General features: G+C 44.6%; 2 protein-coding genes across 3 annotated transcripts; one reads left to right on the forward strand and one right to left on the reverse strand.

Annotated features, from left to right (window-relative positions):
* Window positions 1–26,062: 26,062 nt before the first annotated feature.
* Window positions 26,063–97,945, forward strand: BCKDK (branched chain keto acid dehydrogenase kinase). Of its 2 annotated transcripts, none has more exons than XM_068123908.2 (11): window positions 26,063–26,461; window positions 58,529–58,597; window positions 65,817–65,927; window positions 66,063–66,110; window positions 66,211–66,330; window positions 74,689–74,787; window positions 74,945–75,018; window positions 75,276–75,404; window positions 75,494–75,583; window positions 82,274–82,426; window positions 97,129–97,945. In XM_068123908.2, exons 1-11 carry the CDS (start codon window positions 26,291–26,293, stop codon window positions 97,265–97,267), a joined length of 1,203 nt encoding a protein of 400 aa, XP_067980009.2. In that variant the 5' UTR covers window positions 26,063–26,290; the 3' UTR covers window positions 97,268–97,945. The 2 variants fall into 2 exon arrangements, with proteins under 2 accessions (XP_067980009.2, XP_078639066.1); XM_078782940.1 differs by having other exon boundaries at window positions 26,455–26,701.
* Window positions 97,946–104,817: 6,872 nt separating this feature from the next.
* On the reverse strand, window positions 104,818–134,664 carry LOC137432198 (septin-2B). The gene is given in 13 exon segments (XM_078782941.1): window positions 104,818–106,148; window positions 106,293–106,356; window positions 107,265–107,348; window positions 112,893–113,038; window positions 114,184–114,206; window positions 114,209–114,282; window positions 114,685–114,804; window positions 114,936–115,070; window positions 121,083–121,206; window positions 121,496–121,582; window positions 121,696–121,804; window positions 123,089–123,385; window positions 134,510–134,664. Coding segments are annotated over 12 exon segments (1,080 nt in total). The 5' UTR covers window positions 123,128–123,385; window positions 134,510–134,664; the 3' UTR covers window positions 104,818–106,073.
* Window positions 134,665–144,179: the final 9,515 nt, after the last annotated feature.

The following is a 144,179-nucleotide window of genomic DNA, read 5'->3' on the forward strand; positions in this document are numbered from 1 at the left end:
ACCACTTTTGCACTTGTATTAGTGTGGAAAAAACACTTTTTGCACTTGTGTTAGTGTTGAAAAACCACTTTTCGCACTTGTGTTAGTGTTGAAAAACCACTTTTCGCACTTGTGTTGGTGCAGGAAACCACTTTTGCACTTGTATTTGTGTGGAAAAACCACTTTTCGCACTTGTGTTAGTGTTGAAAAACCACTTTTTGCACTTGTGTTAGTGTTGAAAAACCACTTTTCGCACTTGTGTTGGTGCAGGAAACCACTTTTGCACTTGTATTAGTGTGGAAAAACCACTTTTTGCACTTGTGTTAGTGTTGAAAAACCACTTTTCGCACTTGTGTTAGTGTTGAAAAACCACTTTTCGCACTTGTGTTGGTGCAGGAAACCACTTTTGCACTTGTATTAGTGTGGAAAAAACACTTTTCGCACTTGTGTTAGTGTTGAAAAACCACTTTTTGCACTTGTGTTAGTGTTGAAAAACCACTTTTCGCACTTGTGTTGGTGCAGGAAACCACTTTTGCACTTGTATTTGTGTGGAAAAACCACTTTTCGCACTTGTGTTAGTGTTGAAAAACCACTTTTTGCACTTGTGTTAGTGTTGAAAAACCACTTTTCGCACTTGTGTTGGTGCAGGAAACCACTTTTGCACTTGTATTAGTGTGGAAAAAACACTTTTTGCACTTGTGTTAGTGTTGAAAAACCACTTTTCGGACTTGTGTTAGTGTTGAAAAACCACTTTTCGCACTTGTGTTAGTGTTGAAAAACCACTTTTCGCACTTGTGTTGGTGCAGGAAACCACTTTTGCACTTGTATTAGAGTAGAAAAAACACTTTTTGCACTTGTGTTAGTGTTGAAAAACCACTTTTCGCACTTGTGTTGGTGCAGGAAACCACTTTTGCACTTGTATTAGTGTGGAAAAAACACTTTTTGCACTTGTGATAGCGTTGAAAAACCACTTTTCGCACTTGTGTTAGTGTTGAAAAACCACTTTTCGCACTTGTGTTAGTGTTGAAAAACCACTTTTCGCACTTGTGTTGGTGCAGGAAACCACTTTTGCACTTGTATTAGTGTGGAAAAAACACTTTTTGCACTTGTGTTAGTGTTGAAAAACCACTTTTCGCACTTGTGTTAGTGTTGAAAAACCACTTTTCGCACTTGTGTTGGTGCAGGATACCACTTTTGCACTTGTATTTGTGTGGAAAAACCACTTTTCGCACTTGTGTTAGTGTTGAAAAACCACTTTTTGCACTTGTGTTAGTGTTGAAAAACCACTTTTCGCACTTGTGTTGGTGCAGGAAACCACTTTTGCACTTGTATTAGTGTGGAAAAACCACTTTTTGCACTTGTGTTAGTGTTGAAAAACCACTTTTCGCACTTGTGTTAGTGTTGAAAAACCACTTTTCGCACTTGTGTTGGTGCAGGAAACCACTTTTGCACTTGCATTAGTGTGGAAAAAACACTTTTCGCACTTGTGTTAGTGTTGAAAAACCACTTTTCGCACTTGTGTTAGTGTTGAAAAACCACTTTTCGCACTTGTGTTGGTGCAGGAAACCACTTTTGCACTTGTATTTGTGTGGAAAAACCACTTTTCGCACTTGTGTTAGTGTTGAAAAACCACTTTTTGCACTTGTGTTAGTGTTGAAAAACCACTTTTCGCACTTGTGTTGGTGCAGGAAACCACTTTTGCACTTGTATTAGTGTGGAAAAAACCACTTTTTGCACTTGTGTTAGTGTTGAAAAACCACTTTTTGCACTTGTGTTAGTGTTGAAAAACCACTTTTCGCACTTGTGTTGGTGCAGGAAACCACTTTTGCACTTGTATTAGTGTAGAAAAACCACTTTTCGCACTTGTGTTAGTGTTGAAAAACCACTTTTCGCACTTGTGTTGGTGCAGGTAACCACTTTTGCACTTGTATTAGTGTGGAAAAACCACTTTTTGCACTTGTGTTAGTGTTGAAAAACCACTTTTCGCACTTGTGTTAGTGTTGAAAAACCACTTTTCGCACTTGTGTTGGTGCAGGAAACCACTTTTGCACTTGTATTTGTGTGGAAAAACCACTTTTCGCACTTGTGTTAGTGTTGAAAAACCACTTTTCACACTTGTGTTAGTGTTGAAAAACCACTTTTCGCACTTGTGTTAGTGTTGAAAAACCACTTTTCGCACTTGTGTTGGTGCAGGAAACCACTTTTGCACTTGTATTAGAGTAGAAAAAACACTTTTTGCACTTGTGTTAGTGTTGAAAAACCACTTTTCGCACTTGTGTTGGTGCAGGAAACCACTTTTGCACTTGTATTAGTGTGGAAAAAACACTTTTTGCACTTGTGATAGCGTTGAAAAACCACTTTTCGCACTTGTGTTAGTGTTGAAAAACCACTTTTCGCACTTGTGTTAGTGTTGAAAAACCACTTTTCGCACTTGTGTTGGTGCAGGAAACCACTTTTGCACTTGTATTAGTGTGGAAAAAACACTTTTTGCACTTGTGTTAGTGTTGAAAAACCACTTTTCGGACTTGTGTTAGTGTTGAAAAACCACTTTTCGCACTTGTGTTAGTGTTGAAAAACCACTTTTCGCACTTGTGTTGGTGCAGGAAACCACTTTTGCACTTGTATTAGAGTAGAAAAAACACTTTTTGCACTTGTGTTAGTGTTGAAAAACCACTTTTCGCACTTGTGTTGGTGCAGGAAACCACTTTTGCACTTGTATTAGTGTGGAAAAAACACTTTTTGCACTTGTGATAGCGTTGAAAAACCACTTTTCGCACTTGTGTTAGTGTTGAAAAACCACTTTTCACACTTGTGTTAGTGTTGAAAAACCACTTTTCGCACTTGTGTTGGTGCAGGAAACCACTTTTGCACTTGTATTAGTGTGGAAAAAACACTTTTTGCACTTGTGTTAGTGTTGAAAAACCACTTTTCGCACTTGTGTTAGTGTTGAAAAACCACTTTTCGCACTTGTGTTGGTGCAGGAAACCACTTTTGCACTTGTATTTGTGTGGAAAAACCACTTTTCGCACTTATGTTAGTGTTGAAAAACCACTTTTTGCACTTGTGTTAGTGTTGAAAAACCACTTTTCGCACTTGTGTTGGTGCAGGAAACCACTTTTGCACTTGTATTAGTGTGGAAAAACCACTTTTTGCACTTGTGTTAGTGTTGAAAAACCACTTTTCGCACTTGTGTTAGTGTTGAAAAACCACTTTTCGCACTTGTGTTGGTGCAGGAAACCACTTTTGCACTTGTATTAGTGTGGAAAAAACACTTTTCGCACTTGTGTTAGTGTTGAAAAACCACTTTTCGCACTTGTGTTAGTGTTGAAAAACCACTTTTCGCACTTGTGTTGGTGCAGGAAACCACTTTTGCACTTGTATTTGTGTGGAAAAACCACTTTTCGCACTTGTGTTAGTGTTGAAAAACCACTTTTTGCACTTGTGTTAGTGTTGAAAAACCACTTTTCGCACTTGTGTTGGTGCAGGAAACCACTTTTGCACTTGTATTAGTGTGGAAAAACCACTTTTTGCACTTGTGTTAGTGTTGAAAAACCACTTTTTGCACTTGTGTTAGTGTTGAAAAACCACTTTTCGCACTTGTGTTGGTGCAGGCAACCACTTTTGCACTTGTATTAGTGTGGAAAAAACACTTTTTGCACTTGTGATAGTGTTGAAAAACCACTTTTCGCACTTATGTTAGTGTTGAAAAACCACTTTTCGCACTTGTGTTGGTGCAGGAAACCACTTTTGCACTTGTATTAGTGTGGAAAAAACACTTTTCGCACTTGTGTTAGTGTTGAAAAACCACTTTTCGCACTTGTGTTAGTGTTGAAAAACCACTTTTCGCACTTGTGTTGGTGCAGGAAACCACTTTTGCACTTGTATTTGTGTGGAAAAACCACTTTTCGCACTTGTGTTAGTGTTGAAAAACCACTTTTTGCACTTGTGTTAGTGTTGAAAAACCACTTTTCGCACTTGTGTTGGTGCAGGAAACCACTTTTGCACTTGTATTAGTGTGGAAAAACCACTTTTTGCACTTGTGTTAGTGTTGAAAAACCACTTTTTGCACTTGTATTAGTGTGGAAAAAACACTTTTCGCACTTGTGTTAGTGTTGAAAAACCACTTTTGCACTTGTATTAGTGTGGAAAAAACACTTTTTGCACTTGTGATAGTGTTGAAAAACCACTTTTCGCACTTGTGTTAGTGTTGAAAAACCACTTTTCGCACTTGTGTTGGTGCAGGAAACCACTTTTGCACTTGTATTAGTGTCGAAAAACCACTTTTCGCAATTGTGTTAGTGTTGACAAACCACTTTTCGCACTTGTGTTAGTGTTGAAAAACCACTTTTCGCACTTGTGTTGGTGCAGGAAACCACTTTTGCACTTGCATTAGTGTGGAAAAAACACTTTTTGCACTTGTGATAGTGTTGAAAAACCACTTTTTGCACTTGTGTTAGTGTTGAAAAACCACTTTTCGCACTTGTGTTGGTGCAGGAAACCACTTTTGCACTTGTATTAGTGTGGAAAAACCACTTTTCGCACTTGTGTTAGTGTTGAAAAACCACTTTTCGCACTTGTGTTGGTGCAGTATACCACTTTTGCACTTGTGTTAGTGTTGAAAAGCCACTTTTCGCACTTGTGTTAGTGTTGAAAAACCAATTTTCACACTTGTTTTAGTGTTGAAAAACCACTTTTCGCACTTGTGTTGGTGCAGGAAACCACTTTTGCACTTGTATTAGTGTGGAAAAAACACTTTTCCCACTTGTGTTAGTGTTGAAAAACCACTTTTCGCACTTGTGTTAGTGTTGAAAAACCACTTTTCGCACTTGTGTTGGTGCAGGAAACCACTTTTGCACTTGTATTTGTGTGGAAAAACCACTTTTCGCACTTGTGTTAGTGTTGAAAAACCACTTTTTGCACTTGTGTTAGTGTTGAAAAACCACTTTTCGCACTTGTGTTGGTGCAGTAAACCACTTTTGCACTTGTATTAGTGTGGAAAAACCACTTTTTGCACTTGTGTTAGTGTTGAAAAACCACTTTTCGCACTTGTGTTAGTGTTGAAAAACCACTTTTCGCACTTGTGTTAGTGTTGAAAAACCACTTTTTGCACTTGTGATAGTGTTGAAAAACCACTTTTCGCACTTGTGTTAGTGTTGAAAAACCACTTTTCGCACTTGTGTTGGTGCAGGAAACCACTTTTGCACTTGTATTAGTGTGGAAAAACCACTTTTCGCACTTGTGTTAGTGTTGAAAAACCACTTTTCGCACTTGTGTTGGTGCAGGTAACCACTTTTGCACTTGTGTTGGTGCAGGAAACCACTTTTGCACTTGTATTAGTGTGGAAAAACCACTTTTCGCACTTGTGTTGGTGCAGGAAACCACTTTTGCACTTGTATTAGTGTGGAAAAACCACTTTTCGCACTTGTGTTAGTGTTGAAAAGCCACTTTTCGCACTTGTGTTAGTGTTGAAAAACCACTTTTCACACTTGTTTTAGTGTTGAAAAACCACTTTTCGCACTTGTGTTGGTGCAGGAAACCACTTTTGCACTTGTATTAGTGTGGAAAAAACACTTTTTGCACTTGTGTTAGTGTTGAAAAGCCACTTTTCGCACTTGTGTTAGTATTGAAAAACCACTTTTCACACTTGTTTTAGTGTTGAAAAACCATTTTTCGCACTTGTGTTGGTGCAGGAAACCACTTTTGCACTTGTATTAGTGTGGAAAAAACACTTTTTGCACTTGTGTTAGTGTTGAAAAACCACTTTTCGCACATGTGTTAGTGTTGAAAAACCACTTTTCGCACTTGTGTTGGTGCAGGAAACCACTTTTGCACTTGTATTAGAGTAGAAAAAACACTTTTTGCACTTGTGTTAGTGTTGAAAAACCACTTTTCGCACTTGTGTTGGTGCAGGAAACCACTTTTGCACTTGTATTAGTGTGGAAAAAACACTTTTTGCACTTGTGATAGCATTGAAAAACCACTTTTCGCACTTGTGTTAGTGTTGAAAAACCACTTTTCCCACTTGTGTTAGTGTTGAAAAACCACTTTTCGCACTTGTGTTGGTGCAGGAAACCACTTTTGCACTTGTATTAGTGTGGAAAAAACACTTTTTGCACTTGTGTTAGTGTTGAAAAACCACTTTTCGCACTTGTGTTAGTGTTGAAAAACCACTTTTCGCACTTGTGTTGGTGCAGGAAACCACTTTTGCACTTGTATTTGTGTGGAAAAACCACTTTTCGCACTTGTGTTAGTGTTGAAAAACCACTTTTTGCACTTGTGTTAGTGTTGAAAAACCACTTTTCGCACTTGTGTTGGTGCAGGAAACCACTTTTGCACTTGTATTAGTGTGGAAAAACCACTTTTTGCACTTGTGTTAGTGTTGAAAAACCACTTTTCGCACTTGTGTTAGTGTTGAAAAACCACTTTTCGCACTTGTGTTGGTACAGGAAACCACTTTTGCACTTGTATTAGTGTGGAAAAAACACTTTTTGCACATGTGATAGTGTTGAAAAACCACTTTTCGCACATGTGTTAGTGTTGAAAAACCACTTTTCGCACTTGTGTTAGTGTTGAAAAACCACTTTTCGCACTTGTGTTGGTGCAGGAAACTACTTTTGCATTTGTATTAGTGTGGAAAAAACACTTTTTTCCCCTTGCGATAGTGTTGAAAAACCACTTTTCGCACTTGTGTTAGTGTTTAAAAACCACTTTTCGCACTTGTGTTGGTGCAGGAAACCACTTCTGCACTTGTATTAGTGTGGAAAAAACACTTTTTGCACTTGTGATAGTGTTGAAAAACCACTTTTCGCACTTGTGTTAGTGTTGAAAAACCACTTTTCACACTTGTGTTGGTGCAGGAAACCACTTTTGCACTTGTATTAGTGTGGAAAAAACACTTTTTGCACTTGTGATAGTGTTGAAAAACCACTTTTCGCACTTGTGGTAGTGTTGAAAAACCACTTTTCACACTTGTGTTGGTGCAGGAAACCACTTTTGCACTTGTATTAGTGTGGAAAAACCACTTTTCGCACTTGTGTTAGTGTTGAAAAACCACTTTTCGCACTTGCGATAGTGTTGAAAAACCACTTTTCGCACTTGTGTTAGTGTTGAAAAACCACTTTTCGCACTTGTGTTGGTGCAGGAAACCACTTTTGCACTTGTATTAGTGTGGAAAAAACACTTTTCACACTTGTGTTAGTGTTGAAAAACCACTTTTCGCACTTGTGTTAGTGTTGAAAAACCACTTTTTGCACTTGTGTTGGTGCAGGAAACCACTTTTGCACTTGTATTAGTGTGGAAAAACCACTTTTTGCACTTGTGTTAGTGTTGAAAAACCACTTTTCGCACTTGTGTTAGTGTTGAAAAACCACTTTTCGCACTTGTGTTGGTGCAGGAAACCACTTTTGCACTTGTATTAGTGTGGAAAAAACACTTTTTGCACTTGTGATAGTGTTGAAAAACCACTTTTCGCACTTGTGTTAGTGTTGAAAAACCACTTTTCGCACTTGTGTTGGTGCAGGAAACCACTTTTGCACTTGTATTAGTGTGGAAAAAACACTTTTTGCACTTGTGATAGTGTTGAAAAACCACTTTTCGCACTTGTGTTAGTGTTGAAAAACCACTTTTCGCACTTGTGTTGGTGCAGGAAACCACTTTTGCACTTGTATTAGTGTGGAAAAACCACTTTTCGCACTTGTGTTAGTGTTGAAAAACCACTTTTCGCACTTGTGTTAGTGTTGAAAAACCACTTTTCGCACTTGTGTTGGTGCAGGAAACCACTTTTGCACTTGTATTAGTGTGGAAAAAACACTTTTTGCACTTGTGATAGTGTTGAAAAACCACTTTTCGCACTTGTGTTAGTGTTGAAAAACCACTTTACGCACTTGTGTTAGTGTTGAAAAACCACTTTTCGCACTTTTGTTGGTGCAGGAAACCACTTTTGCACTTGTATTAGTATGGAAAAAACACTTTTCGCACTTGTGTTAGTGTTGAAAAACCACTTTTCGCACTTGCGTTAGTGTTGAAAAACCACTTTTCGCACTTGTGTTGGTGCAGGAAACCACTTTTGCACTTGTATTAGTGTGGAAAAACCACTTTTCGCACTTGTGTTAGTGTTGAAAAACCACTTTTCGCACTTGTGTTAGTGTTGAAAAACCACTTTTCGCACTTGTGTTAGTGTTGAAAAACCACTTTTCGCACTTGTATTAGTGTGGAAAAAACACTTTTCGAACTTGTGTTAGTGTTGAAAAACCACTTTTCGCACTTGTGTTAGTGTTGAAAAACCACTTTTCGCACTTGTGTTAGTGTTGAAAAACCACTTTTCGCACTTGTGTTGGTGCAGGAAACCACTTTTGCACTTGTATTGGTGTGGAAAAACCACTTTTCGCACTTGTGTTAGTGTTGAAAAACCACTTTTCGCACTTGTGTTAGTGTTGAAAAACCACTTTTCACACTTGTGTTAGTGTTGAAAAACCACTTTTCACACTTGTGTTGGTGCAGGAAACCACTTTGCACTTGAATTAGTGTAGAAAAAACACTTTTTGCACTTGTGATAGTGTTGAAAACCCACTTTTCGCACTTGTGTTAGTGTTGCAGAACCACTTTCCGCCCTTGAGTTAGTGTTTCAACACCACTTTCCCCACTTGTGGTCGTGTTGCAAAATCAATTTCCGCACTTGTGTTAGTATAGAAAACTACATTTTGCACTTGTGTTACGTGTTGAAAACCACTTTTCACACTTGTGTTGGTGTTGCAGAATGACTTTCCACACTTGTGCTAGTGATGCATAACCACTTTCCGCACTTGTGCTGGCAATGCAAAACCACTTTTTGCACTCATGTAATTGTTGCAAAACCACTTTTCGCACTCCTGTTAGTGTTGAAATCCACTTTTCGCACTTCTGTTTGTGTTGCAGAACCACTTTCCACACTTGTGTTAGTGTTGCAGAACCACTTTCCGCACTTGGGTTGGTGTTGCAAAATCACTTTCTGCACTTGTGTTAGTGCTGAAAACTACTTTTCGCACTTGTGTTAGTGTTGAAAACCACTTTTCACACTTGTGTTGGTGTTGCAGAACCACTTTTCACACTTGTGTTAGTGTTGCAGAACAAATTATCATACTTGTGTTGGTGTTGCAGAACAACTTATCACACTTGTGTTGGTGTTGCAAAACCACTTTACACACTTGTGCTCGTAATGCAAAACCACTTTTCGCACTTGTGTTAGTGTTGCAGAACCACTTTCCGCACTTGTGTTAGTATTGCAAAATCACTTTCCGCACTTGTGTTAGTGTAGAAATCTACTTTTCGCACTTGTGTTAGTGTTGAAAACCACTTTTCACACTTGTGTTAATGTTGCAGAAGCACTTTCGACACTTGTGTTGGTGTTGCAAAACCACTTTACACACTTGTGCTTGTAATGCAAAACGACTTTTCGCACTTGTGTTAGTGTTGAATAACCACCTGTCTCACTTGTGTTAGTGTTGCAAAGCCACTTTTTGCACTTGTGCCAGAGTTTAAAAACCACTTTCTGTCCCCCGTCGCACCGCGTCGCGAAAAGGGGACGATGGTTTTCCCCTCCGTCCATGTGTGCGTCCGTGCGTGCGTTTGTGTGTGCGTGTGTTGAACCTTGTGAGCGGAATATCTTGAAAAATAAATGAACTACTAACTTCTAATCCGGTGTGTGGGTGTATCTAGGCATTAGGAAGAACACTATTGAAAATTGGGTCGCCACGTCAAAATCCAAGATGGCCGTCGCCATATATGTCTGAACCTTGTGAGCGAAATATCTTGAAAAATAAACGAACTACTAACTTCTAATCTGGTGTGCGGGTGTATCTACGCATGAGGAAGAACGCTATTGAAAATTGGGTCGCCACGTCAAAATCCAAGATGGCCGCCGCCATGTATGTTTGAACCTTGTGAGCGGAATATCTTTGGTAATCATCTACTGTAAAAGAAAAAAAAACTGGGAAGACTACATTACATACTTCGAAAGGTATTTCATTCATTCATTATGTGTCCACTTATCTGCATTCATTTGTCTTCTTGTACATTTTATTACTTTCATTTTCAAATCTTCCATCACAATTGACTGCTGATATTGTCCTTTTTCAGTGTAATACATTTGTTACTCAGAGATTCCAACATCATCACACCAGAATTTCAACTAAAAATGCCAAGAACCAAACATCAGACTCCTGTAAAAAGAAGACAATTGCATAAAGCATATATACAGAACATTCGGAAGTCCTTAGTTCCTCAAACCGAGCAAAAAGGGAAGGAAGAACAAATGAAATGCAATGTTATATATCAGAGCCACTAACACCAACAGTTAAAGACAGTGATATGCCCTTAACTTCAGCATCAACTATATCCAACACAACCATTCCTGAAAGTACACAAATGAATACTTCCTCTTCAAGTCAAGTGCAACCACAACTGTCACTAATTCATGACCAGTCATTTGCAACCCTAAACACTTATGATGTACTCACTGGTGAGATTCCAATTGCTGCTATGGATAAAATTTCATACTTGATGGGATTAATTCCTCCTAGTTTCATATATGGAGCAACAATGAGCAGTGAAGACATTGGCCTATACAAAGTTGACAGTGGCAAAACGTGTATGCAGATACATTATGTTACTGGTCACTATGTCGTTTCACATCAAGACAGTAATAACCACATTACAATATATGATTCACTTTTTTATGAGAAACGAATTCAATCTTTACTACCCCAGTTAAGAACATTGTACTCTACGATATCTGGTGCATCTTCATCTTGCCTTCAAACAATCAAGTACGTCATACCTCAATCACAAGGAAACACTTCAGATTGTGGTCTGTTTGCAGCAGCTAATGCACTATTATTACTGACAGATGTACATCCTACATCAGTCACTTTAAATCAGAACGACCTACGTCAACATTTCCACCACTGCTTAGTGAATGATGCAGTTACACATTTTCCCACTCTCGGTATGCTCCACCTCAATATAGGTTCTTATTTCACTCAGTACTTTCAGCAACATCAGAAAGACCACAGACAAAAGAGAAAACGTGACCACCATGATGGTGAGAAGCCTGCCAAGATACAAAAAAACCATGGAATATAAAAACACACAATATGAAAAATAACACTGAAAAGCATGACGAGAAAGTAAACACAAGAACAAAGAAGATTTGTCGTTATCAAAGAGATGATCAGAAAAAAGAACAACACCATAAAGCTCATAAGACAAGAAACGAGACAACCCGTCATCAAATTGATTATTATGAAAAGAAAGTAAAAGAGAAAAAAGTCAATACGGTAACGATGAACAAAACCCCTCATCTCAGAAATGATGAGAAGAAACAACAACACCATATGGCCCATAACACCAAAAAGAACAAAGCCTGTGATCAGAGAGATCATCAGAAGAAAGCAGAAGACCGTAAAGCCAATACGATAAGAATGAAGACAACCCGTAATCAGAGAGATGATAAGAAGAAAGAACAACACTACTGACTCATAAGACAAGAAACGAGACAACCCATCATCAAATTGATTTTGAAAAGAAAGTAAAAGAGCAAAATGCCAATACGGTAACGATGAAGAAAACCCGTCATCTGAAAGATGATGAGAAGAAAGAAGAAGACCGTATGGCTCATAGCACTACAAACAACAAAGCCCTTTCTTATTTCACTCACTACTTCCAGCAACATCAGAAAGACCACAGACAAAAAAGAAAACTTGACCACCACAATGGTGATAAGCCTGCCAAGAGACAAAAAACATGGAATATATGGAATATAAAAACACACAGAAAGAAGAAGAGCAAAAAGCAAATAGGATGACAATGAGCAAAACACATCATCTCAGAGATGATGAGAAGAAATAAGAAGACCATATGGCTCATAACACCGTAAACAACAAAGCCTGTGATCAGACAGATCATCAGAAGAAAGCAGAAGACCGTAAAGCCAATAGGATAAAAATTAAGACAACCCGTAATCATAGAGATGATGAGAAGAAAGCAGAAGAACGTAAAGCCAATAGGATAAGAATGAAGACAACCCGTAATCATAGAGATGATGAGAAGAAAGCAGAACGTAAAGCCAATAGGATAAGAATGAAGACAACCCGTAATCAGAGTAATGATGAGAAGAAAGCACAAGACCATAAAGCCAATAGGATAAGAATGAAGACAACCCGTAATCAGAGAGATGATGAGAAGAAAGCAGAAGTACGTAAAGCCAATAACATAAGAATGAAGACAACCTGTAATCAGAGAGATGATAAGAAGAAACAAAAACATTGTAAGACAGATAACACCAGAAAGAAAACAACCCGTGATCAAACAGATGATAAGAAAAAAGCAGAAGACAATAAAGCCAATAGGATAGCAATGAACATCAGCCGAAATAATAAAACTCATACACAAAAACAACATGATAGAAATGTCGATAAAAACAGAAAGAAACAAAGCCGCAATAACATGCATCATTCCATAGATCTTACCATCAGTAAATACATGAATATCATAAAACAAGGTCCAACTTTCGCTTGTTCCTGCTGTTGGAGGCTAATGTATCGGAAAACAGTTCTGCATCTTGATCATACAAAATACAAAAAAATTCCAGCAGAAAAGCTACAACAAACATTTACAAATCAACAATCACATGACTCTCAATGGATCTGTACTACATGTGACAATCACTTGAAAGGAGGCAAAATCCCCCCACAAGCACAAGTAAACAGCTTATCCCCTTTTTTTTCCTTTTTTTTTGTATACTGAATCGAGGCTCGTGAAAGAGCTAACATTTACTTCACAAACAAATCAACCAGACAAACAAAATATATAAAAAGAGGGAGCGGAAAACAAGATGGGGAGAGAAGGGGAAGCACACAAACACAACATTTGAGAGCAGGGAAATGTGTGGAAGGGAGAGGGCTTGGGGGGAGGAGGCGTGGGAAGGGGGGGGGGGGAGAAGTATAAAACACAAGGACACCAAGGACTTCCAGGGCAGAAGCTGGTATTTCAAAAAAGTGGAATTGGGGTGAAATTAGCGGGGGTATAAAAGATCAAGGTTTTGGATGGGGGAAGATAAGAGATGGTGGTGAACAGCTGTTTTAAAGACCTGGAGGGTGGAGTGGGATTGAAGAGAGTGAGGGAGTTTGTTCCAGAGGCAGGAGAAAAGAGGATGAAGGAGTGAAGGTGAGCAGAGAGTCTTGATTTTGGCAGTTTAACCATAAGAGGGTTGCAGGCAGATCTTGTGCGACCTGTAGGAATATTTGTGGGACAGAGCCCAGAGAGAGCTGGGGGGGGGGGGCAAGGCCAGAGAGGTGTCGGTAGAAGACGGAAAGACCACCAACCTGCCTGCGGTGAGTAAGTGAAAGGCCCTCGGAGATAGCTTCATCGCGGGAGATTCCAATGATTCTGAATGCTTTGGTTTCAACAGCGTGAAGACGAGCTAGGTGTGAGGCAGGAGCACCAGCCCAGAGGGGAGAGCAGTATTCCATTGAGCTGCGGATGAAAGCCTTGTATGCGGTGAGGAGCTCAGGTGTGAAAAGGAAGGACTTCGCACAACGGAGGATGCCCAGTCGGCTACTGGCTTTGGAGGCCAGATTTGAAATGTGGTTTTCCCAGGAAAGATCATGGCAGATAGTGAGACCCAAAAGCTTGAGTGACAGAACTTCTTGGAGAGGATTATTAAATCCTTGATGATATACCAGAACCTTGATGATATACCAGAACCTCTGAGAGCTTTATATCCATTGGAAATTCAATTGATATCAAAAATCATACCATTCATGAAAATTGTTGCCATGCCCCGAGGAGCACAACATGGAATAAAAGGACAAGTTGTTTTAGTGCCCACAGATTTGAGTAAAATCTCTACAAGCTTGCCCAGACCACTCTCACAAGGCGAGATTGTGACTTTAGCATTAAAACGGCGATTGTCAGATAAACACTCTGTCAGTAAGCAGTACATACGGCCACACTTTGTAAATGCTACTCTCCAGTTTCTCAAAGAAACCAACAACTGTTACAGTGATATCAACATCAGCAATAACTGGGAAAGTGACAGTAAAGAAACACATCCTGCCCTATGGAATATTGTTACTGAACAAAACAATGACAACATTGATGACGTAGGGCAGACTTCAGACCAGAACCCCTCATCTCAGTGTGAACATACAGATGAAATCACCGACAGTGAAGATGAAGTTGAAGAGCAGATTCCATCCAACTTCAGAGAGGACCTGCAGAACAGTCGTACTATCAATAATGATACATGCATTCAACCAATTCACGGGCCTGATCTCAAAACAAATCAGATATTAAACATTGCTCCCGGTGAAGGTCAACGTCCAGTGTACCCCTCAAAACAACCCCACTGGGAAGCACAAGCATTCCCGAAATTGTTCATTACTACCTCAAATACATTTGATACAAAAAGAGCCATCAAGATATCTGTCAAGAAATATATCAATGCACGATTAATGTGCAAGGACACGAGATTCGCAGAAAGCCCGGAATATTGTTTTGCAACATTAGAATGGATGGAAACCGACTTGTTCATTACTTTGACTTTAATTACTTTTACTTACTTACTTTGACTTACTTTGACTTACTTTACTTTGATTACTTACTTTGACTTTTCTGTCTTGCAAAAGACAGCATTTCAATAACTATGAGAAAATGTTTTCATGATGACATTACTGCTGGACAGTTACAGCAGAAAGATACAGTAAGACGACTTCGAACTGACAATCAGTTGTTTGCCACTTTCAAAAGTATTCGCTGTACTCCTCAATATTTCCACCAAATGCAATTAGATATGCTGGCAAAACTAAGGCACTTTGGACCTTACACATTTTTCATTTCGGGATCAGCAGCAGAATTTCACTGGCCTGAAATAATAGAGATTGTAGCCAAGCAGTATGGTGAATCTCTCACAGACGAGGACATTGAACACATAGACTGGAAAACCAAACACATGTGGCTACAGCGTAATCCAGTCACAGTTGCTTGACATATAGACCACATGTTTGAACAGCTTTTTGGCCAGGTATTGCTCAGTGGTTCACATCCCATAGGACAAATCTTAAATTATGATATGAGAAAAGAGATGCAGGGCCGAGGGACTGCTCACTTCCATTCGGCAATACAGGTGAAAGGTGCACCAAAGTTGGATATAGACTCTGATGATACATTCACTGCTTTTGCTGATCAGCATATCTCATGTTCAGTTCCTGATAAGGACACAAACCCATAACTCTTTCAGCTTGTAACGACTCGCCAAATCCATCACCACACCAGAACCTGCAAAAAGAGGAAGAATGTTACTTGCCGATTCTCCTAACCATGCCCTCCAAGTAAAAAAACTGGTATGTAAACAATTTCCTGAACAGTCCTCTTCTCATAAATTTCATTCATTTACTATACCCTGTACAAATCATTCAACTAACTTCCTTTCAACAACACAAGAAATATCCTGCATACTTCTCTTCATTAACCAGAACTGTCTTCTCTTTTTCAGTATTATCAAGAGTGCCACAGTGCCACACGATGAAAATTCAGCTCAACAACAACAGAAGTCTGCAGACATCCTGACAAAAGTCTATGACACACTTCTCAAGTCTGTAACTCCAGGACACAGTTCCTGCTCCATAGATGATATATTGCACAAAGCAGACATTTCGCCAGATGAATACCAGCAAGCGTTGATGATTTCTAAATGAAGAACTAACCTTATCATGAAGAAACAGCCAGCAGAGGTCTATGTCAACAATTACAATCCAGTCATCCTAAAATGCCTAAGGTAAATAAATACTATGTCACCTTCATATACAACATAGTCACGTGAAAAAGTAAGTACACCCCATGTAAAGTTTTGACTTTTTCAACATATTTCAACATACAGCTATTTGATCTTCATTTCAACAATATTGATAGATAAAGGTGATATAGTATAACAAATATAATGAAACATTTACATTTTGTAGTCCATTGTATAATTTACATAAACATAAATGCAAATTTCGCATGTGGAAAAAGTAAGTACACCCCTACATTTATCACTACTTGAAATACCTAAAATTAGAATCAGGTCTCATTCCACCAACGAATCAAATCAGAATCAAATCACATTCCACCAACGCCAGAGTCTCGCGAGATCTCGGAGACGGTGGGAGGGATTTTCGAAGCTCCACACGGTCTCCACGTTTTTCGAAGTTAAGTCTGTTCACAATTGTATTTTGTCGAAACTGTATTTATCTTTCGGTGTGTGAAGTTATTGTGTGCAACTTTGGTTGTTTCTCGGTGTTTATCTTTCGTAAATTGATCGTCTGTTTGCCGTGTCACGAGCAAGGCCTTTGCCGCGTCGCGAACGATTTGAAATCGAAGTTAAGTGATTGTTCCCATTTGTATTTTTGTTAAAACTGTATTTATTTATGGTGTTGTACGTATATTGTATCCTGACGAAGATTTTTCGGTGCAAATCTTTCATACCTGTATTGAAAATCGTGTTAATTCGTGTCGTGTCTTGAGGCCTTGTACAGTGTACACTGTACAACCTTGAGGCTTTGCTTTTCTCTCAGCGGTCCGTCGTTTGTGATCCAATAACTTTCGTTCTCTGTATTCCCAGTCTTTTCACCCATAGCCTACGTCCTTGTGTAAATCTCAACTTAAAAAAAAAAAAAAAAAAAAAAAAAAAAAACATTTCCTTCTCTGTTCTCATTCGTTTATTCATTCTTATTCGTTCGTTCGTTCTTCGACCACGTGTTTCTCCCCCATTTCCCCAGATAGTTTTCACTGTTAACCTTCAATGTTTACACTTTCCCATCAAGTTAAGTATGCCGTCATATTTTATAACACCTTTTTCTTCTTCTTCTTTAAAAGGCTGCTTTCGACTTGCTCACCAAATCAATTCATCCCAAAAAAAATATCCATCTCCTATAGTGCCTTTTTTCTACATTCCCTAAACTCTCCTGCACTCCATCCTCCATCCAGCGTCCTTAAACGTATTTTTAACTCGAAGGTCACAAGAAACTCATTTTGCAATAAATGTTCGTTTCCCATAAATCATACACTTTCTAAAATCCAATCTCACCCCTCCCCTCCAAATCTTCCCCATAACCCCTCCCCTCCAAGTCTTCCCCATCACCCCTCCCCTCCAAATCTTCCCCATCACCCATCCCTTTCAAATCTCCCCCCTTGCCTCCTCCCTCCTAAACTACCCCCTCACCCCTCCCCGCCAAGACGCCCCCTCGCCCCTCCCCTCCTAGACTCCTCCCTCACCCTTCCCCTCCAAATCTCCCCCATATCCCATCCCTTTCAAATCCCTCCCCTTGTCCCTTCCCTCCCAAACTCCCCCTCACACCTCCCCTTCAAATCTCCCCACCCTCATTGCTTCTCAATTTCCCCCCTCTCACTCCCCCTCCTCAAAGCGTCCTCCCCGCTTCTTCCCCCTTCCAACTCTCACCTCCAGCTCCCCCAACCTTCTGCCTCGCTCTTCCCCCTCCTCAAATAACACCTCATTGTGCCTCACCCAATCACCATCAAACCTTTTGTCCGCCCCATCCTTCCCTTTCTCCGAGCTATTCTGAAATCTCTGACACACCTTCAACAGCTCTCCCTACCTCTTCCACATCTTACCCTACCCCTCCTCCCCCCTGTCCTGTATCTGATGCTCCCCCTTCCTCTTCATTAACGGTATGGACCTCAAACATCCGGGGCCTTCGTTCAAACTTAACTGATCTCTCCATACAGGTTGCTTCTGTCAAACCAGACGTGATCTGCTTAACAGAAACGTTCCTCCTTTATGATGTCTCTGATTCCTTAGTATCTCTCCCGGGCTACTCCCTCCTCCGGTATGATAGACCTGAGCCTCGTCCTGGAGGTGGGGTTGCTATCTTTATCAAAAACTCTCTTCCTCACTCGCCCTGCACTGCACTCTCTCCACCTCACCCCCAGGAATACCTCTGGCTACGGCTTCCCCTTCGCTCCCACCTCTTGTTCATATGTGTGTTGTACCGTCCACCAAACAGTGATGACTCCATCTACATCTCGCTGTCTGATAATATGGACCAACTTCTATCTACTCATCCCAACTCTCTCTTCCTCATATTAATGATTTCAACTGTCATCATGCCAGTTGGCTGGGTGTGGGTACCTCTCTCACTAGCCATGGCTCCTCAGCAAAGGACTTCTGCGACTCACTGGGACTGACACAATCTGTCAATTTCCCGACCCGGATCTCAGTCAACGGAACATCTTCTCTTCTGGACTTGGTTATGACTAACTTCCCTGAAAATGTCTGCTGCTCTTCTTCTGCTCCAATCGGCTCATCTGATCATGTCCTTGTTAAAGTGGACATCTCTCTGACCATCCTCAGGGAGCCTGCTCAGCGTCGACGAGTCTGGCATTTCACTCAGGCCAACTGGCACGGTCTTCAAGCAGCCATCAATCATCTGGACTGGTCTCCCATCTCTACCACCTCTGACATCAACACATCCTGGGAATTCTTCCAAAGTAAATTGCTCTCTCTCATGCACAGATTTATCCCATCTCGTCTTCAGTTGTCATACCCTTCCTCCCATCCATGGTACATGGAATCTTGTGGTGAGGCTGTTGCCCAGAAACAACTTGCCTTCATCTCCTGGAAAGCAAATCCAACGGAAGGAAATCTCATTTCCTTTCACAAAGCCCGAAACAAGTGTGTGTCCACCCTCAGGAGAGCCAGGAAACAATATCTCTCCGTTCTCAAGACTGAACTCTCTTATCTGTCTCCCTCTTCCAAAAACTTGGTGGCGTCTGGTCAAATCCGTTTCTGGTGTTTGTTCCCCCTCCATCCCCTCCCTTACCTCAAATGGTTACACAGCTGACTCCGCACGTGAAAAAGCTGAATGCCTCAACTCTGTGTTTGCCTCTAAATCTTGTGTCCCAAACCCATCCCTCTCTGTACCCACCATACCCAGTCGTACCCTGCTGCTCCTGGACTCCGTGTCCTTTCCTCCTGACAAGGTGGAAAAGTTTCTGTCAACCCTCGACTCTGATTCTGCAACTGGACCCGACGGCATCAACCCACGGGTCCTAAATTCCTGCTCTGCCGCTCTATCTCACCCTCTCTCTGTTCTCTTCACCCTCTCTTTTGCTCAAGGTCAACTGCCATCTGCTTGGAAATCAGCCAACATCACCGCTATGCACAAAAAAGGTGCAAAAACAGATCCTAGCAACTACAGACCAATCAGCCTTCTCCCAATTATCAGCAAAGTCATGGAATCCATCATTGCTTCGGAGATGAAATCTTTCCTCTTCTCCAATGGCTTGATCTCTGATCATCAATTTGGTTTCAGACCAGGTCACTCTACTCTGGACATGCTGCTTCTGCTGTCTCAACAATGGATGGAGGTCCTCAATGCCAAACAGGAAATTAGAGCTGTCTCCCTCGACATATCACGTGCCTTTGACAGGGTCTGGCACCCCGCTCTGCTCACCAAACTCTCCTCCTTTGGTATCCATGGAAATCTCCATGCATGGCTGGCGGACTTCCTCTCTAGTCGTCGTCAACGTGTGGCCCTGAATGGGTTTCTCTCATCTCCTCTTCCTGTTCAGGCTGGAGTTCCCCAAGGCAATGTTCTGGGCCCCGTGCTTTTTCTGGTCTTCATCAATGATCTCTCTGACTCTCTTGAAAATCCTCTCTATCTCTTTGCTGATGACTCCACTCTCTGCCGCTCCATTCCTCTTCCCTCAGATCGGCAGTCTGCAGCCTCCTCACTCTCTGAATACTTGGACAAAATCACAGACTGGTCAAAAAAGTGGAACATGTCTTTCAATCCTGACAAATCTCACACTCTTACTATGTCTCTCCGAAAAGATCGACTGGACAACCCCCCCCATCTACTTTCTCAACAATCCTCTCCAAGAAGTTCTGTCGCTCAAGCTTTTGGGTCTCACAATCTGCCATGATCTTTCTTGGGAAAACCACATTTGCAAGCTGGCCTCCAAAGCCAGTCGCCGACTGGGCATCCTCCGTCGTGCGAAGTCCTTCCTCGGCACACCTGAGCTCCTCACCACATACAAGGCTTTCATCCGCAGCTCAATGGAATACTGTTCTCCCCTATGGGCCGGTGCTCCTGCCTCACACCTAGCTCGGCTTCACGCTGTTGAAACCAAAGCTTTCAGAATTATTGGAATCTCCCGCGATGAAGCTATCTCTGAGGGCCTTTCACTCACTCACCACAGGCAGGTAGGTGGTCTTTCTGTCTTCTACAGACTCCTCTCCGGCCTTGCACCCACAGCTCTCTCTGTGCTCTGTCCCCCAAATATTCCTACAGGTCGCACAAGATCTGCCAGCAACCCTCTGATGGTTAAACTGCCGAAATCTCGGCTCTCTGCTCACCTTCACTCTTTCATTCCTCTTTTCTCCCGCCTCTGGAACAAACTCCCTCACTCCCTTCAATCCCACTCCTCCCTCCAGGTCTTTAAAACAGCTGTTCACCACCATCTCTTATCTTCCCCCATCCAAAACCTTGATCTTTTCTATCCCCGCTAATTCACCCCAGATCCACCTTGTTTGAAATTCCAACTTCTTTCCTGGAAGTCCTGGCAGTGTCCATATGTTTTATACCTCTCCCACCACCCCCTTCCCATGCCCCCCCCCCAAAAGCCCTCGCCCTCTCTCAGATTTCTCGATGTCTCCATGTCTCTCGGTCCCTGCTCTCAAATGTTGTGTTTGTGTCCTTCCCCCTCTCTCCCCATCTTGTCTACCGCTCCCGATGTTATATGTTTTATGTGTCGGTTTGTCTTTCTGTGTGATTAATGTTCGCTCTTTCACGAGCCTCGATCTTGTATACAAAAAAAAAAAAAAAAAAAAGGTGCACCAGCTCAGGTGCAAATGATTAGAACATCGTTAGAGAGGATCTTGGAGGAACCTGTCTTATTTAAACCTCAGACATTTAGTTTGGTTTGCTCTTTGTTGTTGAAGTGTGCGGCGTCACCATGCCTAGATCAAAAGAGCTCTCTGAGGCCTTCAGAAAAAAGGTTATAGATGCCTACGAGTATGGGAAGGGATTCAAAAAGATCTCCAAACAATTTGAAATCGATCATTCGACTGTCCGGAAGATCATCTACAAGTGGAGAAGATTCCAAACAACTGGCAACTTGTTCAGGCCAAGCCGCCCCAGCAAGTTCAGCCCGAGAGCAGACCGCAAGATGCTGAAAGAAGTCTCTAAGAACCCCAGAATGTCATCATGGGACCTACAGGTAGCTCTTGCCACTGTTGATGTCAAAGTGCACGAGTCTACCATTAGAAAGAGGCTGCACAAATTTGATCTACATGGGAGGTGTGCCAGGAGGAAACCTTTGCTGTCCAGAAAGAACATCAGGGCAAGACTAAAGTTTGCCAATGAACACCTAGGCAAAGACCAGCACTTCTGGAACAATGTGCTCTGGACAGATGAGTCAAAGGTAGAGCTATTTGGCCACAGTACCAGAAGACATGATTGGTGAAAACCAAAGACAGCATTTGCCCACAAGAACCTGATACCAACTGTAAAGCATGGTGGTGGAAATACTATGGTTTGGGGCAGCTTAGCTGCATCAGGGCCTGGGCAGCTCACCATCATATAATCCACTATGAATTCTTCATTGTACAATCGGGTGCTTGAGGATAATGTGAGGCCATCTGTCGGAAAGTTGAAGCTCAACCTCAGGTGGACCTTGCAACATGACAATGACCCTAAACATACCAGTAAATCCACTAAGGAATGGCTGAAAAGAAAGAAATGGAGGGTTCTGGAATGGCCAAGTCAAAACCCGGATCTAAATCCCAACGAGATGTTGCGGGGGGATTTGAAACGAGCTGTGCATGCAAGAAACCCCTCAAACCGCACAGCTGAAAGAATTCTGCATGGAGGAGTGGGCAAAAATTTCTCACAGTCGATGTCAGAGACTGGTAGACAGTTCTAAGAAATGCCTACTTGAGGTTGTTTCTGCCTACTTGAGGCGGTATCAGGGGGCAACACCACCTATTAGAGCCAAGGGTGTACTTACTTTTTCCACATGCGAAATTTGCATTTATGTTTATTTAAATTATACAATGGACTACAAAATGTAAATGTTTCATGATATTTGTTATATTATATCACCTCGTCCTGGAATCGTTCCTCAAACTACATAGTGGACTCAACGTACACACGTTCAAATTCCAAAGATATCACAATGAACAACTATCCTCCCCAATGTTAGTATCCCTCTACCCAACAACTTGTCAAACACAACTTCATACCATCCTTCCTTTTCTCCAACCCACTCGCAAATATTATCGACTCTTCCATGTTTTCTGCGTCTTCCACTTTGTCAACTCACATCACTTCACTGACGGGGGACCTAGGCGTAACGCTTGTTGCACTTGTGTTAGTGTTGCAAAACCACTCGTCTCACTTGTGCCAGTGTTGCATAACCACTTTACACACTCGTGCTATTGTTGAAAACCACTTTTCACACATGTGTTATTGTTGAATAACCACATTTCGCACTCGTGCTAGTGTTGCAAAACCACTTTCTGCACTCGTGCTGGTGTTGAAAACCACTTTTAGCACTTGGGTTAGCATTGCAAAACGACTTTTCGGACTCGTGCTAACATTGAAAACCATTGTCCACACTTGTACTGGCATTGAAAAACACTTTTTGCAATTGCTTTAGTGTTGCAAAACCACTTTCTGCACTAGTGTTAGTGTTGCAAAACCACTGTCTCACTCGTGCTGGTGTTGAAAACCACTTTCGGCACTTGAGCTAGTGTTGCAGAACCACTTTTCGCACTCCTCTTAGTGGTGAAAAAGCCTTTTCGCACTTGTGCTGGCGTTGAAAACCACTTTTCACCCCTCAGCCCAAATTGGGCTAAGGGGTATTGTCACGGGCGTCGTCCGGGCGTCCGGGCGGGCGTCCGTCAACTTTTGGTTTCCGTCAATTTCAAGGAGAACGGCTTGTCCAATTAAATCCATTTTTGCAGTGTGTGTTGGGGTTGAGTAGAGGAAAGTTCCTTTCGAAAATGGGCGCGCTGCGATTTTCAATATGGCCGCCACAGCAGCCATCCGGGCATCCGTCAACTTTTGGTTTCCGTCAATTTCGAGCAGAACGGCTTGTCAGATTAAATCCATTTTTGCAGTGTGTGTTGGGGTTGAGTAGAGAAAGGTTCCTTTCGAAAATGGGCGTGCTGCGATTTTCAAAATGGCCGCCACGGCAGCCATCTTGAAATAGGTTTCCGTCAATTTCGAGCAGAATGACTTGTCCGATTAAATTCATTTTTGCAGTGTGTTTTGGGGTTGGGTCGAGGAAGGTTCCTTTCGAAAATGGGTGCGCTGCGATTTTCAATATGGCCACCACGGTAGCCATCCTGAAATTGGTTTCCATCAATTTCGAGCAGAACGGCTTGTCCGATTAAATCCATTTTTGCAGTGTGTTTTGGGGTTGGGTCGAGGAAGGTTCCTTTCGAAAATGGGCGCGCTGCGATTTTCAATATGGCCGCCACGGCAGCCATCTTGAAATTGGTTTCCACCATGCATGGGCTGATGGGTTACGCCCGCTTTGCGGTGCTATTTATTTATATAGTAGGCACCTGCAACTCACCAAAGTTGAGTTCAATTCTAAAGTAAAGGAGAATCAACTGCTAGAAATGTAATTATTTTTAACAACTTCTAAAAGGTGCCAATAATATCGTCCGGGCCATTTTAGGATTTCTGTGTGGAATAAGCTAAGATTTCATTGTTTTTTCAGCTTTTTACCCTCGCCTGAGGAGAGGGTATTGCATTTGAGTCCGTTTGTTTATCTATCTGTCTGTATGTTTGTTTATCTGTCTGTCTGTTTGTCTGCACAGAATAAATATGATTTTCTCTGCAATCGTTGATCCGATTGACAGGAAAAACTAAAGTACATCGAAATTTCTCCTACGCGTCCACGGTCCATGCTATAATTATAGTCATACCTTTCCCATGGGATTCCTTCATCTACCCACATAAACGTAACAATATATTAAGTTCTGAATCAAAAGCAAAGATTCTGTAATATTAACAGTGAAATAAGGCATTGTGGAGACCAAATACTTTTGTCAATTTCAACTTTTTTTTGAGAAAATTGTGAAGTATTTGTAAAAAGTTCAAGGGTGCCAATATTTTTGGCCACGCCTATATATATTATGTATCTATCTATAATTCCAGTAATCTCTGTACGTCTGTACGTTTGTACGTTTGTTTGTTTGTCTGTGACCGCTGTTTCTCGACAACTACCGGTCCGATATACTTGAAACTTGCCAGGTATATTGCTGGGGACCCGAGGATGTGCCTTTTCAAGGTTTCATATTAATCGGACAATTACTTACCGAGCTATGTCCAAAAAACGATTCAACCAATCAGAGAGCAGCGAACGATCGCGTGTGCCGAACGTGGAGGACACACTCTGCCTCGGATGGCACATTTGAGAGCGTATTCATTTATTTCACGTTTGCAAACTATGTTGGCGTTAAACTATGTTTTAAAACTAATAATAAAACTAATAAAAACGAATTTGCGATTCATTCGCTTTCCTGCGCGTTTGTGCACGCGATGGCGATTTCTTTACCAAACTCCGGAAGCCGTTCGCTTTGGACCAAACCATTTCATGTAAATAGAGGGGGGGGATTGTCACCACTCGCAAGCCGTTCGCTTTGGACCAAACCATTTCATGTAAATAGAGGGGGGGGATATAATTTTAGATATATATATAGTACGGGCATGCCCTAGTTATATTCAAGGAACCTAAAACGGCACTCTTCGACGTCAGGACATCGACTGATATGCCTTCGCCCACATTATTACATCACGATAATACTTGTATCAAGATTGATTTAAATCCATTCAGCTGTGCCCAAGTTAGCACATTTTTACCCGACATGACCTCTGACCTCTTGACCCCAAAATCGAATCACTTAATCATTACAATATTATACATACCTATACCAAGTTTGAATTAGATCACTTCAGCCGTTCTCAAGTTATAGACCTATTACAGACTTTGACCTCTTGACCCCAAAATCTAATCAGTTCATCTTTACATCATTCTACATAATTGTACCAAATTTGGTCAGATTCCCATCACTGGTTCACAAGTTATCGCGGTAACAGTATTTTTACCTAGCATGACCTCTGACCTTTGCCCTTTGACCCCAAAATCTAATCAGTTCATCTTTACCTCATTATGCATACCTGTGCCAAGTTTGAATAAGATCCCTTTAGCCGTTCTCAAGTTATCGCGGTAACGAAAACCCATCACAGACGGACGGACGGCTGGACGGACACAACCGAACAAGGTAGGAATGCTCAGAGCTCAGAGCTTTCACTCTTCTCATCCTCTCCGTGCATTTCTTCATCATCGACATTTTGTTTTTCGACAATAGTGTCTTGGACAGTCGCGTTGTGTGCGGACGTTCACCACAAATTGAGGGTGTACAACATTGGTCGCCGACGGTTTTGTTGCGTCGCTTCGGCGAACATCCATGACGCGGCGAGGAAAACCGAATCATCGATGATGCGGCGAGGAAAACCGAATCATCGATGACGCGGCGAGGAAAACCGAATCATCGATGACGCGGCGAGGAAACCGAATCATCGATGACGCGGCGAGGAAAACCGAATCATCGATGACGCGGCGATCAAAATCGAATCATCGATGACGCGGCGATCAAAATCGAATCATCAATGACGCGGCGAGGAAAACCGAATCATCCATGACGCGGCGAGGAAACCGAATCATCGATGACGCGGCGAGGCAAACCGAATCATCGATGCCGCGGCGAGGAAAACCGAATCATCGATGCCGCGGGGAGGAAACCGAATCATCGATGCCGCGGCGAGGAAAACCGAATCATCGATGCCGCGGCGAGGAAAACCGATTACCGAATCATCGATGACGCGGCGAGGAAAACCGAATCATCGATGCCGCGGCAAGGAAAACCGAATCATCGTTGACGTGGCGAGGAAAACCGAATCATCGATGACGCGGCGAGGAAACCGAATCATCGATGACGTGGCGAGGAAAACCGAATCATCGATGCCGCGGCGAGGAAACCGAATCATCGATGACGCGGCGAGGAAAACCGAATCATCGATGCCGAGAGTAAACAAAATGAAAAACTGTGTAAGATTAACGGATTTCGTGTAAGTTTTCGGATAAACTAGTTCGTGTTGAAACTGGAAACGCTCAACGCCTTAAGAAAGAAAAAAATTAAACGAAGAACTGTAAATGGCTTAATGGCGCCGATAGCGGCGGCGCCGTCGGATAGTTGGACATGTTGGGCATGTTTGTCCGGCAACGGCGGCGTTTGTCCGTCGCTGCGAGAGTTGCGATCTCGGTGAGGAGATGCTCCTCGGTTGTGGATCATTTGGAGTTAGCGAGGGAACGTTCCAAGACGGTGTCCTCTTTCTACAACCAACCTGCGATCGATTTGGCTGCGGAGAAGGTGAAGGGTCACTGAGGGTTCCGGGGACGTGGGGTTTGATTGTTGGAGAGAAGGAGGTTGGGTTAGGGGGGTTTAGGGGGTAGGGGTGTTAGAGGTTGAGGGGTTTTAGGGGTTAGGGGATCAGGTTGTTGGGGAGGGACGGTTATATTTATAATGATGATGAGGGGTACCGGATCAAAGAGGTGAAGATGAACACAAGTGTGCTTTACATCGGTGAATAGGGATTTGTATAACATACAGGTAAGAGGGAAGGGGTATGTACAACATGCAGGTAAGAAGGAAGTTGTGTGTATAAGATAGAGGGAAGGGGTATGTACAAGATACAGGCAAGAGGGAAGGGGTATGTATAATATACAGGAAAGAGGGAAGGGGTATATACAAGATACAGGTAAGAGGGAAGGGGTATGTACAAGATACAGGAAAGAGGGAAGGGGTATGTACAACATAGGGAAGGGGTATGTACAACATACAGGTAAGAGGGAAGGGGTATGTTCAACATACAGATAAGAGGGAAGGGGTCTGTACAATATACAGGTAAGAGGGAAGGGGTATGTACAACATACAGGTAAGAGGGAAGGGGTATGTACAACATACAGGTAAGAGGGAAGGGGTATGTACAACATACAGGTAAAAGGGAAGGGGTATGTACAACATACAGGTAAGAGGGAAGGGGTATGTACAACATACACAGGAAAGAGGGAAGGGGTATGTACAACATACACAGGAAAGAGGGAAGGCGTATGTACAACATACATGTAAGAGGGAAGGGGTATGTACAACATGCAGGTAAGAAGGAAGTTGTGTGTATAAGATACAGGTAAAAGGGAAGGGGTATGTACAACATACAGGTAAGAGGGAAGGGGAATGTACAACATACAGGTAAGAGGGAAGGGGTATGTACAACATACAGGAAAGAGGGAAGGGGTATGTACAACATACAGGTAAGAGGGAAGGGGTATGTACAACATACAGGTAAGAAGGAAGTTGTGTGTATAAGATACAGGTAAAAGGGAAGGGGTATGTACAACATACAGGTAAGAGGGAAGGGGAATGTACAACATACAGGTAAGAGGGAAGGGGTATGTACAACATACAGGAAAGAGGGAAGGGGTATGTACAACATACAGGTAAGAGGGAAGGGGTATGTACAACATACAGGTAAGAGGGAAGGGATATGTACAACATACAGGTAAGAGGGAAGGGGTATGTATAAGATACAGGTAAGAGGGAAGGGGTATGTACAACATGCAGGTAAGAAGGAAGTTGTGTGTATAAGATAGAGGGAAGGGGTATGTACAACATACAGGTAAGAGGGAAGGGGTATGTACAAGATACAGGTAAGAGGGAAGGGGTATGTATAATATACAGGAAAGAGGGAAGGGGTATGTACAAGATACAGGTAAGAGGGAAGGGGTATGTACAAGATACAGGAAAGAGGGAAGGGGTATGTACAACATACAGGTAAGAGGGAAGGGGTCTGTACAATATACAGGTAAGAGGGAAGGGGTATGTACAACATACAGGTAAGAGGGAAGGGGTATGTACAACATACAGGTAAGAGGGAAGGGGTATGTACAACATACAGGTAAGAGGGAAGGGGTATGTACAACATACAGGTAAGAGGGAAGGGGTATGTACAACATACAGGAAAGAGGGAAGGCGTATGTACAACATACATGTAAGAGGGAAGGCGTATGTACAACATACAGGTAAGAGGGAAGGGGTATGTACAACATACAGGTAAGAGGGAAGGGGTATGTACAACATACAGGTAAGAGGGAAGGGGTATGTACAACATACAGGTAAGAGGGAAGGGGTATGTACAACATACAGGTAAAAGGGAAGGGGTATGTACAACATACAGGTAAGAGGGAAGGGGTATGTACAACATACAGGTAAGAGGGAAGGGGTATGTACAACATACAGGAAAGAGGGAAGGCGTATGTACAACATACATGTAAGAGGGAAGGGGTATGTACAACATACAGGTAAGAGGGAAGGGGTATGTACAACATACAGGTAAGAGGGAAGGGGTATGTACAACATACAGGTAAGAGGGAAGGGGTACAACATACAGGTAAGAGGGAAGGGATATGTACAACATACAGGTAAGAGGGAAGGGGTATGTATAAGATACAGGTAAGAGGGAAGGGGTATGTATAATATACAGGAAAGAGGGAAGGGGTATGTACAAGATACAGGTAAGAGGGAAGGGGTATGTACAAGATACAGGAAAGAGGGAAGGGGTATGTACAACATTCAGGTAAGAGGGAAGGGGTATGTACAACATACAGGTAAGAGGGAAGGGGTATGTACAACATACAGGTAAAAGGGAAGGGGTATGTACAACATACAGGTAAGAGGGAAGGGATATGTACAACATACAGGTAAGAGGGAAGGGGTATGTATAAGATACAGGTAAGAGGGAAGGGGTATGTACAACATGCAGGTAAGAAGGAAGTTGTGTGTATAAGATAGAGGGAAGGGGTATGTACAACATACAGGTAAGAGGGAAGGGGTATGTACAAGATACAGGTAAGAGGGAAGGGGTATGTATAATATACAGGAAAGAGGGAAGGGGTATGTACAAGATACAGGTAAGAGGGAAGGGGTATGTACAAGATACAGGTAAGAGGGAAGGGGTATGTACAACATACAGGTAAGAGGGAAGGGGTATGTTCAACATACAGATAAGAGGGAAGGGGTCTGTACAACATACAGGTAAGAGGGAAGGGGTATGTACAACATACAGGTAAGAGGGAAGGGGTATGTACAACATACAGGTAAGAGGGAAGGGGTATGTACAACATACAGGTAAGAGGGAAGGGGTATGTACAACATGCAGGTAAGAAGGAAGTTGTGTGTATAAGATACAGGTAAGAGGGAAGGGGTATGTACAACATACAGGTAAGAGGGAAGGGGTATGTACAACATACAGGTAAGAGGGAAGGGGTATGTACAACATACAGGTAAGAGGGAAGGGGTATGTACAACATACAGGAAAGAGGGAAGGGGTATGTACAACATACAGGAAAGAGGGAAGGGGTATGTACAACATACAGGTAAGAGGGAAGGGATATGTACAACATACAGGTAAGAGGGAAGGGGTATGTATAAGATACAGGTAAGAGGGAAGGGGTATGTACAACATGCAGGTAAGAAGGAAGTTGTGTGTATAAGATAGAGGGAAGGGGTATGTACAACATACAGGTAAGAGGGAAGGGGTATGTACAAGATACAGGTAAGAGGGAAGGGGTATGTATAATATACAGGAAAGAGGGAAGGGGTATGTACAAGATACAGGTAAGAGGGAAGGGATATGTACAACATACAGGTAAGAGGGAAGGGGTATGTACAACATACAGGTAAGAAGGAAGGGGTATGTACAACATACAGGTAAAAGGGAAGGGGTATGTACAACATACAGGTAAGAGGGAAGGGGTATGTACAACATACAGGTAAAAGGGAAGGGGTACGTACAACATACAGGTAAGAGGGAAGAGGTATGTACAACATACAGGTAAGAGGGAAGGGGTATGTACAACATACAGGAAAGAGGGAAGGGGTATGTACAACATACAGGTAAGAGGGAAGGGGTATGTACAACATACAGGAAAGAGGGATGGGGTATGTACAACATACAGGTAAGAGGGAAGGGGTATGTACAACATACAGGTAAGAGGGAAGGGGTATGTACAACATACAGGTAAGAGGGAAGGGGTATGTATAAGATACAGGTAAGAGGGAAGGGGTATGTACAACATGCAGGTAAGAAGGAAGTTGTGTGTATAAGATAGAGGGAAGGGGTATGTACAACATACAGGTAAGAGGGAAGGGGTATGTACAAGATACAGGTAAGAGGGAAGGGGTATGTACAACATACAGGTAAAAGGGAAGGGGTATGTACAACATACAGGTAAGAGGGAAGGGGTATGTACAACATACAGGTAAGAGGGAAGGGGTATGTACAACATACAGGTAAGAGGGAAGGGGTATGTACAACATACAGGTAAGAGGGAAGGGGTATGTACAACATACAGGTAAGAGGGAAGGGGTATGTACAACATACAGGTAAAAGGGAAGGGGTATGTACAACATACAGGTAAGAGGGAAGGGGTATGTACAACATACAGGTAAGAGGGAAGGGGTATGTACAACATACAGGTAAGAGGGAAGGGGTATGTACAACATACAGGAAAGAGGGAAGGCGTATGTACAACATACAGGTAAGAGGGAAGGGGTATTTACAACATACAGGTAAGAGGGAAGGGGTATGTACAACATACAGGTAAGAGGGAAGGGGTCTGTACAACATACAGGTAAGAGGGAAGGGGTATGTACAAGATACAGGAAAGAGGGAAGGGGTATGTACAACATTCAGGTAAGAGGGAAGGGGTATGTACAACATACAGGTAACAGGGAAGGGGTATGTACAACATACAGGTAAGAGGGAAGGGGTATGTACAACATACAGGTAAAAGGGAAGGGGTATGTACAACATACAGGTAAGAGGGAAGGGATATGTACAACATACAGGTAAGAGGGAAGGGGTATGTATAAGATACAGGTAAGAGGGAAGGGGTATGTACAACATGCAGGTAAGAAGGAAGTTGTGTGTAGAAGATAGAGGGAAGGGGTATGTACAACATACAGGTAAGAGGGAAGGGGTATGTACAAGATACAGGTAAGAGGGAAGGGGTATGTATAATATACAGGAAAGAGGGAAGGGGTATGTACAAGATACAGGTAAGAGGGAAGGGGTATGTACAAGATACAGGAAAGAGGGAAGGGGTATGTACAACATACAGGTAAGAGGGAAGGGGTATGTACAACATACAGGTAAGAGGGAAGGGGTATGTTCAACATACAGATAAGAGGGAAGGGGTCTGTACAATATACAGGTAAGAGGGAAGGGGTATGTACAACATACAGGTAAGAGGGAAGGGGTATGTACAACATACAGGTAAGAGGGAAGGGGTATGTACAACATACAGGTAAGAGGGAAGGGGTATGTACAACATACAGGTAAGAGGGAAGGGGTATGTACAACATACAGGTAAGAGGGAAGGGGTATGTACAACATACAGGAAAGAGGGAAGGCGTATGTACAACATACATGTAAGAGGGAAGGGGTATGTACAACATACAGGTAAGAGGGAAGGGGTATGTACAACATACAGGTAAGAGGGAAGGGGTATGTACAACATACAGGTAAGAGGGAAGGGGTATGTACAACATACAGGTAAGAGGGAAGGGGTATGTACAACATACAGGAAAGAGGGAAGGCGTATGTACAACATACATGTAAGAGGGAAGGGGTATGTACAACATACAGGTAAGAGGGAAGGGGTATGTACAACATACAGGTAAGAGGGAAGGGGTATGTACAACATACAGGTAAGAGGGAAGGGGTCTGTACAACATACAGGTAAGAGGGAAGGGGTATGTACAAGATACAGGAAAGAGGGAAGGGGTATGTACAACATTCAGGTAAGAGGGAAGGGGTATGTACAACATACAGGTAACAGGGAAGGGGTATGTACAACATACAGGTAAGAGGGAAGGGGTATGTACAACATACAGGTAAAAGGGTAGGGGTATGTACAACATACAGTTAAGAGGGAAGGGATATGTACAACATACAGGTAAGAGGGAAGGGGTATGTATAAGATACAGGTAAGAGGGAAGGGGTATGTACAACATGCAGGTAAGAAGGAAGTTGTGTGTAGAAGATAGAGGGAAGGGGTATGTACAACATACAGGTAAGAGGGAAGGGGTATGTACAAGATACAGGTAAGAGGGAAGGGGTATGTATAATATACAGGAAAGAGGGAAGGGGTATGTACAAGATACAGGTAAGAGGGAAGGGGTATGTACAAGATACAGGAAAGAGGGAAGGGGTATGTACAACATACAGGTAAGAGGGAAGGGGTATGTACAACATACAGGTAAGAGGGAAGGGGTATGTTCAACATACAGATAAGAGGGAAGGGGTCTGTACAATATACAGGTAAGAGGGAAGGGGTATGTACAACATACAGGTAAGAGGGAAGGGGTATGTACAACATACAGGTAAGAGGGAAGGGGTATGTACAACATACAGGTAAGAGGGAAGGGGTATGTACAACATACAGGTAAGAGGGAAGGGGTATGTACAACATACAGGAAAGAGGGAAGGCGTATGTACAACATACATGTAAGAGGGAAGGGGTATGTACAACATACAGGTAAGAGGGAAGGGGTATGTACAACATACAGGTAAGAGGGAAGGGGTATGTACAACATACAGGTAAGAGGGAAGGGGTATGTACAACATACAGGTAAGAGGGAAGGGGTATGTACAACATACAGGTAAGAGGGAAGGGGTATGTACAACATACAGATAAGAGGGAAGGGGTATGTACAAGATACAGGAAAGAGGGAAGGGGTATGTACAACATTCAGGTAAGAGGGAAGGGGTATGTACAACATACAGGTAAGAGGGAAGGGGTATGTACAACATACAGGTAAAATGGAAGGGGTATGTACAACATACAGGTAAGAGGGAAGGGGTATGTACAACATACAGGTAAGAGGGAAGGGGTATGTACAACATACAGGTAAGAGGGAAGGGGTATGTACAACATACAGGTAAGAGGGAAGGGGTATGTACAACATGCAGGTCAGAAGGAAGTTGTGTGTATAAGATACAGGTAAGAGGGAAGGGTTATGTACAACATACAGGTAAGAGGGAAGGGGTATGTACAACATGCAGGTAAGAAGGAAGTTGTGTGTATAAGATACAGGTAAGAGGGAAGGGGTATGTACAACATACAGGTAAGAGGGAAGGGGTATGTACAACATACAGGTAAGAGGGAAGCGGTATGTACAACATACAGGAAAGAGGGAAGGGGTATGTACAACATACAGGTAAGAGGGAAGGGGTATGTACAACATACAGGAAAGAGGGAAGGCGTATGTACAACATACATGTAAGAGGGAAGGGGTATGTACAACATACAGGTAAGAGGGAAGGGGTACAACATACAGGTAAGAGGGAAGGGATATGTACAACATACAGGTAAGAGGGAAGGGGTATGTATAAGATACAGGTAAGAGGGAAGGGGTATGTATAATATACAGGAAAGAGGGAAGGGGTATGTACAAGATACAGGTAAGAGGGAAGGGGTATGTACAAGATACAGGAAAGAGGGAAGGGGTATGTACAACATACAGGTAAAAGGGAAGGGGTATGTACAACATACAGGTAAGAGGGAAGGGGTATGTACAACATACAGGTAAGAGGGAAGGGGTATGTACAACATACAGGAAAGAGGGAAGGCGTATGTACAACATACATGTAAGAGGGAAGGGGTATGTACAACATACAGGTAAGAGGGAAGGGGTATGTACAACATACAGGTAAGAGGGAAGGGGTATGTACAACATACAGGTAAGAGGGAAGGGGTATGTACAACATACAGGTAAGAGGGAAGGGGTATGTACAACATACAGGAAAGAGGGAAGGCGTATGTACAACATACATGTAAGAGGGAAGGGGTATGTACAACATACAGGTAAGAGGGAAGGGGTATGTACAACATACAGGTAAGAGGGAAGGGGTATGTACAACATACAGGTAAGAGGGAAGGGGTCTGTACAACATACAGGTAAGAGGGAAGGGGTATGTACAAGATACAGGAAAGAGGGAAGGGGTATGTACAACATTCAGGTAAGAGGGAAGGGGTATGTACAACATACAGGTAACAGGGAAGGGGTATGTACAACATACAGGTAAGAGGGAAGGGGTATGTACAACATACAGGTAAAAGGGTAGGGGTATGTACAACATACAGTTAAGAGGGAAGGGATATGTACAACATACAGGTAAGAGGGAAGGGGTATGTATAAGATACAGGTAAGAGGGAAGGGGTATGTACAACATGCAGGTAAGAAGGAAGTTGTGTGTAGAAGATAGAGGGAAGGGGTATGTACAACATACAGGTAAGAGGGAAGGGGTATGTACAAGATACAGGTAAGAGGGAAGGGGTATGTATAATATACAGGAAAGAGGGAAGGGGTATGTACAAGATACAGGTAAGAGGGAAGGGGTATGTACAAGATACAGGAAAGAGGGAAGGGGTATGTACAACATACAGGTAAGAGGGAAGGGGTATGTACAACATACAGGTAAGAGGGAAGGGGTATGTTCAACATACAGATAAGAGGGAAGGGGTCTGTACAATATACAGGTAAGAGGGAAGGGGTATGTACAACATACAGGTAAGAGGGAAGGGGTATGTACAACATACAGGTAAGAGGGAAGGGGTATGTACAACATACAGGTAAGAGGGAAGGGGTATGTACAACATACAGGTAAGAGGGAAGGGGTATGTACAACATACAGGAAAGAGGGAAGGCGTATGTACAACATACATGTAAGAGGGAAGGGGTATGTACAACATACAGGTAAGAGGGAAGGGGTATGTACAACATACAGGTAAGAGGGAAGGGGTATGTACAACATACAGGTAAGAGGGAAGGGGTATGTACAACATACAGGTAAGAGGGAAGGGGTATGTACAACATACAGGTAAGAGGGAAGGGGTATGTACAACATACAGATAAGAGGGAAGGGGTATGTACAAGATACAGGAAAGAGGGAAGGGGTATGTACAACATTCAGGTAAGAGGGAAGGGGTATGTACAACATACAGGTAAGAGGGAAGGGGTATGTACAACATACAGGTAAAATGGAAGGGGTATGTACAACATACAGGTAAGAGGGAAGGGGTATGTACAACATACAGGTAAGAGGGAAGGGGTATGTACAACATACAGGTAAGAGGGAAGGGGTATGTACAACATACAGGTAAGAGGGAAGGGGTATGTACAACATGCAGGTCAGAAGGAAGTTGTGTGTATAAGATACAGGTAAGAGGGAAGGGTTATGTACAACATACAGGTAAGAGGGAAGGGGTATGTACAACATGCAGGTAAGAAGGAAGTTGTGTGTATAAGATACAGGTAAGAGGGAAGGGGTATGTACAACATACAGGTAAGAGGGAAGGGGTATGTACAACATACAGGTAAGAGGGAAGCGGTATGTACAACATACAGGAAAGAGGGAAGGGGTATGTACAACATACAGGTAAGAGGGAAGGGGTATGTACAACATACAGGAAAGAGGGAAGGCGTATGTACAACATACATGTAAGAGGGAAGGGGTATGTACAACATACAGGTAAGAGGGAAGGGGTACAACATACAGGTAAGAGGGAAGGGATATGTACAACATACAGGTAAGAGGGAAGGGGTATGTATAAGATACAGGTAAGAGGGAAGGGGTATGTATAATATACAGGAAAGAGGGAAGGGGTATGTACAAGATACAGGTAAGAGGGAAGGGGTATGTACAAGATACAGGAAAGAGGGAAGGGGTATGTACAACATACAGGTAAAAGGGAAGGGGTATGTACAACATACAGGTAAGAGGGAAGGGGTATGTACAACATACAGGTAAGAGGGAAGGGGTATGTACAACATACAGGAAAGAGGGAAGGCGTATGTACAACATACATGTAAGAGGGAAGGGGTATGTACAACATACAGGTAAGAGGGAAGGGGTATGTACAACATACAGGTAAGAGGGAAGGGGTATGTACAACATACAGGTAAGAGGGAAGGGGTACAACATACAGGTAAGAGGGAAGGGATATGTACAACATACAGGTAAGAGGGAAGGGGTATGTATAAGATACAGGTAAGAGGGAAGGGGTATGTATAATATACAGGAAAGAGGGAAGGGGTATGTACAAGATACAGGTAAGAGGGAAGGGGTATGTACAAGATACAGGAAAGAGGGAAGGGGTATGTACAACATTCAGGTAAGAGGGAAGGGGTATGTACAACATACAGGTAAGAGGGAAGGGGTATGTACAACATACAGGTAAAAGGGAAGGGGTATGTACAACATACAGGTAAGAGGGAAGGGATATGTACAACATACAGGTAAGAGGGAAGGGGTATGTATAAGATACAGGTAAGAGGGAAGGGGTATGTACAACATGCAGGTAAGAAGGAAGTTGTGTGTATAAGATAGAGGGAAGGGGTATGTACAACATACAGGTAAGAGGGAAGGGGTATGTACAAGATACAGGTAAGAGGGAAGGGGTATGTATAATATACAGGAAAGAGGGAAGGGGTATGTACAAGATACAGGTAAGAGGGAAGGGGTATGTACAAGATACAGGTAAGAGGGAAGGGGTATGTACAACATACAGGTAAGAGGGAAGGGGTATGTTCAACATACAGATAAGAGGGAAGGGGTCTGTACAACATACAGGTAAGAGGGAAGGGGTATGTACAACATACAGGTAAGAGGGAAGGGGTATGTACAACATACAGGTAAGAGGGAAGGGGTATGTACAACATACAGGTAAGAGGGAAGGGGTATGTACAACATGCAGGTAAGAAGGAAGTTGTGTGTATAAGATACAGGTAAGAGGGAAGGGGTATGTACAACATACAGGTAAGAGGGAAGGGGTATGTACAACATACAGGTAAGAGGGAAGGGGTATGTACAACATACAGGTAAGAGGGAAGGGGTATGTACAACATACAGGAAAGAGGGAAGGGGTATGTACAACATACAGGAAAGAGGGAAGGGGTATGTACAACATACAGGTAAGAGGGAAGGGATATGTACAACATACAGGTAAGAGGGAAGGGGTATGTATAAGATACAGGTAAGAGGGAAGGGGTATGTACAACATGCAGGTAAGAAGGAAGTTGTGTGTATAAGATAGAGGGAAGGGGTATGTACAACATACAGGTAAGAGGGAAGGGGTATGTACAAGATACAGGTAAGAGGGAAGGGGTATGTATAATATACAGGAAAGAGGGAAGGGGTATGTACAAGATACAGGTAAGAGGGAAGGGATATGTACAACATACAGGTAAGAGGGAAGGGGTATGTACAACATACAGGTAAGAAGGAAGGGGTATGTACAACATACAGGTAAAAGGGAAGGGGTATGTACAACATACAGGTAAGAGGGAAGGGGTATGTACAACATACAGGTAAAAGGGAAGGGGTACGTACAACATACAGGTAAGAGGGAAGAGGTATGTACAACATACAGGTAAGAGGGAAGGGGTATGTACAACATACAGGAAAGAGGGAAGGGGTATGTACAACATACAGGTAAGAGGGAAGGGGTATGTACAACATACAGGAAAGAGGGATGGGGTATGTACAACATACAGGTAAGAGGGAAGGGGTATGTACAACATACAGATAAGAGGGAAGGGGTATGTACAAGATACAGGAAAGAGGGAAGGGGTATGTACAACATTCAGGTAAGAGGGAAGGGGTATGTACAACATACAGGTAAGAGGGAAGGGGTATGTACAACATACAGGTAAAATGGAAGGGGTATGTACAACATACAGGTAAGAGGGAAGGGGTATGTACAACATACAGGTAAGAGGGAAGGGGTATGTACAACATACAGGTAAGAGGGAAGGGGTATGTACAACATACAGGTAAGAGGGAAGGGGTATGTACAACATGCAGGTCAGAAGGAAGTTGTGTGTATAAGATACAGGTAAGAGGGAAGGGTTATGTACAACATACAGGTAAGAGGGAAGGGGTATGTACAACATGCAGGTAAGAAGGAAGTTGTGTGTATAAGATACAGGTAAGAGGGAAGGGGTATGTACAACATACAGGTAAGAGGGAAGGGGTATGTACAACATACAGGTAAGAGGGAAGCGGTATGTACAACATACAGGAAAGAGGGAAGGGGTATGTACAACATACAGGTAAGAGGGAAGGGGTATGTACAACATACAGGAAAGAGGGAAGGCGTATGTACAACATACATGTAAGAGGGAAGGGGTATGTACAACATACAGGTAAGAGGGAAGGGGTATGTACAACATACAGTTAAGAGGGAAGGGGTATGTACAACATACAGGTAAGAGGGAAGGGGTACAACATACAGGTAAGAGGGAAGGGATATGTACAACATACAGGTAAGAGGGAAGGGGTATGTATAAGATACAGGTAAGAGGGAAGGGGTATGTATAATATACAGGAAAGAGGGAAGGGGTATGTACAAGATACAGGTAAGAGGGAAGGGGTATGTACAAGATACAGGAAAGAGGGAAGGGGTATGTACAACATACAGGTAAAAGGGAAGGGGTATGTACAACATACAGGTAAGAGGGAAGGGGTATGTACAACATACAGGTAAGAGGGAAGGGGTATGTACAACATACAGGAAAGAGGGAAGGCGTATGTACAACATACATGTAAGAGGGAAGGGGTATGTACAACATACAGGTAAGAGGGAAGGGGTATGTACAACATACAGGTAAGAGGGAAGGGGTATGTACAACATACAGGTAAGAGGGAAGGGGTACAACATACAGGTAAGAGGGAAGGGATATGTACAACATACAGGTAAGAGGGAAGGGGTATGTATAAGATACAGGTAAGAGGGAAGGGGTATGTATAATATACAGGAAAGAGGGAAGGGGTATGTACAAGATACAGGTAAGAGGGAAGGGGTATGTACAAGATACAGGAAAGAGGGAAGGGGTATGTACAACATTCAGGTAAGAGGGAAGGGGTATGTACAACATACAGGTAAGAGGGAAGGGGTATGTACAACATACAGGTAAAAGGGAAGGGGTATGTACAACATACAGGTAAGAGGGAAGGGATATGTACAACATACAGGTAAGAGGGAAGGGGTATGTATAAGATACAGGTAAGAGGGAAGGGGTATGTACAACATGCAGGTAAGAAGGAAGTTGTGTGTATAAGATAGAGGGAAGGGGTATGTACAACATACAGGTAAGAGGGAAGGGGTATGTACAAGATACAGGTAAGAGGGAAGGGGTATGTATAATATACAGGAAAGAGGGAAGGGGTATGTACAAGATACAGGTAAGAGGGAAGGGGTATGTACAAGATACAGGTAAGAGGGAAGGGGTATGTACAACATACAGGTAAGAGGGAAGGGGTATGTTCAACATACAGATAAGAGGGAAGGGGTCTGTACAACATACAGGTAAGAGGGAAGGGGTATGTACAACATACAGGTAAGAGGGAAGGGGTATGTACAACATACAGGTAAGAGGGAAGGGGTATGTACAACATACAGGTAAGAGGGAAGGGGTATGTACAACATGCAGGTAAGAAGGAAGTTGTGTGTATAAGATACAGGTAAGAGGGAAGGGGTATGTACAACATACAGGTAAGAGGGAAGGGGTATGTACAACATACAGGTAAGAGGGAAGGGGTATGTACAACATACAGGTAAGAGGGAAGGGGTATGTACAACATACAGGAAAGAGGGAAGGGGTATGTACAACATACAGGAAAGAGGGAAGGGGTATGTACAACATACAGGTAAGAGGGAAGGGATATGTACAACATACAGGTAAGAGGGAAGGGGTATGTATAAGATACAGGTAAGAGGGAAGGGGTATGTACAACATGCAGGTAAGAAGGAAGTTGTGTGTATAAGATAGAGGGAAGGGGTATGTACAACATACAGGTAAGAGGGAAGGGGTATGTACAAGATACAGGTAAGAGGGAAGGGGTATGTATAATATACAGGAAAGAGGGAAGGGGTATGTACAAGATACAGGTAAGAGGGAAGGGATATGTACAACATACAGGTAAGAGGGAAGGGGTATGTACAACATACAGGTAAGAAGGAAGGGGTATGTACAACATACAGGTAAAAGGGAAGGGGTATGTACAACATACAGGTAAGAGGGAAGGGGTATGTACAACATACAGGTAAAAGGGAAGGGGTACGTACAACATACAGGTAAGAGGGAAGAGGTATGTACAACATACAGGTAAGAGGGAAGGGGTATGTACAACATACAGGAAAGAGGGAAGGGGTATGTACAACATACAGGTAAGAGGGAAGGGGTATGTACAACATACAGGAAAGAGGGATGGGGTATGTACAACATACAGGTAAGAGGGAAGGGGTATGTACAACATACAGGTAAGAGGGAAGGGGTATGTACAACATACAGGTAAGAGGGAAGGGATATGTACAACATACAGGTAAGAGGGAAGGGGTATGTATAAGATACAGGTAAGAGGGAAGGGGTATGTACAACATGCAGGTAAGAAGGAAGTTGTGTGTATAAGATAGAGGGAAGGGGTATGTACAACATACAGGTAAGAGGGAAGGGGTATGTACAAGATACAGGTAAGAGGGAAGGGGTATGTATAATATACAGGAAAGAGGGAAGGGGTATGTACAAGATACAGGTAAGAGGGAAGGGGTATGTACAAGATACAGGAAAGAGGGAAGGGGTATGTACAACATACAGGTAAGAGGGAAGGGGTCTGTACAATATACAGGTAAGAGGGAAGGGGTATGTACAACATACAGGTAAGAGGGAAGGGGTATTGTACAACATACAGGTAAGAGGGAAGGGGTATGTACAACATACAGGTAAGAGGGAAGGGGTATGTACAACATACAGGTAAGAGGGAAGGGGTATGTACAACATACAGGTAAGAGGGAAGGGGTATGTACAACATACAGGTAAGAGGGAAGGGGTATGTACAACATACAGGTAAAAGGGAAGGGGTATGTACAACATACAGGTAAGAGGGAAGGGGTATGTACAACATACAGGTAAGAGGGAAGGGGTATGTACAACATACAGGTAAGAGGGAAGGGGTATGTACAACATACAGGAAAGAGGGAAGGCGTATGTACAACATACAGGTAAGAGGGAAGGGGTATTTACAACATACAGGTAAGAGGGAAGGGGTATGTACAACATACAGGTAAGAGGGAAGGGGTCTGTACAACATACAGGTAAGAGGGAAGGGGTATGTACAAGATACAGGAAAGAGGGAAGGGGTATGTACAACATTCAGGTAAGAGGGAAGGGGTATGTACAACATACAGGTAACAGGGAAGGGGTATGTACAACATACAGGTAAGAGGGAAGGGGTATGTACAACATACAGGTAAAAGGGAAGGGGTATGTACAACATACAGGTAAGAGGGAAGGGATATGTACAACATACAGGTAAGAGGGAAGGGGTATGTATAAGATACAGGTAAGAGGGAAGGGGTATGTACAACATGCAGGTAAGAAGGAAGTTGTGTGTAGAAGATAGAGGGAAGGGGTATGTACAACATACAGGTAAGAGGGAAGGGGTATGTACAAGATACAGGTAAGAGGGAAGGGGTATGTATAATATACAGGAAAGAGGGAAGGGGTATGTACAAGATACAGGTAAGAGGGAAGGGGTATGTACAAGATACAGGAAAGAGGGAAGGGGTATGTACAACATACAGGTAAGAGGGAAGGGGTATGTACAACATACAGGTAAGAGGGAAGGGGTATGTTCAACATACAGATAAGAGGGAAGGGGTCTGTACAATATACAGGTAAGAGGGAAGGGGTATGTACAACATACAGGTAAGAGGGAAGGGGTATGTACAACATACAGGTAAGAGGGAAGGGGTATGTACAACATACAGGTAAGAGGGAAGGGGTATGTACAACATACAGGTAAGAGGGAAGGGGTATGTACAACATACAGGAAAGAGGGAAGGCGTATGTACAACATACATGTAAGAGGGAAGGGGTATGTACAACATACAGGTAAGAGGGAAGGGGTATGTACAACATACAGGTAAGAGGGAAGGGGTATGTACAACATACAGGTAAGAGGGAAGGGGTATGTACAACATACAGGTAAGAGGGAAGGGGTATGTACAACATACAGGAAAGAGGGAAGGCGTATGTACAACATACATGTAAGAGGGAAGGGGTATGTACAACATACAGGTAAGAGGGAAGGGGTATGTACAACATACAGGTAAGAGGGAAGGGGTATGTACAACATACAGGTAAGAGGGAAGGGGTCTGTACAACATACAGGTAAGAGGGAAGGGGTATGTACAAGATACAGGAAAGAGGGAAGGGGTATGTACAACATTCAGGTAAGAGGGAAGGGGTATGTACAACATACAGGTAACAGGGAAGGGGTATGTACAACATACAGGTAAGAGGGAAGGGGTATGTACAACATACAGGTAAAAGGGTAGGGGTATGTACAACATACAGTTAAGAGGGAAGGGATATGTACAACATACAGGTAAGAGGGAAGGGGTATGTATAAGATACAGGTAAGAGGGAAGGGGTATGTACAACATGCAGGTAAGAAGGAAGTTGTGTGTAGAAGATAGAGGGAAGGGGTATGTACAACATACAGGTAAGAGGGAAGGGGTATGTACAAGATACAGGTAAGAGGGAAGGGGTATGTATAATATACAGGAAAGAGGGAAGGGGTATGTACAAGATACAGGTAAGAGGGAAGGGGTATGTACAAGATACAGGAAAGAGGGAAGGGGTATGTACAACATACAGGTAAGAGGGAAGGGGTATGTTCAACATACAGATAAGAGGGAAGGGGTCTGTACAATATACAGGTAAGAGGGAAGGGGTATGTACAACATACAGGTAAGAGGGAAGGGGTATGTACAACATACAGGTAAGAGGGAAGGGGTATGTACAACATACAGGTAAGAGGGAAGGGGTATGTACAACATACAGGTAAGAGGGAAGGGGTATGTACAACATACAGGAAAGAGGGAAGGCGTATGTACAACATACATGTAAGAGGGAAGGGGTATGTACAACATACAGGTAAGAGGGAAGGGGTATGTACAACATACAGGTAAGAGGGAAGGGGTATGTACAACATACAGGTAAGAGGGAAGGGGTATGTACAACATACAGGTAAGAGGGAAGGGGTATGTACAACATACAGGTAAGAGGGAAGGGGTATGTACAACATACAGATAAGAGGGAAGGGGTATGTACAAGATACAGGAAAGAGGGAAGGGGTATGTACAACATTCAGGTAAGAGGGAAGGGGTATGTACAACATACAGGTAAGAGGGAAGGGGTATGTACAACATACAGGTAAAATGGAAGGGGTATGTACAACATACAGGTAAGAGGGAAGGGGTATGTACAACATACAGGTAAGAGGGAAGGGGTATGTACAACATACAGGTAAGAGGGAAGGGGTATGTACAACATACAGGTAAGAGGGAAGGGGTATGTACAACATGCAGGTCAGAAGGAAGTTGTGTGTATAAGATACAGGTAAGAGGGAAGGGTTATGTACAACATACAGGTAAGAGGGAAGGGGTATGTACAACATGCAGGTAAGAAGGAAGTTGTGTGTATAAGATACAGGTAAGAGGGAAGGGGTATGTACAACATACAGGTAAGAGGGAAGGGGTATGTACAACATACAGGTAAGAGGGAAGCGGTATGTACAACATACAGGAAAGAGGGAAGGGGTATGTACAACATACAGGTAAGAGGGAAGGGGTATGTACAACATACAGGTAAGAGGGAAGGGGTATGTATAAGATACAGGTAAGAGGGAAGGGGTATGTACAACATGCAGGTAAGAAGGAAGTTGTGTGTTTCAGATACAGGTAAGAGGGAAGGGATATGTACAACATACAGGTAAGAGGGAAGGGGTATGTATAAGATACAGGTAAGAGGGAAGGGGTATGTACAACATGCAGGTAAGAAGGAAGTTGTGTGTATAAGAAACAGGTAAGAGGGAAGGGGTATGTACAACATACAGGTAAGAGGGAAGGGGTATGTACAACATACAGGTAAGAGGGAAGGGGTATGTACAACATACAGGTAAGAGGGAAGGGGTATGTACAAGATACAAGAAAGAGGGAAGGGGTATGTACAACATACAGGTAAGAGGGAAGGGGTATGTACAACATACAGGTAAGAGGGAAGGGGTGTGTACAAAATACAGGTAAGAGGGAAGGGGTATGTACAACATACAGGTATGGAGGGTTGGGGGGAGGGGAATGTTTAAGATGTGGGTATGGAGGGTTAGGGGGAGGGGCATGTACAAGATGTGGGTATGGAGGGTTACGGGGAGGGGCCTGTTTAAGATGTGGGTATGGAGGGTTCGGGGGAGGGGTCATGTTTAAGATGTGGATATGGAGGGTTGGGGGGAGGGGAATGTTTAAGATGTGGGTATGGAGGATTCTGGGGAGGGGCATGTACAAGATGTGGGTATGGAGGGTTAGGGGGGGGCACGTTTAAGATGTGGGTATGGAGGGTTAGGTGGAGGGGCATGTACAAGATGTGGGAATGGAGGGTTCGGGGGAGGGGCATGTTTAAGATGTGGGTATGGAGGGTTCGGGGGAGGGGCATGTTTAAGATGTGGGTATGGAGGGTTAGGGGGAGGGGCATGCACAATATGTGAGTATGGAGGGTTAGGTAGAGGGGCATGTTTAAGATGTGGGTATGGACGGTTAGGGGGATGGGCATGCACAAGATGTGGGTATGGAGGGTTAGGGGGAGGGGCATGTTTAAGATGTGGGTATGGAGGGTTAGGGGGAGGGGCATGTACAATATGTGGGTATGGAGGGTTAGGGGGAGGGGCATGTTTAAGATGTGGGTATGGAGGGTTAGGGGGACGGGCATGCTTAAGATGTGGGTATGGAGGGTTAGGGGGAGGGGCTGTCATGAATCATTAGTTCCATCTGAGTAATGGCCTTCATTACGCACATGCACTTCTTATGATGCTATTCCTGTGTCCACTGCATGGGGAAGGATTTATATACCGTCTGTGCGTAAGGGGGTTTCATTCAGCTGTTCTGTGCCTTAAAGTTGGTAAGATTGCTAAAGGACGTGCTTTATATATTTGCTTATATCCCTGTAATGTCGTAATGTTAATGAAGGTGCTCTGGGATGCTTGCTTATTAGCTTTTGTGTTTTCTTTGTAGATGAGTTGCATTCAAGTGAATAAAAGCTCACGTTAGGAGATTTCCTGGTGAATCGCTTCGTTTCACCACATTTTTATTCACTTGAATCCTACGCTTGGAGCGATGGAGAACCTGCTTCGCCTGGAGGTCTCGGGTGACCCTCAGGCTACGAACGCCGCGGACCATTGGTACAACTGTCTTCAGCACTTCACCGTGGTGGTTGATTGGCCTCATACAAAATGCGCTACATACGATGACACAGCAAAGGAGCTCGCCACGAGGAGACCGGGTGATACGGACTCCCTTGATCATTTGTCCGCCTGGTCAAGGTACGCTCTCCCGGGGTCCGAACGCATGAACAGGTGTTTGGCGATCTCTTGGGAGACACGCTCGTTTCTGGTATTTACTCCCCATCAATACGGTGGCGCTTGCTGGAGTCATCGACCCTGACTCTCAAGGAGACGTACGATCCGGCACTCCTACTCCAGCGAGCCCCGACGCAGGCGGAGGCGTGTGGATGCCTGGAGAGCGACGCTACGAGGGAGCGCCCTGTTGCTGAAATTCCGTTGGAGTCGACGGAAGCCTTCGGAGTCAAAGGTACGAGTCAGGCTGCGACTGCCTTGGTCAAGGGTACCGCTAAATGCTTCCTCTGGGGAAATCGTCCGAGATCGATGTGCCCGGCACGAGCTGCGACGAGCCGCGCGTCTGCTCACAACACCTATGGCTGCCGCGCCTCACAAGTCCGGTCTACCCGACCGACGTTGGTCACTTCTACGCACAAATCGCGATCTGAAGCCATCGGCGGCTCGACTCTTCAAGGCCTGCGTACCCGACCAATGCTGGCCGGAATCACTTATACGCACGAATCGCGATCTGAAGCCATCGGCGGCTCGACTCTGCAAGGCCGGCGTACCCGACCAATGCTGGCCGGAATCACTTCTACGCACAAGGCTCGATCGGCATTCCTCGAGGTCCCGGCACTGCCCGGGCCGCACGGCTTGTCCAGCGCTGTTACCGACGGCACGGATGGACGATTCAGGGTACCTTCATAGACTCACAAGCGCTCGGGGTGCACATTAAAGGGAAATGGCACGTTCAGCTAGAGATGGATGACCCGATGTACCCGGATGACCGTGCGGTCGCAGGAATGCCTATCGAACCATTGACGCTATTTCCACATCTAACTCCTAAGTGCGCGCCGATAGCTATCAAATCGAGACGCGATTACCGAGCTGATGCGCAATTTATCGCTGACGAGCCGAACAGGCTCCTAAAGGTCATAATAATTGAGCTCGACCGCTTGCCTGTACGTGCCCAAGAGCTGGTTCGACAGGTTGGCGAACCCGCGGTGCCCAGCAGCTTCGATTTGCGTAGCGTTAATCATCAGTGGCTGTGCGAAATCGCGCGTTTGCCCTACGGCGACAGTCACGTAATCGCATGGTTCCACAGGGGGATCCGTGACGTCATCGCTGGAGTTCCTTTTATCCGGAGTTTAGTCTTCGTCAATCTTGACAACCCAACGAACCGCGGACGTAATCACGCTGATCTATCAAACTCAATGCCTGGGAATCGTGACGCAATATTGTGGCACCGGTGCAGTCTCGCTATCAACGAGGACACATATCGTCACTCGAGCCGAACGAATGGACTTGTGGGGGACGCCGTGACCCAGGAGACGATAAGTCTGGACACGAAGCGTCGGAAGCCCTTGCTAGACACGACGGCGCCACCCGATCATGCGCCCTTGAACAAAACTCTCGGGTTGTTTACACATCATTCGCGCGGAGTCCAAGACTCCGAGACGCCTCGGTCGCTTGTCTGCAAAGACGCGAAGGTCGCCTTACCTAGGTTGCAAAGACACATAGCTAGCGCGACTGCAATATCGGTGGATGGGGAGGATGAGAACTCTGTTTTGTCAATAGGGGAATCCATCCGGGACATCGCGGTCGCATCTTCTCGCCTTCTTAGGGATCATGACCGACGCCCTTGCACTGTCACACCGTCGTCTGGTCTCACTCACGTGGTAATTACCGATCAACAGAGCGTTGTCCCACTGCTCTCACACGTGACATCAAAGGAGGGTGACACACATGAGTGTGACGCTCACGTGGTAATTACCGAGCAACAGAGCGTTGCGTTAATGAACGAGACGTGTCATACTGACATGCGTATTCGAGACGAACGGATGACTCGTGGGGTTTTCACTTATTGCCCGGATCGGGGGAACTCAGCTGCGGGCGTGTTGACATGGGCCGCGTGTTACGTGTTGACATGTTATACGAGTGCGATGCAATTGACCCACCTCGTGAGTAGCCGGGACTGGCCTAATTCCTCAGAGGATGTTCGTCGTTTGTGTCGAGCGTCGCCTGGTTCCGAGGGGCTGCGACCCCGCGTCAACACACCGGAAGTGGAGACTTTGGCTTTGATTCGACCATGGAAGGCATTATTAGCCCTGGGATTAGCTTTGGCTTTCAAAGGGTTTCTGCCAGCATTTGGCTCGTATCGTGATTCTCTGTTACTCGCTGTGTGCCTCCGTTTCTCATGTCACAACATGGTTCCCGGGCCGGTCCTTTGCTGCAAGCGGCTCTTGTTCCTGTTTGCTACACGCTCTTGCATCGCTACAATAATCCGGTTATCGCAAATGATTCACTGTCGGCATTGTACAGGGAGTGAACTGACATGGGTCTCTTGGTTCTCCGAACCCGGGCCTGCTTCCCATAAACGACCTGGGTGTCCGCGCAATAATGATCCGTTCTTCGCCAAGGTACAAATTATTCGGCCGAACGACTGTGGCCGCGAAACGACTGTGACGTCACCACATGACAAAACTACTGTAACGAAACTACTGTTACGACGCAGTGAAACTAGATGCGTCATCTCCGCCTTACGGGGGAATTCGATGAGTCCGGGTCCGGTACGGAGATTCCGTCAATAGGGTCTCCATCTTCTCCTGGGACGTTTGATCCGGGCGGCGCTGTAGCACCAACCTGGTCGCCTGATCTTCAGCTCGGATGCAAATAGAATCCGCACGGGGCGTGAAAGCTGCTGGCCTGTGCGCTTTGTTGACGATATCTTCTCGATTGGGGTTCTCTGTCCCCATTGTATGCAGCTATAACTGGATGCTGCCAGAGCTGATTACCACTACTTCCACTACAAACTACAAGAATATGTCTGTCACCAAGTTAAATGGCTTGCTCGCTGAAACTTTAACGGGGGGAGAATGTCATGAATCATTAGTTCCATCTGAGTAATGGCCTCCATTACGCACATGCACTTCTTATGATGCTATTCCTGTGTCCACCGCGCGGGGAAGGATTTATATACCGTCTGTGCATAAGGGGGTTTCATTCAGCTGTTCTGTGCCTTAAAGTTGGTAAGATTGCTAAACGACGTGCTTTATATATTTGCTTATATCCCTGTAATGTCGTAATGTTAATGAAGGTGCTCTGGGATGCTTGCTTATTAGCTTTTGTGTTTTCTTTGTAGATGAGTTGCATTCAAGTAAATAAAAGCTCACGTTAGGAGATTTCCTGGTGAATCGCTTCGTTTCACCACAGGGGCATGTTTAAGATGTGGGTATGGAGGGTTAGGGGGAGGGGCATGTTTAAGATGTGGGTATGGACGGTCTGGGGGAGGGGCATGTTTAAGATGTGGGTATGGAGGGTTAGGTGGAGGGGCATGTTTAAGATGTGGGTATGGAGGGTTAGGGGGAGTGGCATGTTTAAGATGTGGGTATGGAGGGTTAGGGGGAGGGGCATGTTTAAGATGTGGGTATGGAGGGTTAGGTGGAGGGGCATGTTTAAGATGTGGGTATGGAGGGTTAGGGGGAGGGGCATGTTTAAGATGTGGTTATGGACGGTTAGGTGGAGGGGCATGTTTAAGATGTGGGTATGGAGGGTTAGGGGGAGGGGCATGTTTAAGATGTCGGTATGGAGGGTTAGGGGGAGGGGCATGTTTAAGATGTGGGTATGGAGGGTTAGGGGGAGGGGCATGTTTAAGATGTGGGTATGGAGGGTTTGGGGCAGGGGCATGTTTAAGATGTGGGTATGGAGGGTTAGGGGGAGGGGCATGTTTAAAATGTCGGTATGGAGGGTTAGGGGGAGGGGCATGTTTAAGATGTGGGTATGGAGGGTTAGGGGGAGGGGCATGTTTAAGATGTGGGTATGGACGTTTAGGTGGAGGGGCATGTTTAAGATGTGGGTATGGAGGGTTAGGGGGAGGGGCATGTTTAAGATGTGGGTATGGAGGGTTAGGTGGAGGGGCATGTTTAAGATGTGGGTATGAACGGTTAGGTGGAGGGGCATGTTTAAGATGTGGGTATGGAGGGTTAGGGGGAGGGGCATGTTTAAGATGTGGGTATGGACGGTTAGGTGGAGGGGCATGTTTAAGATGTGGGTATGGACGGTTAGGTGGAGGGGCATGTTTAAGATGTGGGTATGGAGGGTTAGGGGGAGGGGCATGTTTAAGATGTGGGTATGGACGGTTAGGTGGAGGGGCATGTTTAAGATGTGGGTATGGACGGTTAGGTGGAGGGGCATGTTTAAGATGTGGGTATGGACGGTTAGGTGGAGGGGCATGTTTAAGATGTGGGTATGGACGGTTAGGTGGAGGGGCATGTTTAAGATGTGGGTATGGACGGTTAGGTGGAGGAGCATGTTTAAGATGTGGGTATGGACGGTTAGGTGGAGGGGCATGTTTAAGATGTGGGTATGGAGGGTTAGGGGGAGGGGCATGTTTAAGATGTGGGTATGGAGGGTTAGGGGGAGGGGCATGTTTAAGATGTGGGTATGGAGGGTTAGGGGGAGGGGCATGTTTAAGATGTGGGTATGGAGGGTTAGGGGGAGGGGCATGTTTAAGATGTGGGTATGGAGGGTTAGTGGGAGGGGCATGTTTAAGATGTGGGTATGGACGGTTAGGTGGAGGGGCATGTTTAAGATGTGGATATGGACGGTTAGGTGGAGGGGCATGTTTAAGATGTGGGTATGGAGGGTTAGGGGGAGGGGCATGTTTAAGATGTGGGTATGGAGGGTTAGGGGGAGGGGCATGTTTAAGATGTGGGTATGGAGGGAGGGGCATGTTTAAGATGTGGGTATGGAGGGTTAGGGGGAGGGGCATGCTTAAGATGTGGGTATGGAGGGTTAGGGGGAGGGGCATGTACAAGATGTGGGTATGGAGGGTTAGGGGGTGGGGCATGTTTAAGATGTGGGTATGGAGGGTTAGGGGGAGGGGTACGTACAAGATGTGGGTATGGAGGGTTAGGGGGAGGGGCATGTTTAAGATGTGGGTATGGAGGGTTAGGGGGACGGGCATGCTTAAGATGTGGGTATGGAGGGTTAGGGGGAGGGGCTGTCATGAATCATTAGTTCCATCTGAGTAATGGCCTTCATTACGCACATGCACTTCTTATGATGCTATTCCTGTGTCCACTGCATGGGGAAGGATTTATATACCGTCTGTGCGTAAGGGGGTTTCATTCAGCTGTTCTGTGCCTTAAAGTTGGTAAGATTGCTAAAGGACGTGCTTTATATATTTGCTTATATCCCTGTAATGTCGTAATGTTAATGAAGGTGCTCTGGGATGCTTGCTTATTAGCTTTTGTGTTTTCTTTGTAGATGAGTTGCATTCAAGTGAATAAAAGCTCACGTTAGGAGATTTCCTGGTGAATCGCTTCGTTTCACCACATTTTTATTCACTTGAATCCTACGCTTGGAGCGATGGAGAACCTGCTTCGCCTGGAGGTCTCGGGTGACCCTCAGGCTACGAACGCCGCGGACCATTGGTACAACTGTCTTCAGCACTTCACCGTGGTGGTTGATTGGCCTCATACAAAATGCGCTACATACGATGACACAGCAAAGGAGCTCGCCACGAGGAGACCGGGTGATACGGACTCCCTCGATCATTTGTCCGCCTGGTCAAGGTACGCTCTCCCGAGGTCCGAACGCATGAACAGGTGTTTGGCGATCTCTTGGGAGACACGCTCGTTTCTGGTATTTACTCCCCATCAATACGGTGGCGCTTGCTGGAGTCATCGACCCTGACTCTCAAGGAGACGTACGATCCGGCACTCCTACTCCAGCGAGCCCCGACGCAGGCGGAGGCGTGTGGATGCCTGGAGAGCGACGCTACGAGGGAGCGCCCTGTTGCTGAAATTCCGTTGGAGTCGACGGAAGCCTTCGGAGTCAAAGGTACGAGTCAGGCTGCGACTGCCTTGGTCAAGGGTACCGCTAAATGCTTCCTCTGGGGAAATCGTCCGAGATCGATGTGCCCGGCACGAGCTGCGACGAGCCGCGCGTCTGCTCACAACACCTATGGCTGCCGCGCCTCACAAGTCCGGTCTACCCGACCGACGTTGGTCACTTCTACGCACAAATCGCGATCTGAAGCCATCGGCGGCTCGACTCTTCAAGGCCTGCGTACCCGACCAATGCTGGCCGGAATCACTTATACGCACGAATCGCGATCTGAAGCCATCGGCGGCTCGACTCTGCAAGGCCGGCGTACCCGACCAATGCTGGCCGGAATCACTTCTACGCACAAGGCTCGATCGGCATTCCTCGAGGTCCCGGCACTGCCCGGGCCGCACGGCTTGTCCAGCGCTGTTACCGACGGCACGGATGGACGATTCAGGGTACCTTCATAGACTCACAAGCGCTCGGGGTGCACATTAAAGGGAAATGGCACGTTCAGCTAGAGATGGATGACCTGATGTACCCGGATGACCGTGCGGTCGCAGGAATGCCTATCGAACCATTGACGCTATTTCCACATCTAACTCCTAAGTGCGCGCCGATAGCTATCAAATCGAGACGCGATTACCGAGCTGATGCGCAATTTATCGCTGACGAGCCGAACAGGCTCCTAAAGGTCATAATAATTGAGCTCGACCGCTTGCCTGTACGTGCCCAAGAGCTGGTTCGACAGGTTGGCGAACCCGCGGTGCCCAGCAGCTTCGATTTGCGTAGCGTTAATCATCAGTGGCTGTGCGAAATCGCGCGTTTGCCCTACGGCGACAGTCACGTAATCGCATGGTTCCACAGGGGGATCCGTGACGTCATCGCTGGAGTTCCTTTTATCCGGAGTTTAGTCTTCGTCAATCTTGACAACCCAACGAACCGCGGACGTAATCACGCTGATCTATCAAACTCAATGCCTGGGAATCGTGACGCAATATTGTGGCACCGGTGCAGTCTCGCTATCAACGAGGACACATATCGTCACTCGAGCCGAACGAATGGACTTGTGGGGGACGCCGTGACCCAGGAGACGATAAGTCTGGACACGAAGCGTCGGAAGCCCTTGCTAGACACGACGGCGCCACCCGATCATGCGCCCTTGAACAAAACTCTCGGGTTGTTTACACATCATTCGCGCGGAGTCCAAGACTCCGAGACGCCTCGGTCGCTTGTCTGCAAAGACGCGAAGGTCGCCTTACCTAGGTTGCAAAGACACATAGCTAGCGCGACTGCAATATCGGTGGATGGGGAGGATGAGAACTCTGTTTTGTCAATAGGGGAATCCATCCGGGACATCGCGGTCGCATCTTCTCGCCTTCTTAGGGATCATGACCGACGCCCTTGCACTGTCACACCGTCGTCTGGTCTCACTCACGTGGTAATTACCGATCAACAGAGCGTTGTCCCACTGCTCTCACACGTGACATCAAAGGAGGGTGACACACATGAGTGTGACGCTCACGTGGTAATTACCGAGCAACAGAGCGTTGCGTTAATGAACGAGACGTGTCATACTGACATGCGTATTCGAGACGAACGGATGACTCGTGGGGTTTTCACTTATTGCCCGGATCGGGGGAACTCAGCTGCGGGCGTGTTGACATGGGCCGCGTGTTACGTGTTGACATGTTATACGAGTGCGATGCAATTGACCCACCTCGTGAGTAGCCGGGACTGGCCTAATTCCTCAGAGGATGTTCGTCGTTTGTGTCGAGCGTCGCCTGGTTCCGAGGGGCTGCGACCCCGCGTCAACACACCGGAAGTGGAGACTTTGGCTTTGATTCGACCATGGAAGGCATTATTAGCCCTGGGATTAGCTTTGGCTTTCAAAGGGTTTCTGCCAGCATTTGGCTCGTATCGTGATTCTCTGTTACTCGCTGTGTGCCTCCGTTTCTCATGTCACAACATGGTTCCCGGGCCGGTCCTTTGCTGCAAGCGGCTCTTGTTCCTGTTTGCTACACGCTCTTGCATCGCTACAATAATCCGGTTATCGCAAATGATTCACTGTCGGCATTGTACAGGGAGTGAACTGACATGGGTCTCTTGGTTCTCCGAACCCGGGCCTGCTTCCCATAAACGACCTGGGTGTCCGCGCAATAATGATCCGTTCTTCGCCAAGGTACAAATTATTCGGCCGAACGACTGTGGCCGCGAAACGACTGTGACGTCACCACATGACAAAACTACTGTAACGAAACTACTGTTACGACGCAGTGAAACTAGATGCGTCATCTCCGCCTTACGGGGGAATTCGATGAGTCCGGGTCCGGTACGGAGATTCCGTCAATAGGGTCTCCATCTTCTCCTGGGACGTTTGATCCGGGCGGCGCTGTAGCACCAACCTGGTCGCCTGATCTTCAGCTCGGATGCAAATAGAATCCGCACGGGGCGTGAAAGCTGCTGGCCTGTGCGCTTTGTTGACGATATCTTCTCGATTGGGGTTCTCTGTCCCCATTGTATGCAGCTATAACTGGATGCTGCCAGAGCTGATTACCACTACTTCCACTACAAACTACAAGAATATGTCTGTCACCAAGTTAAATGGCTTGCTCGCTGAAACTTTAACGGGGGGAGAATGTCATGAATCATTAGTTCCATCTGAGTAATGGCCTCCATTACGCACATGCACTTCTTATGATGCTATTCCTGTGTCCACCGCGCGGGGAAGGATTTATATACCGTCTGTGCATAAGGGGGTTTCATTCAGCTGTTCTGTGCCTTAAAGTTGGTAAGATTGCTAAACGACGTGCTTTATATATTTGCTTATATCCCTGTAATGTCGTAATGTTAATGAAGGTGCTCTGGGATGCTTGCTTATTAGCTTTTGTGTTTTCTTTGTAGATGAGTTGCATTCAAGTAAATAAAAGCTCACGTTAGGAGATTTCCTGGTGAATCGCTTCGTTTCACCACAGGGGCATGTTTAAGATGTGGGTATGGAGGGTTAGGGGGAGGGGCATGTTTAAGATGTGGGTATGGAGGGTTAGGGGGAGGGGCATGTTTAAGATGTGGGTATTGAGGGTTAGGGGGATGGGCATGTTTAAGATGTGGGTATGGACGGTTAGGTGGAGGGGCATGTTTAAGATGTGGGTATGGAGGGTTAGGGGGAGGAGCATGTTTAAGATGTGGGTATGGACGGTTAGGTGGAGGGGCATGTTTAAGATGTGGGTATGGAGGGTTAGGGGGGAGGGGCATGTTTAAGATGTGGGTATGGACGGTTAGGTGGAGGGGCATGTTTAAGATGTGGGTATGGAGGGTAGGGGGAGGGGCATGTTTAAGATGTGGGTATGGAGGGTTAGGGGGAGGGGCATGTTTAAGATGTGGGTATGGAGGGTTAGGGGGAGGGGCGTGTTTAAGATGTCGGTGTGGAGGGTTAGGGGGAGGGGCATGTTTAAGATGTGGGTATGGAGGGTTAGGGGGAGGGGCATGTTTAAGATGTGGGTATGGAGGGTTCGGGGGAGGGGCATGTTTAAGATGTGGGTATGGAAGGTTAGGGGGAGCGGCATGTTTAAGATGTGGGTATGGAGGGTTAGGGGGAGGGGCATGTTTAAGATGTGGGTATGTAGGGTTAGGTGGAGGGGCATGTTTAAGATGTGGGTATGGAGGGTTAGGGGGAGGGGCATGTTTAAGATGTCCGTATGGAGGGTTAGGGGGAGGGGCATGTTTAAGATGTGGGTATGGAGGGTTAGGGGGAGGGGCATGTTTAAGATGTGGGTATGGAGGGTTAGGGGGAGGGGCATGTTTAAGATGTGGGTATGGAGGGTTCGGGGGAGGGGCATGTTTAAGATGTGGGTATGGAAGGTTAGGGGGAGCGGCATGTTTAAGATGTGGGTATGGAGGGTTAGGGGGAGGGGCATGTTTAAGATGTGGGTATGGACGGTCTGGGGGAGGGGCATGTTTAAGATGTGGGTATGGAGGGTTAGGGGGAGGGGCATGTTTAAGATGTGGGTATGGAGGGTTAGGGGGAGGGGCATGTTTAAGATGTGGGTATGGAGGGTTAGGGGGAGGGGCATGTTTAAGATGTGGGTATGGACGGTTAGGTGGAGGGGCATGTTTAAGATGTGGGTATGGAGGGTTAGGGGGAGTGGCATGTTTAAGATGTGGGTATGGAAGGTTAGGGGGAGCGGCATGTTTAAGATGTGGGTATGGAGGGTTAGGGGGAGGGGCATGTTTAAGATGTGGGTATGGACGGTCTGGGGGAGGGGCATGTTTAAGATGTGGGTATGGAGGGTTAGGGGGAGGGGCATGTTTAAGATGTGGGTATGGACGGTCTGGGGGAGGGGCATGTTTAAGATGTGGGTATGGACGGTTAGGTGGAGGGGCATGTTTAAGATGTGGGTATGGAGGGTTAGGGGGAGTGGCATGTTTAAGATGTGGGTATGGAAGGTTAGGGGGAGCGGCATGTTTAAGATGTGGGTATGGAGGGTTAGGGGGAGGGGCATGTTTAAGATGTGGGTATGGAAGGTTAGGGGGAGCGGCATGTTTAAGATGTGGGTATGGAGGGTTAGGGGGAGGGGCATGTTTAAGATGTGGGTATGGACGGTCTGGGGGAGGGGCATGTTTAAGATGTGGGTATGGAGGGTTAGGGGGAGGGGCATGTTTAAGATGTGGGTATGGACGGTCTGGGGGAGGGGCATGTTTAAGATGTGGGTATGGACGGTTAGGTGGAGGGGCATGTTTAAGATGTGGGTATGGAGGGTTAGGGGGAGTGGCATGTTTAAGATGTGGGTATGGAGGGTTAGGGGGAGGGGCATGTTTAAGATGTGGGTATGGAGGGTTAGGTGGAGGGGCATGTTTAAGATGTGGGTATGGAGGGTTAGGGGGAGGGGCATGTTTAAGATGTGGTTATGGACGGTTAGGTGGAGGGGCATGTTTAAGATGTGGGTATGGAGGGTTAGGGGGAGGGGCATGTTTAAGATGTCGGTATGGAGGGTTAGGGGGAGGGGCATGTTTAAGATGTGGGTATGGAGGGTTAGGGGGAGGGGCATGTTTAAGATGTGGGTATGGAGGGTTTGGGGCAGGGGCATGTTTAAGATGTGGGTATGGAGGGTTAGGGGGAGGGGCATGTTTAAAATGTCGGTATGGAGGGTTAGGGGGAGGGGCATGTTTAAGATGTGGGTATGGAGGGTTAGGGGGAGGGGCATGTTTAAGATGTGGGTATGGACGTTTAGGTGGAGGGGCATGTTTAAGATGTGGGTATGGAGGGTTAGGGGGAGGGGCATGTTTAAGATGTGGGTATGGAGGGTTAGGTGGAGGGGCATGTTTAAGATGTGGGTATGAACGGTTAGGTGGAGGGGCATGTTTAAGATGTGGGTATGGAGGGTTAGGGGGAGGGGCATGTTTAAGATGTGGGTATGGACGGTTAGGTGGAGGGGCATGTTTAAGATGTGGGTATGGACGGTTAGGTGGAGGGGCATGTTTAAGATGTGGGTATGGAGGGTTAGGGGGAGGGGCATGTTTAAGATGTGGGTATGGACGGTTAGGTGGAGGGGCATGTTTAAGATGTGGGTATGGACGGTTAGGTGGAGGGGCATGTTTAAGATGTGGGTATGGACGGTTAGGTGGAGGGGCATGTTTAAGATGTGGGTATGGACGGTTAGGTGGAGGGGCATGTTTAAGATGTGGGTATGGACGGTTAGGTGGAGGAGCATGTTTAAGATGTGGGTATGGACGGTTAGGTGGAGGGGCATGTTTAAGATGTGGGTATGGAGGGTTAGGGGGAGGGGCATGTTTAAGATGTGGGTATGGAGGGTTAGGGGGAGGGGCATGTTTAAGATGTGGGTATGGAGGGTTAGGGGGAGGGGCATGTTTAAGATGTGGGTATGGAGGGTTAGGGGGAGGGGCATGTTTAAGATGTGGGTATGGAGGGTTAGTGGGAGGGGCATGTTTAAGATGTGGGTATGGACGGTTAGGTGGAGGGGCATGTTTAAGATGTGGATATGGACGGTTAGGTGGAGGGGCATGTTTAAGATGTGGGTATGGAGGGTTAGGGGGAGGGGCATGTTTAAGATGTGGGTATGGAGGGTTAGGGGGAGGGGCATGTTTAAGATGTGGGTATGGAGGGAGGGGCATGTTTAAGATGTGGGTATGGAGGGTTAGGGGGAGGGGCATGCTTAAGATGTGGGTATGGAGGGTTAGGGGGAGGGGCATGTACAAGATGTGGGTATGGAGGGTTAGGGGGTGGGGCATGTTTAAGATGTGGGTATGGAGGGTTAGGGGGAGGGGTACGTACAAGATGTGGGTATGGAGGGTTAGGGGGAGGGGCATGTTTAAGATGTGGGTATGGAGGGTTGGGGGGGGTACATACAATATGTGGGTATGGAGGGTTAGGGGGAGGGGCATGTTTAAGATGTGGGTATGGAGGGTTATGGGGAGGAGCATGTACAATATGTGGGTATGGAGGGTTAGGGGGAGGGGTACGTACAAGATGTGCGTCTGGAGGGTTAGGGGGAGGGGCATGTTTAAGATGTGGGTATGGAGGGTTGGGGGGAGGAGCATGTACAATATGTGGGTATGGAGGAGAATATTGAAGGTGAAGAGGAAGATTGTGTATTTGGTCCTCTAATTCAGGTACTGTTGCAGTCTCATGGCAAAGACCACACTTGGTGGTTTACCATTGCCTTCCTAGGAATGAGCAGGAATGTGTAATTTATTCAGGATGCCGGCAATAACTCACCCGCTCTTTGAGAAGGACACCATCGGATCTTTTAACGGCCAACAACTAATGTTAGCATGTTGGACACCCGGCTTGGCGTCCATCTGAGGGACGGCATACCGATATTGTTATTGGTACCTGAAAAACAACAATGTGAACCGTTTATAGACCACGGGGAATCAAACTCAAATTTGACTGCTTACAATAAGTTCTGTTGAGTGAAGAGGAAGAATATCACCCACACCATATTCTTGAATTATTTATTTAAAGAGAGTCATATGTGCCCATTTAAGAGGTAGGCAATTAATTATTTCATGCTGTAACATTCAAACAACTAACATTTTGTCTGCCACTGACTCCCCTCTCCCCTTTGCTCCAGTCGTCTGTTCGCCTTACTCCCACCACCATGCTCTACTCTGGGAAGTCTCCTGATGGAAGCCACATATTGGTAATGTTGGAGAGGATGTTGGAAGTTCATGTCTTCATGCATTGCGAAAAGCCTTTAGTTGTAACAAATTTTAAAATATGATATGGAATTGACAAGTTTGTTTGTTGACATCTGTGTGAATTTAAATGCAAATGCAAGTCCAGTAAAAGCTCGCCGTCTGCGAGGGTTACGTTCCTGTAAACCTCAGTGTATTGCTCAATCGCAAACTGTGAACGGTTTCTAGTGTGTAAATCAATGAGATATCGAAGTCGAACAATCAATAATCAATTTAAAAATACGAACAAATTGAGTAAAATCATCATCACACTAAAATACGCAATTTGGCGTCTGTCTGTCTAATGATTTTTTGACGCCAATACATGCCATCGTTACTTATCCAATCTAAACCAAACTTGACAGGATGACCAAGGGTTACAGAATGAAGGTTGTAGCGCATTCGCCCCGCCCCCATTAACTCCTTGCCATCCACCGTTTGCCCTTCACGTGACTCGTGGTGGTCCCTCTCGGCTCTCCCCCCGTTGGTATTTTTGTGCACATAAGATTGTTCACGGTTCTGTTTAAATATTATTTAAATATGTATAACCTTTCCCCTTCAGTGTTTTACTCAGTGGTATTTTACAACACGCTGTTTTTCTTCCTATTTAAAAGGCTTTTCTCAATTTCCTCTCCAACTCATTCCACCTCAAAAAAAAGAAATTCAATATCTTATACGTCTCCCTCACTACATGGTCTAAATTCACATTCATTCCATCCCTCCTCCATCATTCTGAACCGGATTGCTAACTTGAAAATCACAACAAACCCAATTTGTTTTCAATGTTCGTCTTTCATTAATCATCCACTTTCTAAACTCCCCTCTTGCCCCTCCCATCAAAATCCCTCCCCTTGCACCTACACTCCTAAACTCCCCCCTTCCCCCGCCACTCTTAAACTCCCCCCCTGCCCCTCCACTCCTGAACTCCCCCCTTGCCCTTCCACTCCTGAACTCCCCCCTTGCCCTTCCCCTCCTAAACTCCCCCCTCACTCCTCCCCTTCAATACTCCCCCCCAACCCCTCCCATTCAAATCTCCCCCCATACCATTCCTCTCCAATTCTCCCTCCTCCCCCCTCCTCCTCAAAGCTGCCTCCTCCCCACTTCGTCTCCCTTCTATCTCATACCTCCACCCCCCCCCCCCCAACCTTCTTCTTTCCTCTGCCCCCCCCCCTCAAACAACCCCTCTCTGTGCCTCATCCCTTCACCTTCAAACCTTTCATCCTCCTCATCCTTCCCTTTCTTGGAACTCTTCTGCAATCGCTGACACACTAACAACTGCTCTCCCTACCTCCCCCTCTCATCCTTCATCTTACCCTACTCCTCCCCTCCCCTGTCCTGTACCCGATGCTCCTCCTCTCTCTTCATTAACGGTATGGACCTCAAACATCCGGGGCCTTCGCTCAAACCTGACTGATCTCTCCATACAGGTTGCTTCTGACAATCCAGACTTGATCTGCTTAACAGAGACTTTCCTCCTTCAAGATGTCTCTGATTCCTTAATATCTCTTCCTGGTTACTCCCTCCTCCGGTATGATAGACCTGAGCCTCGGCCTGGTGGTGGGGTGGCTATCTTTATCAAAAACTCTCTTCCTCACTCTCCTTGCACTGCCCTCTCTCCTCCTCACCCCCAGGAGTACCTCTGGCTACGGCTTCCTCTCCGCTCCCACCTTTTGTTCATATGTGTTCTGTACCGTCCCCCAAACAGTGATGACTCCATCTACATTTCACTGTCTGACAACATGGACCAACTTCTATCCACTCATCCCAACTCTCTCTTCCTCATATGTGGTGACTTCAATTGTCATCATGCCACCTGGTTGGGTGTGGGTTCCTCTCTCACCAGTCATGGCACCTCAGCAAAGGACTTCTGTGACTCACTGGGATTGACACAATCTGTCAATTTCCCGACCCGGATCTCAGCCAATGGAGTATCTTCTCTTCTAGACTTGGTTATGACTAACTTCCCTGCTAATGTCTGCTGCTCTTCTTCTGCTCCAATCGGTTCTTCCGATCATGTGCTTGTCAAAGTGGACATCTCTCTGGCCATTCTCAGAGAGCCTCCTCAGCGTCGACGAGTCTGGCATTTCACTCAGACCGACTGGGACGGTCTTCAAGCAGCCATCAATCGTCTGGATTGGTCTCCCATCTCCACTGCCTCTGACATCAATTCTTCCTGGGAATTCTTCCAAAGCAAACTGATCTCTCTCATGCACAGATTTATCCCATCTCGCCTTCAGTTGTCTTACCCTTCCTCCCGTCCATGGTACACTGAATCTTGTGGTGAGGCAGTTGCCCTGAAATAACTTGCCTTTGCCTCTTGGAAGGCTAATCCAACTGAAGGAAATCTCAGTTCCTTCCACCAAGCTCGGAACAAGTGTGTGTCTACCCTCAGGAGTGCCAGGAAGCACTATCTCTCCTCACTCAAGAATGAACTCTCAAACCTGTCTCCTTCCTCCAAATCCTGGTGGCGTCTGGTCAAATCCGTTTCTGGTGTTTGTTCCCCCTCCATCCCCTCACTTACCTCAAATGGCCACACAGTTGACATCGCACGTGACAAAGCCGAATGCCTCAACTCTGTGTTTGCCTCAAAATCCTTAGTCCCAAACCCATCTCTCTCTGTTCCCACCTTTCCCAGTCGAACCAAACTGCTCCTGTACTCTGTGACCTTCTCTCCTGACAAGGTGGAGGAGTTTTTGTCAAACCTCGACTCTGATTCTGCAACTGGACCAGATGGCATCAGCCCACGGGTCCTAAAATCCTGCTCTGCCGCTCTATCTCACCCTCTCTCTGTTCTTTTCACCCTATCTTTTGCTCAAGGTCATCTGCCAGCATCCTGGAAATCAGCAAACATTACCGCTTTACACAAAAAAGGTGCAAAAACAGATCCTTGCAACTACAGACCAATCAGCCTGCTCCCAATTATCAGCAAAGTCATGGAATCCATCATTGCTTCGGGTATGAAATCTTTCCTCTTCTCCAATGGCTTGATCTCTGATCATCAATTTGGTTTCAGACCAGGTCACTCTACTCTGGACATGCTGCTTCTGCTGTCTCAACAATGGATGGAGGTCCTCAATGCCAAACAGGAAATCAGAGCTGTCTCCCTTGACATATCACGTGCCTTCGATACGGTCTGGCACCCAGCTCTGCTCACCAAACTCTCCTCCTATGGTATCCATGGAAATCTCCATGCATGGCTTGCGGACTTCCTCTCTGGTCGTAGTCAACGTGTGGCCCTGAATGGATTTCTCTCATCTCCCCTTCCCGTTCAGGCTGGAGTTCCCCAAGGCAGTGTGCTGGGCCCTGTGCTTTTTCTGGTCTTTATCAATGATCTCTCCGACTCTCTGGAAAATCCTCTGTATCTCTTTGCTGATGACTCCACTCTCTGCCGCTCCATTCCTCTTCCCTCAGATCGGCAGTCTGCAGCCTCCTCACTCTCTGAAGACCTGGACAAAATCACAGACTGGTCAAACATGTGGAACATGTCTTTCAATCCTGACAAATCTCACACTCTTATGATGTCTCTCCGAAAAGATCGACTGGACAACCCTCCCATCTACTTTCTCAACAATCCTCTCCAAGAAGTTCTGTCGCTCAAGCTTTTGGGTCTCACCATCTGCCATGATCTTTCTTGGGAAAACCACATTTCCAAGCTGGCCTCCAAAGCCAGTCGCCGACTGGGCATCCTCCGTCGTGCGAAGTCCTTCCTAGGCACACCTGAGCTCCTCACCACATACAAGGCTTTCATCCGCAGCTCAATGGAATACTGTTCTCCCCTATGGGCTGGTGCTCCTGCCTCACACCTGGCTCGGCTTCACGCTGTTGAATCCAAAGCTTTCAGAATCATTGGAATCTCCCGCGATGAAGCTATCTCTGAGGGCCTTTCACTCACTCACCGCAGGCAGGTAGGTGGTCTTTCTGTCTTCTACCGACTCCTCTCCGGCCTTGCTCCCCCAGCTCTCTCTGTGCTCTATCCCCCAAATATTCCTACAGGTCGCACAAGATCTGCCAGCCACCCTCTGATGGTTAAACTGCCGAAATCTCGGCTCTCTGCTCACCTTCACTCTTTCATTCCTCTTTTCTCCCGCCTCTGGAACAAACTCCCACACTCACTTCAATCACACTCCTCCCTCCAGGTCTTCAAAACAGCTGTTCACCACCATCTCTTATCTTCCCCCATCCAAAACCTTGATCTTTTCTACCCCCACTAATTCACCCCAGATCCACCTTGTTTGAAATTCCAACTTCTTTCCTGGAAGTCTTGGCAGTGTCCATATGTTTTATACCTCTCCCACCCCCCCCCCCCCTTCCCATGCCTCCCCCCCAAAGCCCTCTCCCTCCCACAGTTCTCTCGATGTCTCCATGTCTCTCGGTCCCTGCTCTCAAATGTTGTGTTTGTGTCCTTCCCCATCTTGTCTACCGCTCCCGATGTTATTTGTTTTGTGTGTCTGTTTGTCTTTCTGTGTGATTAATGTTCGCTCTTTCACGAGCCTCGATCTTGTATACAAAAAAAAAAAAAAAAAAATTCATTTGCCCCCCTCCCCAAGGGGGTTTTCTCCACCGTGTGGGTTTTCCCTGCCATTGCCATCAATGGGTTTGCATGTTCAGGTGTATATCAATCGTGGCATTTTTCCAAAGACGTTTTTAATAACAAAATTAATGATAATCGCATATTGTTAATGTTATTACAAAACAATATTGTTGCGGATCCCGGGTTCGTCGACGTACTAAGGGGGGTTTAGGCCCTGCTCCCCCTCGAACTCTGGGTCCACTGAGGCCGTCGACCACAACTACTAAACTCGTGGTCGACGGATTGCTCGGCAATTTCAGCCACCGAGCCCGCAGCTGCGCGTGGAAGCGTTAACGATCACAACCCGAATACCTTCAGACACACGCAGCTGTGAGAACGGGGACTGAACCCCGCACGAGTCGCACTGATTCATGACGCCCGAGCGGTTGTGCGTCGTGTGACCCGTGCCGTTAGAATATCGGTCCCGATCGAGCGGTTTTAATTCGGGCGAAGCTAGGTCAATAGATGGGAAAGGACAATGACGGCCAGGTTGGAAGTACCAAACACAGTATTTATTCACAGTATGTACAGAACACAGACAAAGCGAAGAATCTTAACAGCCTTACCTACGTTCCCAGACAAGGGCCCTCATTCGTTCGGGGAAGGGGGGGAAGAGGGTAATGCGCAGGGAAACGCAGCCACTTCGTGCAGCTCGCCCGGATGGGCTCGGTCGTGCGGCTTGTGCGAATGGGCTTGGTGGACGAAAGCCCCAGGAACCGCTCCAACCCAAGGCACCAACAGTCGGGGATGATCGCGGCAGAGACGACGATCAATGACATACACGTACCAGGAGCAGGAATCAGAGGAGCGTTCAGTATAGCAGGAGCCCAGCGAGAGAGAGAGAGTGTGTGTGTTCTGGGCTGGGTTTTTATAACCCCCCGAACCCTTTCCCGAATGTCCCATGGGTCTCAATTGGCCGCCGGGGGTCACGTGACATGACAGCTCTTCATTGGTCACCCTCGGCCACTCCCTTTAGCTCCCATTGGTTGCTCACTGCTCCTCCTCCCAGGAATGTCTCATTCCTCCTGCAGGGAAGGTTTTATTCCTCCTTCGGGCCTGCAGGGCCTAGGGTACTCCCATGATGAGGCACTTTAGGCTTTGAGGCCTACAGTCATCCTGCCTGACTCAACGCATACTTGGTCTTTATTACTAAACACTGGAAAGGGCCTATGCTTTACATTTAATAAGAAATAACTAACTATAGGAGGCTACATGTTGTGGTGTAACTAACTATAGGGGGGTTGCCTTTATTCACAAAACTGCAACAATATTAATACGAATAATGTCCCACCTCCCCAAGGGGTTTTTCCTCATTGAACAAACATTGAGTCGACGTTTATAAATAGCTTATCATTGCGTTTTCGTGGGAGCAACGGCCCATACCAGAGGTAAAAATATTATAAACCACAAACACGTTTGATTACCCTTTTAAATAGTCGTCAATGCTGTTTAACACTAAATTTAAATAAATTTGGAGGATTCTGGACATCAGTCTATGCTTATCACGTCAAGGAACGCACCTGATGGTACATCTACTGTAGTCTATATACCCCACAAGAATTAATATCAATAACACGACCCTCCACAGGTATGCGGAAATATCGGCACAGAGGGTGAGCAAGGGTTTCCAAAAGTTAAGCGCACTTGACTGTATTGTTATTAACAAGCAGGTAACCATGGAAGTTTTGCGTACCTGTAATGTAAAATGTGACGTCAAGTCCTCAATCCCCTCCCCCCAACCCGAGTCCTCACACCGCTCCCCCCCCCCCCCCACTCCCCCCACCCACCCTACTCCCCATCCTGAACCTCTTCTCCCAAACCTGAGTTCTCAACCTCCCACCCAGTCCTCAATTCCCTACTCTCAACCCCAAGTCCTCAACCCCGAGTCCTCCACCTCCCCTCCTGACCCCGAATCCTCAACCCCGAGTCCTTCACCTCCCCTCCCGACCCCGAATCCTCAACCCCGAGTCCTTCACCTCCCCTCCCGACCCCGAATCCTCAACTTCCCTCCCCCGACCCAGAGTACCCCCCCCCCCACCCCCACTCCCCGTTCTCAACCCCTCCTCCCAAACCCCAGTGTCCTAAACCCCGAGTCCTCCACCTCCCCTCCTGACCCCGAATCCTCAACCCCGAGTCCTCCACCTCCCCTCCCGACCCCGAATCCTCAACCCTGAGTCCTCCACCTCCCCTCCCGACCCCGAATCCTCGAGTCCCCCCCACTCCCCGTCCTCAACCTCTTCTTCCAACCCTGAGTTCTCAATCTCCCACCTAGTCGTCAATTCCTTACTCTCAACCCCAAGTCCTCAACTCCTCCCTCCCTATCCCCTTAAAGTCCTCCACCTCCCCTCCCAAGCCCGAATCCTCAACCCCGAGTCCTCCACCTCCCCTCCCGACCCCGAATCTTCAACTCCCTCCCCCAAACCCGAGTCCCCCCATTCCCCGTCCTCAACCCCTCCTCCCAACCCCCAGTGTCCTAAACTCCAAGCTCTCAACTCCAGGTCCTCATCGACGTGTGCTATGTTTCCACCACTAAGCTTGTGGCTGTATTGCTGAGCCCCATCTGTAATACAGTGTGGTTATTCGAAATGCAGTGTGTCTCCTTTTTGTGGTTGCAGAAAAGTGCCCTGTATTTGAGAAAAGAGTTACCTGTCAGGATTTCGCATCGGATCCGTGGATTCCGCAATCTACCCTTCATCGTTGGCTGTCAACCCGATATCTTGCACGTGGTACTGGCAACAGTTCATCCACTGACACGAACACCGTTGTAACCACACCAACCAGACAACGGATGTTGATCACGGAACGCCGTACATGCATCGGATAACCCAGAGCTTTAATTGTATTTGTTTTCGTGTGTACAGCATGAGCTTTACATCAGAGCCTTCCATGTGCTGTCTGAATTCCCCAAGGTGGGTGCTCGGGCTTCTTTTCACCTCGTCGAATGCACACCGCGCTTTCAACCTTGGGCTTGTTCTCTTGGCTTCTAAAGCTAAACTCTGTGGCGCGCAGATCACCGACGCAGAGACCGAGATGAGGTTCTGTCAGTTGCTCAAGCAGTTATTGGATGACCATAAGGACGTGGTCACGCAGCTGGCCGAAGGCTTTCGGCAGAGTCGTCGACACATTAAGGTGCATGTGACCTCCTGGGTTTGTTTTTTTTGTGACATTTACCGTGAATTTTAATTTGTCGATGTATCCGATAAACGTTGCATGATCTTTGTGACAATTTTATCCGCATGATGTGGTGTGATTGCTTTACCTTGGACAGCATTTTAACCCCACGCCATGTCATGTATGACCTCTGTAATATAGGACACACTGGTACAAGGTATGTCTTTAGCATTTGCCAACGTCTTGTACTCCTCTGAATTATCTCTGACCTCCGTATTTGGCAGTTGTGGTCCGTATTTAATATTGTATTTTGGTGATTTGATTTGTACGTTAAGTGGTGCTTAATTCTATTTTGGTGATTTGATTTGTATGTTAAGTGGTGCTTAATTCTATTTTGGTGATTTGATTTGTACGTTAAGTGGTGCTTAATTCTATTTTGGTGATTTGATTTGTACGTTAAGTGGTGCTTAATTCTATTTTGGTGATTTGATTTGTATGTTAAGTGGTGCTTAATTGTATTTTGGTGATTTGATTTGTACGTTAAGTGGTGCTTAATTCTATTTTGGTGATTTGATTTGGTACGTTAAGTGGTGCTTAATTGTATTTTGGTGATTTGATTTGTACGTTAAGTGGTGCTTAATTCTATTTTGGTGATTTGATTTGGTACATTAAGTGGTGCTTAATTGTATTTTGGTGATTTTGACGGAAATCTCAAATTGATGTGGCAATTATGTAACCAAAATTGACGTTGATGAGAAATGAGAACTGAAATGGACAGTCTGCTTTAAACCACACTGCTCCATCACCTGGATCTGCTTTAAACTGCTCCTTCACCTGGATATGCTTTAAACCACACTGCTCCATCACCTGGATATGCTTTAAACGACACTGCTCCATCACCTGGATATGCTTTAAACCACACTGCTCCATCACCTGGATATGCTTTAAACCACACTGCTCCATCACCTGGATCTGCTTTGAACCACACTGCTCCATCAACTGGATATGCTTTAAACCACACTACTCCGTCACCTGGATCTGCTTTAAACCACACTGCTCCGTCACCTGGATCTGCTTTAAACCACACTGCTCAGTCACCTGGATCTGCTTTAAACCACACTGCTCCATCACCTGGATATGCTTTAATCCACACTGCTCCATCACCTGGATATGCTTTAAACCACACTGCTCCTTCACCTGGATCTGCTTTAAAGCACACTGCTCCATCACCTGGATCTGCTTTAAACTGCTCCTTCACCTGGATATGCTTTAAACCACACTGCTCCATCACCTGGATATGCTTTAAACGACACTGCTCCATCACCTGGATATGCTTTAAACCACACTGCTCCATCACCTGAATATGCTTTAAACCACACTGCTCCATCACCTGGATCTGCTTTGAACCACACTGCTCCATCAACTGGATATGCTTTAAACCACACTACTCCGTCACCTGGATCTGCTTTAAACCACACTGCTCCGTCACCTGGATCTGCTTTAAACCACACTGCTCAGTCACCTGGATCTGCTTTAAACCACACTGCTCCATCACCTAGATATGCTTTAATCCACACTGCTCCATCACCTGGATATGCTTTAAACCACACTGCTCCTTCACCTGGATCTGCTTTAAAGCACACTGCTCCATCACCTGGATCTGCTTTGAACCACACTGCTCCGTCACCTGGATATGCTTTAAACCACAATGCTCCATCACCTGGATATGCTTTAAACCACACTGCTCCGTCACCTGGATATGCTTTAAACCACACTGCTCCATCACCTGGATATGCTTTAAACCACACTGCTCAGTCACCTGGATATGCTTTAAACCACACTGCTCATTCACCTGGATCTGCTTTGAACCACATTGCTTCATCACCTGGATATGCTTTAAGCCACACTGCTCCATCACCTGGATATGCTTTAAACCACACTGCTCCTTCAACTGGATATGCTTTAAACCACACTGCTCCATCACCTGGATATGCTTTTCTTTTTTTTTTGTATACTGAATCGAGGCTCGTGAAAGAGCTAACATTTACTTCACAAACAAATCAACCAGACAAACAAAATACCCAAAAGGAGGGAGCGGAAGACAAGATGGGGAGAGAAGGGGAAGCACACAAACACAACATCCGAGAGCAGGGAGATGTGTGGAAGGGAGAGGGCCCGGGGGGAGGAGGCATGGGAGGGAGAAGTATAAAACACAAGGACACCAAGGACTTCCTGGACAGAAGTTGGTATTTCAAAAAAGTGGAATTGGGGTGAAATTAGCGGGGGTAGAAAAGATCAAGGTGTTGGATGGGGGAAGATAAGAGATGGTGGTGAACAGCTGTTTTAAAGACTTGGAGGGTGGAGTGCGATTGAAGAGAGTGAGGGAGTTTGTTCCAGAGGTGGGAGAAAAGAGGAATGAAGGAGTGAAGGTGAGCAGAGAGTCTTGATTTTGGCAGTTTAACCATAAGAGGGTTGCAGGCAGATCTTGTGCGACTTGTAGGAATATTTGCGGGACAGAGCCCAGAGAGAGCTGGGGGGGCAAGGCCAGAGAGGAGTCGGTAGAAGACGGAAAGACCACCAACCTGCCTGCGGTGAGTGAGTGAGAGGCCCTTGGAGTTAGCTTCATCGCGGGAGATTCCAATGATTCTGAATGCTTTGGTTTCAACAGAGTGAAGGCGAGCTAGGTGTGAGGCAGGAGCACCAGCCCAGAGGGGAGAGCAGTATTCCATTGAGCTGCGGATGAAAGCCTTGTATGTGGTGAGGAGCTCAGGTGTGCTAAGGAAGGACTTCGCACGACGGAGGATGCCCAGTCGGCGACTGGCTTTGGAGGCCAGATTTGAAATGTGGTTTTCCCAGGAAAGATCATTGCAGATAGTGAGACCCAAAAGCTTGAGTGACAGAACTTCTTGGAGAGGATTATTCAGAAAGTGGATGGGAGGGTTGTCCAGTCGGTCTTTTCGGAGAGACATCGTGAGAGTGTGAGATTTGTCAGGATTGAAAGACATGTTCCACTTGTTTGCCCAGTCTGTGTTTTTGTCAAGGTCTGCAGAGAGTGAGGAAGCTGCAGACTGCCGATCTGAGGGATGAAGAATGGAGCGACAGAGAGTAGAGTCGTCAGCAAAGAGATAGAGAGGATTTTCAAGAGAGTCAGAGAGATCATTGATGAAGACCAGAAAAAGCACAGGGCCCAGAACACTGCCTTGGGAAACTCCAGCCTGAACAGGAAGAGGAGATGAGAGAAACCCATTCAGGGCCACATGTTGACTACGACCAGAGAGGAAGTCCGCCAGCCATGCGTGGAGATTTCCATGGATACCAAAAGAGGAGAGTTTGGTAAGCAGAGCGGGGTGCCAGACCGTATCGAAGGCACGTGATATGTCAAGGGAGACTGCTCTAATTTCCTGTTTGGCATTGAGGACCTCCATCCATTGTTGAGAAAGCAGAAGCAGCATGTCCAGAGTGGAGTGTCCAGGTCTGAAACCAAATTGATGATCAGAGATCAAGCCATTGGAGAAGAGGAAAGATTTCATATCTGAAGCAATGATGGATTCCATGACTTTGCTGATAATTGGGAGAAGGCTGATTGGTCTGTAGTTGCTGGAATCTGTTTTTGCACCTTTTTTCTGCAAAGCGGTGATGTTGGCAGATTTCCAAGCAGATGGAAGATGACCTTGAGCAAAAGAGAGGGTGAAGAGAACAGAGAGAAGGAGTGAAAGAGCGGAAGAACATGATTTTAGGACCCGTGGGCTGATGCTGTCAGGTCCAGTTGCAGAATCAGAGTCGAGGGTTGACAGAAACTTTCCACCTTGTCAGGAGGAAAGGACACAGAGTCCAGGAGCAGCTGGGTACGACTGGGTACGGTGGGTATGGAGAGGGATGGGTTTGGGACACAAGCTTTAGAGGCAAACACAGAGTTGAGGCATTCAGCTTTTTCACGTGCGGAGTCAGCCTTGTGGCCATTTGAGGTGAGGGAGGGGATAGAGGGGGAACAAACACCAGAAACAGATTTGACCAGACGCCACCAGGATTTGGAAGAGGGAGACAGATAAGAGAGTTCGGTCCTGAGAACGGAGAGATATTGTTTCCTGGCTCTCCTGAGGGTGGACACGCACTTGTTTCGGGCTTTGTGAAAAGAAATGAGATTTCCTTCCGTTGGATTTGCTTTCCAGGAGACGAAAGCAAGTTGTTTCTGGGCAATAGCCTCACCACAAGATTCCGTGTACCATGGACGGGAGGAAGGGAATGACAACTGAAGACGAGATGGGATAAATCTGTGCATGAGAGAGAGCAATTTACTTTGGAAGAATTCCCAGGATGAGTTGATGTCAGAGGCAGTAGAGATGGGAGACCAGTCCAGATGATTGATGGCTGCTTGAAGACCGTGCCAGTTGGCCTGAGTGAAATGCCAGACTCGTCGACGCTGAGGAGGCTCTCTGAGAATGGTCAGAGAGATGTCCACTTTAACAAGCACATGATCAGAAGAGCCGATTGGAGCAGAAGAAGAGCAGCAGACATTTTGAGGGAAGTTAGTCATAACCAAGTCCAGAAGAGAAGATGCTCCGTTGACTGAGATCCGGGTTGGGAAATTGACAGATTGTGTCAGTCCCAGTGAGTCACAGAAGTCCTTTGCTGAAGAGCCATGGCTGGTGAGAGAGGTACCCACCCCCAGCCAACTAGCATGGTGACAGTTGAAATCACCACATATGAGGAAGAGAGAGTTGGGATGGGTAGATAGAAGTTGGTCCATATTATCAGACAGCGAGATGTCGATGGAGTCATCACTGTTTGGTGGACGGTACAACACACATATGAACAAAAGGTGGGAGCGAAGGGGAAGCCGTAGCCAAAGGTATTCCTGGGGGTGAGGTGGAGAGAGGGCAGTGCAGGGCGAGTGAGGAAGAGAGTTTTTTATAAAGATAGCATCCCCACCTCCAGGATGAGGCTCAGGTCTATCATACCGGAGGAGGGAGTAACCTGGTAAAGATACCAATGAATCAGAGACATCATGAAGGAGGAAAGTTTCTGTTAAGCGATCACTTTAAACCACCCTGCTCCATCACCTGGATATGCTTTAAACCACACTGCTCCATCACCTGGATATGCTTTAAACCACACTGCTCCATCACCTGGATATGCCTTAAACCACACTGCTCCATCACCTGGGTCTGCTTTAAACCACACTGCTCCATCACCTGGATATGTTTTAAACCGCACTGCTCCATCACCTGGATATGCTTAAAACCACACTGCTCCTTTACCTGGATATGCTTTAAACCACACTGCTCCATCACCTGGATATGCTTTAAACCACACTGCTCCGTCACCTGGATCTGCTTTAAGCCATACTTCTCCGTCACCTGGATATGCTTTAAACCACACTGCTCCATCACCTGGATATGCTTTAAACCACACTGCTCCATCACCTGGATATGCTTTATACCACACTGCTCCATCACCTGGGTCTGCTTTAAACCACACTGCTCCATCACCTGGATATGTTTTAAACCGCACTGCTCCGTCACCTGGATATGCTTAAAACCACACTGCTCCTTTACCTGGATATGCTTTAAACCACACTGCTCCATCACCTGGATATGCTTTAAACCACACTGCTCCGTCACCTGGATCTGCTTTAAGCCATACTTCTCCGTCACCTGGATATGCTTTAAACCACACTGCTCCGTCACCTGGATATGCTTTAAACCACACTGCTCCCTCATCTGGATATGCTTTAAACCACACTGCTCCATCACCTGGATATGCTTTAAGCCATACTTCTCCGTCACCTGGATATGCTTTAAACCACACTGCTCCATCACCTGGATATGGTTTAAACCACACTGCTCCGTCACCTGGATATGCCTTAAACCACACTGCTCCTTCACCTGGATATGCTTTAAACCACACTGCTCCATCACCTGGATATGCTTTAAACCACACTGCTCCATCACCTGGATCTGCTTTAAACCACACTGCTCCATCACCTGGATATGCTTTAAACCGCACTGCTCTTTCACCTGGATCTGCTTTAAACCATACTGCTCCGTCACCTGGATATGCTTTAAACCACACTGCTCCTTTACCTGGATATGCTTTAAACCACACTGCTCCGTCGCCTGGATATGCTTTAAACCACACTGCTCCATCACCTGGATATGCTTTAAACCACACTGCTCCATCACCTGGATATGCTTTAAACCACACTGCTCCGTCACCTGGATCTGCTTTAAGCCATACTTCTCCGTCACCTGGATATGCTTTAAACTACACTGCTCCATCACCTGGATATGGTTTAAACCACACTGCTCCATCACCTGGATATGCCTTAAACCACACTGCTCCTTCACCTGGATATGCTTTAAACCATACTGCTCCTTCACCTGGATATGCTTTAAACCACACTGCTCCTTCACCTGAATATGCTTTAAACCATACTGCTCCTTCACCTGGATATGCTTTAAACCACACTGCTCCTTCACCTGAATATGCTTTAAACCACACTGCCTCTTTACCTGGTTATGCTTTAAACCACACTGTTTCTTTACCTGGATCTGCTTTAAACTTGATTTTAAGCGATATATTGTGGATTTTGTGTATATATTTTGTGTGTGTACATACAGTCGTGGCCAAAAATATTGGCACCCTTGCACTTTTTTCAAATAATGCACCATTTCTTCCAGAAAATTGTTGAAATTTAAAAATATTTTGTTATCCACATTTGTATGTCTTTGGTTTTCAGTGGAACAAAACAAAAAAAAGCAGAAAGAATTACTAAATCTTAGCTTATTCCACACAGAAATCCTAAAATGGCCTGGACAATATTATTGGCACCTTTTGGAAGTTGTTAGAAATAATTAGATTTCAAGCAGGTGATTCTCCTTTACTTTGGAATTAAACTCACCTGTGGTGAGTTGCAGGTGCCTGCAATATAAAAATCACTCATTCAACCAGTTTGAATGGAGAAAAGGAGTCATTCTGTTGTTTTGTGTCGGTGTGTACTGCAATGAGCATGGAGAAAAGTAAGAAAACCAGAGAATTGTCTGAGGAGGTCAGACACAAGATTGTAGCCAATCATGGACAATCTCCAGAGACCTTGATGTTCCTGTGTCCACCGTACGCAATGTTGTCAGGAAGCTGAATGCCCATAGCACTGTAGCCAACCTCACTGGACGTGTCCGAAAGGGAAAACTTGATCGAAGATTGCGAAGGATTGTTCTAATGGTGGAGAAAGCACCTCGATCAACTGCCAAACAGATTCACGCTGACCTTCAGACACAAGGTAGAACAGTTTCAACTTGCACCATCCGTCGCCAACTTGATGAAAGGGGGTTCTATGGTAGGAGACCCAGGAGGACCCCACTGCTGATAGATAGACTTAAGAAAGCCTGACTGGAGTTTTCCAAAACACACCTGAACAAGCGAAAATCCTTCTGGGAGAATGTTATGTGGACAGATGAGACCAAATTAGAGCTTTTTGGCAAAACACATAATCTCTATGTTTACAGAAAACAAAATGAAGCCTTCAAAGAAAAGAACATCTTCCCTACAGTCAAACATGGAGGAGGTTCAGTGATGTTTTGGGGTTGCTGTGGTGCCTCTGGCACTAGGTACCTTGAATGAGTGCATGGCATCATGAAATCAGGAGATTCCCAAGGAATTTTGGAGCACAATGATCAACCCAGTGTCAGAAAGCTGGGTCTCCATCGAAGGTCATGGGTCTTGCAGCAGGACAATGACCCCAAACACACTTCAAAAAGCACTGGACTGTTCTGTAGTGGCCAGCACCGAGTCCAGATCTAAATCCCATTGAACACCTGTGGGGAGTTCTGAAAACAGCAGTTGGGAGAAGGCAACCTTCAAATCTGGGAGAACTGGAGCAGTTTGCACAAGAAGAGTGGGACAAACTGCCAGTAGAGATGTGGAGGAAGGTCATTCATGGCTACAGGAAGCTCTTGACTGCAGTTATTTTGTCCAAAGTCTGTGATACCAAACATTAAGTCGAGGGTGTCAATAATTTTGTCGATGCCATTTATTTTTATTTTCTGATTTAAAAGGATTTATTAAGTTCTGAATCGAAAATAAAGGTTCTGTAATATTAACAGTGAAATAATGAATTGTGGAGACCAAATACTTTTGTCAATTTCAACTTGTTTTTTGAGAAAATTGTGAGTTATTTGAAAAAGTGCCAATGTTTTTGGCCACGACTGGATGTAAAATAAGTGTCAGATCGAGCTTGTATCCACAGTTGTTTTAATATGCATCACACGAACCACTGTGAAAACGTATCGATCTTTGACACCTTCACCGTAACCTTTGAACATCCTTGAAAGCTCACGTTGTTTTCATGTCTGTTTCTCCTCCTGCCAATACTCCCAGGACGAATTTCTCCTGCGGGCTTTTCTGGACAAGACGCTCACGTCACGACTAGGCATGCGCATGTTAGCCACACACCATCTTGGCCTACATGAAGAGAAGGTTATTACTTGCACCTCTTTGCTTATTCCAATCCATTAACATCATCCCTTCAATCCTTCTCCCTCCCATAACTTTTTGAATCTTCTTTTTTTTCCACCTCTTCTCCCGCCCCAACAATGCCTTTTTTGCTACAAACTTACTTTTCATGTTTCTTCAGCCAAACTATGTTGGAATAATCTGCACACAGCTGTCTCCACGCAAACTGATTGAAAAATGGGTGGATTTTGCCAGGTAAACACAGCATGTGCTGCGCTGCGCCCCATCAACCCATCTGTTTTAGTCTGTCTACTGCTGCCGTTCCCTCCCTCCTCCGTCTTGTCTTGCCTTGCATTTACAGGCCCCTTGGTGCTGTCCTGGATAGCTTTGTCTGCATTTTAATTTGGATCGAAGACATTCGGTAAACTTTAGCAAACCGAAATATGTTGATCCTTAATGTTATTTTGGAAGTGCGATAATGACGTTGCAAAAAACCCTTTCACCTCCCTCAGACGACTCTGTGAACACAGATATGGTGGTGCCCCCTTGGTACGGATCACTGGGCACGTAGCTGCAAGGTTCCCTTACATTCCTCTTCCTCTGGACTACATCCTACCAGAGCTGCTAAAAAATGCAATGAGGTAAATTGAGATAACCTCTTGGTGCTCATTCCATGTAGCCATCTTATTTAGCAACATCTTAACTGTTGTAATGGTTGGGATGTTTGCAGGGCGACCATGGAGAGTCACACGGACTGTCCAAGCAACGTTCCTGATGTGGTTGTCACAGTTGCTAACAACGATGTGGATTTCATCATCAGGTTGTGTGCTCATTAATACTATAAAGAGCCCCCTTTTCACCTTATTTTGACCTAAAAAAATAAATAAATTAAGCTTACACAGTCTGTGGAAATGAGCTAACAGTGAGAAAGTCCAATACACACACACACACACACACACACACACACACACACACACACACACACACACACACACACACACACACACACACACACCACAACTTTACCGCATAAAAAACAAAAAAGAGCAATCAGAGGTTGCAGACCCTCGCCAGGATGTATTTTTTGTGTTTTTTAAGGCTTTTGTGTTAAAACAAATATGGCGGCCGAACCACGTGACCGATGACGTCATTATTATTCTTTTTCTTTTCTACACCAATTTATGCATAGATGACGTTCAAGAAATTTCATCTTGATCGGATGTACTTGTCGAATTATGATGTCATAATGGATGGAAGAACCTAGACGTAATCATTAACAAATCGTATTCCCCATGGAGAGTTCTTTACAATGAGCCATGTCTCAATTTTGTCTATGTAGCGCTTTTGGAGATATGGAGGTGCAAAGTTTTTTGGTTTTTCCAAGATGGCGCCCGTACAACGTGACCTATGACATCATGAAAAATTATACAGGAGGAGATGCACCTATGGTGAAAATTTCCTGTCAATCGAAACAACGGTTGCAGAAGATCATTTATTCTGTGCAGACAGACAGACAGACAGACATACAGACAGACAGACAAACAAACAAACTGACTCAAATGCAATACCCTCACTTCTGGCGAGGGTAACAATAAACGGACAAAAACCTTAGTGAGGTGAACCAACCATTCAATGAGAAAAATGATTTCAAAATCATCCACCTTGAAGGAAATCAATGTCGTCTGTTTCACAGCGATACTATTTATTCAAGAAGAAGTAAAGGGCAAACAACACCAGAAGAAGAAAAAACAAGGCTCCAAAAATATAAACCAAATTCCACCTTGGAGACAGAGATTAGAGACACAAAGAGAGCAACTGTGGAAGGAAGTAGGACAAATACAACAGTTCAGGAAAGGATACAGACACCCAAAACTAAAAAAGAGAACCCAAAGAATAAAAAACAAACACAAAATCGAAGACAAAGACCTCGAGTGCTTGTGTGCTGAAAACAAACTCAAAATAGAAATGATAGCAAGGAAGATAAAAACTATGAAGAAGGAAACAACAGCAGAAAACAAAACCACATATTTGAAAGTAAACAGAAAAGATTTTACCGTGAATTGGGGAAACAAAAGCAGAATGTGTTAACTTCCCTTGAAAAAGAAAAACTGGAAAAATTCTGGAAAGGAATTTTTGAAGATCGAAAAGAACACAACAAGGAAGCAGAATGGATCCCAAACTTGGAAAAGAAGAAGCAACATCTTGAGGAAATGCCCCCATTGACAAATTGATGAAGAGAAAATTAGAAAACAACTTAAAAAGCCAAGGCCCAGATGGAATTCCAAATTCTGGCTAAAACAACCTGATGCTCTTTACAATCTACACCAGAACATTTAACAAACTGATCCAAGAGGAAAAGACAGTGGATGAGTGGGTCGCAGAAGGGAACACTTTCTCATCCCAAAATCGGAGGAAACCCATCTTCCCCACAAGTACCGGCCGATAACCTGCCTACCAACATACAAACATACGAACTGCTGACAGGAATCATCATAGGAATGATGTACCATCATCTAACACAGCAAGGAGGTTTAGAGGCAGAACAAAAGGGATGTAAGAGAGGGTGTTGTGGAACAATTGACTACCTACTACTGAACAAGGACAAACTTGAAAATTTCAAAATGTGAAGAACTAAATTGTCCACCACATGGATAGACTATATGAAAAAGCTTTTGACAGTGTCCCACATTCATGGATGATAAAATGCCGGTAAATATACAAAATCAATCCCTAAATAATCAAACTGATTGAGAAAGCAATGGAGCTCTGGAATACCATTTGATATTACAGCACTCAGAAGGGGATATCGAAATACCAGATGTGAAGATACGGCGTGGGATCTTCCAGGGAGACAATCCTCCCCCCTTTGTTTTGTCTGGCTCTGGACCCACTAAGTGACCTCATCGATGAACAAGGACACGGATACACCCGAACGACCAATATACGAGCATCCAAATAAATAGGAAAGGTGACACATCCACTATGCATGGATGATTTAAAGCTCTTCTCTCCTAATGACAAAAAAGTGACAGAACAACTAAAACAATAAAACAATAACAGTTTTCTGAGGACATTCAAATGGAATTTGGACTAGACAAGTGTTTTAAGTGCACATTTGTACAAGGGAAACCAACAAAACAGACAACGTGAAATATTCACCTTGAAACAACAATACAGAAGTTAGAAAACGAAGCATCATACAAATACCTCGGAGTTGAAGAGGGCCACCAAATAGGTCACAAACAAATGTGCAAACCAAAATCTAATCTGCTTGTTCTCGTCACATAACCAACTCGTCCACCAAGTTTATTCATAATCTCGTCCATAACTTTTTTAAATATCATGTTATGATATTGCTTTTCGTAATATCATGCTTTTCAGCGGATCTCTCGATGGTGAAGAATCACCTAAAAATTAAATAATTCTCGTATCCGAATGCATATCGTGTTTGGCCCTATCTCCCAATGGTGAAGAATCACTTTAAAAATTCTAGTGGCCGGATCCGAATCCGGATCTTCACCAAAATCTAATTATTTCATCTTTGTCACATACTCTACCTCTCTGCCAAATTTCGTCTAAATCTGTCCACAACCTTTTGAGGTATCTTGTTCACAAACAGACAAACACGTAGACAGGGGTGAAAACATAACCTCCATCCGCCTTTGGTGGTGGAGGTAACCAGCTCGCAGTACCAGTGTTCCAATACAGCTGCGGAATTAATAAACTGGGCCCAATCAGAAATCAACAAGTTAGACATCAAAACAAGAAAACTCCTTCCCATCCACAAAATGTTTTACAAAAACCAGTGCATCCCGAGAATGTACCTGCCGAGACGAGATGGAGGGAGCGGCCTGATGGAACTCAACCAGCTGCACAGAGCGACGAGTGTAGGACTAGCTGAGTATGTGAAATGCTCAACAGACTATTGCATGCAATTTGTAAACAAGCATGAACACAACAAACCTGAAAAGGTATCCCTTACTCACGTTGCAAATAATTTACAAAAACAGGTGCGAATAGAAGATGCCACACAGGAAAATGAAACGGCAACACATACAGCCCCAACAATTGCAACAAAGACAAAATAAATGTCTAAAAAGAAATATCAATAAATATACACCAACAACTGGGAGAATGACAAAAGAGCAGGAAAATACAAAAAATAATTGGACAAGGTGGGGATAGACAAAGAAGGATCACTGGAATGGCTAAGAAGAGGTCAGCTCAACTGGGACGGGGAACGAATCATTATTAATGCCCAAGATCAAGGACACTGCACCAATGGATTTGAAAAAATGGTAGGACTGAGCCAGACGGACAAGTGTAGATTCTGCAAGACAGAAACAGGAAGTACTAGTCACCTGCTCTCGGGATGCAAAAAACTATTATCAGAACAACTTTACGCAAAACGGCACAACAAAGTACGTAAGTGATTTATTGGCACATGTGTGAAAATTTAAACATCCCAGTTCCAGAAAACTCATGGAAACACGAACCAAGGACAATCATTGAAAATGAGGACGTCATGCTCACGTACGACCTGATGATCCCATCGAGCGTGAACATAGAAAACAAAGCATTGCTTCCAGACATTGTACTCAGGAACAAAAAGGAAAAGACAGCATTGATGATTGAGATATCGGTACCCAGCGATTTTGGCCTAAACAACACAGAAATCAAGAAAATGACCAAATATCAGGACCTCAAAAATGAGGTCAAGAGATCTTGGAAGCTGAAGAACATCAAAATTGTACCAGTGATTAATTGGAGCAAAAGGAAGGATGAAGAAGAACCTGAGATTTTGAAAACCATCCTCGGGAATATTACCACAAATGGAGGCAATCCGGGGTTCGGTGACGATAAAGATCCCTTGGAATAAAACTCTGAAAAAGTTGAACAGCCTAGTCCATGAACCGTGATCCTTTATCGAAGAGGAGGTGGATACTTTGGGTCCTGGGAGGACTCCGTTCCACCTCCTGAAACCAACAAATGGAGATATGACAGGCACACACCACACACCACACACACGTTATTGACCACATAGACAAGATAAGGAGTTTGGTTGTGGATACCTCCCTCTGTGACTGATCCCGAGCGACGACAAGGTTTTTAGCAAACCAGTGAGGAGAAAGCGAGCAGGTAGACGCACGATCCTGGCATATGTACCTTCTTGGCACGACTCTTCTGAGTGCCATTATTGACCCCTACCAAGCAGCCGAGGCCCTATGGCTTCTTGGGGAAATAAAAATGGCTGGCTGTAACAAACGTATGCCAAACAATGACAATCGGTCACAGAAAATGACGAAAGGGACACAAAAATATTGTAGGCTGGGGCCTAAGTCTGTGCGCCCACACCGAGCAGCCGGAATGTGTGCTGAAAAGGATAATGACTGCACCTTCTCCATTGAGGAAAGGGATATCTGCCTCATGATAGGACAGAGCACGACACCAAAGATAAAAAGTTGTTGGTTGGTAGAACAGGCAAGTGAACAAGTACCAGGTTCCAGACGATTCTGAGAAGATTAAATGAACAGAGCTGGAGCTTCGAGGAGAAGAAAATCATTGTCCATTGCAAAGTATATTCTGCGCATGAAGTATGGGGGACTAACGGTAAAGGAGAGATTCATGAGCGAGATGAAATGAATAAAGCTGGCAGCCAAGGCCGATGAGAACGAAGTTTCACAATTTGGTTCAAGAATAATGATACTTTACCGAAAAAAAGAGGTTGAGATATTGAAATCCACTTTCTGAAACGCACATATGGAGATACCGCTTTACACAAAAAAAGGTGCAAAAACAGATCCTTGCAACTACAGACCAATCAGCCTGCTCCCAATTATCAGCAAAGTCATGGAATCCATCATTGCTTCGGATATGAAATATTTCCTCTTCTCCAATGGCTTGATCTCTGATCATCAATTTGGTTTCAGACCAGGTCACTCTACTCTGGACATGCTGCTTCTGCTGTCTCAACAATGGATGGAGGTCCTCAATGCCAAACAGGAAATCAGAGCTGTCTCCCTTGACATATCACGTGCCTTCGATACGGTCTGGCACCCAGCTCTGCTCACCAAACTCTCCTCCTATGGTATCCATGGAAATCTCCATGCATGGCTTGCGGACTTCCTCTCTGGTCGCAGTCAACGTGTGGCCCTGAATGGATTTCTCTCATCTCCCCTTCCTGTTCAGGCTGGAGTTCCCCAAGGCAGTGTGCTGGGCCCTGTGCTTTTTCTGGTCTTTATCAATGATCTCTCCGACTCTCTGGAAAATCCTCTCTATCTCTTTGCTGATGACTCCACTCTCTGCTGCTCCATTCCTCTTCCCTCAGATTGGCAGTCTGCAGCCTCCTCACTCTCTGAAGACCTGGACAAAATCACAGACTGGTCAAACAAGTGGAACATGTCTTTCAATCCTGACAAATCTCACTCTCTTACTATGTCTCTCCGAAAAGATCGACTGGACAACCCTCCCATCTACTTTCTCAACAATCCTCTCCAAGAAGTTCTGTCGCTCAAGCTTTTGGGTCTCACTATCTGCCATGATCTTTCTTGGGAAAACCACATTTCCAAGCTGGCCTCCAAAGCCAGTCGCCGACTGGGCATCCTCCGTCGTGCGAAGTCCTTCCTCGGCACACCTGAGCTCCTCACCACATACAAGGCTTTCATCCGCAGCTCAATGGAATACTGTTCTCCCCTATGGGCTGGTGCTCCTGCCTCACACCTGGCTCGGCTTCATGCTGTTGAATCCAAAGCTTTCAAAATCATTGGAATCTCCCGCGATGAAGCTATCTCTGAGGGCCTTTCACTCACTCACCGCAGGCAGGTAGGTGGTCTTTCTGTCTTCTACCGACTCGTCTCCGGCCTTGCTCCCCCAGCTCTCTCTGTGCTCTGTCCCCCAAATATTCCTACAGGTCGCACAAGATCTGCCAGCAACCCTCTGATGGTTAAACTGCCGAAATCTCGGCTCTCTGCTCACCTTCACTCTTTCATTCCTCTTTTCTCCCGCTTCTGGAACAAACTCCCCCACTCCCTTCAATCCCACTCCTCCCTCCAGGTCTTTAAAACAGCTGTTCACCACCACCTCTTATCTTCCCCCATCCAAAACCTTGATCTTTTCTACCCCCACTAATTCACCCCAGATCCACCTTGTTTGAAATTCCAACTTCTTTCCTGGAAGTCCTGGCAGTGTCCATATGTTTATACCTCTCCCACCCCTCCCCCCAAAGCCCTCTCCCTCCCACAGATCTCTCGATGTCTCCATGTCTCTCGGTCCCTGCTCTCAAATGTTGTGTTTGTGTCCTTCCCCCTCTCTCCCCATCTTGTCTACCGCTCCCGATGTTATTTGTTTTATGTGTCTGTCTTTCTGTGTGATTAATGTTCGCTCTTTCACGAGCCTCGATCTTGTATACAAAAAAAAAAAAAAAAAAAAAAAACGCCAAACAGATAAACTACCTAGTGATTTCGCATCCACCATAGGCCGAGACAGAAACTCATCATTGACGCTGTTGCAGGGTCTCAGACCGTGGTGGTGGAATCGCCCACGATCTCTTACCAAGAGTGATGAGCTACCATTGCACCACATCGGGCTCGGCACCAGAAGAACCAGCCCCACTCGGGACAATGATGGAGGCCGTAAACAACCAAGCTGCTGCACCCATGCACGGGTAGGCCCTTCTTGTTATTCCTTTAACGGCTTTACTATTCTTTCATAAACAGCTGGCACATCATTTGTAGAACCAAACACGGTGGGTGAATTGAGACATTTTCATTCTAACCATGAACAGAAAAGCAGCTTACCATCGAAACTAGATTTGAATGGAACTAGATTTCATTTTCAGTGCCCGTGTGCTTTGCTCGAATTGCAGATTTCTAAACAAAGATGTTTGTGTCAAAAAGCCAAGGTGTAATCAGCAGAGCTGCCATGCCTGACTATCCCCAGCGTTGTTCGATCGCCGTGCGCTTTGAAAATGGCATCGCTTTCAAAGTTTGGCCTTTCACAAGTGTGGGATCCGATAATCCCTTAAAAAGAACAAATTGCAATGCAAGACCTTTTGTGCTGAGGGCTTTGTTTACAAGTTAGTTTGTGTGATAAGAAACTTTAAAAAGTAGGAAATATTCTGCTTGCTTGAGCACAAGCATGGTGCGGAAGAGCACATTGGGTGAATTTCTCTCGAAGGGTTGCTAGGCCGTCCCCTGTGCAGCCATATATGGGGTTTTGTAATCACGTGTGTCTGTCTGTCTGTCCAGGCTGAAACATTTTTACCATTTGACCTTTTGTCCTCAGTTTTTAACAAAGTTTTATTATGAGAATATGGAGAAGAGAAATTAATAATTTGGTCAAAAGATGAAAATCACATAAAGTTATCAATTTGTCAGCCAATTGACACGAAAGTTTAAGAATTTGCAGATTGGGTCTGAATCGGTTCACCAATCAAAGCTTGAAGCCGATTGTTTTGAGGTCAAAAATAATCAATTTCCATCTGAATGACTTGAAATTTGAGCAGGATTTGCAGATTGGGTCATTGAAGCCTATTGCTTTTGAGGTCAAAAGGTCATGATCGCCTAAAATGGTCAATTTTACCTCCGTCCACTGTCAGTTATGATTATGCGCTTCACCTCTGTCTGTTTGTGAGCAGGATATCTCAAAGCTGTGGACAGATTCAGATGAAATTTGATGGACACGTTGGCTGTGTGAAAAGGACGAATTGATTCGATTTTGGTGAAGATCCGGATCTGGATAATATAATTTTTTTTAGCGATTCTTCACCATTGAGAGATCGGGTGAAAAGCGATATATCACATGATATTTTAAAAGGTTATGGACGAGTTATGACTAAACTTGGTGGACGAGTTGGTTTGGTGACGAGAACAAGGCGATGAGATTTAGATTCAGGTCCGAATCCAGATCCGGCCCATAAGTGGGACACAAAACAAACTGTTCAGCCTGTCAGGGAGGTACAGTCACGTGATAAAGTAAGTACACCCCATGTAAAGCTTTGACTTTTTCAACATATTTCAACATACAGCTATTTGATCTTCATTTCAACAATATTGATAGATAAAGGTGATATAATATAACAAATATCATGAAACATTTACATTTTGTAGTCCATTGTTAGGTGGATCACACTCGTGTCCCCTTCACATGCTTCTAAGGGAGCCACCATCTTGGAACTGCTCTACTGACGTCATACGCTCAATGTTGCCAGATCTAAAACAGGCAAACCATGACTCTTATCCATAGATATAACAAAGGTCGTCTACAACTACACACATTACATTCTCGAATTTATATCGCCATTTTAAGGTTACTTATTGACTGGCCCTTGTATAATGATGTAAAGATTAAATGATTCGAATTTGGTGGTCAAAGGTCAAATCTGTAATAGGTCTATAACTTGTGAATGGCTGAAGTGATCCAATTCAAACTTGGTACAGGTATGTATACTATTGTAAAGATTAACTGATTAGATTTTGGGGTCAAAGATCAAATCTCTCATAGGTCTATAACTTGTGAACAGCTGAAGGGATTTAAATTAAAACTTGGTACAAGTATGTATAATGATGTAAACATGAACTGATACAATTTTGGGGTGAATAGGTCAGAGGTCATGTCAGGTAAAAACGTGCTAACTTGGGCACAGCTGAATGGATTTAAATCAAACTTGATACAAGTATTATAATAAAAAATAATAATAACCACCTTTAGAGGCCATTTTTCCCCGCAAAGCAGGGGTTGGCCTTTTTTGGGAACCGTGGTTGTTGTTGTTTTTCGGTCCCCTTTTTGAAGCAATATTTTACGGCCGGATGCCCTTCCTGACGCCAACCCTTTTTGCCGCCTTTAACGACAAACAGGGAATTACCAGTGAACTGGTACTCAATTAGCCGACCTCGGAAGGATGACAGGCTGAGTCAACCCCCCTGGCGTTTATTCAGCGATCGACCGGGATTCAAACCCAGGATCCTAGGATCCTAAGCCGGCACCCTAGCCGCTAGCCCAACACCAGGGTTCTAGTATTATACTGATACAAGTATTATCATGATGTAATAATTTGGGCGAAGACATATCGGTTGACGTCGAAGAGTGCCGTTCTAGTTTTATATAGTGTTGCAGTTTTGGGAAACCACTGAGAAGTAATGGCAACCACCATGCAGGTCCCTTAGAATAGTTATTTCACAGCAGACACTATGCCCTTATTTATATATTTATTCATAGCAGAATTAGCCCCTTCCCCTTATTTATATATTTATTCATAGCAGAATTAGCCCCTTCCCCTTATTTATATATTTATTCATAGCAGAATTAGCCCCTTCCCCTTATTTATATATTTATTCATAGCAGAATTAGCCCCTTCCCCTTATTTATATATTTATTCATAGCAGAATTAGCCCCTTCCCCTTATTTATATATTTATTCATAGCAGAATTAGCCCCTTCCCCTTATTTATATATTTATTCATAGCAGAATTAGCCCCTTCCCCTTATTTATATATTTATTCATAGCAGAATTAGCCCCTTCCCCTTATTTATATATTTATTCATAGCAGAATTAGCCCCTTCCCCTTATTTATATATTTATTCATAGCAGAATTAGCCCCTTCCCCTTATTTATATATTTATTCATAGCAGAATTAGCCCCTTCCCCTTATTTATATATTTATTCATAGCAGAATTAGCCCCTTCCCCTTATTTATATATTTATTCATAGCAGAATTAGCCCCTTCCCCTTATTTATATATTTATTCATCGCAGAATTAGCCCCTTCCCCTTATTTATATATTTATTCATAGCAGAATTAGCCCCTTCCCCTTATTTATATATTTATTCATAGCAGAATTAGCCCCTTCCCCTTATTTATATATTTATTCATAGCAGAATTAGCCCCTTCCCCTTATTTATATATTTATTCATCGCAGAATTAGCCCCTTCCCCTTATTTATATATTTATTCATAGCAGAATTAGCCCCTTCCCCTTATTTATATATTTATTCATAGCAGAATTAGCCCCTTCCCCTTATTTATATATTTATTCATAGCAGAATTATCCCCTTCCCCTTATTTATATATTTATTCATCGCAGAATTAGCCCCTTCCCCTTATTTATATATTTATTCATCGCAGAATTATCCCCTTCCCCTTATTTATATATTTATTCATCGCAGAATTAGCCCCTTCCCCTTATTTATATATTTATTCATAGCAGAATTAGCCCCTTCCCCTTATTTATATATTTATTCATCGCAGAATTAGCCCCTTCCCCTTATTTATATATTTATTCATCGCAGAATTATCCCCTTCCCCTTATTTATATATTTATTCATAGCAGAATTAGCCCCTTCCCCTTATTTATATATTTATTCATAGCAGAATTAGCCCCTTCCCCTTATTTATATATTTATTCAAAGCAGAATTAGCCCCTTCCCCTTATTGTACACCGCTCCTTTCCTATGCCATCTCCAGGCATTGCAAATCGTCATTGCCGGGCACCAAAGGGGGCTCGGCAGTGACGCACGCTGAAAGAGAGTACTCAGTTTTCACTCTGGTTTCTTGTTTTCTTGTTGTACACCGCTCCTTTCCTATGCCATCTCCAGGCATTGCAAATCGTCATTGCTGGGCACCGAAGGGGGCTCGGCAGTGACGCACGCTGAAAGAGAGTACTCAGTTTTCACTCTGGTTTCTTGTTTGTTTTCTTGTTTTCTTGTTTTCTTGGTTGTCCGGACGATATCTCAGCCATCCTTTGAGCTAGGAAGCTGAAATTTCGGCACAGTAGTGAGCAAGTCCTTTGTCAAATACGGTATTTTTTGTTTTTTGAATAATCAATTAATTGAGGAGTTATTTAATTATTAGCGTTTAATTAAGTACTTATTTAATTAATTAAATTTCATTTCTCTTCTGACCATTATTAACTCAGGCACCTTTTGAGTTAGGAAGCTGATATTTGGACATGCCAATGACCAGGTGATTTGGCTGCAAAGGATATTTTTGATTTATTAATTAATCAATTAATCGATTAATTATTTAATTATTCGATTAATGACAAAAAATTTTTTTTTTTTTAAGTTACAGATTCTGATGAAATAGTGGTAGTTTATGTGTTCTCTGACCAAATTGATTAATAATTTAATTTTTTTATGATTATTATTTATTTATTTTCATTATTAATCATTTATTTATTTTCTTTCTCATTTGGCCAATATCTCAGGCACCTTTTGAGCTGGGAAGCTAATATTTGGACATGAGTGACCAAGTGATGTGGCTATCAAGGATATTTTTGATTTATTGATTAATCATTTCATCTATTAAGTATTTATTGATTAATCGATTAATTATTTATTGAGTAATCAATTAATTATTTAATTTTTTATAAATGACTTATTTAATTAAATTTCTAAAAGATACATCTTCGGATGAAGCACTACTGGTTTAGTTATGCGATTAGCCAATTGATTATGAAAATATTTTGTGATAATCTTTTATTGATTTTAATTATACAATTAATCAATCAATTAGTGTACACCTCTCCCTCCCAATGCAGCCTCAATGAGCTGCACTGCGGTATTGCCGGGCGCCAGAGGCGCCCCGGCAATGCCGCGCTGCAGCATATTTAATTATTTGGCATGGGGCGGTGTACTTTGAATGTATGTGTACTTGTTTGTTTGTTTGTTTGTTTTCTTTCTTGGTTGTCCGGGCGATATCTCAGCCATCCTTTGAGCTAGGAAGCTGAAATTTTGGCACAATAGTGAGAAAGTCCTTTGTCAAAAACGGTATTTTTTTTTTTTTGATTAATCAATAAATTAAGGAGTTATTTAATTATTAGCGATTAATTAAGTTCTTATTTAATTAATTAAATTTCCTTTCTCTTCTGACCATTAACTCAGGCACCTTTTGAGTTAGGAAGCTGATATTTGGACATGCCAATGACCAGGTGATTTGGCTGCAAATGATATTTTTGATTTATTAATTAATCAATTAATCGATTAATTATTTAATTATTCGATTAATGACAAAAAAAATTTTTTTTTTTTAAGTTACAGATTCTGATGAAATAGTGGTAGTTTATGTGTTCTCTGACCAAATTGATTAATAATTTAATTTTTTTATGATTATTATTTATTTATATTCATTATTAATCATTTATTTATTTTCTTTCTCATTTGGCCAATATCTCAGGCACCTTTTGAGCTGGGAAGCTAATATTTGGACATGAGTGACCAAGTGATGTGGCTATCAAGGATATTTTTGATTTATTGATTAATCATTTCATCTATTAATTATTTATTGATTAATCGATTAATTATTTATTGAGTAATCAATGAATTTTTTATAAATGACTTATTTAATTAAATTTCTAAAAGATACATCTTCGGATGAAGCACCAGTGGTTTAGTTATGCGATTAGCCAATTGATTATGAAAATATTTTGTGATAATCTTTTATTGATTTTAATTATACAATTAATCAATCAATTAGTGTACACCTCTCCCTCCCAATGCAGCCTCAATGAGCTGCACTGCGGTATTGCCGGGCGCCGGAGGCGCCCCGGCAATGCCGCGCTGCAGCATATTTAATTATTTGGCATGGGGCGGTGTACTTTGAATGTATGTGTACTTGTTTTCTTTCTTGGTTGTCCGGACGATATCTCAGCCATCCTTTGAGCTAGGAAGCTGAAATTTCGGCACAGTAGTGAGCAAGTCCTTTGTCAAAAACGGTATTTTTTGTTTTTTGATTAATCAATAAATTGAGGAGTTATTTAATTATTAGCGATTAATTAAGTACTTATTTAATTAATCAAATTTCCTTTCTCTTCTGACCATTAACTCAGGCACCTTTTGAGTTAGGAAGCTGACATTTGGACATGCCAATGACCAGGTGATTTGGCTGCAAAGGATATTTTTGATTTATTAATGAATCAATTAATCGATTAATTATTTAATTATTCGATTAATGACCAAAATTTTTTTTTTTTAAAGTTACAGATTCTGATGAAATAGTGGTAGTTTATGTGTTCTCTGACCAAATTGATTAATAATTTAATTTTTTTATGATTATTATTTATTTATTTTCATTATTAATCATTTATTTATTTTCTTTCTCATTTGGCCAATATCTCAGGCACCTTTTGAGCTGGGAAGCTAATATTTGGACATGAGTGACCAAGTGATGTGGCTATCAAGGATATTTTTGATTTATTGATTAATCATTTAATCGATTAATTATTTATTGATTAATCGATTAATTATTTATTGAGTAATCAATTAATTATTTAATTTTTTATTAATGACTTATTTAATTAAATTTCTGAAAGATACATCTTCGGATGAAGCACTAGTGGTTTAGTTATGCTATTAGCCAATTGATTATGAAAATATTTTGTGATAATCTTTTATTGATTTTAATTATACAATTAATCAATCAATTAGTGTACACCTCTTCCTCCAAATGCAGCCCCATTGAGCTGCACTGCGGTATTGCCGGGCGCCGGAGGCGCCCCGGCAATGCCGCTCTGTAGGATATTTAATTATTTGGCATGGGGGCGGTGCACTTTGAATGTATGTGTACTTGTTGTACACCGCTCCTTTCCTATGCCACCTCCAGGCATTGCAAATCGTCGTTGCCGGGCACCGAAGGGGGCTCGGCAGTGACGCACGCTGAAAGAGAGTACTCAGTTTTCACTCTGGTTTCTTGTTTGTTTTCTTGGTTGTCCGGACGATATCTCAGCCATCCTTTGAGCTAGGAAGCTGAAATTTCGGCACAGTAGTGAGCAAGTCCTTTGTCAAATACGGTATTTTTTGTTTTTTGAATAATCAATTAATTGAGGAGTTATTTAATTATTAGCGTTTAATTAAGTACTTATTTAATTAATTAAATTTCATTTATCTTCTGACCATTATTAACTCAGGCACCTTTTGAGTTAGGAAGCTGATATTTGGACATGCCAATGACCAGGTGATTTGGCTGCAAATGATATTTTTGATTTATTAATTAATCAATTAATCGATTAATTATTTAATTATTCGATTAATGACAAAAAATTTTTTTTTTTTTAAGTTACAGATTCTGATGAAATAGTGGTAGTTTATGTGTTCTCTGACCAAATTGATTAATAATTTAATTTTTTTATGATTATTATTTATTTATTTTCATTATTAATCATTTATTTATTTTCTTTCTCATTTGGCCAATATCTCAGGCACCTTTTGAGCTGGGAAGCTAATATTTGGACATGAGTGACCAAGTGATGTGGCTATCAAGGATATTTTTGATTTATTGATTAATCATTTCATCTATTAAGTATTTATTGATTAATCGATTAATTATTTATTGAGTAATCAATTAATTATTTAATTTTTTATAAATGACTTATTTAATTAAATTTCTAAAAGATACATCTTCGGATGAAGCACTACTGATTTAGTTATGCGATTAGCCAATTGATTATGAAAATATTTTGTGATAATCTTTTATTGATTTTAATTATACAATTAATCAATCAATTAGTGTACACCTCTCCCTCCCAATGCAGCCTCAATGAGCTGCACTGCGGTATTGCCGGGCGCCGGAGGCGCCCCGGCAATGCCGCGCTGCAGCATATTTAATTATTTGGCATGGGGCGGTGTACTTTGAATGTATGTGTACTTGTTGTACACCGCTCCTTTCCTATGCCACCTCCAGGCATTGCAAATCGTCATTGCCGGGCACCGAAGGGGGCTCGGCAGTGACGCACGCTGAAAGAGAGTACTCAGTTTTCACTCTGGTTTCTTGTTTGTTTTCTTGGTTGTCCGGACGATATCTCAGCCATCCTTTGAGCTAGGAAGCTGAAATTTCGGCACAGTAGTGAGCAAGTCCTTTGTCAAATACGGTATTTTTTGTTTTTTGAATAATCAATTAATTGAGGAGTTATTTAATTATTAGCGTTTAATTAAGTACTTATTTAATTAATTAAATTTCATTTATCTTCTGACCATTATTAACTCAGGCACCTTTTGAGTTAGGAAGCTGATATTTGGACATGCCAATGACCAGGTGATTTGGCTGCAAAGGATATTTTTGATTTATTAATTAATCAATTAATCGATTAATTATTTAATTATTCGATTAATGACAAAAAAAATTTTTTTTTTTAAGTTACAGATTCTGATGAAATAGTGGTAGTTTATGTGTTCTCTGACCAAATTGATTAATAATTTAATTTTTTTATGATTATTATTTATTTATTTTCATTATTAATCATTTATTTATTTTCTTTCTCATTTGGCCAATATCTCAGGCACCTTTTGAGCTGGGAAGCTAATATTTGGACATGAGTGACCAAGTGATGTGGCTATCAAGGATATTTTTGATTTATTGATTAATCATTTCATCTATTAAGTATTTATTGATTAATCGATTAATTATTTATTGAGTAATCAATTAATTATTTAATTTTTTATAAATGACTTATTTAATTAAATTTCTAAAAGATACATCTTCGGATGAAGCACTACTGGTTTAGTTATGCGATTAGCCAATTGATTATGAAAATATTTTGTGATAATCTTTTATTGATTTTAATTATACAATTAATCAATCAATTAGTGTACACCTCTCCCTCCCAATGCAGCCTCAATGAGCTGCACTGCGGTATTGCCGGGCGCCGGAGGCGCCCCGGCAATGCCGCGCTGCAGCATATTTAATTATTTGGCATGGGGCGGTGTACTTTGAATGTATGTGTACTTGTTTGTTTGTTTTCTTGGTTGTCCGGACGATATCTCAGCCATCCTTTGAGCTAGGAAGCTGAAATTTCGGCACAGTAGTGAGCAAGTCCTTTGTCAAATACGGTATTTTTTGTTTTTTGAATAATCAATTAATTGAGGAGTTATTTAATTATTAGCGTTTAATTAAGTACTTATTTAATTAATTAAATTTCATTTCTCTTCTGACCATTATTAACTCAGGCACCTTTTGAGTTAGGAAGCTGATATTTGGACATGCCAATGACCAGGTGATTTGGCTGCAAAGGATATTTTTGATTTATTAATTAATCAATTAATCGATTAATTATTTAATTATTCGATTAATGACAAAAAAAATTTTTTTTTTAAAGTTACAGATTCTGATGAAATAGTGGTAGTTTATGTGTTCTCTGACCAAATTGATTAATAATTTAATTTTTTTATGATTATTATTTATTTATTTTCATTATTAATCATTTATTTATTTTCTTTCTCATTTGGCCAATATCTCAGGCACCTTTTGAGCTGGGAAGCTAATATTTGGACATGAGTGACCAAGTGATGTGGCTATCAAGGATATTTTTGATTTATTGATTAATCATTTCATCTATTAATTATTTATTGATTAATCGATTAATTATTTATTGAGTAATCAATTAATTATTTAATTTTTTATAAATGACTTATTTAATTAAATTTCTAAAAGATACATCTTCGGATGAAGCACTAGTGGTTTAGTTATGCGATTAGCCAATTGATTATGAAAATATTTTGTGATAATCTTTTATTGATTTTAATTATACAATTAATCAATCAATTAGTGTACACGTCTCCCTCCCAATGCAGCCTCAATGAGCTGCACTGCGGTATTGCCGGGCGCCTGAGGCGCCCCGGCAATGCCGCGCTGCAGCATATTTAATTATTTGGCATGGGGCGGTGTACTTTGAATGTATTTGTACTTGTTGTACACCGCTCCTTTCCTATGCCATCTCCAGGCATTGCAAATCGTCATTGCCGGGCACCAAAGGGGGCTCGGCAGTGACGCACGCTGAAAGAGAGTACTCAGTTTTCACTCTGGTTTCTTGTTTGTTTGTTGTACACCGCTCCTTTCCTATGCCATCTCCAGGCATTGCAAATCGTCATTGCCGGGCACCAAAGGGGGCTCGGCAGTGACGCACGCTGAAAGAGAGTACTCAGTTTTCACTCTGGTTTCTTGTTTGTTTTCTTGTTTTCTTGTTTGTTTGTTTTCTTTCTTGGTTGTCCGGACGATATCTCAGCCATCCTTTGAGCTAGGAAGCTGAAATTTCGGCACAGTAGTGAGCAAGTCCTTTGTCAAATACGGTATTTTTTGTTTTTTGAATAATCAATTAATTGAGGAGTTATTTAATTATTAGCGTTTAATTAAGTACTTATTTAATTAATTAAATTTCATTTCTCTTCTGACCATTATTAACTCAGGCACCTTTTGAGTTAGGAAGCTGATATTTGGACATGCCAATGACCAGGTGATTTGGCTGCAAAGGATATTTTTGATTTATTAATTAATCAATTAATCGATTAATTATTTAATTATTCGATTAATGACAAAAAAATTTTTTTTTTTAAAGTTACAGATTCTGATGAAATAGTGGTAGTTTATGTGTTCTCTGACCAAATTGATTAATAATTTAATTTTTTTATGATTATTATTTATTTATTTTCATTATTAATCATTTATTTATTTTCTTTCTCATTTGGCCAATATCTCAGGCACCTTTTGAGCTGGGAAGCTAATATTTGGACATGAGTGACCAAGTGATGTGGCTATCAAGGATATTTTTGATTTATTGATTAATCATTTCATCTATTAAGTATTTATTGATTAATCGATTAATTATTTATTGAGTAATCAATTAATTATTTAATTTTTTATAAATGACTTATTTAATTAAATTTCTAAAAGATACATCTTCGGATGAAGCACTACTGGTTTAGTTATGCGATTAGCCAATTGATTATGAAAATACTTTGTGATAATCTTTTATTGATTTTAATTATACAATTAATCAATCAATTAGTGTACACCTCTCCCTCCCAATGCAGCCTCAATGAGCTGCACTGCGGTATTGCCGGGCGCCGGAGGCGCCCCGGCAATGCCGCGCCGCAGCATATTTAATTATTTGGCATGGGGCGGTGTACTTTGAATGTATTTGTACTTGTTTGTTTTCTTTCTTGGTTGTCCGGACGATATCTCAGCCATCCTTTGAGCTAGGAAGCTGAAATTTCGGCACAGTCGTGAGCAAGTCCTTTGTCAAATACGGTATTTTTTGTTTTTTGAATAATCAATTAATTGAGGAGTTATTTAATTATTAGCGTTTAATTAAGTACTTATTTAATTAATTAAATTTCATTTCTCTTCTGACCATTATTAACTCAGGCACCTTTTGAGTTAGGAAGCTGATATTTGGACATGCCAATGACCAGGTGATTTGGCTGCAAAGGATATTTTTGATTTATTAATTAATCAATTAATCGATTAATTATTTAATTATTCGATTAATGACCCAAAAAAATTTTTTTTTTAAGTTACAGATTCTGATGAAATAGTGGTAGTTTATGTGTTCTCTGACCAAATTGATTACCAATTTAATTTTTTTATGATTATTATTTATTTATTTTCATTATTAATCATTTATTTATTTTCTTTCTCATTTGGCCAATATCTCAGGCACCTTTTGAGCTGGGAAGCTAATATTTGGACATAAGTGACCAAGTGATGTGGCTATCAAGGATATTTTTGATTTATTGATTAATCATTTCATCTATTAATTATTTATTGATTAATCGATTAATTATTTATTGAGTAATCAATTAATTATTTAATTTTTTATAAATGACTTATTTAATTAAATTTCTAAAAGATACATCTTCGGATGAAGCACTAGTGGTTTAGTTATGCGATTAGCCAATTGATTATGAAAATATTTTGTGATAATCTTTTATTGATTTTAATTATACAATTAATCAATCAATTAGTGTACACCTCTCCCTCCCAATGCAGCCTTAATGAGCTGCACTGCGGTATTGCCGGGCGCCGGAGGCGCCCCGGCAATGCCGCGCTGCAGCATATTTAATTATTTGGCATGGGGCGGTGTACTTTGAATGTATGTGTACTTGTTTATATATTTATTCATAGCAGAATTAGCCCCTTCCCCTTATTTCGGGTTAGTATGTCGTTATGCGTTGGGGAGGGAAACACAGGCCCGCCCTCCTCATAAGGGATCATTTACCAGGCAGATGCACAAAGATTGCATCCATAAATTGATTTAAAGTCTTGAAGGACAGAAGACAGACCAAAGCCCATTGGGATTTTTTTTTTTTTTTTTTTTTTTGTATACTGAATCGAGGCTCGTGAAAGAGCTAACATTAACTTCACAAACAAATCGACCAGACAAACAAAATACACAAAAAGAGGGAGCGGAAGACAAGATGGGGAGAAAAGGGGAAGCACACACACACACAACATCCGAGAGCAGGGAGATGTGTGGAAGGGAGAGGGCCCGGGGGGAGGAGGCGTGGGAAGGGGGGGGGGGGGGGAGGGAGAAGTATAAAGCACAAGGACACCAAGGACTTCCAGGACAAAAGTTGGTATTTCAAAAAGTGGAATTGGGGTGAAATTAGCGGGGGTAGAAAAGATCAAGGTTTTGGATGGGGGAAGATAAGAGATGGTGGTGAACAGCTGTTTTAAAGACTTGGAGGGTGGAGTGGGATTGAAGAGAGTGAGGGAGTTTGTTCCAGAGGCGGGAAAAAAGAGGAGTGAAGGTGAGCAGAGAGTCTTGATTTTGGCAGTTTAACCATAAGAGGGTTGCAGGCAGATCTTGTGCGACCTGTAGGAATATTTGCGGTACAGAGCCCAGAGAGAGCTGGGGGGGGCAAGGCCAGAGAGGAGTCGGTAGAAGACGGAAAGACCACCAACCTGCCTGCGGTGAGTGAGTGAGAGGCCCTTGGAGTTAGCTTCATCGTGGGAGATTCCAATGATTCTGAACGCTTTGGTTTCAACAGCGTGAAGGCGAGCTAGGTGTGAGGCAGGAGCACCAGCCCAGAGGGGAGAGCAGTATTCCATTGAGCTGCGGATGAAAGCCTTGTATGTGGTGAGGAGCTCAGGTGTGCCAAGGAAGGACTTCGCACGACGGAGGATGCCCAGTCGGCGACTGGCTTTGGAGGCCAGATTTGAAATGTAGTTTTTCCAGGAAAGATCATGGCAGATAGTGAGACCCAAAAGCTTGAGTGACAGAACTTCTTGGAGAGGATTATTCAGAAAGTGGATGGGAGGGTTGTCCAGTCGGTCTTTTCGGAGAGACATCATAACAGTGTGAGATTTGTCAGGATTGAAAGACATGTTCCACTTGTTTGCCCAGTCTGTGATTTTGTCAAGGTCTGCAGAGAGTGAGGAGGCTGCAGACTGCCGATCTGAGGGATGAAGAATGGAGCGACAGAGAGTAGAGTCGTCAGCAAAGAGATAGAGAGTATTTTCAAGAGAGTCAGAGAGATCATTGATGAAGACTGGATATGCACCAATCAGGGCCTGAATCCCTTAGAGAGAGCTAGTGGGGGCGGAGTGACGGGCTATTTTACCCCCCCCCCCTCCCCCCGTGAATGTGTGCTGGCACCTTGTTGTGTGTATTTGTTGTAATCGCAATATGGCGGAGGATAAGCCAAGTTCCTGCTTCTCGTCCTTTTTTTCTTCCCTATTGAATAATTACACCAAGTACTTGTAAATAAATCAAATCGTTAACGTTTCCTTTCCCTCTGTCTGTGAGTGTCTTTTCTTCCATTGGTCCGCCATTGCTCGCACCCAGGTTAGCAAGCGGCAGTAACAAAGTTAGCATTAGCCCGGCAGGTACCAACGGTTGATCGGCCGTCTAAATTTCCATCCAGGAACATTAGAAAGTGGTACACCACCGGAGGGAAGGTACGTTACACCATAACAATATTATTATTTGGGACTTGAGTGGATAAATTCCAGAGGGCATAATGTTCACAGACTGAGTCCAAGGGTAATGCAGCAAACATCAAACCAATGGTCGAAAGGAAAGGGTGGGTCAGGATCACATGAAGAGCAGCAGTGGGTATGGGACAAAGCTTGAGGTGATGATGGGTTTGACTCTTGTAAGACTGGATGGAGCATGACAACAGATATGGAGTCGGTTCCACATTCCAGAGACGAGGGATTAAGGAATGGAGGTGAGCATCGAGTTTAGAATTTGGGAAGGTAACCAGGTGTGGTATTTTGGAAGATTGTACATGAATTGTGGGAGTATGGAGGGATGATAGGGTAGGAGGATGGAGGCCAGAGACTAGGCAAGATAACACACGGGTCCACCAAGGTGCCTGTGGTCGGTGAGAGGCAGACGTTGGAATACGGCCTCCTGGCAAGATATCCGGAGAACATGGAGAGCCTTGGATGATAACGCCTCAATGGGAGAAGGTTAGGAAGGAGCTGCACTCGCGCAGCCCAGAGTGGAGACCCATCCTCCATGACACTTCAGATGGAGGCCTTGTGCACTGCAATGAGCTGAGCGATTGAGAACGTATTCAATTCAATTGTATCAAATAATTATTCATTCTCACCATGTGGATCCTATTCCCTGTCCTTCCCGTCTTGCTTTCGTCAGGTTTGGGTTTGGCTTGCCCACTTCGCAAGCTTACGCCGAGTACCTGGGCGGCTCTTTGGTGCTTCAGAGCATGCAGTGTCTCGGAACGGACGTATACCTTCGTTTGCCACACATACATGGGGAGAAATTCCGCATTTAACCTCTTCCCAAATTGTTTCGACAACCACGTGTTCAACAACAACTCAGTGAATTATTTTACTTTTTATTGATTATGATCATGTTGCATTACCACTTGTTTTGGATCAGAGAATTGTGTGTGTGCGTATGTGCGTGTGGTGTGCGCGCGTGCATGTGTGTGCGTGCATGTGTGTGCGCGCATCAGTCAGGGCTTGCATTGCAACCACTAATTATGAGCCATTGAAGGGTGGATCTCCAAAATGGTTTATTTGAATCTGAAAAGGGCCCTGGAGAGCACACAGTGTCCGTGACCTGATGTGTTCACAGCAGGAATTCCAAATCTAACCACTAGGTTCAACAACCACATTTATTTTGTTGCTGGGGTCAATGAATTGCATTTCACTTTTGAGTTTATACACCGCCTTGCTTTACCTGCATTTTCTGTCGGGGATAATAGTCGTCCTCACACAAGTCGTACAAGGTCATAGATATACCAATTAGAGAGATGGTTTTCATAGCATCCGCTATTTAAAGGGCAGATTAAATGGCATATGAACCCTTGTACTTATGATGGCATCGGAACCATTTAAAGGGTAGATCTCTCAAATGGTTTCATTGACAACCTGTAAAGGTGACCCTTGTACTTTCCAAGTAAAATGAATGGTGGATTGTTCACCTGGAATAAATCACATGAAGCTTGTTTGGGTTCATTGACTAACAAGAAATCAATTGCAGTTCACAAAGAAAACAAAAAAAAGAGCAGTCAGATTGCAAACCCTCACCAGGATGTATTTTCAGTGGTTTTTAAGACTTTTGTGTTAAAACAAATATGGCGGCCGAACCACGTGACCGATGTCATTTTTTGTTTTTTAAACTGATCTATTCCTAGATTATGCTGAAGAAATTTCTTCTTGATCGATTAAGTTTTGTACTTGTCGAATTATGACATCATAATGGAGGCACCTATGACATCAACATATTTTATTCCCCAGGGAGTTCTTTACAGTGAGCCATGTCTCAATTTTTTTCTATTCAGCACCTTTGGAGATATGGAGGTGCAGTTTTTTGGTTTTTCCCAGATGGCGACCGAACCACGTGACCTATGAGGTCATAATTATCATTAAACATTCTACAGGTGGAGTTGCACCTATGGTGAAAATTTCCTGTCGATCAGACCAACGGTTGCAGAGAAAATCAGATTTATTCTGTGCGGACAAACAAACAGACTCAAATGCAATACTCTCTCCTCCGGCGAGGGGAAACATCCGTGAGTTGGTGAGCGTTTCAGTGTTCAGATTAATACTCAAGAAAAAAACGTCAGCAAAATTGTCGTACGCAGAAACATGGTTTGGCACTTTTACACCACAACCAGGAAGTCATCGTTTTGGTCTTTCCCTTGCACAACCCAATGAGCCAATTTCACTGGTTCATCCATTCTACCCATTCCTTATCGGCATCCGAAGTTCACACTTTACACTTGCTCCTCTTCCCGACTCCCACTCATCCTGAGGGTCAAAATGTACAACTCACTCGCGTTATAAAAATGGGTTTTTAGCTCACCTGGAACACGGTTCTGGGAAGCTTATGAGATGGCGCATCATCCGTCCGTAAACACGAGCAACTTCTCCGAAACCGCTGATGGGATTGTGACCAAACTTGGCACAAATGATATTTGTTGTGTTGTGACTAAAGTTTGTTCTTTTTGTCTAAAGTAATGTGACTTTTTTTTTTTTTTTTTTAAGAAAGAAAAAAGAAGGCATCTAAGGGGGTCTACCGGGGCTCAAGCTGGATCCAGGTTTGACCCTACAAAATAAGAATTCCATCAAGTTCCATAGGTTATTCCATCAATAATTACCTCTTGTTGTCCAGGCTCCGCATTATACAGGCACTCCACCCCGAATCTTCCATGTAGAATCCACTGCCATTCCTTTTTTTTTTTTTTTTTTTTTTTTTTGTATACATAATCTAGGCTCGTCAAAGAGCTAACATTTATCACACAAACAAATCAGACAAACAAAGTGTATAAAAAGGGGAGCGGTAAACAAGATGGGGAGAGAAGGGGAAGCACATAAACACATTTGTGAAGGACATCGGGAATGTGTTGGAGGGAGAGGGCTTGGGGGGAGGCGGCGTGGGAAGGGGGTTGGGAGAAGTACAATCACAAGGACACCAAGGACTTCCACGAAAGAAGTGGTATTTCAAAAACGAGGATTTGGGGTGAAATTAGCGGGGGTAGAACAGATCAAGGTTTTGGATGGGGGAAGATAAGAGATGGTGGTGAACAGCTGTTTTAAAGACCTGGAGGGAGGAGTGGGATTGAAGTGAGTGTGGGAGTTTGTTCCAGAGGTGGGAGAAAAGAGGAATGAAAGAGTGAAGGTGAGCAGAGTCTTGATTTTGGCAGTTTAACCATAAGAGGGTTGCAGGCAGATCTTGTGCGACCTTTAGGAATACTTGGGGGACAGAGCCCAGAGAGAGCTGGAGGAGCAAGGCCGGAGAGGAGGCGGTAGAAGACAGAAAAACACCAACCTGCCTGCGGTGAGTAAGTGAAAGGCCCTCGGAGGTAGCTTCATCACGGGAGATTCCAAAGATTCTGAACGCTTTGGTTTCAACAGCGTGAAGACGAGCTAGGTGTGAGGCAGGAGCACCAGCCCAGAGGGGAGAGCAGTATTCCATTGAGCTGTGGACGAAAGCCTTGTATGTGGTGAGGAGCTCAGGTGTGCCAAGGAAGGACTTCGCACGACGGAGGATGCCCAGTCGGCGACTGGCTTTGGAGGCCAGATTTGAAATGTGGTTTTCCCAGGAAAGATCATGGCAGATAGTGAGACCCAAAAGCTTGAGTGACAGAACTTCTTGGAGAGGATTATTCAGAAAGTGGATGGGAGGGTTGTCCAGTCGGTCTTTTCGGAGAGACATCGTAAGAGTGTGAGATTTGTCAGGATTGAAAGACATGTTCCACTTGTTTGCCCAGTCAGTGATTTTGTCCAGGTCTGCAGAGAGTAAGGAGGCTGCAGACTGCCGATCTGAGGGATGAGGAATGGAGCGGCAGAGAGTGGAGTCATCAGCAAAGAGATAGAGAGGATTTTCAAGAGAGTCGGAGAGATCATTGATGAAGACCAGAAAAAGCACAGGGCCCAGAACACTGCCTTGGGGAACTCCAGCCTGAACAGGAAGAGATGAGATGAGAGAAACCCATTCAGGGCCACACGTTGACTATGACTAGAGAGGAAGTCCACCAGCCATGCGTGGAGATTTCCATGGATACCAAAGGAGGAGAGTTTGGTGAGCAGAGCAGGGTGCCAGACCGTATCGAAGGCACGTGATATATCGAGGGAGACAGCTCTAATTTCCTGTTTGGCATTGAGGACCTCCATCCATTGTTGACAGCAGAAGCAGCATGTCCAGAGTAGAGTGACCTGGTCTAAAATCAAATTGATGATCAGAGATCAAGCCATTGGAGAAGAGGAAAGATTTCATATCTGAAGCAATGATGGATTCCATGACTTTGCTGATAATTGGGAGAAGGCTGATTGGTCTGTAGTTACTAAGCTCTATTTTTGCACCTTTTTTGTGTAAAGCGGTGATGTTGGCTGATTTCCAAGCAGATGGCAGTTGACCTTGAGCAAAAGAGAGGGTGAAGATAACAGAGAGAGGGAGTGAAAGAGCGGAAGAACAGGATTTTAGGACCCGTGGGCTGATGCCGTCAGGTCCAGTTGCAGAATCAGAGTCGAGGGTTGACAGAAACTTTTTCACCTCGTCAGGAGGAAAGGACACGGAGTCCAGGAGCAGCTGGGTACGACTGGGTACGGTGGGTACAGAGAGGGATGGGTTTGGGACACAAGATTTAGAGGCAAACACAGAGTTGAGGCATTCAGCTTTTTCACGAGCGGAGTCAGCTGTGTAGCCGTTTGAGGTAAGGGAGGGGATGGAGGGGGAACAAACACCAGAAACAGATTTGACCAGATGCCACCAGGATTTGGAAGAGGGAGACGGATAAGAGAGTTCGGTCTTGAGAACGGAGAGATATTGTTTCCTGGCTCTCCTGAGGGTGGACACACACTTGTTTCGGGCTTTGTGAAAGGAAATGAGATTTCCTTCCATTGGATTTGCTTTCCAGGAGACGAAGGCAAGTTGTTTCTGGGCAACAGCCTCATCACAAGATTCCGTGTACCATGGACGGGAGGAGGGGTATGACAACTGAAGATGAGATGGGATAAATCTGTGCATGAGAGAGAGCAATTTGCTTTGGAAGAATTCCCAGGATGAGTTGATGTCAGAGGTGGTAGAGATGGGAGACCAGTCCAGATGATTGATGGCTGCTTGAAGACCGAGCCAGTTGGCCTGAGTGAAATGCCAGACTCGTCGATGCTGAGGAGGCTCCCTGAGAATGGTCAGAGAGATGTCCACTTTAACAAGCACATGATCAGATGAGCCGATTGGAGCAGAAGAAGAGCAGCGGACATTTAATCCTTTGAACAAAACAGACCAATCCTATTTCTCTGTTCACTACCTCAAAATAAGGTGGGTGCTTCTCTAAACCTTCCCCCTTAGATACTGAAGCAATGTTTGTCGTATACCAAACGTTGTCGCAAACACCCTCCGTCTCTTCACCACTCATACATTACCTCGCTGACATATCATGCATTGTTGCCACCAAGTAGGGTCTACTCCACTAAACCCTGGAGCAAACCATATATTATGTACCTCAGCTATCATCCCCCTCTTGCACGTATGGCCATGCCCACGTGCCAACCTTGCCAGCCATGAGTAGAACTTTGGAACCACGATTTTCCCTTCTGCAGTTCGCCAAATGCCATCTTTCTCTGACAGTTGGCATCCTTTGTGCCCATGACTGTCACTCTTTTTGCGAGGTTTGTTGTTGCAGTAGCCTAACAACAATAGTGGGTGTCGACTCTTTTCCTACTCTGTTTGCCATTTGGTTAACATTTGATAGCAATACTGCTTGTTAAACGTTCACTTTGTATTTCTTGGTTAACAACCCCTTCCTCATACCTTCACACTTGACAGCTGACGTGGGGTCATTCTCCCATGAGTCCCAATAACTCGTCATCTCCCGGGTTGATCTCATGACAGTCCTTGCCTGGTACTTCCATGAGCCTACGGATAAAATGCTCGCACAAAACACTCCAGCATTTTAATACCATCCGTGCACCAGTTCATTCCGATGGGTACCATCCTCCCTTTTTCCAGTATGATCTACTCCATGACTCGTACTAGCCAAAGCTTGTTCAGCCACTGATTGCCCTGGGTATTGGTCCCATTGGGGCAATGGTTTTGTGGGGTCTAATTTGATAGTCACTGGCTGTGCCCCCTAATTCATCTCACACCATTTGGATGTTGGGGAGAATATTCCATCATTATTCAAGTACTTTACGAGTGCATCCAATCTCTCCTCAAACTTCCCCAAATTCCAGAATCTTCGAAAACCATGTCCAAAATAGTCATCCACCAGCCGCCACTCCTGCTTTTGTACCTTTTCCCTACTGTTTTCATTGGAACAAGTACGAACCACCTTTAGAGGCTATTTTCCCCCGCAGAGCAGGGGTTGGCCTTTTTCGGGCACCGTGGTCCCCTTTTTGAAGCAGTTTTATGGCCGGATGCCCTTCCTGCCGGTAACCGTCAGTCGCCTCGCGACACACGGGGAATTACCAGTGAACTGGTACTCAATTTGCCGACCTCAGAAGGATGACAGGCTGAGTCAACCCCCCTGGGGTTAATTCAGCGATCGACCGAGATTCGAATCGAGGATCCCAAGCTGGCACCCTAACCGCTAAGCCAACACCAGGCTCATTGGAACATGTATCTAATGCGTAATTTCCCAAATTTACTTCAGTGTTCACATCTATATAAATAAAACACAGTTTGTGTGTGTGTATGTGTGTGTTACCGATAAGACTCCTAAACGGAGGGGCTCACGTGCTTGATATTTGGCATAGACATGGCCTACCTAAAAATATTTGACGAGATCCCTATTTTTTATTCATATTTACACAGCGCATTCCAGCGAGGAACATTATACACGGAATCTCAGCCGGTGCCAGAGCAGCTCGCTGATTCGCTCAGAGCGATCACGTGATGTTCCATCCTTGCTGCCAGACCACTGAACGGAAAATATATAGAATGACCATTGCCATTCACACCACACAGGTGGAGATGCAGCTACCGGGCGCCATCTTGGTTGGCACTCGATGCTGGGCGATGGTGATTTCCGTCACGCGTTTGCACCTAATTCAGAGCGAAAAGCGATTGCGTTTTTTCACCTTTTGTGCGATCGTGTTTTGTGTCGATTTTCGCTATAATCGCTATACAAAGATCTTCACACGAAGCCTCCTCAGTCCTACCTTTTCCACAGCTATTTCAAATTTAGCTGCTTGTCTACCTACTTGTCCACACCGAACAATAATACTTTTCTTCCCAAATGTCAGTCCAATCGACAATGAATTTTCACCACAGGCATCCTTAAACCTGTAAAGTCCCAAACCTCAACCTCATCTGTATTATAAGTGGTCCAACGACAATGTGTATCCCCACAAGTGTTCTCCAAAGGCGATACCATTTTCAATTTTACTTCCTAATCCAACCGGAATTCCCCGCAAACTCAGTCCATTCCAACATCCTTTACACATCATTACTTCGAAGAAGCCGAAATTCAGAACCACTGCTCAGCTCCACTCATTTATTCCTTTTTTTCCCCCCACCTGTGGAACCACCTTCCAGACTCTCTTCAATCTTATTGTTCCCTCCAGGTATTCAAGACGGCTATTCACCACCATCGCAAGTCATCCCCGTTCCAAAATCATGCTTTTCTACACCTGTTAAACCACTCCCACCCCTCCCAAACCAAACAAAGATTTTGCTTATGTGTCCATCTTGTCTCCATCTTGTCCACTCTTTGCGTTCTCCCTTACCCCTCATCGTTACCCGCATCCCTTGTTTGTCCATCTCCGTCTATTTTCTTCCTCTGCCCTGCTGTTGGCATTTCCCCTTTCTCCTGCTGTTCCCTTTGTTATGTTGCGTCCTTATTTCTTCCATCATAACTCTTCCACAAGCATGGCCCATGTAGCATGAATGTTTTTTTTAAACCCCATTCAAGCAATGCCCCATGTTCAATATGACATGTCAAGATCACCAAAAGTATGAACACTTGTGGGGATAAAAACAGCAGCGTGTTAGAGATAAGCCAACGGCAATTGTGCCACGTTGGCCCTTGTGACATTAAATATTAACGTGTTTTGGAAGACAGAGGGGGGGGGGGAGAGAGAGAGAGAGAGAGAGACTGAGACAGACAGCGACAAAGACAGAGGCAGACAGACAGAGAGAGAGAACTTTAGCTCTTATATGAGCCTCGACCAAGTATAAAAATAAAAAGAACATCTTGCAGTGAGGCAATGGCAGTTGCAATGAGAAGATTATGAAGAAGAAGTGTACTTGTACAAGTACAAATTAAAGTGTTCCCATGTGTTCAACTCTGGTAGTGCATCATGTGACGAAACGCATGTCATCACCCACCCAGCAACAATCAGGGGAATCTTTCAACATGTCGGAAAGAACAAGTTCTGTGTGCTACGTTTATTGGATTCGATATAAAGAATACAAATGGAAATGTCAAGTAATACTAAAAAACATGTGCACATGGACTCACAATATGGCAGAAAAGGGATCGTATGGAATGTGGATGGTCAAGGGTAGAACGAGGGTCAAAGGGTCAAAACAATGGATTAGAGGGGAGGGAAGGGTGGTAAAGGCCCCCCCCCCCACCCCCCAGAATCAAACAAGAGAATCACCCCACCCTCCCTTTACAAGGCACTGTTATCCCAAACATTACCCTTTGGTTATAAGATTTCCTCCAGACAAATGTTATCTTCACCATCAACCTTGTAACAGATTATAAAAAATTGCAAATTATGTGCACACTAAATACTGGAATGCGTAACATGTTACATGTTACGAGTGCAGAAATGTGTCTTTCAAAAAAGAAAAGCGAGATAAAATAGTTGTACAAAGCAAACGATTAATGTTCACGTGCATGTCAGGTACAAAACCAACACACGTGAAACACGGGCACGGGGCATGCGAGCAGCGTCCTGGACTCGGTTGGTGGACACAAAACGTCAATCATTTGCAGAGTTACAGTTCATCAGTCAAACGTCCATTCCCCACCAGACATTTACCCGGTTTAGTTTCATCGATTAACCCCACAGCCCTCCCCCTCCCCCCCACCCCCACCATGTTCTCCACAACAGGAAACACATTTACCTGACGAGTCTGATCCACGACAACTTGTAGCAGGTCTCTGTTGGACAAGTGTTAAAGCCATTGCGAGCAAATGTTTACCTCATCACGAAGCAAAATGTTCAATTTTGCAATTACCGGGTGATGAGAGACAAAGCCAGTGGGAATGCAAAACTGCGGAGGGCAATGCTCGCCGAGCCAAACACATTTTCACCGCAATGGTGCTGAGAACACTGGGTAAAAAAAACAAAAACAAAAAAACGGCAAAATGTGGTGAATCTCCCACAGAAGCTCAAAAAAGCCTCGACAAATTGGGAATTTTTTGGTCAAACAAGGATTGATGGTGTCCGTCAATTCCCATTTCTTTCATCCATTCTGCCAATCTCTGCTAACTATTCAAACTCGGATTCCTTCCAATCTCCATCACCCTTACCCCATCCCCAAATCCCTCAACCTTCACTCCCAAGGCGTTACATCCACATTTTAGCTCAAGAGCATAATCACCTTCCCTGCTTTTCCGGCCTAACAAATTGCATCAACCTCTGAATCCGTACAATTTTTTAAAGGCCTTCCATCCATCACTCATCCCCTCGCTGCTGCTGTTGTAGCATCTGAGCCTGCATCTGAGCAATCATCGCCTGCATCCGGGCCAGCTACGGATTGACGAAGAGAAGAAGAGTGGGAGAAGCACAAGAGCAAAAAATATATTTAAAATCCAATTGTAATTCTAAACAACAACAAAAAAACATTAAATAGATAAATTTGCAGCCGACGATCCCCATGGACACAAAACTCACCTCTGCCTCCTTTTCTTGCAGAATCTTGTCCTTGTCAGCTTCTCTACCTTCACCACCACCGACCCTAAAAAAAACATTAAAAGCCAATCATACATGGCAGATCAAAATCATGATGGAAGTGGAGACAACAGGATAATGGGAATACGGTACTTTGTGGCAAAAAAGGGAATTCCTACCAAGCTGAGCTTTATGATCGCTAATGAATACGTTTAACGTCACATACAAAATAAATAAATATACTATTTGAGACGACAGCGTGGGTTGACTCCCCAATAATTAAAATGTCTTCCACCCACATCACCAATTAGAAGACTGCTTAACTTCCCGATGATTTGAGCCTGGTGTTGGCTTAGCGGTTCGGGTGCCGGCTTGGGATCCGAGGATCCCGAGTTCGAATCCCGGTCGATCGTTGAATTACCGCCAGGGGAGTTTACTCGGCCCGTCATCCTTCCGAGGTCGGCAAATCGAGTACCAGCTCGCTGGGATGAATGGGCCGGTGTGCGCCCCGGTTTAGAATAGGTACACCGTATCCCTGCATGTCGCATGAGGCGACCAAAGAGTTGGCGTCAGGAAGGGCATCCGGCCATAAAAACATTGCCTCAAAAAGGAAACCATGATGATTTCCATGGGGTCCGCCCGCAAGGCTAACCCCCGCTCTCGCAGGGAAAATGGCCTTTAAAAAGGGAATTTTTAACTTCCTGATGATTCAACAGACTGAACGCATCAAAAATACAGACACGGCTCTAGGTAGTACCTTGAATACACAAAATGCTCAACGGAGTGGGAGGGGGCGGGGCTCGTGCTAAAATATTACAAATTGGTGATATAAACGACAGGTATCCTCATTGACATTTTGAGCACGTCTGTCATCAAAATGGGAATTTTCATCATGAATTATCTTCAGCTGTTATTGACGTACAAATCAATGATCCACCTTTGTAGTGTTAACCTGGGAGAATAGCAGCGGCTCACCTGGCCACACGTTTGAGCCGCTCGGAGCGGAAGTTTTCGTAGTGCAGCTCCTGCGTGACTTCCTGCAGATCCTGCATGTGAGTGCTGTGGGAAGTAGCGGCACGAGGGAGGAATGATCATAAGCAGCAAAATCAACAAATTGGGAAATATGAACATTGCAGACCATGATTTGCCTCTTGTGGAAGGAGAAAATACAACAAAAGTAACGCCTCTTGCTTTCCAGTTCGTAACCAAAGCATTTGTAGGAAAGTAACGTGGGATCACAATTAAAGGCTTGCATATCCCGCCCGTTTTAAGTGGAGCTGCACTTTGATCGGCCACATGACGACATCATACCTGCTTTCAAAATGGCTGCCCTGCTAGATGTGCATACGGAGCAGAGAATAGTTGTTTAATTTCTTACAGCGGAAGAGGTTCCTCCAGTGGATATACATCGGCGTTTAAACACTGTACCCGGAGACTCCACCATTGATGTGAGCGCCGTTAATAATAATAATAATAATGCAATTATTTTATATAGCGCTTTTCAGGAAGCCCAAAGACGCTTTGACAGAGTGCAAAACATAATGCATAGCAAAACATAAAAACAATTGCAAAAAAAAAAGAAGAATCAATAGGGAAATATTCAAAGCACAAAGGAGGGAGAAGGAGAGGAGATAGTCAGGGGTTAGATGCTGCGGGTTAAATGTTGAATGCAGTGTTGAACAGGTGGGTCTTGAGTGATGTTTTGAATGTGGTGAGTGAGGAGGAGTCTCTGATGGTGTGAGGTAGTGAGTTCCAGAGGGTGGGAGCAGCGATGGAGAAGGCCCTGTCCCCCCAGGATCTAAATTTGGTCCGGATGGGGTGGGGGGGGGGGGGGGTCAGGAGGTTGGTACCAGCAGAGCGGAGGTTGCGGGTGGGAGTGTGTCTGGAGAGGAGGTCAGCCAGGTAGGATGGGGCCAGGTTATGGAGGGCTTTGTAGGTCAAGAGGAGGATTTTGTACTGGATTCTCTGGGAGATGGGGAGCCAGTGAAGCTTGTAAAGGATGGGGGTGATGTGGTCACGGGTCCGGGAATGGGTGAGTAGCCGGGCAGCGGAGTTCTGAATGTATTGGAGTTTATTGGTGATTGTTGAGGGTGAACCATAGAGGAGGCTGTTGCAGTAGTCCAGACGGGAAGTGATGAAGGCGTGGATGAGGGTTTCTGCAGCCGTGGAGGAGAGGGATGGACGGAGACGGGCGATGTTTTTCAGGTGAAAGAAGGTTGTCTTTGTGATCTGTTTAGTGTATTTGTCGAAGGAGAGGGTTTGGTCAAAGATGATGCCAAGATTCCGGATGTGAGGGGAGGTGGATACTGGGATACCGTCGATGTTGAGGGCAAAGTTATGGGTGGATTTTATGAGCGTTTTTGGGCCAATGATGATTATTTCAGATTTATCATAGTTAAGTTTGAGGAAGTTGATTTGAAGACAGGATTTGCCAGTGAAGTTAGCGTTGGGCAAAGCGTTTTAAGAGCGGGGATATTGACGACAAACCTGGAGGTGGTAGGCCCACAACCGCAGTGACACCGGAACACAAGAGTCGCATTGATGGGCTCATTAAAGTGTGTTGGAGACGATGTGGAACAAGAACGCCACTCTTCGACGTCGACCGATATGACTCCGCCAACAATATGACGTCATTATACATACTTGTACCAAGTTTCACTTGGATTCCTTCAGCCGATCTCAAATTATCGCGGTGATGAAAACCTATCATGGACACACGGACGACCCGAAAACATAATGTCTTCGACTTCATCGGCAAAGTCGCTGTTTCAACAACTTGGAGTTTAAGCTTGGAGGATGATACGATATTCTGAATTATCTTGCGAAGAGAGAAGACGTCGAGTTTAAATTGCAGAACTTTGTAAAAATTTGCCTAAATTGCTTTTTGTCCCCCGTCGCACCACGGAGCGAAAGGGGGACTATGGTTTTCCCCTCCATCCGTGCGTGCGTAAGCGAAGGACCGCATTCGAATTTGGTGTGTGGGTGCAACCCACGTCAAAATCCAAGATGACCGCCGCCATATATATATAAATATATATATATATATATATATATATATATATATATATTATATATATATATATTATATATATATTATATATATATATATATATATGTCTGAACCTTGAGCGAAATATCTTGAAAAATAAACGAACTACTAACTTCTAATCTGGTGTGTGGGTGTATCTACGCATAAGGAAGAACGCTATTGAAAATTGGGTCGCCACGTCAAAATCCAAGATGGCCGCCGCCATATATATATATATGTCTGAACCTTGAGCGAAATATCTTGAAAAATAAACGAACTACTAACTTCTCATCTGGTGTGTGGGTGTATCTACGCATAAGGAAGAACGCTTTGAAAATTGGGTCACCACGTCAAAATCCAAGATGGCCGCCACCATATATATGTCTGAACCTTGAGCGAAATATCTTGAAAAATATACGAACTACTAACTTCTAATTCTGGTGTGTCGGTGTATCGATGCATCAGAAAGAACGCTATTGAAAATTGGGTCGCCACGTCAAAATCCAAGATGGCCGCCTCCATGTATGTCTGAACCTTGTGAGCGAAATATCATATCATAGCATGTTTTCTGCGTCTTCCACTTTGTCAACTCACATCACTTCCCTGACGGGAAGCCTGACGGCTTCCCTACCATGAACCAGCCTGGCTGATTGGAGCAAGATTTACACCATGGATATCATACATCATCATGACAAGATTTACACCATGGATATCATACATCATGACAAGATTTACACCATAGATATCATCCATCATCATGACAAGATTTACACCATGGATATCATACATCATCATGACAAGATTTACACCATGGATATCTTACACCGATCATGACAAGATCTACACCATGGATATCTTACACCGATCATGACAAGATGTACACCATGGATATCTTACACAGATCATGACAAGACGTACACCATGGATATCTTACACAGATCATGACAAGATGTACACCATGGATATCTTACACCGATCATGACAAGATTTACACCATGGATATCTTACACCGATCATGACAAGATCTACACCCTGGATATGTTACACCGATCATGACACCACCATGACAAGATTTACATTGATCATTGATTTACAAGAAGTTGTTTTTTGGGTTTGTTGATCTGGAGAAAGCATTCGATAGGGTTCCACGCAAAGTATTGACATGGGCATTGAGGAAGTTAGGAGTGGAGGAATGGTTGATCAGAGTAGTGATGGCAATGTACAAAAGAGCGCGCACAGCTGTAAGGACGAAGGACGGGAACAGTGGTGAGTTTGAGGTGAAGGTGGGAGTGCATCAGGGGTCGGTACTAAGTCCACTACTATTTGTAGCTGTGATGGAGGTGCTGGCTCAGAACGTAAAGGAGGGTTTACCGTGGGAGTTGTTGTATGCAGATGATCTGGTGTTGATTGCGGAAAGTATGGATGGACTGAAGGAAAACATGAACAAGTGGAAGGAATGTATGGAGACAAAAGGTCTGAAGGTGAATATCGTGGAAAGACGAAGGTGATGGCAAGTGGTAAAGCATGTGGTGAGGTGGAAAGAACTGGGAAGTGGCCGTGTGCTGTGTGCAGGAAGGGTGTCGGAGTGAACTCCATTCAATGTACAATGTGCGCTCAGTGGGTTCATCAAAAATGTAGTGGTCTGAGAGTGTCATTTACCAGTGTGGCAGCTACATTCAAATGTAAGGTGTGCACAGAGGGAGCTGCAGATGGAGGAAATGTTGAGTTTGATCTTGGAGACGGCATGAATCTGGAAGGTGTGAAAACATTTTGCTACCTCGGAGACATGCTGAATGGAGAAGGTGGATCAGACTCGGCAACGGTTGCTCGAGTGAGATGTGCATGGAAGAAGTTTCGGGAACTGAGTGGCGTGCTGATGAGGAGGAGAGTGTCGCTGAAGCTGAAGGGAAAGGTGTATGCTGCATGTGTGAGAAGTGTTATGATTTATGGGAGCGAGACATGGGTAATGAACGTAGAGCAGCAACGAAGGTTGGAAAGGGTGGAAATGCGAATGGTTCGACGGAATGTGCGGAGTATCGTTGAGAGAGAGGAAGACAAATGATGAATTGCGAAAGATGATGGGAATAGAGCCTGTGATTGATGCTGTGAAGAGGAACAGGTTGAGATGGTTTGGTCATGTGTTGAGGAAGGATGAAAGTGACTGGTGGAGAAGAGTGATGGAAATGAATGTAGAAGGAAGCAGAGGACGGGGAAGACCGAGAAAGACTTGGCTAAAGATGGTGGAATAAGAAATGCGGGCAAGGGGGTTAACAAGGAGAGATGCAGAAAATAGGGCAAAATGGAGAAGATTGTCATGGGGACCCGCAAGGCTAACCCCCGCTCTAGCAGGGAAAATGGCCTTAAAATGCATGTTGTTGTTGTTGTTGTTGTTGTTGTTGTAGTGAGGCTGGTTCATGGTACGTACACTGCCTTCAGAAAGTATTCACACCCGCTGACTTTTTTCACATTTTCGTGTTCTAACCTGGATTGAGATTTTTTTGTTGTTGCTGATCTACATGTAATACCCCATAATGTCAAAAGTGGAATTACCTTTTTTGAAAGTTTTCTTTTTTCGAAATTTTTCTTTTTCTCGAAAATGTTTGCTTTCATTTATTTTTAGAAATACCAGCACAAGGTTGCGGAGTACCATTATCGGCCAAGAACGCGGCTGTGCCGCCGATGCAATGCGATCTGCTGGTCAGGACAGGAATTTGTTGAGGATGCTGGGGATAACTCGCTTCATCTTCACGAAGGACGCCGTGAGGTCTTTAATGTCCACCAACTAATGCCGGCAGACCATTGATGGATCAACAAGACTGTGAATAGACTTATAGCTGGGTCAGAATTCAAACCCAGGCGACACAGCTTAGAAGTGAGTGTGTGTACCCCAAGGCCAAACTCCCAGCCAAAAAAAAGTTTCCAAGGTTGCGGGGGAAAAAAATAGATATTCTGCCGTTGATGCAACACCTGAGTTAACACGTTAAATTAGTTATTGGTGACTGCTGTTTGTGTCCTTTATGAACGACCTTTAGAGGCCATTTTTCCCCACAGAGCGGGGGTTGGCCTTTTTAGGGCACCATGGTCCCCTTTTTTAAGCAATGTTTTATGGCCGGATGCCCTTCCTGCCGCCAACCCTGTTGGTCGCCTCTTGCAACAGGGAATTACCAGTGAACTGGTACTCAATTTGCCGACCTCGGAAGGATGACAGGCTGCGTCAACCCCGCTGGCGTTAATTCAGCGATCGACCGGGATTCGAACCCAGGATCCTAGGATCCTTTATGATGTTCCTAAAAACAGGTTTCCTGTTTGGAATGATTTTCAATTGAGATTCCGTACAATTTGCCAAATTTTGAGCCAAAGTACTGCTAAGCTCTAAGTTTGTGTTCCGATTCATATCCCAGTGTTAAAAAAAATGTAAAATTCAATGGAAATCTAGTAGTTCCTCAATCATAGACCGACGTCCAGACAAACAGAACAAAGCAATCGTTCAACCGTGCTTTGCTCTTTGCGTGTGGGATAACAAGCACAACCCAAGACATAAACGACTCCAGCGATGTGTTCGTTATCTAACTCACATCAACATGGTGCGCAGTTTAAGGAAGTCATTGTGCTCAGGGTTTTCCACCTCAACCACGCCCCATGGATACAGACGCCCTCGCACTTTCTTTCCCTTCACCTCAATCAGCTGGTTCGAACCGACAACCGCAAAAGGGATGCTTTCCTGGTATGGTAGGGGGCAAATCATTAGAATACAACACGGTTCAGCAACAAAACCTGGCAGAAAATTGGGGGCAAGAAATACTCAAAACATTTGTGGAAAGAAAGAAAACACAACAAAAAAAAAATTACCAACAAGCACTTGAAAGAGAGAGAGAGAGAGGGATAGAGAGGGAGTGGGAGAGAGAGGGAGACGGATAGAGAGGGAGAGAGAGGAAGAGGGGTAGAGATAGAGAGGGAGTGGGAGGGAGAGGGATAGAGAGGGAGTGGGAGAGAGAGGAAGAGGGATAGAGAGGGAGAGGGATAGAGAGGGAGTGGGAGAGAGAGGAAGTGGGAGAGAGAGGGAGGGAGAGGGAGAGAGAGGAAAAGGGATAGAGAGGGAGAGGGAGAAAGAGTGAGAGGGAGGAAGAGGGAGAGAGAGGAAGAGGGATAGAGAGGGATAGAGAGGGAGTGGGAGGGAGAGGGATAGAGAGGGAGAGGGATAGAGAGGGAGTGAGAGAGAGAGAGGGAGTGAAGAGAGTGGGAGAGAGAGGGAGTGGAGAGAGAGGGAGAAAGAGAGAGAGAGGGGAGAGAGAGAGGGAGATGGACCGGAAAGGAGTGGAAGGGAGAGGGAGATGGACGGAAAGGGGAGAGGAGGGAGATGGACGGAAAGGGAGTGGAGGGAGGGGAGAGAGGGGGAGAGGGAGTGGGAGAGAGAGGGAGAGGGATAGAGAGGGAGAGGAAGAGATAGAGAGGATGGAGAAGGGATAGAGAGGGAGAGGGATAGAGAGGGAGTGGGAGAGAGAGGAGATGGAGAGAAGGGAGTGGGGAGAGAGAGGGAGTGGAGAGAGAGGGAGTGGGAGAGAGAGGGAGAGGGAGAGAGGGAGAGAGGGAGTGGGAGAGAGTGGGAGAGAGAGGGAGAGGGAGAAAGAGGGAGTGGGATAGAGAGGGAGTGGGAGGGAGGGGATAGAGAGGGAGAAAGAGAGAGGGGAGAGGGAGATGGGAAGGGAGTGGGAGGGAGAGGAAGAGGGAAGGGGTAGGGAGTGAGAGAAAGAGGGGAAGGGGTAGGAGAGGGAGAGGAAGAGGGGAAGGGTTGGGGGGGAGAGGAAGAGGGAAGGGGGGATATGGGGGAAGAGGTTGGGGGGGGGGGGGGGTCCACATTCCTTGTACCTTCAAAACTCTTGTTTGTTCTTGAACTCCTCATCTTCATCAGACTCTGCATCAGGCAAGTTGTAGATTTTTATTCCATGTTCTTCAATTTCATCCAAAACTGGAACATGCAAGACCCACTCAATACTTTAACCAGAGCAATTTGTAATAGGGTGAGGAGGGAGGCAGATGAACCATGCAACAGCCAAGGGGTCAAAGGGTCAATACAACAAAAACGACTCGAACAGGCACTCGGTGGAGTGCGTACCTCCGACAGTCTGGACAGTTTGTTTTGTACGTCACCGATGGGGCTGAATCTGGATCGGATCTTCACCAAAATCGAATCAATTCGTCCTTCTCACACACCCAACCTGTCCACTAAGTTTTGTCTAAATCCATCCACAACTTTGAGACATCATGCTCAGCCAAACAGACGGGTGAAAACACAACGTCCGTAAACCTTCGGTGGTGGAGGTTTAAAAAAGAAAAAACCTAAACGAAAAATTACAAAAAGTTCATCTTACCCTGTGCTTCAAATGGCTGCGCTCTGAAAGGGTCAGAGTGTCGGCCTTGGCGATTACCGGGACAATGTTTACTTTGTTGTTTAAAGCCTTCATGAACTCCACATCCAAGGGCTTCAACCTGAATAAATCACAAAGGGGGGAATGATTTTGAATGGAGGATCATCCTTTTGTTTCCAAACAAAAGGCAATAAACGGGTACAATATGAATAAATTAAAATTGGGACATTGGCAAAAGGGCTTCGAACATACCCGTGCCCATAAGGAGACAGGAAGTAGAAGCAGCAGTGAACGCGATTGTCAACAATGTGGCGGCGATTGAGGCCCGATTCATCCTGAAGATAGCGCTCAAACTGGGAGTCGATGTACTGCAGGATGGGACGGAAGCTGCAGAGGAAGCAAACGCACAAGAGAACCACTCGCTAAACCTGTGCTATTACAGTCCTGGTCAAAAATATTGGCCCCCTTGCACTTTTTACAAATTACTCACAATTTTCTCCAAAAATAAGTTGAAATTGATAAAAGTATTTGGTCTCCACAATTCTTTATTTCACCGTTAATGTTACAGAACCTTTGTTTTTGATTCAGAACTTAATAAATCCTTTTAAATCAGAGAATAAAAAGAAATGGCATTGACAAAATTATTGACACCCTTGACTTAATATTTGGTATCACAGACTTTGGACAAAATAACTGCAGTCAAGAGCTTCCTGTAGCCATGAATGAGCTTCCTGTAGCCATGAATGAGCTTCCTCCACATCTCTACTGGCAGTTTGTCCCACTCTCCTTGTGCAAACTGCTCCAGTTCTCCCAGATTTGAAGGGTGCCTTCTCCCAACTGCTGTTTTCAGATCTCCCCACAGGTGTTCAATGGGATTTAGATCTGGACTCATTGCTGGCCACTTCAGAACAGTCCAGCGTTTTGTCTTGAACCATTCCTGGGTGCTTTTTGCAGTGTGTTTGGGGTCATTGTCCTGCTGCAAGACCCATGACCTTCGATGGAGACCCAGCTTTCTGATACTGGGTTGAACATTGCGCTCCAAAATGCCTTGGTAATCTCCTGATTTCATGAAGCCATGCACACATTCAAGGTACGCAGTGTTAGCTGCAGCACAGCAACCCCAGAACATCACTGAACCTCCTCCATGTTTGGCTGTAGGGAAGGTGTTCTTTTCTTTGAAGGCTTCATTTTGTTTTTTGTAAACATAGAGATGATGTGCTTTACCAGAAAGCTCTAATTTGGTCTCATCTGTCCCCAGGACATTCTCCCACAAGGATTTTGGCTTGTTCAGGTGTGTTTTGGCAAACTCCAGTCAGGCTTTCTGATGTCTCTGCGTCGTCGTCTGTCTCTCTGCGTCGTCGTCTGTCTCTCTGCGTCGTCGTCTGTCTCTCTGCGTCGTCGTCTGTCTCTCTGCGTCGTCGTCTGTCTCTCTGCGTCGTCGTCTGTCTCTCTGCGTCGTCGTCTGTCTCTCTGCGTCGTCGTCTGTCTCTCTGCGTCGTCGTCTGTCTCTCTGCGTCGTCGTCTGTCTCTCTGCGTCGTCGTCTGTCTCTCTGCGTCGTCGTCTGTCTCTCTGCGTCGTCGTCTGTCTCTCTGCGTCGTCGTCTGTCTCTCTGCGTCGTCGTCTGTCTCTCTGCGTCGTCGTCCGTCTCTCTGCGTCGTCGTCCGTCTCTCTGCGTCGTCGTCCGTCTCTCTGCGTCGTCGTCCGTCTCTCTGCGTCGTCGTCCGTCTCTCTGCGTCGTCGTCCGTCTCTCTGCGTCGTCGTCCGTCTCTCTGCGTCGTCGTCCGTCTCTCTGCGTCGTCGTCCGTCTCTCTGCGTCGTCGTCCGTCTCTCTGCGTCGTCGTCCGTCTCTCTGCGTCGTCGTCCGTCTCTCTGCGTCGTCGTCCGTCTCTCTGCGTCGTCGTCCGTCTCTCTGCGTCGTCGTCCGTCTCTCTGCGTCGTCGTCCGTCTCTCTGCGTCGTCGTCCGTCTCTCTGCGTCGTCGTCCGTCTCTCTGCGTCGTCGTCCGTCTCTCTGCGTCGTCGTCCGTCTCTCTGCGTCGTCGTCCGTCCTCTCTGCGTCGTCGTCCGTCTCTCTGCGTCGTCGTCCGTCTCTCTGCGTCGTCGTCCGTCTCTCTGCGTCGTCGTCCGTCTCTCTGCGTCGTCGTCCGTCTCTCTGCGTCGTCGTCCGTCTCTCTGCGTCGTCGTCCGTCTCTCTGCGTCGTCGTCCGTCTCTCTGCGTCGTCGTCCGTCTCTCTGCGTCGTCTCTGTCTCTCTGCGTCGTCTCTGTCTCTCTGCGTCGTCTCTGTCTCTCTGCGTCGTCTCTGTCTCTCTGCGTCGTCTCTGTCTCTCTGCGTCGTCTCTGTCTCTCTGCGTCGCCTCTGTCTCTGCGTCGCCTCTGTCTCTGCGTCGCCTCTGTCTCTGCGTCGCCTCTGTCTCTGCGTCGCCTCTGTCTCTGCGTCGCCTCTGTCTCTGCGTCGCCTCTGTCTCTGCGTCGCCTCTGTGTCTGCGTCGCCTCTGTCTCTGTGTCGCCTCTGTCTCTGTGTCGCCTCTTTCTCTGTGTCGCTCTGTCTCTGTCGCCTCTGTCTCTGTCTCTCTCTCAGCAGTGGGGTCCTTCTGAGTTTTCTGCCATAGAACCCCCCTTTCATCGAGTTGACAACGGATGGTGCATGTTGTTTTGGCTACAGTGCCATGGGCCTTAAACTTCCTGATAACATTGCGTACTGTGAACACAGGAACATCAAAGTCACCAAAGTCTCTGGAGATGGACTTGTCGCCTAGAGATCGTACACGCTTGGCTACAATCTTGCCGAGATCGTACATGCTTGAGACACAAAACAGCAGAATGACTCTTTTTCTCTATTCAAACTGGTTGAATGAGTGATTTTTATATTGCAGTCACCTGCAACTCACCACAGGTGAGTTCAATTCCAAGTAAAGGAGAATCACCTGCTTGAAATATAATTATTTCTTACAACTTCTAAAAGGTGCCAATAATATTGTCTGGGCCATTTCAAGATTTCTCTGTGGAGTAACCTAAGATTTAGTAATTTTTTCAGCTTTTTAACTCACCTGAATGAAGTTCAGGGGAGCTTATGTGATGGCGAGTCGTTCGTCCGTCCGTAAACACTTGAAACTTATTCTCCGAAACCAGTGAGGGGATTGCGACTATATTTGGCACAAATTATATTTGTTATGTTGTGACTAAAGTTTGTTCACGGCATTAAGAAATCGGGGTCTAAGAGGGTCTACCAGGGGTCAAAGTGCATCCAGGTTTGACCTCCCCAAAATAGGAATTTGCTTTTTTCTCTGAAACTACACACGATTTCGATGAAACTTGACCACAACCTTCACCACCAAAACCAAAGTTTGGATGTACCAAAGTTTATTCATGACAATAAAAATATATATATATATATTTTATATATATCATATACGTATATATATAAAATACATTTATATACATCATATATTTATATATATATATATATATATATATATATATATATATATATATATATAAATATATATATATATATATATATATATATATATATATATATATATATATATATATATATATATATATATATCAGGCTCTGAGGACGTGTATGGGGGGGTCGTCCCCCAAAATAGGTATTTGGTTTTTTTCTCAGAATATACACATGCAATTTTGATGAGACTTGACCACAACCTTAATCACCCATGTTGTACCAAAGTTTGTTCACAGCATTAAAAAAGTTGACCCCCCCCAAAATAGGCATTTGTTCTTTGCTCTGAAACTACATACACAATTTCAATGAAACTTCACCACAACCTTCATCACCCATGATGTACCAATTTTTGTTCAAGGCATCAGAAAGATTGGGGTCTGAGGAGGTATACAGGATGGGAGAGGGCAGAGGTAGGGTTGCCCCCCAAAAGGTATTTTTTTGTTTGTTTAAAGTCTTATGATTATGATGTTAGTATGATTCTACCTGCTGCCCTGTCTTCTAGAAACCATTCAAATTGGTTTAAAATACCTTTAGTCAGTGTAGTATACTGTTTATTCTACCAGGTGAGCGCCAGGGTTATTGCCCCTATGTTTTTGTTTTGTTCCACTGCAAATCAAATAAATACATATGTGGATACCAAAATATTTTTTAATTTCAACAATTTTCTGGAAGAAATGGTGCATTATTTGAAGTGCAAGGGTGCCAATATTTTTGGCCACGACAGTACCTCAAGCAACCGCAACCAAACATGACTCTTCCTCAAGTGTCGATTGCCTTTTCCACCATATCCATCATCTTGGAGCCACGTTAACCTGAAGTGCAGAGTAAAACCATTTAAGCAAAAAAGAGCAATCAGAGATTGCAAGACCCTCACCAGGATGTGTTTTTAGTGGTTTTTAAGGCTTTTGTATTAAAACAAATATGGCGGCCAAACCGTGACCGATGACGTCATCATTATATTTTTGCTCCACCAACTTATCCCTAGCTCAAGAAATTTCATCTTGATCGGAAGAAGTTTTGTACCGGTACTTGTCAAATTATGACATCATAATGGAGGCACCTATGGCATCATCATTAACATATTTTATTCCCCATGGAGAGTTCTTTACAATGAGCCATGTCTCAATTTTTTCTATTCAGCGATTTCGGAGATATAGAGGTGCAAACTTTTTCTGCTTTTCTAACATGGCGGCCGAACCACGTGACCGATGACGTCATAATCATCATTAAAACATTCTACAGGTGGAGTTGCACCTATGGTGAAAATTTCCTGTCAATCGGATCAACGGTTGCAGAGAAAACCAGATTTATTCTGTGCGGACAAACAGACAGACAGACAAACAAACAAGAAGACGTCATGCGGAGCATGATACTTGCAAAATCCGCCCCCACCCCCAAGAAAAAAAATTCCATTGATGCGGCAAATTGTCCATTTCATCAAGATTAAAATTGACAATCTTGATCAAAGCTCAGGTCAACAGGAAGAAAAGTGACGATTTTTCAGATGAAAAATGATGATTTTGGAAGGTTGACCTTGAGTTGACCTTTGACCTTTTGACCTCAAAAATAGTTAGTTTCCCTAGTGACTCAATGTGCAAATGCTGTTCAATTTTCAAGTCAATCGGATGAAAATTGAGGATTTTAAAAACTTGGCCTATGTTGACCTTTTGGCCTATGTTGACCTCAAAAATACTTGGTGGTTGAATTCAGTGACCATATATATAAATTCTCTTAGAATTTCAAGTCAATCAAATGAAAATTGGTGATTTTATAATTTCAGCCTATGTTGACCTTTTGGCCTATGTTTACCTAAAATATACTTGGTGGTTGAATTCAGTGACCAGATATGCAAGTCCTCTTCAAATTTCAAGTCAATTGGATGAAAATTGAGCATTTTAGAAATTTGGCAAAGTTGGTGACCTTTGGCCTATGTTGACCTTTTGACCTTTTGACCCCAAAAACAATAGGCATCTCAGTTGGGACGACCTATACAGCTTGGTGAAGTTTCGTGACGATCGGTTTAGAATTAGGCTCTCTGCTCACCTTCCCTCTTTCATTCCCCTTTTCTCCCGCCTCTGGAACAAACTCCCCCACTCCCGTCAATCCCACTCCTCCCTCCAGGTCTTTAAAACAGCTGTTCACCACCATCTCTTATCTTCCCCCATCCAAAACCTTGATCTTTTCTACCCCCGCTAATTCACCCCAGAGTCCTTGCAGTGTTCATATGTTTTATACCTCTCCCACCTCCCCCCAAGTCCTCCCGATGTCCCTGCTCTCAAATGTTGTGTTTGTGTCCTTCCCCTTCTCTCCCCATCCTGTGTTGCTCCCCTTGTTTTTTGTGTTTTGTGTGTCGGTTTGACTTTTTGTGTGATTAATGTTAGCTCTTTCACGAGCCTCGATCTTGTATACAAAAAAAAAAAATTGTGACCTGTAGGCCGGTGACAAACAGACACACAGACACACAGACAGAACCACAAACGCAACCGACCAATACTGTATACTTGAAAAATCTTCGATTTTGCAAGTAACAAACAACAAACAGACAAAAGGACTCAAATTCGATACCCACTCCTCTGGCGAGGGTTATAATCCATTTTTAATTCACCATTCACCTACGAGTGTCCCCAACACACCTTCGGTTGATATTCTCATGGCGGGATGCATAGACAACATTTTGATACATATAATGGATTTGGAGGTAATGAAAGTGGAGACACGACGATAGCAAGTACGGCACATCCGACAAAAGACGAATACCTCAATACCAACTTGACATCTCAAAAACCTGGTAGAAATTAATTGACAAAAGAAATGGGGGTCACCGATGATGATGATGGGGGTCACCCATTAAAATACCCAAACACAATAATTATTGTTTGGCGATATAGAGGCGATAAGTTTTCTTGTATACTTATCGATCAAGCGCTCACCAGTCCTGGCTGTTAATCGGATCACCATATCCCGGTGTGTCCACCACAGTGAGACGGAGCTTAACGCCTCTCTCTTCGATCTCAACCGTTGAAGCCTCAATTTGAACTGTGCGTTCAATCTTCTCTGGGGTCGGAGTAATTATTGGGCAGGTAATGAGGGCGTTCAAAAGCAAGATAAAGAAATAAATAAAACATTTCGTTTTTCAACATTCACTTCATCACTGGTCATAAAAAAAGGACAGAATGATGGAGGCGTGGCATGGGAGGAAGGGAAACGGAAAAAACACGGAACGGGGATTTTTATTTATTTATCTTTGTTTGCTTTTATTGCTCTAATCATTCATTCATTCATGTTGAAGAAGGGAAGGGAAGGGAAGGGAAGGGAAGGTGGGGAAATGATGTCAGACGCATACCGGCAGCTCCAGGGACAAGTCTCTCTGGGTAGAGGTCGGTCAGGAAAAGGCTGTTGATGAGGGTCGACTTACCCAGGCCAGACTCTCCTGAATGGGGACAGAAGGAAATAAACTGGAAGGAAATGCACGCATAGGGACAGCGCGGGTATCGGGACGAGGAACCACAAGGAGCGTAATGAAAAGTTTAATAGAAAACCCACCAACAACCATCAGAGTAAATTCGAACCCCTTTTTGACAGATTTCCGATGGACCTGATTCGGAAGGTTTGCAAAACCAACGTAACTTCCACTTCCCTCCTGAACTCCACCCTGAAGAAGGGAACGGGAGGACGACGTGGTGGGGTGTGAGGTGGCAAGAGACGTTCAAATGGCAGGAACTCAAATTTTAAAAAGTACTTCTTTACAGTAAACATTGACCAAAGATTCAAATCAGCACACACAACAACCTTCGTGCACATCCACAGCGATTACAAAACAAAAGGTGACCGGGTGAATAACGAGTCGAGGAAAGATGGAAAAGGGAGAAGGTTGAAGAGGAGAAGAATGTGAAACATTTTCCAAATGAATGATCGTTTTAAGGCCATTTTCCCCGCTAGAGCGGGGGTTTAAGAGCGGGGGTTAGCCTTGAAAAAAAAAAAAAAAGAGCGGGGGTTAGCCTTGAGGGCCCCATGACAATCACGGTTCCCTGTTTGAGGCAATGTTTTTATGGCCGGATGCCCTTCCTGACGCCAACCCTTGGTCACGCTCTTACGACGCGCAGGGATACGGTGTACCTATTCTAAACCGGGGTACACACCGTGATCATTCATCCCAGGAAGCTGGTACTCAATTTGCCGACCTCGGAAGGATGACGGGCCGAGTCAACCCCCCTGGCGTTAATTCAGCGATCGACCGGGATTCGAACCCAGGACCCTAGGATCCCAAGCCGGCACCCTAACCGCTAAGCCCACACCAGGCTTAACCAGGCTAAGCCCCTCCATAATGACCAGCTGCCTTCGTACGTGCAAAGCTCCACGCTCACCAAGCGGAATTTCAAATCCCCTTAGGAAACCAAGAATACACCAAACGCCGAATGAGATACAAGCCAAACGATGTGAGAACCTCGAGTGAGCCTTCATTAACAACGAACGTTTGAGGAGGAGAGGAGGTGAAGCCACGGGGAGGTGGGGTGGGAGGAGGGTAGGGGAGTTGTTCGACCTTCACCCACGTAAACGTGTTAAACTAGCGAACATTATGAAGCCACAGGGAACCACAAAGTTTATCGGTCACATGACTGACGGGAATCATGAAACCAAGTGTCGTTCAGAGCGAGACTCCCACAAGGAATCTGTGGCGATGGCTGCTGCTCCACAATGTGACAAATTAAATAATGCATTCCACCAAGTGAAACAGGAACATAAAAATGGCGACGTTATAAAAGTGAGCACCACCATGATTGGACTCGACTAGTCCAGCACTGGGAGAAGAAAATAGAGCCGAGAAGAGAAGGTCGGAATAGTACAGGTGTGGAAAGTGAACAAAACTCGGATTTCTTTGTCGATGTAATGTGCACACGGCTCCATCACAACACACACGGTCGCCATGACAACCCACCTTCAGTTTGTCCGACAACGGGGCCGCTTGCTGTGCCATGGCGGTGGCCAGAGACACGGAGGAAGGAGTCGGGACTTCGGCACGCTGAGACCCGGCACTTTCCGGTCGCCCAAAGCTAACCTCTAACCTCTGTCCAAGTGCAAATTCAGACCTTGTGGTCCCCGTGTTCTCAGATCTCGGCACGACCGTCACCTCCGACCTTTGACCCTGGCTTTGTCCACCGTCTACCGGTTGGTTAACGAAAGCTCCCTCGCGTCGGAGTACACCAGGACCCCCATCAAAACGACGACGATAATTCTGTTGACAAGGGTGGGAGGAGGAGGGGGGGGGGGGGTAAAATAATTAATGGGACGGCTGGGTCCAAGTTTGGGTTGAATATCAAAATGGCAAAGCACGGTCACCTGTCAAACAAAAATATTCCCCCACTACCTGCCCCACCCACCCCCCACAATTCTATCCTACCCTCTCCCCTCCCCCCTCCCCCAAAAGATCACCGGGAGAAAAACAAACCGCAAGTCGAGGCTCGTGAAGAGCCAACACATAAAACATGTAACAAAGGGAGCGGGACACAAGAGGGAGAGGGGGAAGCACCACAACAGTAGAGAAGAACAGGGACATCAGCAGATCTGTGGAAGGGAGACGGCTGGGTAGGGGTACACGGGAAAAACAAGATGGGCATTACAAGGGGCTTTCAGGAAAGAAAGCGGTTTGAAAAACGTGGATTTGGGGTGAAATTAGCGGGGGTAAAAAAGATCAAGGTTTTGGATTGGGGGGGGGGAGGAAGATAAGAGATGGTAGTAAACAGCTGTTTTAAAGACCTGGAGGGAGGAGTGGGATTGAAGGGAGTGGGGGAGTTTATTCCAGAGGCGGGAAAAAAGGGGAATGAAGGAGTGAAGGTGAGCAGAGAGCCGAGATTTTCACTGTTACACCAGAAGAGGGTTGCTGGCAGATCTTGTGCATCGAGAAGGATTATTTGGAGGACAGAGCACAGAGAGAGCTGGGGGAGCTAGGCCGGACAGGAGTCGGTAGAAGACAAAGACCACCTACCTGCCTGCGGTGAGTGAGTGAAAGGCCCTCAGAGATAGCTTCATCGCGGGAGATTCCAATGATTCTGAACGCTTTGGTTTCAACAGCATGAAGCCGAGCTAGGTGTGAGGCAGGAGCACCAGCCCAGAGGGGAGAGCAGTACTCCATTGAGCTGCGGACAAAAGCTTTGTATGTGGTGAGGAGCTCAGGTGTGCCAAGGAAGGACTTCGCACGACGGAGGATGCCCAGTCGGCGACTGGCTTTGGAGGCCAGCTTGGAAATGTGGTTTTCCCTTGAAAGATCATGGCAGATAGTGAGACCCAAAAGCTTGAGCGACAGAACTTCTTGAAGAGGATTATTCAGAAAGTTGATGGGAGGGTTGCCCAGACGGTCTTTTCGGAGAGACAAAGTGAGAGTGTGAGATTTGTCAGGATTGAAAGACATGTTCCACTTGTTTGACCAGTTTGTGATTTTGTCCAGGTCTGCAGAGAGTGAGGAGGCTGCAGACTGCCGATCTGAGGGATGAAAATCTTGAACCCTTCAGACAAAGTCAGCATTAACCAAGTCTGACTTCTTGTGGCGAGCACGACTGTCCTTCACCTGTGCTCCTCCCCCACCTGGTCACCTTGACTCCATTGGTCTCTCACCTCCTCCCTGGATCTTGAGCGAGCCTCGACCGATGTGCATTTCAATGTGAAGTTATGAAAACGCACTCTGAATACTATTCTTCATGACAATAACAGTTATAAAGGTATAAACCACAATAAGTGAACAACACCCGCGATATGCTTCCAAAGATGTAACAACCGCTTTGGTTCACAATCGCAGAAACAATCATCATCATCATCATCATCATCATCATCATCATCATCATCATCATCATCATCATCATCATCATCATCATCATCATCATCATCATCATCATCATCATCATCATCATCATCATCATCATCATCATCATCATCATCATCATCATCATCACCACCACCACCACCACCACCACCACCACCACGCCTATGGCGAATGGATCAATTCGGAGAAGCATTTCGATTACATGTACAAAGGAACAGACAGCTCATGTACAAGTACAAAACACAATGCACAAGTACAAAACACTGTACAAGTACATAATATACTGTACAAGTACAAGTACAAAACACACTGTACAAGCACAAGTACAAAACACACTGTACAAGCACAGGTACAAAACACACTGTACAAGTACAAACACTGTACAAGTACAAACACTGTACAAGTACAAAACACACTGGGCAAGTACACAATACACTGTGCAAGTACACAATACACTGTGCAAGTACACAATACACTGTGCAAGTACACAATACACTGTGCAAGTACACAATACACTGTGCAAGTACACAATACACTGTGCAAGTACACAATACACTGTGCAAGTACACAATACACTGTGCAAGTACACAATACACTGCGCAAGTACAAGTACAAAACACACTGCACAAGTACAAAACACACTGCACAAGTACAAGTACAAAACACACTGCACAAGTACAAGTACAAAACACACTGCACAAGTACAAGTACAAAACACACTGCACAAGTACAAGTACAAAACACACTGCACAAGTACAAGTATAAAACACTGCACAAGTACAAGTATAAAACACTGCACAAGCACAAGTACAAAACACACTGCACAAGTACAAGTACAAAACACACTGCACAAGTACAAGTACAAAACACACTGCACAAGTACAAGTACAAGTACAAAACACACTGCACAAGTACAAGTACAAGTACAAAACACACTGCACAAGTACAAGTACAAGTACAAAACACACTGCACAAGTACAAGTACAAAACACACTGCACAAGTACAAGTACAAGTACGAAACACACTGGACAAGTAGATAAAACTGCACAAGTACATAAAACTGTACAAGTACAAGTACATAACACTGTACAAATACAAACCACACCGCAGAAGCACATAACACAAGCACAAACCACGCTGTACAAGCACAAACCACGCTGCACAAGCACAAACCACGCTCAACAATCACAACCCACGCTGAACAAAACAAGCCACGCTGTACAATCACAAACCACGCTGTGCAAGAACAAGCCACGCTGTGCAAGAGCACGCCACGCTGTGCAAGAGCTAGCCATGCTGTGCAAGAGCTAGCCACGCTGTGCAAGAGCAAGCCACGCTGTACAAGAGCACGCCACGCTGTACCAGAACAAGCCACACTGTACACGAGCAAGCCACACTGTACACGAGCAAGCCACACTGTGCAAGAGCTAGCCACACTGTGCAAGAGCTAGCCACACTGTGCAAGAGCTAGCCACACTGTGCAAGAGCTAGCCACACTGTGCAAGAGCTAGCCACACTGTGCAAGAGCTAGCCACACTGTGCAAGAGCTAGCCACACTGTGCAAGAGCTAGCCACACTGTGCAAGAGCTAGCCACACTGTGCAAGAGCTAGCCACACTGTGCAAGAGCTAGCCACACTGTGCAAGAGCTAGCCACACTGTGCAAGAGCTAGCCACACTGTGCAAGAGCTAGCCACACTGTGCAAGAGCTAGCCACACTGTGCAAGAGCTAGCCACACTGTGCAAGAGCTAGCCACACTGTGCAAGAGCTAGCCACACTGTGCAAGAGCTAGCCACACTGTGCAAGAGCTAGCCACACTGTGCAAGAGCTAGCCACACTGTGCAAGAGCTAGCCACACTGTGCAAGAGCTAGCCACACTGTGCAAGAGCTAGCCACACTGTGCAAGAGCTAGCCACACTGTGCAAGAGCTAGCCACACTGTGCAAGAGCTAGCCACACTGTGCAAGAGCTAGCCACACTGTGCAAGAGCTAGCCACACTGTGCAAGAGCTAGCCACACTGTGCAAGAGCTAGCCACACTGTGCAAGAGCTAGCCACACTGTGCAAGAGCTAGCCACACTGTGCAAGAGCTAGCCACACTGTGCAAGAGCTAGCCACACTGTGCAAGAGCTAGCCACACTGTGCAAGAGCTAGCCACACTGTGCAAGAGCTAGCCACACTGTGCAAGAGCTAGCCACACTGTGCAAGAGCTAGCCACACTGTGCAAGAGCTAGCCACACTGTGCAAGAGCTAGCCACACTGTGCAAGAGCTAGCCACACTGTGCAAGAGCTAGCCACACTGTGCAAGAGCTAGCCACACTGTGCAAGAGCTAGCCACACTGTGCAAGAGCTAGCCACACTGTGCAAGAGCTAGCCACACTGTGCAAGAGCTAGCCACACTGTGCAAGAGCTAGCCACACTGTGCAAGAGCTAGCCACACTGTGCAAGAGCTAGCCACACTGTGCAAGAGCTAGCCACACTGTGCAAGAGCTAGCCACACTGTGCAAGAGCTAGCCACACTGTGCAAGAGCTAGCCACACTGTGCAAGAGCTAGCCACACTGTGCAAGAGCTAGCCACACTGTGCAAGAGCTAGCCACACTGTGCAAGAGCTAGCCACACTGTGCAAGAGCTAGCCACACTGTGCAAGAGCTAGCCACACTGTGCAAGAGCTAGCCACACTGTGCAAGAGCTAGCCACACTGTGCAAGAGCTAGCCACACTGTGCAAGAGCTAGCCACACTGTGCAAGAGCTAGCCACACTGTGCAAGAGCTAGCCACACTGTGCAAGAGCTAGCCACACTGTGCAAGAGCTAGCCACACTGTGCAAGAGCTAGCCACACTGTGCAAGAGCTAGCCACACTGTGCAAGAGCTAGCCACACTGTGCAAGAGCTAGCCACACTGTGCAAGAGCTAGCCACACTGTGCAAGAGCTAGCCACACTGTGCAAGAGCTAGCCACACTGTGCAAGAGCTAGCCACACTGTGCAAGAGCTAGCCACACTGTGCAAGAGCTAGCCACACTGTGCAAGAGCTAGCCACACTGTGCAAGAGCTAGCCACACTGTGCAAGAGCTAGCCACACTGTGCAAGAGCTAGCCACACTGTGCAAGAGCTAGCCACACTGTGCAAGAGCTAGCCACACTGTGCAAGAGCTAGCCACACTGTGCAAGAGCTAGCCACACTGTGCAAGAGCTAGCCACACTGTGCAAGAGCTAGCCACACTGTGCAAGAGCTAGCCACACTGTGCAAGAGCTAGCCACACTGTGCAAGAGCTAGCCACACTGTGCAAGAGCTAGCCACACTGTGCAAGAGCTAGCCACACTGTGCAAGAGCTAGCCACACTGTGCAAGAGCTAGCCACACTGTGCAAGAGCTAGCCACACTGCAAGAGCTAGCCACACTGTGCAAGAGCTAGCCACACTGTACAAGAGCAAGCCACACTGTACAAGAGCAAGCCACACTGTACAAGAGCACGCCACGTTGTACAAGAGCAAACCACGTTGTACAAGAGCAAACCACGTTGTACAAGAGCAAACCACGTTGTACAAGAGCAAACCACGGTGTACAAGAGTAAACCACGGTGTACAAGAGTAAACCACGGTGTACAAGAGTAAACCACGGTGTACAAGAGTAAACCACGGTGTACAAGAGCAAACCATCAAGTGCGTGTCCACCCTCAGGAGAGCCAGGAAACAATATCTCTCCGTTCTCAAGACCGAACTCTCTTATCTGTCTCCCTCTTCCAAATCCTGGTGGCGTCTGGTCAAATCTGTTTCTGGTGTTTGTTCCCCCTCCATCCCCTCCCTCACCTCAAACGGCCACACGGCTGACTCCGCACGTGAAAAAGCCGAATGCCTCAACTCTGTGTTTGCCTCTAAATCTTGTGTCCCAAACCCATCCCTCTCTGTACCCACCGTACCCAGTCGTACCCAGCTGCTCCTGGACTCCGTGTCCTTTCCTCCTGACAAGGTGGAAAAGTTTCTGTCAACCCTCGACTCTGATTCTGCAACTGGACCTGACGGCATCAGCCCACGGGTCCTAAAATCCTGTTCTTCCGCTCTTTCACTCACTCTCTCTCTCTATTCTCTTCACCCTCTCTTTTGCTCAAGGTCATCTGCCATCTGCTTGGAAATCAGCCAACATCACCGCCTTGCACAAAAAAGGTGCAAAAACAGATCCTAACAACTACAGACCAATCAGCCTTCTCCCAATTATCAGCAAAGTCATGGAATCCATCATTGCTTCGGATATGAAATCTTTCCTCTTCTCCAATGGCTTGATCTCTGATCATCAATTTGGTTTCAGACCTGGTCACTCTACTCTGGACATGCTGCTTCTGCTTTCTCAACAATGGATGGAGGTCCTCAATGCCAAACAGGAAATTAGAGCCATCTCCCTTGACATATCACGTGCCTTCGATACGGTCTGGCACCCCGCTCTGCTCACCACTCTCCTCCTTTGGTATCCATGGAAATCTCCACGCATGGCTGGTGGACTTCCTCTCTAGTCGTAGTCAACGTGTGGCCCTGAATGGGTTTCTCTCATCTCCTCTTCCTGTTCAGGCTGGAGTTCCCCAAGGCAGTGTTCTGGGCCCTGTGCTTTTTCTGGTCTTCATCAATCTCTCTGATCTCTTGAAAATCCTCTCTATCTCTTTGCTGATGACTCTACTCTCTGTCGCTCCATTCCTCATCCCTCAGATCGGCAGTCTGCAGCCTCCTCACTCTCTGCAGACCTGGACAAAATCACAGACTGGGCAAACAAGTGGAACATGTCTTTCAATCCTGACAAATCTCACACACTTACGATGTCTCTCCGAAAAGACCGACTGGACAACCCTCCCATCCACTTTCTGAATAATCCTCTCCAAGAAGTTCTGTCACTCAAGCTTTTGGGTCTCACTATCTGCCATGATCTTTCCTGGGAAAACCACATTTCAGATCTGGCCTCCAAAGCCAGTCGCCGACTGGGCATCCTCCGTCGCGCGAAGTCCTTCCTTGGCACACCTGAGCTCCTCACCACATACAAGGCTTTCATCCGCAGCTCAATGGAATACTGCTCTCCCCTCTGGGCTGGTGCTCCTGCCTCACACCTAGCTCGTCTTCACGCTGTTGAAACCAAAGCGTTCAGAATCATTGGAATCTCCCGCGATGAAGCTAACTCCAAGGGCCTTTCACTCACTCACCGCAGGCAGGTTAGGTTGGTGGTCTTTCCGTCTTCTACCGACTCCTCTCTGGCCTTGCCCCCCCCCCCCAGCTCTCTCTGGGCTATGTCCCCCAAATATTCCTACAGGTTGCACAAGATCTGCCTGCAACCCTCTTATGGTTAAACTGCCAAAATCAAGACTCTCTGCTCACCTTCACTCCTTCATTCCTCTTTTCTCCCGCCTCTGGAACAAACTCCCTCACTCTCTTCAATCCCACTCCACCCTCCAGGTCTTTAAAACAGCTGTTCACCACCATCTCTTATCTTCCCCCATCCAAAACCTTGATCTTTTCTACCCGCGCTAATTTTACCCCAAATCCACGTTTTTGAAATACCAACTTCTGTCCGGGAAGTCCTTGGTGTCCTTGTGTTTTATACTTCTCCCACCCCCCACTCCCCTTCCCACGCCTCCTCCCCCCAAACCCTCTCCCTCCCACACATCTCCCTGCTCTCAAATGTTATGTTTGTGTGCTTCCCCTTCTCTCCCCATCTTGTCTTCCGCTCCCTCTTATAATATATTTTGTTTGTCTGGTTGATTTGTTTGTGAAATAAATGTTAGCTCTTTCACGAGCCTCGATTCAGTATACAAAAAATACAAAAAAAAACACTTTACAAGCACAAACCACCCTGCACAAGTACAAACCACACTGTACAAACGCAAGCCACAATGTACAATCGCAAGCCACACTGCACAAGCGCAAGCCACACTGTACAATTGCAAGCCACACTGTACAAGGAAAAAACGGAACAAGCAAAAAAGCACTGTACAAGAACCACACTGTACAAGTACAAACCACAATGTACAAGGAAAAAAAACACTGTACAAACACAGCACAAGCACATGGTAGAAGCACAACACACACACAAGCACAAAACACACTGTACAATCACAAAACAGACTGCACAAGCACAAATCAAGCTGTAGAAGCAAAAAGAACACTGTACGATTACAAAGCACACTGTACAATTACAAAGCACACTGCACAGGGGAAAAAACACTACAAGCACATAACACACTGTGCAAGCACATACCACACTGCACCAGTGCATAACACTTCAACATTACATAGCACTGTACAATACGCAACACACTGTACAGCACACAACACACTGTACAGTGTGCAGCACTTACTACACTGTACAAGTGCATACCACACTGTACAAGCGCATACCACACTGCACCACTACACAACACACTATACAGTACACAACACACTGCACAGTACATAACACACTGAAAAAGCACACGGAACACTGTACAAACACACACCACACTGTACAAACACCCACCACACTGTACAAACACCCACCACACTGTACAAACACCCACCACACTGTCCAAGTATGTATTATACTGTCCAAGCACATAACACAATGTCCAAGCACATAACACACTGTACAAGCAGATAACACACTGCACAAGTACATAATACACCGCACAAGCGCATACCACACTGCACAAGCGCAGAGCACACCGTACAAACGCACAACACACTGTACAAGCGCAGGCCACACTGTACAAGTGCAGGCCACACTGTACAAGCGCATGCCACGCCGTACAAGTGCATACCACACTGTACAAGCACAAAATACACTGCACAAGCACAACACACGGTACAAGCACATAACACACGGTACAAGCACATAACACACGGTACAAGCACATAACACACGGTACAAGCACATAACACACTGTACAAGCACATAACACTGCAAAAACACATAACACTGTGCAAGTACATACCACACTGTACAAGTGCATACCTCACTGCACAGGAACATACCACACTGTACAAACATACCACACTGTACAAGCGCAGAAAACACTGCACAAGCGCATAAAACACTGTGCCAGCGCATAAATTACTGTAAAAGTACAGAACCCACAGTACAAGCGCATACCACACTGTACAAGCACATAACACACTGTACAAGGATAAAAAAAACACTGTACAAACACAGCGCAAGCACATGGTAGAAGCACAACACACACACACACACAAGCACAAAACACACTGCACTGGTACAAAACACACTGTACAATCACAAAACAGACTGCACAAGCACAAATCAAGCTGGAGAAGCACAAAGAGCACTGTACAAGCACAAATAGCACTGTACAATTACAAAGCACACTGTACAGGTTTTTAAAAAACACTGTACAAGCACATAACACACTGTGCAAGCACATACCACACTGCACCAGTGCATAACACACTTCAACATTACGTAACTGTACAGTACACAACACTGTACAGCACACAACACACTGTACAGTGCATAGCGCTGCGCAGCACTGTACAAATGCATACCACACTGCACAAGCGCATACCACACTGCACCAGTACACAACACACTATACAGTACACAACACACTGAAAAAGCACACAACACGCTGTACAAACATGCCACACTGTACAAACACAAAACACTGTCCAAGCACATAACACACTGCACAAGAACATAACACACTGTACAAGAACATAACACACTGTACAAGAACATAACACACTGCACAAGTACATAACACACTGCACAAGTACATAACACACTGCACAAGTACATAACACACTGCACAAGCGCATAGCACACTGTGCAAGTGCACAACACACTGCACAAGCGCAGGCCACACTGTACAAGCGCGTGCAACGCTGTACAATTGCATGGCCCACTGTACAAGCGCATACAACACTGTACAAGCGCATACAACACTGTACAAGCGCATAGAACACTGTACAAGCGCGCTATAACACTGGAAAGCACATAACCGCACAACTACAAACACACTTTACAAGCAGATGACACACTGTACAAGCACATACCACACTGCACAAGCATACCACACTGTACAAGCACAAAATACACTGCACCAGCACATAACACACTGTACAAGCACATAACTGCAAAAAAGCAAACACTGCGCAAGCACATACCACACTGTACAAGCACATACCACACTGCGCAAGAACATACCACACTGTACAAACACACACCACACTGTACACGCGCAGAAAGCTGTGCAAGCGCAGAAAACACTGTACCAGCACACAAAGCACTGTAAAAGCACACAGCCCACTGTACAAGCGCAGGCCACACTGCACAAGCGCAGGCCACACTGCACAAGCGCAGGCCACACTGCACAAGCGCAGGCCACACTGTACAAGTGCAGGCCACACTGTACAAGCGCTGGCCACACTGTACAAACGTAGGGCACACTGAACAAGCGCATGCCACGCCGTACAAACGCATACCACACTGTACAAGCGCATACCACGCTGTATAAGTGCGTACCACACTGTACAAGCGCATAGAACACTGTACAAGCGCCGAGAACACTGGAAAGCACATAACATACCGCACAACTACAAAACACACTTTACAAGCAGATGACACTGTACAAACAAATACACACTGTACAAACACATACCACACTGTACAAGCACATACCACTGCACAAGTACATAGCACACTTTACAAGTGCATAACACACTGTACAAGCGCATACAACACTGCAAAGCACATAACATACCACACAACTACATACTAACATAGCACACTGTACAAGCACATAACACACTTTACAAGCAGATGACACACTGTACAAGCACATACCACACTGAAGAAAACATACCACACTTCACAAACACATACCACACTGTACAAGCGCAGAAAACACTGTACAAGCGCAGAAAACACTGCACAAGCGCATAAAACTGTACCAGCGCATAAAGTACTGTAAAAGTACATAACCCACAGCACAAGCGCATGCCACACTGTACAAGCACATAACACACTGTACAAGCACACAACACTGCACAAGTACATAACACACTTTACAAGCGCATACCACACTTTACAAGCGCATACCACACTGTACAAGCGCATAACATACCACACAACTACATACTAACATAGCACACTGTACAAGCACATAACACACTTTACAAGCAGATGACACTGTACAAGCACATACCACACTGAAGAAAACATACCACACTTCACAAACACATACGACACTGTACAAACATACCACACTGCACAAGTACAAAATATCCTACACTGCACAAGCACATAACACACTGTACAAGTACATGACACTGTACAACACTCGGCACGGATCAAAGATCCCATCGCCGGTTTTTAACGCGACGACGACGCTCGTTACGAACATTTAGACTCGGCCAAAGTGACGCGCTATTCACGCCATGACGTCACGCACAATAAACTAAACGGGAATCGTGCACTGGACGGGCGATTCCTCAAACTCAAATCACAGACACGTGACTTCAAATGAACGCTAATAAAATGAATACTACAAAGTCAAAGTGCAAAGGAATCAAACTCACACGTTGATCTGCAGTTCATGTGGAACATGAAAAAGAAGGAGAGAGACAAAGACAGTTACACCTGGTAATTGTTCAATCAAACCGACCAACGGGAATGAACCAAAATAATAATTACATGAACAACTTGAAATATATTTACTCAACGACGACGATCAAATGTCATATTTAAATAAAACGGTATGAAAACGACATCGGTGCCGCCGCAGCACCAAGAACGTGACGAATGACACAAAAGGAATGAAAATGAAAGAAAAGCGCGAAAGGTAACGAAGGAGGTTAAAGGTGATCCAATGAACAGCGGATAAACGTTAAACAAACAAACCGAACGCCGAGGCATCGTTCGATTCAGGCCTCACCTGCGGCCATCTTGATTACATCCCCTATTATATTCCCACAATGCACCGCGGCTCCTTGACAACGCCCGTTATACACGTCAGGCTATCACGTGACTTTTCGGTCGATGGACGTCGCTGAAGTTTCACATTCTAGCGGAAGGAATTCAATGGCGGATGTGTCAAGTGTACCTGGTGGCGCCGTTGGAGTTTCGTGCACGGATTATACCTCACCCGGAGGAGAATGTCGTCCATTTTTCTGTCCTGTCAGCAATCTCCATGCACCGTGTATAACACGTCCAGTGATAAACTCAGTGATCACTTCCGGATGTTTAATGATTTTCTGTTCGCTATTGAAAAGTGTTTAACAAACTTTATTTATCAAGATTTTTACCAATCAGAGGTTGTTTTTTTACATCCAGGAAATATCCATTATTAATTTAACATTGTTAACCATCACGACAAGAGACTGAGAAAATTTGGATGTACGTCTATAAAGTACGTACTACGATTGGTATGAGAATGCAAGTTTGTCTCAAAAGGATGCAATCATCAGCATCATCGCCGTCGTCAGCATCGTCGTTGCCATCATCATAATCAGCATCATCATCATCATCATTGTCGTCTTCATCATCATAATCAGCATCATCATCATCATCATTGTCGTCATCATCATCATCATCATCATTGTCGTCTTCATCATCATCATCATCATCATCATCACCATCAGCATCAGCAGCCCCGTCAAAATCATCATCATCACCATCAGCCCCATCATCATCATAATCAGCACTATCATCATCATCAGCCCCGTCTTCGTCATCATCATCATCATCATCAGCCCGTCATCATCAGCCACATCATCATAATCAGCACTGCCATCATCATCATCATCAGCAGCAGTCATCACCATCATCTTCAGCATTATCGTCGTCGTCACCGTCATCATCATCACCGTCGTCTGCATCACCGTCATCATCATCATTGTCATCAGCATCATTGTCGTCATCACCACCACCACCACCATCATTATCATCACCATCATCATCATCATCATCATCAGCAGCCACGTCATCATCATAATCAGCACTGCCATCATCATCATCAGCAGTCATCACCATCATCTTCGTCGTCACCGTCATCATCGTCACCGTCATCATCATCATCAGCACCATCATCATCAGCGCCGTCATCATTATCTTCCTTTCCATCCTCTCTATATCTTCCTTTCCACCCTCTCTATATCTTCCTTTCCATATCTTCCTTTGCACCCGCTCTATATCTTCCTTTCCATATCTTCCTTTCCACCCGCTCTACATCTTCCTTTCCACCCTCTCTATATCTTCCTTTCCATATCTTCCTTTGCACCCACTCTATATCTTCCTTTCCATATCTTCCTTTCCATCCTCTCTATATATTCCTTTCCATATCTTCCTTTGCACCCGCTCGATATCTTCCTTTCCATCCTCTCTATATCTTCCTTTCCATATCTTCCTTTGCACCCGCACTATATCTTCCTTTCCATATCTTCCTTTCCATCCTCTCTATATCTTCCTTTCCATATCTTCCTTTGCACCCGCTCTATATCTTCCTTTCCATATCTTCCTTTCCATCCTCTCTATATCTTCCTTTCCATATCTTCCTTTGCACCCGCTCTATATCTTCCTTTGCACCCGCTCTATATCTTCCTTTCCATCCTCTCTATATCTTCCTTTCCATCCTCTCTATATCTTCCTTTCCATCCTCTCCATATCTTCCTTTCCATCCTCTCTATATCTTCCTTTCCATATCTTCCTTTGCACCGACTCTATATCTTCCTTTGCACCCGCTCTATATCTTCCTTTCCATCCTCTCTATATCTTCCTTTCCATATCTTCCTTTGCACCCACTCTATATCTTCCTTTGCACCCGCTCTATATCTTCCTTTGCACCCGCTCTATATCTTCCTTTGCACCCGCTCTATATCTTCCTTTCCATCCTCTCTATATCTTCCTTTCCATATCTTCCTTTGCACCCACTCTATATCTTCCTTTGCACCCGCTCTATATCTTCCTTTGCACCCGCTCTATATCTTCCTTTGCACCCGCTCTATATCTTCCTTTGCACCCGCTCTATATCTTCCTTTCCATCCTCTCTATATCTTCCTTTCCATATCTTCCTTTGCACCCACTCTATATCTTCCTTTGCACCCGCTCTATATCTTCCTTTGCACCCGCTCTATATCTTCCTTTCCATCCTCTCTATATCTTCCTTTGCACCCGCTCTATATCTTCCTTTGCACCCGCTCTATATCTTCCTTTCCATCCTCTCTATATCTTCCTTTGCACCCACTCTATATCTTCCTTTGCACCCTCTCTATATCTTCCTTTGCACCCGCTCTATATCTTCCTTTCCATCCTCTCTATATCTTCCTTTGCACCCGCTCTATATCTTCCTTTGCACCCGCTCTATATCTTCCTTTCATCCTCTCTATATCTTCCTTTCCATCCTCTCTATATCTTCCTTTCCATATCTTCCTTTGCACCCACTCTATATCTTCCTTTGCACCCGCTCTATATCTTCCTTTCCATCCTCTCTATATCTTCCTTTGCACCCTCTTTATATCTTCCTTTGCACTCTCTCTATATCTTCCTTTGCACCCGCTCTATATCTTCCTTTGCACCCGCTCTATATCTTCCTTTGCACCCGCTCTATATCTTCCTTTCCATCCTCTCTATATCTTCCTTTCCATCCTCTCTATATCTTCATTTCCATCCTCTCTATATCTTCCTTTCCATATCTTCCTTTGCACCCACTCTATATCTTCCTTTGCACCCGCTCTATATCTTCCTTTCCATCCTCTCTATATCTTCCTTTCCATCCTCTCTATAACTTCCTTTCCGTCCTCTCTATATCTTCCTTTCCATCCTCTCTATATCTTCCTTTCCATCCTCTCTATATCTTCCTTTCCATCCTCTCTATATCTTCCTTTCCATCCTCTCTATATCTTCCTTTCCATCCTCTCCATATCTTCCTTTCCATCCTCTCTATATCTTCCTTTCCATATCTTCCTTTGCACCCGCTCTATATCTTCCTTTCCATATCTTCCTTTCCACCCTCTCTATATCTTCCTTTCCATATCTTCCTTTGCACCCGCTCTATATCTTCCTTTCCAACCTCTCTATATCTTCCTTTCCAACCTCTCGATATCTTCCTTTCCATATCTTCCTTTGCACCCGCTCAATATCTTCCTTTGCACCCGCTCTATATCTTCCTTTCCAACCTCTCTATATCTTCCTTTCCAACCTCTCTATATCTTCCTTTCCATATCTTCCTTTCCACCCGCTCTATATCTTCCTTTCCACCCGCTCTATATCTTCCTTTCCATTTCTTCCTTTGCACCCGCTCTATTTCTTCCTTTCCAACCTCTCTATATCTTCCTTTCCACCCGCTCGAAATCTTCCTTTCCACCCGCTCTATATCTTCCTTTCCATATCTTCCTTTGCACCCGCTCTATATCTTCCTTTCCAACCTCTCTATATCTTCCTTTCCATATCTTCATTTCCACCCGCTCTATATCTTCCTTTCCAACCTCTCTATATCTTCCTTTCCATATCTTCCTTTGCACCCGCTCTATATCTTCCTTTCCACCCGCTCTATATCTTCCTTTGCACCCCCTCTATATCTTCCTTTCCAACCTCTCTATATCTTCCTTTCCATATCTTCCTTTGCACCCGCTCTATATCTTCCTTTCCACTCGCTCTATATCTTCCTTTCCACCCTCTCTATATCTTCCTTTCCATATCTTCCTTTGCACCCGCTCTATATCTTCCTTTCCACCCTCTCTATATCTTCCTTTCCATATCTTCCTTTGCATCCTCTCTATACCTTCCTTTCCACCCGCTCTGTATCTTCCTTTCCATATCTTCCTTTCCACCCGCTCTATATCTTCCTTTCCATCCGCTCTATATCTTCCTTTCCACCCTCTCTATATCTTCCTTTGCACTCTGTCTATATCTTCCTTTCCATCCTCTCTATATCTTCCTTTCCATATCTTCCTCTGCACCCACTCTATATCTTCCTTTGCACCCGCTCTATATCTTCCTTTGCACCCGCTCTATATCTTCCTTTGCACCCGCTCTATATCTTCCTTTCCATCCTCTCTATATCTTCCTTTCCATATCTTCCTTTGCACCCACTCTATATCTTCCTTTGCACCCGCTCTATATCTTCCTTTGCACCCGCTCTATATCTTCCTTTGCACCCACTCTATATCTTCCTTTCCATCCTCTCTATATCTTCCTTTGCAACCGCTCTATATCTTCCTTTCCATCCTCTCTGTATCTTCCTTTCCATATCTTCCTTTGCACCCACTCTATATCTTCCTTTGCACCTGCTCTATATCTTCCTTTCCATCCTCTCTATATCTTCCTTTGCACCCGCTCTATATCTTCCTTTGCACCCGCTCTATATCTTCCTTTGCACCCGCTCTATATCTTCCTTTCCATCCTCTCTATATCTTCCTTTGCACCCGCTCTATATCTTCCTTTGCACCCTCTCTATATCTTCCTTTGCACCCGCTCTATATCTTCCTTTCCATCCTCTCTATATCTTCCTTTGCACCCGCTCTATATCTTCCTTTGCACCCGCTCTATATCTTCCTTTCCATCCTCTCTATATCTTCCTTTCCATCCTCTCTATATCTTCCTTTCCATATCTTCCTTTGCACCCACTCTATATCTTCCTTTGCACCCGCTCTATATCTTCCTTTCCATCCTCTCTATATCTTCCTTTGCACCCTCTTTATATCTTCCTTTGCACTCTCTCTATATCTTCCTTTGCACCCGCTCTATATCTTCCTTTGCACCCGCTCTATATCTTCCTTTGCACCCGCTCTATATCTTCCTTTCCTCCTCTCTATATCTTCCTTTCCATCCTCTCTATATCTTCATTTCCATCCTCTCTATATCTTCCTTTCCATATCTTCCTTTGCACCCACTCTATATCTTCCTTTGCACCCGCTCTATATCTTCCTTTCCATCCTCTCTATATCTTCCTTTCCATCCTCTCTATATCTTCCTTTCCATCCTCTCTATATCTTCCTTTCCATCCTCTCTATATCTTCCTTTCCATCCTCTCTATATCTTCCTCTCCATCCTCTCTATCTTCCTTTCCATCCTCTCTATATCTTCCTTTCCATATCTTCCTTTGCACCCGCTCTATATCTTCCTTTCCATATCTTCCTTTCCACCCTCTCTATATCTTCCTTTCCATATCTTCCTTTGCACCCGCTCTATATCTTCCTTTCCAACCTCTCTATATCTTCCTTTCCAACCTCTCTATATCTTCCTTTCCATATCTTCCTTTGCACCCGCTCAATATCTTCCTTTGCACCCGCTCTATATCTTCCTTTCCAACCTCTCTATATCTTCCTTTCCAACCTCTCTATATCTTCCTTTCCATATCTTCCTTTCCACCCGCTCTATATCTTCCTTTCCACCCGCTCTATATCTTCCTTTCCATTTCTTCCTTTGCACCCGCTCTATTTCTTCCTTTCCAACCTCTCTATATCTTCCTTTCCATATCTTCCTTTCCACCCGCTCGAAATCTTCCTTTCCACCCGCTCTATATCTTCCTTTCCATATCTTCCTTTGCACCCGCTCTATATCTTCCTTTCCAACCTCTCTATATCTTCCTTTCCATATCTTCATTTCCACCCGCTCTCTATCTTCCTTTCCAACCTCTCTATATCTTCCTTTCCATATCTTCCTTTGCACCCGCTCTATATCTTCCTTTCCAACCTCTCTATATCTTCCTTTCCATATCTTCATTTCCACCCGCTCTCTATCTTCCTTTGCACCCGCTCTATATCTTCCTTTCCACCCGCTCTATATCTTCCTTTCCATCCTCTCTATAACTTCCTTTCCGTCCTCTCTATATCTTCCTTTCCATCCTCTCTATATCTTCCTTTCCATCCTCTCTATATCTTCCTTTCCATCCTCTCTATATCTTCCTTTCCATCCTCTCTATATCTTCCTTTCCATCCTCTCTATATCTTCCTTTCCATATCTTCCTTTCCACCCGCTCTATATCTTCCTTTCCATCCGCTCTATATCTTCCTTTCCACCCTCTCTATATCTTCCTTTGCACTCTGTCTATATCTTCCTTTCCATCCTCTCTATATCTTCCTTTCCATATCTTCCTCTGCACCCACTCTATATCTTCCTTTGCACCCGCTCTATATCTTCCTTTGCACCCGCTCTATATCTTCCTTTGCACCCGCTCTATATCTTCCTTTCCATCCTCTCTATATCTTCCTTTCCATATCTTCCTTTGCACCCACTCTATATCTTCCTTTGCACCCGCTCTATATCTTCCTTTGCACCCGCTCTATATCTTCCTTTGCACCCACTCTATATCTTCCTTTCCATCCTCTCTATATCTTCCTTTGCAACCGCTCTATATCTTCCTTTCCATCCTCTCTGTATCTTCCTTTCCATATCTTCCTTTGCACCCACTCTATATCTTCCTTTGCACCTGCTCTATATCTTCCTTTCCATCCTCTCTATATCTTCCTTTGCACCCGCTCTATATCTTCCTTTGCACCCGCTCTATATCTTCCTTTGCACCCGCTCTATATCTTCCTTTCCATCCTCTCTATATCTTCCTTTGCACCCGCTCTATATCTTCCTTTGCACCCTCTCTATATCTTCCTTTGCACCCGCTCTATATCTTCCTTTCCATCCTCTCTATATCTTCCTTTGCACCCGCTCTATATCTTCCTTTGCACCCGCTCTATATCTTCCTTTCCATCCTCTCTATATCTTCCTTTCCATCCTCTCTATATCTTCCTTTCCATATCTTCCTTTGCACCCACTCTATATCTTCCTTTGCACCCGCTCTATATCTTCCTTTCCATCCTCTCTATATCTTCCTTTGCACCCTCTTTATATCTTCCTTTGCACTCTCTCTATATCTTCCTTTGCACCCGCTCTATATCTTCCTTTGCACCCGCTCTATATCTTCCTTTGCACCCGCTCTATATCTTCCTTTCCATCCTCTCTATATCTTCCTTTCCATCCTCTCTATATCTTCATTTCCATCCTCTCCATATCTTCCTTTCCATATCTTCCTTTGCACCCACTCTATATCTTCCTTTGCACCCGCTCTATATCTTCCTTTCCATCCTCTCTATATCTTCCTTTCCATCCTCTCTATATCTTCCTTTCCATCCTCTCTATATCTTCCTTTCCATCCTCTCTATATCTTCCTTTCCATCCTCTCTATATCTTCCTCTCCATCCTCTCTATCTTCCTTTCCATCCTCTCTATATCTTCCTTTCCATATCTTCCTTTGCACCCGCTCTATATCTTCCTTTCCATATCTTCCTTTCCACCCTCTCTATATCTTCCTTTCCATATCTTCCTTTGCACCCGCTCTATATCTTCCTTTCCAACCTCTCTATATCTTCCTTTCCAACCTCTCTATATCTTCCTTTCCATATCTTCCTTTGCACCCGCTCAATATCTTCCTTTGCACCCGCTCTATATCTTCCTTTCCAACCTCTCTATATCTTCCTTTCCAACCTCTCTATATCTTCCTTTCCATATCATCCTTTCCACCCGCTCTATATCTTCCTTTCCACCCGCTCTATATCTTCCTTTCCATTTCTTCCTTTGCACCCGCTCTATTTCTTCCTTTCCAACCTCTCTATATCTTCCTTTCCATATCTTCCTTTCCACCCGCTCGAAATCTTCCTTTCCACCCGCTCTATATCTTCCTTTCCATATCTTCCTTTGCACCCGCTCTATATCTTCCTTTCCAACCTCTCTATATCTTCCTTTCCATATCTTCATTTCCACCCGCTCTCTATCTTCCTTTCCAACCTCTCTATATCTTCCTTTCCATATCTTCCTTTGCACCCGCTCTATATCTTCCTTTCCACCCGCTCTATATCTTCCTTTCCAACCTCTCTATATCTTCCTTTCCATATCTTCCTTTGCACCCGCTCTATATCTTCCTTTCCACCCGCTCTATATCTTCCTTTCCATCCTCTCTATAACTTCCTTTCCGTCCTCTCTATATCTTCCTTTCCATCCTCTCTATATCTTCCTTTCCATCCTCTCTATATCTTCCTTTCCATCCTCTCTATATCTTCCTTTCCATCCTCTCTATATCTTCCTTTCCATCCTCTCTATATCTTCCTTTCCATATCTTCCTTTGCACCCGCTCTATATCTTCCTTTCCATATCTTCCTTTCCACCCTCTCTATATCTTCCTTTCCATATCTTCCTTTGCACCCGCTCTATATCTTCCTTTCCAACCTCTCTATATCTTCCTTTCCAACCTCTCGATATCTTCCTTTCCATATCTTCCTTTGCACCCGCTCAATATCTTCCTTTGCACCCGCTCTATATCTTCCTTTCCAACCTCTCTATATCTTCCTTTCCAACCTCTCTATATCTTCCTTTCCATATCTTCCTTTCCACCCGCTCTATATCTTCCTTTCCACCCGCTCTATATCTTCCATTCCATTTCTTCCTTTGCACCCGCTCTATTTCTTCCTTTCCAACCTCTCTATATCTTCCTTTCCACCCGCTCGAAATCTTCCTTTCCACCCGCTCTATATCTTCCTTTCCATATCTTCCTTTGCACCCGCTCTATATCTTCCTTTCCAACCTCTCTATATCTTCCTTTCCATATCTTCATTTCCACCCGCTCTCTATCTTCCTTTCCAACCTCTCTATATCTTCCTTTCCATATCTTCCTTTGCACCCGCTCTATATCTTCCTTTCCAACCTCTCTATATCTTCCTTTCCATATCTTCATTTCCACCCGCTCTCTATCTTCCTTTGCACCCGCTCTATATCTTCCTTTCCACCCGCTCTATATCTTCCTTTCCATCCTCTCTATAACTTCCTTTCCGTCCTCTCTATATCTTCCTTTCCATCCTCTCTATATCTTCCTTTCCATCCTCTCTATATCTTCCTTTCCATCCTCTCTATATCTTCCTTTCCATCCTCTCTATATCTTCCTTTCCATCCTCTCTATATCTTCCTTTCCATATCTTCCTTTCCACCCGCTCTATATCTTCCTTTCCATCCGCTCTATATCTTCCTTTCCACCCTCTCTATATCTTCCTTTGCACTCTGTCTATATCTTCCTTTCCATCCTCTCTATATCTTCCTTTCCATATCTTCCTCTGCACCCACTCTATATCTTCCTTTGCACCCGCTCTATATCTTCCTTTGCACCCGCTCTATATCTTCCTTTGCACCCGCTCTATATCTTCCTTTCCATCCTCTCTATATCTTCCTTTCCATATCTTCCTTTGCACCCACTCTATATCTTCCTTTGCA

Source organism: Myxine glutinosa, chromosome 8 (genome assembly GCF_964187855.1).
Source record: "Myxine glutinosa chromosome 8, kmMyxGlut1.1, whole genome shotgun sequence".
In the NCBI taxonomy this organism is placed as follows: Eukaryota; Metazoa; Chordata; class Myxini; order Myxiniformes; family Myxinidae; genus Myxine; species Myxine glutinosa.

Coding starts and splice junctions, on each gene's coding strand:
- BCKDK (XM_068123908.2), top strand. CDS start 26,291: ATGTTGGGCATGTTTGTCCGGCAACGGCGGCGTTTGTCCGTCGCTGCG. Junction 58,598..65,816: donor CTGATGGAAGCCACATATTG/GTAATGTTGGAG, acceptor TTGTGGTTGCAG/AAAAGTGCCCTGTATTTGAG. Junction 66,111..66,210: donor TGCTGTCTGAATTCCCCAAG/GTGGGTGCTCGG, acceptor TGTGGCGCGCAG/ATCACCGACGCAGAGACCGA.